The sequence below is a fragment of the Rhinoderma darwinii genome, chromosome 3, assembly GCF_050947455.1.
Source record: "Rhinoderma darwinii isolate aRhiDar2 chromosome 3, aRhiDar2.hap1, whole genome shotgun sequence".
Lineage (NCBI taxonomy): Eukaryota > Metazoa > Chordata > Amphibia > Anura > Rhinodermatidae > Rhinoderma > Rhinoderma darwinii.
Genome location: NC_134689.1, coordinates 325785793 through 325929971, shown reverse-complemented (window position 1 = coordinate 325929971; position 144179 = coordinate 325785793). Strand labels below are relative to the sequence as shown.

The 144179-nt window shown below is 48.6% G+C and overlaps 1 protein-coding gene and 1 long non-coding RNA gene across 2 annotated transcripts; one reads left to right on the top strand and one right to left on the bottom strand.

Moving 5' to 3' along the window:
- Window positions 1-33357: 33357 nt before the first annotated feature.
- LOC142750471 (ATP-dependent clpX-like chaperone, mitochondrial) lies at window positions 33358-43232 on the bottom strand. Its single transcript, XM_075859474.1, has 6 exons — window positions 42977-43232; window positions 36211-36299; window positions 35792-35944; window positions 34045-34344; window positions 33857-33927; window positions 33358-33635 (listed from the first exon to the last, which is right to left on the bottom strand). Exons 1-6 carry the CDS (start codon window positions 43230-43232, stop codon window positions 33584-33586), a joined length of 921 nt encoding a protein of 306 aa, XP_075715589.1. The 3' UTR covers window positions 33358-33583.
- A 4044-nt stretch (window positions 43233-47276) lies between these two features.
- Window positions 47277-108762, top strand: LOC142748170 (uncharacterized). The gene is made up of 3 exons (XR_012882168.1): window positions 47277-47359; window positions 90681-90917; window positions 108480-108762. It is a non-coding gene; the product is annotated as an uncharacterized LOC142748170 (long non-coding RNA).
- Window positions 108763-144179: the final 35417 nt, after the last annotated feature.

Genomic DNA, 144179 nt, shown 5'->3' with positions numbered 1-144179 from the left:
GTTGTTGAAGACAGGAGGGAGGAAGATGGCCGCCGCGGCCCCCCCCCTCCTGTCACCTCCGGTCTCGCCCGCCTGATGGGATTCCTCCCTGACCTCCGTGGACCGTCGCCAGGGTGCAGCTCCGGACCAGCAGGAGGAGGAGGGTCCCTGGAGGGGCTCCCTCGGCGCCGACCAGACCGAGGCGTCTCTGCAGATGAAGGCCTCTCCCGAGGCCTGGAACGCCTGCTGCTGCGTCCCTCACTCTCCTCTCCAGCCGCTGGAACCGGAGGAAGAGCCCCGGCAATCAGCGCATCCAGCCATCCCACGCCGTGCTGCATCGCTGCATCCCGGATCCTGGCCATCGTTGACTCCATCGCCGCTTCCATCAGGTAAGTAGAAAATATTAATATGTATATTTTTCTTTTAAATGTAATAACAGGACAAAACTTTCTCCTGTTGTCCAGCGGGAAAGAGGGCTGCCTCTTCCCCGCATGGATTTATATACTTTATTCTCCACCCACCACATATAGATACATTTTGCCCCCTGCCCCTTTCACATAACCCTCCAATCCCTATAAATATAGCCTAAAACATAATACCTAGAACATAATAGCCTAGAACTCCCAAACACCTAGTCATGCGCTTCCTTCATTACGGCTGCGCCTACATTACGCTGGGCTTACTGCTCTGCTGCGTGAGGTTACACATGCACAGCTCTGCTACGCACAGACGCGCACACACACCCAGCTCTGCTATGCACAGACATGCACACACCCAGCTCTTCGACGCACACACACCCCCAACCCTGCTACACACACACACAAACACACACACACACACACACAGCTCTGCTGCGTGAGGGCACACATAGCTCTGCTGCTCGAGGGCACACATACAGCTCTGCTATGCAAGCACACACACACAAAGCTCTCCTACGCGAGCGCACACAAACAGCTCTGCTTCGTGAGAGCACACACACACAGCTCTCCTGCGCTACGGCACATACACACACAGCTCTGCTGCGTGAGGTTACACACACACAGCTGTGCTGCGCAAAGGCACAAACACAGCTCTGCTGCGCGAGAGCACACACACACACACAGCTCTGCTGCACCAGGTTACACACAAACAACTGTGGTGACACACACAGCTCTGCTGCATGATCGCACACTTACACAGCTCTGCTGCGGGAGCGTACACTTACACAGCTCTGCTGCATGATCGCACACACACACACACACAGCTCTGGTGCATGAGCACACACACAGCTCTGCAGCGCTAGCGCACACTTACACAGCTCTGCGACACATGCACAGCTCTCCTACGCACAGATGCGCACACACCAAGCTCTTCGACGCACACACACCCCCAGCTCTGCTACACACACACACACAGCTCTGCTGCGTGATGGCACACACAGCTCTGCTGCTCGAGGGCACACACACAGCTCTGCTGTGTGAGGGAACACACACACAGCTCTGCTGCGCGAGCGCACACACACAAAGCTCTCCTACGCGAGCGCACACAAATAGCTCTGCTTCGTGAGGGCACACACACACAGCTCTCCTGCGCTACGGCACATACACACACAGCTCTGCTACGTGAGGTTACACACACACACAGCTGTGCTGCGCAAGGGCACAAACACAGCTCTGCCACTCACATATGCACATACGCAGCCAGCTCTGCTACGCACACACAGCTCTGCTACGCAAGGGCACACACAAACACAGCTCTGCTGCGTGAGGGCACACACACACAGCTCTGCTGTGCGAGGGCACACACAGACAGATGTGCTGCGCGAGGGCACACATACAGCTCTGCTGCGCAAGGGCACACACACAGCTCTTCTGCACGATGGCGCAAACACATCACTGCTGAGCGAGGGCACACACTGCTCTGCTGTGCGAGGGCACGCACACAGCTTTCCTGCGAGAGAGCACACACACGCCTCTGCTGCGGTAGGACAGACACACATCTCTGCTGTTCGAGAGCACGCACACACCCCTGCTGCGTGATGGCACACACACAGCTTTGCTGTGCGACGGCACACACACAGCTCTACTGCACAAGTGCACGCGCACAGTCTGCTGCACAAGGGCTCCCAAACACACAGTTCTGCTGCGCGAGGACACACACACAGCTCTGCTGCACGAGGTTAGACACACACAGCTCTGCTATGCACAGACGCGCACACAAACCCAGCTCTGCTGCGCGAGGGCACATAAAACTCTGCTGCGCGAGTGCTCACACACAGCTCTTCTGTGCGAGGGCACACATACACAGGTCCTCTGCATTAGGGCACACACACAGCTGTGCTGGGCGAGGGCATACAGCTCTGCTGCTAGAGCGCGCACACACACACAGCTCTACTGCACGAGTTCACAAACAAACAACTCTGCTGTGCCAGTGCGCACATACAAAGCTCTGCTGCGGAAGCGTACACACAAAGCTCTGCTGCGGAAGCGTACACACACAGCTCTGCTGCTTGAGCGCACAAACACACAGCTCTTCTGCGTGAGGGCACACACAGCTCTGTTGCGCGAGTGCACACACGTACACAGCTCTGTTGGGTGAGTTCACACACACAGCTCAGCTGCGCGAGGTTACACATGCACAGCTCTATTACGCACAGACATGCACACACCCAGCTCTTCGACGCACACACACCCCCAACTCTGCTACGCACACACACAGCTCTGCTGCGTGAGGGAACACACAGCTCTGCTGCTCGAGGCCACACACACAGCTCTGCTGTGTGAGGGAACACACACACAGCTCTGCTGTGTGATGGCACACATACACAGCTCTGCTGCGCGAAGGCACACACACAGCTCTACTGCACGAGTGCACAAACAAACCACTCTGCTGTGCGAGTGTACACACACAAAGCTCTGCTGCGAGAGCGTACACACACAGCTCTGCTGCTTGAGCACACACACACAGCTCTTCTGCGTGCGGGCACACACACAGCTTTGCTGCGCAAGGGCACACACACAGTTCTGCTGCGCAAGGAAACACACAGCTCTGCTGCCCAAGGGCTCCCACACACACAGCACGGCTGGGCGAAGACACAAACACTCAGCTCTGCGAGGTTAGACACACACAGATCTGCTACGCACAAACGCGCGCACATACCCAGCTCTGCTACGCGAGCGCACACAAACAAAACTTTGCTGCGGGTGGGCTCACACACAACTGTTCTGTGCGAGGGCACACACACACAGGTCTTCTGTGTGAGTGCACACAAACAGCTGTGCTGCGCGAGCGCACACACAGCCCTACTGCACGAGTGCACAAACAAACAAATCTGCTGCGCGAGCGCACAAACACAGAGCTCTGCTGCGGGATCATACACACACAGCTCTGCTGGTTGAGCGCGCACACACACAGCTCTGCTGCGTGAGGGCACACACAGCTCTGCTGCGCAAAAGCACACACAGCTCTGCTGCGTGAGGTTACACACAAACACAACTGTGCTGCGCGAGGGCACTCACATACATATCTGCTGCGCGAGCGCACACACAGCTCTGCTGCCCGAGTACACACACACAGCTCTACTGCGCGAGGTTACACATGCACAGCTCTGCTACGCACAGACACGCGCACACGCACACACCCAGCTCTGCTATGCACAGACATGCACACACGCAGCTCTTTGACGCACACACACCCCCAACTCTGCTACGCACACACACAGCTCTGCTGCGTGGGGGCACACACAGCTCTGCTGCTCGAGAGCACACACACGGCTCTGCTGTGCAAGGGAACACACACAGCTCTGCTGCGCGAGGTTACGCACACAAAGCGGTGCTGCGCGAGGGCATACACACACAGCTCTGCTGCGCAGGGCCACACACAGCTGTGCTGCCCGAAGGCACACACACAGCTCTGCTGCGCAAGGCCACACACACAGCTCTGCTGCGCGAGGTTACACACAAACAACTGTGCTGCGCGAGGTGACACACACAGCTCTGCTGCACGAGTGCACATTTACACAGCACTGCTGCGGGAGCGTACACTTACACAGCTCTGCTGCATGAGCGCACACACACAGCTCTGCTGCGCGAGGACACACACAGCTCTACTGTGAGAGGTTACACACACAGCTCTGATGCGCGAGGGCACACACACACACACACACACACACACACACACACAGCTCTACTGCGTGAGGGAACACACAGCTCTGTGCTCGAGGGAACACACACAGTTCTGCTGTGTAAGGGAACACACACAGCTCTGCTGTGTGATGGCACACATACACAGCTCTGCTGCGTGAAGGCACACACACAGCTCTACTGCGCAAGGGCACACACATCTCTGCTGCGTGAGTGCACACACTTACACAGCTCTGTTGCGTGAGTGCACACACACAGCTCTGCTGCGCGAGGTTACACATGCACAGCTCTGCTACGCACAGACGCGCACACACACCCAGCGCTGCTATGCACATACATGCACACACCCAGCTCTTCGACGCACACACACCCAACTCTGCTACGCACACACACAGCTCTGCTGCGTGTGGGCACACATAGCTCTCCTGCGTGAGGGTACACATAGCTCTCCTGCGTGAGGGTACACACACACACACACACACACACACAGCTCTGCTGCGCGAGGTTACATATACATTTGTGCTGCGCGAGGGCACACACAAAGCTCTGCTATGCACAGACGCGCACACGCACAGCTCTTCTGCGTGAGGGCACACACACACACAGCTGTGCTGCGCGAGGTTACACACACACAGAGCTGTGTTGCGCAAGGGCATATACCCACACACAAACAGCTCTACTGCGCGAGGACAGACAAAACGCACACACACACCTAGGTCTGATACGCACACACACACACACAGCGCTGCTGCGCGAGGGCATACACACACAGATCTGCTGCACGAGGTTAAACACACACAGCTCTGCTGCGCGAGGTCACACACATACAGCTCTGCTGCTCGAGTGCACACACACACAGCTCTGTTGCGTGAGTGCACACACAGCCCTGTTACACGAGCGCACACACAGCCCTGTTGCACGAGCGCACACACAAAGCTCTACTGCACGAGGGCACCCACACAGCTGTGCTGCGCGAGGTTACAAACACACAGCTGTGCTGCACGAGGGCACACACACAGCTCTGCTGCACGAGGGCACACACACACAGCTCTGCTGCCTGAGGGCTTACACACACAGCTCTGCTGCGCAAGTGCACACACACACACACAGCTTTGCTGCGCGAGGGCACACACAGTCCTGCTATGCGAGGGCACACATACAGCTCTGCTGCGCAAGCGCACAGACAGCTATACTGCGCGAGGGCACACACAGAGCTCTGCTGCGCGAGGACACACACAGCTTTGCTATGCGAGGGCACACACACAGCTCTGCTGCGCGAGGGCACACAGCTCTAATGCGCGAGGACACACACAGCTCTGCTGCGCAAGTGCACACACACAGCTCTGCTATGCGAGGGCACACACACAGCTCTGCTGCGCAAGCGCACACACACAGCTATACTGCGCAAGAACACACACACAGCTCTGCTGCGCGAGGGCACATACACAAACAGCTCTCCTGCGCGAGGTTACACACACACAGTTGTGCTGCACGAGGGCACACACGCACAGCTCTGCTGCGCAAGGTCACACACACACACAGCTCTGCTGCGCGAGCGCCCACTTACACAGCTCTGTTGCTCGAGCGCACACATACAGCTCTATATCACGAGGACACATATACAGCTCTGCTGCGCGAGGGCACATACACACACACCTCTGCTGCGTGAGCGCACACACAGCTCTACTGCAGGAGAGCACAAACAACTCTGCTGCGCGAGTGCACACACACAAAGCTCTGCTCCGAGAGCGTACACACACACAGCACTTCTGCTTGAGCGCACACGCAGCTCTTCTGCGTGCGGGTAAACACACAGCTTTGCTGCACAAGGGCACACACAGCTCTGCTGCGCGAGTGCACTCACTTACACAGCTCTGTTGCGTGAGTGCACACATACAGCTCTGCTGCGCGAGGTTACACATACACAGCTCTGCTACGCAAAGACGCGCGCACACACACACCCAGCTCTGCTATGCACATACATGCACACACCCAGCTCTTTGACGCACACACACCCCCAACTCTGCTACGCACACACACAGCTCTGCTGCGTGGGAGCACACACAGCTCTGCTGCTCGAGAGCACACACACAGCTCTGCTGTGCGAGGGAACACACACAGCTCTGCTGTGTGATGGCACACAAACACAGCTCTGCTGCGAGAGGGCATACACAGATCTGCTGCGCGAGGGCAGACACACACAGCTCTGCTGCTCGAGCGCACACAGACACAGCTCTGCTGCGCGAGGGCACGCACACACAGCTCTCCTGCGCGAGGGCACACACAGCTCTGCTGCCCGAGTACACACACACACAGCTCTACTGCGTGAGGTTACACATGCACAGCTTTGCTACGCACAGACACGCGCACACAAACACCCAGCTCTGCTATGCACAGACATGCACACACCCAGCTCTTCGACGCACACACACCCCCAACTCTGCTACGCACACACACAGCTCTGCTGCGTGAGGGAACACACAGCTCTGCTGCTCGAGGCCACACACACAGCTCTGCTGTGTGAGGGAACACACACACAGCTCTGCTGTGTGATGGCACACATACACAGCTCTGCTGCGCGAAGGCACACACACAGCTCTACTGCACGAGTGCACAAACAAACCACTCTGCTGTGCGAGTGCACACACACAAAGCTCTGCTGCGAGAGCGTACACACACAGCTCTGCTGCTTGAGCACACACACACACAGCTCTTCTGCGTGCGGGCACACACACAGCTTTGCTGCGCAAGGGCACACACACAGTTCTGTTGCGCAAGGAAACACACAGCTCTGCTGCCCAAGGGCTCCCACACACACAGCACGGCTGGGCAAGGACACACACACTCAGCTCTGCTGTGCGAGGTTAGACACACACAGATCTGCTACGCACAAACGCGCGCACATACCCAGCTCTGCTACGCGAGCGCACACAAACAAAACTTTGCTGCGGGTGGGCTCACACACAACTCTTCTGTGCGAGGGCACACACACACAGGTCTTCAGTGTGAGTGCACACAAACAGCTGTGCAGCACGAGCGCACACACATCCCTACTGCACGAGTGCACAAACAAACAAATCTGCTGCGCGAGCACACAAACACAGAGCTCTGCTGCGGGAAAATACACACACAGCTCTGCTGCTTGAGCGCACACACACAGCTCTGCTGCGTGAGGGCACACACAGCTCTGCTGCGCAAAAGCACACACATGTCTGCTGCGTGAGGTTACACACAAACACAACTGTGCTGCGCGAGGGCACTCACATACATATCTGCTGCGCGAGCGCACACACAGCTCTGCTGCCAGAGTACACACACACACATCACTGCTGCTCGAGGGCACACACATACACAGCTCTGCTGCGCAAGTGCACACACACAGCTATGCTGCGCGAGCGCACACACACAGCTCTGCTGCGTGAGGGCACACACAGCTCTGCTGCGCGAGAGCACAAACACATCACTACTGCGCGAGGGCACACACACAGCTTTGCTGCGAGAGAGTGCACACACACACAGCCTTGCTGCGCGAGGGCACACACAGCTCTGCTGCTTGAGGGCACATATACACACAGCTGTGCTGCGCGAGGTTACACACACACATCTGTGCTGCGCGAGGACACACACACAGCTTTGCTGCGCGAGGGCACACACACAGCTCTGCTGCCCGAGTACACACACACACAGCTCTACTGCGCGAGGTTACACATGCACAGCTCTGCTACGCACAGACACGCGCACACAAACACCCAGCTCTGCTATGCACAGACATGCACACACCCAGCTCTTTAACGCACACACACCCCCAACTCTGCTACGCACACACACAGCTCTGCTGCGTGGGGGCACACACAGCTCTGCTGCTCGAGAGCACACACACGGCTCTGCTGCTCGAGAGCACACACACGGCTCTGCTGTGCGAGGGAACACACACAGCCCTGCTGTGTGATGGCACACAAACACACAGCTCTGCTTCGAGAGGGCATACACAGATCTGCTGCGCGAGGGCAGACACACACAGCTCTGCTGCTCGAGCGCACACAGACACAGCTCTGCTGCGCGAGGGCACGCACACACAGCTCTCCTGCGCCAGGGCACAGAAAGCTCTGCTGCGCGAGGGCACACACACACAGCTCTGCTGCGCGAGTACACATACACACAGCTCTGCTGCGCCAGGGCACACACAGCTCTCCTGCGCGAGGGCACATACACACACAGCTCTGCTGCGCGTGGTTACACACACACACACACAGCTCTGCTGCGGAAGGGCATCACACACACAGCTTTGCTGCGCAAGCGCACACACACACACACAGCTCTGTTGCGCGAGGACACACACACCTTTGCTGCACGAGGGCACCCACACACACAGCTCTTGTGGGCTAAGCTGTGCTGCGTGTGGTCATACACACACAGCTCTGCTGCGCGAGAGCACACACAGCTCTGCTGCGCGAAGGCACATACACAAACAGCTCTGCTGCGCGAGGTTACACACACATAGTTGTGCTGCGCGAGGGCACAGCTCTGCTGTGTGAGGGAACACACACACAGCTCTGCTGCGAGAGCGCCAACTTACACAACTCTGCTGCTCTAGCGCACACATACAGCTCTATTGCACGAGGACACACATACAGTTCTGCTGCTCGAGGGCACGTACACACACAGCTCTGCTGCGCGAGGTTACACACACAGCTGTACTGCACGAGGGCACACACACATCGTTGTTGAGCGAGGGCACACACACAGCTCTGCTGCGTAGGGGCATCACACACACAGCTTTGCTGTGCAAGGGCAAACACACACACAGCTCTGTTGCACGAGGACACACACCTTTGCTGCGCGAGGGCACACACAGAGCTCTGCTGCGCCAGGTTACACACACAAAGCTGTGCTGCGCGAGGGCATACACAAACAGCTCTGCTGCGCGAGGGCACACACAGCTCTGCTGCACGAGGTTAGACACAAACAACTTTGCTGCACGAGGAGACACATACAGCTTTGCTGCACGAGCGCACACATACACACAGCTCTGCTGCACGAGCGCCCACTTACACAGTTCTGCTGCTCGAGTGCACACATACAGCTCTATTGCACGAGGCCACACACACAGCTCTGCTGTGTGAGGGAACACACACACAGCTCTGCTGTGTGATGGCACACATACACAGCTCTGCTGCGCGAAGGCACACACACAGCTCTACTGCACGAGTGCACAAACAAACCACTCTGCTGTGCGAGTGCACACACACAAAGCTCTGCTGCGAGAGCGTACACACACAGCTCTGCTGCTTGAGCACACACACACACACACAGCTCTTCTGCGTGCGGGCACACACACAGCTTTGCTGCGCAAGGGCACACACACAGTTCTGGTGCGCAAGGAAACACACAGCTCTGCTGCCCAAGGGCTCCCACACACACAGCACGGCTGGGCGAGGACACACACACTCAGCTCTGCTGTGCGAGGTTAGACACACACAGATCTGCTACGCACAAACGCGCGCACATACCCAGCTCTGCTACGCGAGCGCACACAAACAAAACTTTGCTGCGGGTGGGCTCACACACAACTCTTCTGTGCGAGGGCACACACACACAGGTCTTGATCAGGGGACTGTAGAGTGCGTACACTCCTACCGGGGGGAAGTGGCTTCACCTACTCACCTTCCCCATTAATGGCCATACCTTTTTCCAAACCCCCTGTCCCTCTAATAAGACTCAGACACTTGGGTTGGATAAATTTGGCCACAGCAGCCATTTTATTTACAAACAAACATCAAGAACACCAATTTACAAATAATAATAACAATGGAAGGGGAGTCCTTGGAGCTACAAAAGTCTGTCACGAAACAGCCCACCTGCATAGTATTTTTCTCCCAGCCGTCACCCTACTGGCTCAGGGGCACCGTTATACCTGCAGTTGGCTGACCTCAACCGCAACCACTCCCCGGGACACCACCCAGCGGGAGCCCAAATTGACCACTCCTCGGGACACCACCCAGCAGGAGCCCAAATTGACCACTCCTCGGGACACCACCCAGCAGGAGCCCAAATTGAGCAGACTACCAACCATAATAAATTGGGGAGGGACCATACCCCCTATGAATCCCCCCCCCCACAGTAATTTACCACCAACTCCAAGGACCCCCAATCCGCCATACAACTGCTGCGACATTGCAAAACTGTTCCACAGCATCCTCCGGTACCTGCGGAAAAACAAAAACAACGAGCAACAAAGCGAAATACCAAAATAGTCACACAGATGAACACATCATTTTGGGAGGGAGGGTGGGACAAGCTTCCCTGTGTTGTTACTAAAGATGGCGACGCCTTTCCCTCTCCTACCCTTAAGTAAACTGACCTCGCCCCCCCTCACATCCGCCCCCTCCTAACCACACCCCTAACTCCTTAACTCCTTCCCTTCCTAACATCCCTGATCATGGTGGCCTCCCCCTATGGCATTCTGCCGGGTCCAGCCTGTACTTGATCAGGGGACTGTAGAGTGCGTACACTCCTACCGGGGGGAAGTGGCTTCACCTACTCACCTTCCCCATTAATGGCCATACCTTTTTCCAAACCCCCTGTCCCTCTAATAAGACTCAGACACTTGGGTTGGATAAATTTGGCCACAGCAGCCATTTTATTTACAAACAAACATCAAGAACACCAATTTACAAATAATAATAACAATGGAAGGGGAGTCCTTGGAGCTACAAAAGTCTGTCACGAAACAGCCCACCTGCATAGTATTTTTCTCCCAGCCGTCACCCTACTGGCTCAGGGGCACCGTTATACCTGCAGTTGGCTGACCTCAACCGCAACCACTCCCCGGGACACCACCCAGCGGGAGCCCAAATTGACCACTCCTCGGGACACCACCCAGCAGGAGCCCAAATTGACCACTCCTCGGGACACCACCCAGCAGGAGCCCAAATTGAGCAGACTACCAACCATAATAAATTGGGGAGGGACCATACCCCCTATGAATCCCCCCCCCCACAGTAATTTACCACCAACTCCAAGGACCCCCAATCCGCCACACGAACATACTTAGACACCTTTAAGTATGCGAGCCCCCCCCCGCCCGACTGGAGCATCGCCAGCACGGCCCACCGCAAGTCCTGGGTCCCGTCGTCTGGAGGCAGAGGGAGGTCCCGGATGCATGGGTGCCTGCCCTACCACCTCCGCTGAGCCAGGCCGGCTTCCAGGATTCCTCTCAGACCAGGCCGTCCTGCTCACGGCAGCCGAGCGAGGGGCCCGGCCTGGAGGGTCCCTCGTGGGGCTCCTTACCCTGCGCCTGGCTCGTGGCATCACTTCCGGGCTCAACCTCTCCGGAGGCCTCGTGCGACGTGACCGCCGCCGGGGAGGAGAGGACGGCACCGCCTGCGCCCCAGATCCAAACACGGAGCTGGGTAAGTAGTGCATCCATTATAAAGTACTGGACAAACTTCCCTGTGCTGCTGCAATCTTCCCTGTGCTGTTAACTAAAGATCACCAGCTTCCCTGTGCTGCTGCAAGCTTCCCTGTGTTGTTACTACAAGCTTCCCTGTGTTGTTACTAAAGATGGCGACGCCTTTCCCTCTCCTACCCTTAAGTAAACTGACCTCGCCCCCCCTCACATCCGCCCCCTCCTAACCACACCCCTAACTCCTTAACTCCTTCCCTTCCTAACATCCCTGATCATGGTGGCCTCCCCCTATGGCATTCTGCCGGGTCCAGCCTGTACTTTTGTGTGAGTGCACACAAACAGCTGTGCTGCACGAGCGCACACACAGCCCTACTGCACGAGTGCACAAACAAACAAATCTGCTGCGCGAGCACACAAACACAGAGCTCTGCTGCGGGAGCATACACACACAGCTCTGCTGCTTGAGCGCACACACACAGCTCTGCTGCGTGAGGGCACACACAGCTCTGCTGCGCAAAAGCACACACATGTCTGCTGCGTGAGGTTACACACAAACACAACTGTGCTGCGCGAGGGCACTCACATACATATCTGCTGCGCGAGCGCACACACAGCTCTGCTGCCAGAGTACACACACACACATTACTGCTGCTCGAGGGCACACACATACACAGCTCTGCTGCGCAAGTGCACACACACAGCTATGCTGCGCGAGCGCACACACACAGCTCTGCTGCGTGAGGGCACACACAGCTCTGCTGCGCGAGAGCACAAACACATCACTACTGCGCGAGGGCACACACACAGCTTTGCTGCGAGAGAGTGCACACACACACAGGCTTGCTGCACGAGGGCACACACAGCTCTGCTGCTTGAGGGCACATATACACACAGCTGTGCTGCCCGAGGTTACACACACACATCTGTGCTGCGCGAGGACACACACACAGCTTTGCTGCGCGAGGGCACACACACAGCTTTGCTGCGCGAGCGCACACACAGCTCTGCTGCCCGAGTACACACACACACAGCTCTACTGCGCGAGGTTACACATGCACAGCTCTGCTACGCACAGACACGCGAACACAAACACCCAGCTCTGCTATGCACAGACATGCACACACCCAGCTCTTTGACGCACACACACCCCCAACTCTGCTACGCACACACACAGCTCTGCTGCGTGGGGGCACACACAGCTCTGCTGCTCGAGAGAACACACACGGCTCTGCTGCTCGAGAGCACACACGGCTCTGCTGTGCGAGGGAACACACACAGCTCTGCTGTGTGATGGCACACAAACACAGCTCTGCTTCGAGAGGGCATACACAGATCTGCTGCGCGAGGGCAGACACACACAGCTCTGCTGCTCGAGCGCACACAGACACAGCTCTGCTGCGCGAGGGCACGCACACACAGCTCTCCTGCGCCAGGGCACACAAAGCTCTGCTGCGCGAGGGCACACACACACAGCTCTGCTGCGCGAGTACACATACACACAGCTCTGCTGCGCCAGGGCACACACAGCTCTCCTGCGCGAAGGCACATACACACACAGCTCTGCTGCGCGTGGTTACACACACACACACAGCTCTGCTGCGGAAGGGCATCACACACACAGCTTTGCTGCGCAAGCGCACACACACACACACACACAGCTCTGTTGCGCGAGGACACACACACACCTTTGCTGCACGAGGGCACCCACACACACAGCTCTTGTGGGCTAAGCTGTGCTGCGTGTGGTCATACACACACAGCTCTGCTGCGCGAGAGCACACACAGCTCTGCTGCGCGAAGGCACATACACAAACAGCTCTGCTGCGCGAGGTTACACACACATAGTTGTGCTGCGCGAGGGCACAGCTCTGCTGTGTGAGGGAACACACACACAGCTCTGCTGCGAGAGCGCCAACTTACACAACTCTGCTGCTCTAGCGCACACATACAGCTCTATTGCACGAGGACACACATACAGTTCTGCTGCTCGAGGGCACGTACACACACAGCTCTGCTGCGCGAGGTTACACACACAGCTGTACTGCACGAGGGCACACACACATCGTTGTTGAGCGAGGGCACACACACAGCTCTGCTGCGTAGGGGCATCACACACACAGCTTTGCTGTGCAAGGGCAAACACACACACTGCTCTGTTGCACGAGGACACACACCTTTGCTGCGCGAGGGCACGCACAGAGCTCTGCTGCGCCAGGTTACACACACAAAGCTGTGCTGCGCGAGGGCATGCACAAACAGCTCTGCTGCGCGAGGGCACACACAGCTCTGCTGCACGAGGTTAGACACAAACAACTTTGCTGCACGAGGAGACACATACAGCTTTGCTGCACGAGCGCACACATACACACAGCTCTGCTGCACGAGCGCCCACTTACACAGTTCTGCTGCTCGAGTGCACACATACAGCTCTATTGCACGAGGCCACACACACAGCTCTGCTGTGTGAGGGAACACACACACAGCTCTGCTGTGTGATGGCACACATACACAGCTCTGCTGCGCGAAGGCACACACACAGCTCTACTGCACGAGTGCACAAACAAACCACTCTGCTGTGCGAGTGCACACACACAAAGCTATGCTGCGAGAGCGTACACACACAGCTCTGCTGCTTGAGCACACACACACAGCTCTTCTGCGTGCGGGCACACACACAGCTTTGCTGCGCAAGGGCACACACACAGTTCTGCTGCGCAAGGAAACACACAGCTCTGCTGCCCAAGGGCTCCCACACACACAGCACGGCTGGGCGAGGACACACACACTCAGCTCTGCTGTGCGAGGTTAGACACACACAGATCTGCTACGCACAAACGCGCGCACATACCCAGCTCTGCTACGCGAGCGCACACAAACAAAACTTTGCTGCGGGTGGGCTCACACACAACTCTTCTGTGCGAGGGCACACACACACAGGTCTTCTGTGTGAGTGCACACAAACAGCTGTGCTGCACGAGCGCACACACAGCCCTACTGCACGAGTGCACAAACAAACAAATCTGCTGCGCGAGCACACAAACACAGAGCTCTGCTGCGGGAGCATACACACACAGCTCTACTGCGCGAGGTTACACATGCACAGCTCTGCTACGCACAGACACGCGTACACAAACACCCAGCTCTGCTATGCACAGACATGCACACACCCAGCTCTTTGACGCACACACACCCCCAACTCTGCTACGCACACACACAGCTCTACTGCGTGGGGGCACACACAGCTCTGCTGCTCGAGAGCACACACACGGCTCTGCTGCTCGAGAGCACACACACGGCTCTGCTGTGCGAGGGAACACACACAGCTCTGCTGTGTGATGGCACACAAACACACAGCTCTGCTTCGAGAGGGCATACACAGATCTGCTGCGCGAGGGCAGACACACACAGCTCTGCTGCTCGAGCGCACACAGACACAGCTCTGCTGCGCGAGGGCACGCACACACAGCTCTCCTGCGCCAGGGCACACAAAGCTCTGCTGCGCGAGGGCACACACACACAGCTCTGCTGCGCGAGTACACATACACACAGCTCTGCTGCGCCAGGGCACACACAGCTCTCCTGCGCGAGGGCACATACACACACAGCTCTGCTGCGCGTGGTTACACACACACACACAGCTCTGCTGCGGAAGGGCATCACACACACAGCTTTGCTGCGCAAGCGCACACACACACACACACAGCTCTGTTGCGCGAGGACACACACACCTTTGCTGCACGAGGGCACCCACACACACAGCTCTTGTGGGCTAAGCTGTGCTGCGTGTGGTCATACACACACAGCTCTGCTGCGCGAGAGCACACACAGCTCTGCTGCGCGAAGGCACATACACAAACAGCTCTGCTGCGCGAGGTTACACACACATAGTTGTGCTGCGCGAGGGCACAGCTCTGCTGTGTGAGGGAACACACACACAGCTCTGCTGCGAGAGCGCCAACTTACACAACTCTGCTGCTCTAGCGCACACATACAGCTCTATTGCACGAGGACACACATACAGTTCTGCTGCTCGAGGGCACGTACACACACAGCTCTGCTGCGCGAGGTTACACACACAGCTGTACTGCACGAGGGCACACACACATCGTTGTTGAGCGAGGGCACACACACAGCTCTGCTGCGTAGGGGCATCACACACACAGCTTTGCTGTGCAAGGGCAAACACACACACAGCTCTGTTGCACGAGGACACACACCTTTGCTGCGCGAGGGCACACACAGAGCTCTGCTGCGCCAGGTTACACACACAAAGCTGTGCTGCGCGAGGGCATACACAAACAGCTCTGCTGCGCGAGGGCACACATAGCTCTGCTGCACGAGGTTAGACACAAACAACTTTGCTGCACTAGGAGACACATACAGCTTTGCTGCACGAGCGCACACATACACACAGCTCTGCTGCACGAGCGCCCACTTACACAGTTCTGCTGCTCGAGTGCACACATACAGCTCTATTGCACGAAGACACACACACAGCTGTGATGCGCGAGGGCACATACACACACAACTCTGCTGCGCGAGGTTACACACACAGCTGTGCTGCGCGAGGGCACACACACAGCTCTGCTGAACGAGGGCACACACACACAGCTCTGCTACACGAGGGCACACACAGCTCTACTGCGCGAGGGCACATACACATACAGCTTTGCTGCGCGAGGCTTCACACACACAGTTGTGCTGCACGAGGGCACACACGCACAACTCTGCTGCGCAAGGGCACACACACACAGCTCTGCTGCGTGAGCGCCCACTTACACAGCTCTGCTGCTCAAGCGCTCACATACAGCTTTATTGCACGAGGACACACACACAGCTCTACTGCGCGAGGGCACCTACACACACAGCTCTGCTGTGCAAGGTTACACACACAGCTGTGCTGCATGAGGGCACACACACAGCTCTGCTGAGCGAGGGCACACACACAGCTCTGCTGTGCAAGCGCACACACACAGCTCTGCTGCGCCAGGGCACACACAGCTCTCCTGCGTGACGGCACACACAGCTCTCCTGCGTGACGGCACACAAAGCTCTGCTGTGCGAGGGCACACACACAGCTCTGCTGTGTGATGGCACACAAACACAGCTCTGCTGCGCGAAGGCACACACACAGCTCTGCTGCACGAGGGCAGACACACACAGCTCTGCTGCGCGAGCGCACACACACAGCTCTGCTGCGCCAGGGCACACACAGCTCTCCTGCGTGAGGGCACACACACACAGCTCTCCTGCGCGAGGGCACATACACACACAGCTATGCTGCGCGAGGTTACACACACACAGCTCTGCTGCGCAAGCGCACACACACACACAGCTCTGTTGCGCGAGGACACACACACCTTTGCTGCACGAGGGCACCCACACACACAGCTCTTGTGGGCTAAGCTGTGCTGCGTGTGGTCATACACACACAGCTCTGCTGCGCGAGAGCACACACAGCTCTGCTGCGCGAAGGCACATACACAAACAGCTCTGCTGCGCGAGGTTACACACACATAGTTGTGCTGTCGAGGGCACAGCTCTGCTGCGTGAGGGAACACACACACAGCTCTGCTGCGCGAGCGCCAACTTACACAACTCTGCTGCTCTAGCGCACACATACAGCTCTATTGCACGAGGACACACATACAGTTCTGCTGCACGAGGGCACGTACACACACAGCTCTGCTGCGCGAGGTTACACACACAGCTGTACTGCACGAGGGCACACACACATCGTTGTTCAGCGAGGGCACACACACAGCTCTGCTGCGCAGGGGCATCACACACACAGCTTTGCTGTGCAAGGGCAAACACACACACACAGCTCTGTTGCACGAGGACACACACCTTTGCTGCGCGAGGGCACACACAGAGCTCTGCTGCGCCAGGTTACACACACAAAGCTGTGCTGCGCGAGGGCATACACAAACAGCTCTGCTGCACGACGTTAGACACAAACAACTTTGCTGCACGAGGAGACACATACAGCTTTGCTGCACGAGCGCACACATACACACAGCTCTGCTACACGAGCGCCCACTTACACAGTTCTGCTGCTCGAGTGCACACATACAGCTCTATTGCACGAGGACACACACACAGCTCTGATGCGCGAGGGCACATACACACACACAGCTCTGCTGCGCGAGGTTACACACACAGCTCTGCTGCGCGAGGGCACATACACACACAGCCCTGCTGCGCGAGGTTTCACACACACAGTTGTGCTGCTCGAGGGCACACACGCACAACTCTGCTGCGCAAGGGCACACACAGCTCTGCTGCGTGAGCGCCCACTTAGCCAGCTCTGCTGCTCAAGCGCTCACATACAGCTTTATTGTACGAGGGCACACACACAGCTCTGCTGAGCGAGGGCAAACACACAGCTCTGCTGCGCAAGGGCATCACACACACAGCTTTGCTGCGCAAGAGCGCACACACACACACACAGCTCTGTTGCGCGAGGACACACACACCTTTGCTGCGCAAGGGCACACACACACACACACACAGCTCTGCTGCGCGAGGGCACGCACACAGCTTTCCTGCGAAAGAGCACACACACATCTCTGCTGCGGTAGGGCACACACAGATCTCTGCTGTTCGAGAGCACACACACACCTCTGCTGCGTGAGGGCACACACACAGCTCTGCTGCGTGACAGCACGCACAGCTCTGCTGCACAAGGGCACGCGCACAGCTCTGCTGCGCGAGGACACACACACACACAGGTCTGCTGCGCGAGGTTAGACACACACAGCTCTGCTACGCACAGATGCGCACACACACACAGCTCTGCTGAGCGAGGGCACACACACACAGCTCTGCTGCACGAGCGCCCACTTACACAGCTCAGCTGCTCGATCGCACACATACAGTTCTATTGCACGAGGACACACACACAGCTTTGATGCGCGAGGGCACATACATACACAGCTCTGCAGCGCGAGGTTACACACACAGCTGTGCTGCGCGAGGGCACACACACAGCTCTGCTGAGCGAGGGCACACACAGCTCTGATGCGCAAGGGGCATCACACACACAGCTTTGCTGCGCAAGCGCACACACACACACACAGCTCTGTTGCGCGAGGATACACACACCTTTGCTGCGCGAGGGCACACACAGCTCTGCTGGGCAAGGGCACACATGCACAGCTCTGCTGCGTGAGATTACACACACACACAGCTTTGCTGCGCAAGCGCACACACACAGCTCTGTTGCGCAAGGACACACACACCTTTGCTGCGCGTGGGCATACACACACAGCTCTGCTGCACGAGGGCACACACAGCTCTGCTGCGCGAGGGCACACACAGCACTGCTGTGCAAGGGTACACACACACAGCTCTGCTGTGCGTGGGCACACACACAGCTCTGCTGCGCGAGGTTACGCACACAAAGCGGTTCTGCGCGAGGACATACACACACAGCTCTGCTGCGCGAGGGCACATACAAACACAGCTCTGCAGTGCGAGGTTACTCACACACAGCTCTACTGCGCGAGGGCACACACACACAGCTCTACTGCGCGAGGGCACACACACAGCTCTGCTGCGCAGGGCCACACACAGCTGTGCTGCGTCGAGGGCACACACACAGCTCTGCTGCGCAAGGCCACACACACAGCTCTGCTGCGCGAGAGCACACACACAGCACTGCTGTGCGAGGTTACACACAAACAACTGTGCTGCGCGAGGTGACACACACAGCTCTGCTGCACGAGTGCACACTTACACAGCACTGCTGCGGGAGCGTACACTTACACAGCTCTGCTGCATGAGCGCACACACACAGCTCTGCTGCGCGAGGACACACACAGCCCTACTGTGCGAGGTTACACACACAGCTCTGATGCGCGAGGGCACACACACACACACACACACACACACAGCTCTGCTGCGTGAGGTTACACAAAAAACAACTGTGCTGTGCGAGGTGACACACACACAGCTCTGGTGCAAGAGCACACAAACACACACACACACACAGCTCTGCTGCGTTAGCGCACACTTACACAGCTTTGTTGACTGAGCGCAGACACAGCTCTTATGCGCGAGGGCACACGCACAGCTTTGCTGTGCGAGGACACACACACCCAGCTCAGCTGCGCGATGACACACACACAGCTCTTCTGCGTGAGGTTATACACACAGCTCTGCTACGTACAGACGTGCACACACACCCAGCTCTGCTACGCACAGATACGCACACACCCAGCTCTGCTACGCACACACACCCCCAACTCTGCTACGCACACACACAGCTCTGCTGCGTGAGGGCACCCACAGCTCTGCTGCTCGAGGGCACACATACACATGCACAGGTTACACATGCACAGCTCTGCTACGCACAGACGCGCACACACACACAACTCTGCTATGCACCCAACATGCACACACCCAGCTCTTCGACGCACACACACCCTCAACTCTGCTACACACACAAACACACACACACACACACACACACATCTCTGCTGTTCGAGAGCACGCACACACCCCTGCTGCGTGATGGCACACACACAGCTTTGCTGTGCGACGGCACACACACAGCTCTGCTGCACAAGTGCACGCGGACAGCTCTGCTGCGCAAGGGCTCCCACACACACAGTTCTGCTGCGCGAGGACACACACACAGCTCTGCTGCGCGAGGTTAGACACACACAGCTCTGCTACGCACAGACGCGCACAGAAAACCCAGCTCTGCTGCGCGAGGGCACATAAACAAAACTCTGCTGAGCGAGGGCTCACACACAGCTGTTCTGTGCGAGGGCACACATACACAGGTCCTCTGCGTTAGGGCACACACACAGCCGTGCTGGGTGAGGGCACACACACAGCTCTACGGCACGAGTGCACAAACAAACAACTCTGCTGTGCGAGTGCACACACACAAAGCTCTGCTGCGAGAGCATACACACAGCTCTGCTGCTTGAGCGCACACACACACAGCTCTTCTGCGTGCGGGCACATACACAGCTCTGCTGCGCAAGGGCACACACTTACACAGCTCTGTTGCGTGAGTGCACACACACAGCTCTGCTGCGCGAGGTTACACATGCACAGCTCTGCTACGCACAAACGCGCACACACACCCAGCTCTGCTATGCACAGACATGCACACACCCAGCTATTCGACGCACACACACCCCCAAATCTGCTACACACACAAACACACACACACAACTCTGCTGCGTGAGGGCACACACAGCTCTGCGGCTCGAGGGCACACATACAGCTCTGCTGTGCGAGGGAACACACACACAGCTCTGCTGCGCAAGCACACACACACAAAGCTCTCCTACGCGAGCGCACACAAACAGCTCTGCTTCGTGAGGGCACACACACACACACACACACAGCTCTCCTGCACTACGGCACATACACACACAGCTCTGCTGCGTGAGGTTACACACACACAGCTGTGCTGCGCAAAGGCACAAACACAGCTCTGCCACGCACAGATGCACATACACACCCAGCAATGCTACGCACACACAGCTCTCATACGCAAGGGCACACACAAACACAGCTCTACTGCGTGAGGGCACACACAGACAGCTGTGCTGCGCGAGGGCACAAACACAGCTCTGCTGCGCGAGAGCACACACACACAGCTCTGCTGCGCCAGGTTACACACAAACAACTGTGCTGCGCGAGGTGACACACACAGCTCTGCTGCACAATCGCACACTTACACAGCTTTGCTGCGGGAGCGTACACTTACACAGCTCTGCTGCATGAGCGCACACACACACACACACACACACACACACACCTCTGGTGCATGAGCACACACACAGCTCTGCAGCGCTAGCGCACACTTACACAGCTCTGCGACACATGCACAGCTCTCCTACGCAAAGACGCGCACACACCAAGCTCTTCGACGCACACACACACCCAACTCTGCTACACACACACACAGCTCTGCTGCGTGATGGCACACACAGCTCTGCTGCTCGAGGGCACACACAGCTCTGCTGTGTGAGGGAACACACACACAGCTCTGCTGCGCGAGCGCACACACACAAAGCTTTCCTACGCGAGCGCACACAAACAGCTCTGCTTCGTGAGGGCACACACACACAGCTCTCCTGCGCTACGGCACATACACACACAGCTCTGCTACGTGAGGTTACACACACACACAGCTGTGCTGCGCAAGGGCACAAACACAGCTCTGCCACTCACAGATGCACATACACACCCAGCTCTGCTACGCACACACAGCTCTGCTACGCAAGGGCACACACAAACACAGCTCTGCTGCGTGAGGGCACACACACACAGCTCTGCTGTGCGAGGGCACACACAGAAAGTTGTGCTGCGCGAGGGCACACACACAGCTCTGCTGCGCAAGGGCACACACACAGCTCTTCTGCGCGATGGCGCAAACACATCACTGCTGAGCGAGGGCACACACTGCTCTGCTGTGCGAGGGCACGCACACAGCTTTCCTGCGAGAGAGCACACACACACCTCTGCTGCGGTAGGACAGACACACATCTCTGCTGTTCGAGAGCACGCACACACCCCTGCTGCGTGATGGCACACACACAGCTTTGCTGTGCGACGGCACACACACAGCTCTACTGCACAAGTGCACGCGCACAGCTCTGCTGCACAAGGGTTCCCAAACACACAGTTCTGCTGAGCGAGCGCACACACACAGCTCTGCTGCGCGAGGTTAGACACACACAGCTCTGCTATGCACAGACGCGCACACAAACCCAGCTCTGCTGCGCGAGGGCACATAAAACTCTGCTGCGCGAGGGCTCACACACAGCTCTTCTGTGCGAGGGCACACATACACAGGTCCTCTGCATTAGGGCACACACACAGCTGTGCTGGGCGAGGGCACACAGCTCTGCTGCTAGAGCGCGCACACACACACAGCTCTACTGCACGAGTGCACAAACAAACAACTCTGCTGTGCCAGTGCGCACACACAAAGCTCTGCTGCGGAAGCGTACACACACAGCTCTGCTGCTTGAGCGCACAAACACACAGCTCTTCTGCGTGAGGACACACACAGCTCTGCTGCGCGAGTGCACACACGTACACAGCTCTGTTGGGTGAGTTCACACACACAGCTCAGCTGCGCGAGGTTACACATGCACAGCTCTATTACGCACAGACGTGCACACACACCCAGCCCTGCTATGCACAGACATGCACACACCCAGCTCTTCGACGCACACACACCCCCAACTCTGCTACGCACACACACAGTTCTGCTGCGTGAGGGAACACACAGCTCTGCTGCTCGAGGCCACACACACAGCTCTGCTGTGTGAGGGAACACACACACAGCTCTGCTGTGTGATGGCACACATACACAGCTCTGCTGCGCGAAGGCACACACACAGCTATACTGCACAAGTGCACAAACAAACCACTCTGCTGTGCGAGTGTACACACACAAAGCTCTGCTGCGAGAGCGTACACACACAGCTCTGCTGCTTGAGCACACACACACACAGCTCTTCTGCGTGCGGGCACACACACAGCTTTGCTGCGCAAGGGCACACACACAGTTCTGCTGCGCAAGGAAACACACAGCTCTGCTGCCCAAGGGCTCCCACACACACAGCACGGCGAGGACACACACACTCAGCTCTGCTGTGCGAGGTTAGACACACACAGATCTGCTACGCACAAACGCGCGCACATACCCAGCTCTGCTACGCGAGCGCACACAAACAAAACTTTGCTGCGGGTGGGCTCACACACAACTCTTCTGTGCGAGGGCACACACACACAGGTCTTCTGTGTGAGTGCACACAAACAGCTGTGCTGCGCGAGCGCACACACAGCCCTACTGCACGAGTGCACAAACAAACAAATCTGCTGCGCGAGCGCACAAACACAGAGCTCTGCTGCGGGAGAATACACACACAGCTCTGCTGCTTGAGCGCACACACACAGCTCTGCTGCGTGAGGGCACACAGCTCTGCTGCGCAAAAGCACACACAGCTCTGCTGCGTAAGCTTACACACAAACACAACTGTGCTGTGCGAGGGCACTCACATACATATCTGCTGCGCGAGCGCACACACAGCTCTGCTGCCCGAGTACACACACACACACAGCTCTACTGCGCGAGGTTACACATGCACAGCTCTGCTACGCACAGACACGCGCACACACACACCCAACTCTGCTATGCACAGACATGCACACACCCAGCTCTTTGACGCACACACACCCCCAACTCTGCTACGCACACAAACAGCTCTGCTGCGTGGGGGCACACACAGCTCTGCTGCTCGAGAGCACACACATGGCTCTGCTGTGCGAGGGAACACACACAGCTCTGCTGTGTGATGGCACACAAACACAGCTCTGCTGCGAGAGGGCATACACAGATCTGCTGCGCGAGGGCAGACACACACAGCTCTGCTGCTCGAGCGCACACAGACACAGCTCTGCTGCGCGAGGGCACGCACACACACAGCTCTCCTGCGCGAGGGCACACAAAGCTCTGCTGCGCGAGGGCACACACACACAGCTCTGCTGCGCGAGCGCACACACACAAAGCTCTCCTACGCGAGCGCACACAAACAGCTCTGCTTCGTGAGGGCACACACAGCTCTCCTGCGCTACGGCACATACACACACAGCTCTGCTGCGTGAGGTTACAAACACACAGCTGTGCTGCGCAAGGGCACAAACACAGCTCTGCCACGTACAGATGCACATACACACCCAGCTCTACTACGCACAGACGCGCACAGAAAACCAGCTCTGCTGTGCGAGGGCACATAAACAAAACTCTGCTGCGCGAGGGCTCACACACAGCTCTTCTGTGCGAGGGCACACATACACAGGTCCTCTGCATTAGGGCACACACACAGCTGTGCAGGATGAGGGCACACACACAGCTCTGCTGCGTGAGCGCACACAAACAGCTCTACTGCACGAGTGCACAAACAAACAACTCTGCTGTGCCAGTGCACACACACAAAGCTCTGCTGCAAGAGCGTACACACACAGCTCTGCTGCTTGAGCGCACACACACACAGCTCTTCTGCGTGCGGGCACACACAGCTCTTCTGCGTGCGGGCACACACAGCTCTGCTGCGCAAGGGCACACCCAGCTCTGCTGCGCGAGTGCACACACTTACACAACTCTATTGCGAGAGGTCACACACACAGCTCTGCTGCGCAAGGTTACACATGCACAGCTCTATTACGCACAGACGCACACACACACCCAGCTCTGCTATGCACAGACATGCACACACCCAGCTCTTCGACGCACACACACCCCCAACTCTGCTACGCACACACACAGCTCTGCTGCGTGAGGGAACACACAGCTCTGCTGCTCGAGGGCACACACACAGCTCTGCTGTGTAAGGGAACACACACAGCTCTGCTGTGTGATGGCACACATACACAGCTCTGCTGAGTGAAGGCACACACACAGCTCTACTGCACGAGTGCACAAACAAACAACTCTGCTGTGCGAGTGCACACACACAAAGCTCTGCTGCGAGAGCGTACACACACAGCTCTGCTGCTTGAGCGCACACACACACAGCTCTTGTGCGTGCGGGCACACACACAGCTCTACTGCGCAAGGGCACACACAACTCTGCTGCGCGAGTGCACACACTTACACAGCTCTGTTGCGTGAGTACACACACACAGCTCTGCTGCGCGAGGTTACACATGCACAGCTCTGCTACGCACAGACGCGCACACACACCCAGCGCTGCTATGCACATACATGCACACACCCAGCTCTTCGACGCACACACACCCAACTCTGCTACGCACACACACAGCTCTGCTGCGTGTGGGCACACATAGCTCTCCTGCGTGAGGGTACACACACACACACACAGCTCTGTTGCGCGAGTGCACACACAGCCCTGTTACACGAGCGCACACACAGCCCTGTTGCACGAGCGCACACAAAAAGCTCTACTGCACGAGGGCACCCACACAGCTGTGCTGCGCGAGGTTACAAACACACAGCTGTGCTGCATGAGGGCACACACACAGCTCTGCTGCGCAAGTGCACACACACACACACACAGCTCTGCTGCGTGAGTGCACACACACAGCTCTGCTGCACGAGGGCACACACACACAGCTCTGCTGCCTGAGGGCTTACACACACAGCTCTGCTGCGCAAGTGCACACACACACACAGCTTTGCTGCACGAGGGCACACACAGTCCTGCTATGCGAGGGCACACATACAGCTCTGCTGCGCAAGCGCACAAACAGCTATACTGCGCGAGGGCACACACAGAGCTCTGCTGCGCGAGGACACACACAGCTTTGCTATGCGAGGGCACACACACAGCTCTGCTGCGCGAGGGAACACAGCTCTAATGCGCGAGGACACACACAGCTCTGCTGCGCAAGTGCACACACACATAGCGCTGCTGCACAAGGGCACACACACAGCTCTGCTACGCGAGGGCACACACACAGCTCTGCTGCGCAAGCGCACACACACAGCTATACTGCGCAAGAACACACACACAGCTCTGCTGCGCGAGCGCACACACCCAGCTCTGCTGCAAGAGGGCACACACACAGCCCTGCTGCGCGATGGCACACACAGCTCTGCTGCGCGAGGGCACACATACAGCTCTGCTGTGCGAGGGAACACACACACAGCTCTGCTGTGCACAGACGCGCTCACACACCCAGCTCTGCTACGCACACACACAGCTCTACTGCGCAAAGGCACAAACACAGCTCTGCTGCGTGAGGGCACACAAACAGCTATGCTGCGCCAGGTCACGCACACACACACACACATATCTGCTAAACTATGGCATACACACACAGCTCTGTTGCACTACGGCACACACACAGCTCTGTGCGCGAGGGCACATAGACAGCTGTGCTGCGCGAGGGCACACACACAGTTCTGCTGCGCGAGGGCACACACATACAGCTCTACTGCGCGAGTGCACACACACAGATCTGCTGCACGAGGGCACACACACACAGCTGTGCTGCGCAAGTGCACACACACACACAGCTTTGCTGCGCGAGTGCACACAAACAGCTCTGCTATGCGAGGGCACACACACAGCTTTGCTGCGCAAGCGCACACACAGCTATACTGTGCGAGCACACACACAGCTATACTGCGTGAGCACACACACACAGCTCTGCTGCATGAGCACACACACACAGTTCTGCTGCATGAGGGCACACACACAGCTCTGCTGCGCGAGGACACACACAGCTCTGCTATGCGAGGGCACACATACAGCTCTGCTGCGTAAGCTCACACACAGCTATACTGCGCAAGCACACACACACAGCTCTGCTGCGCGAGCGCACACACACAGCTTTGCTGCATGAGGGCACACACACACAGCTCTGCTGCTCCAGGGCACACACACACACACACACAGATCTGCTGCACGATGGCACACACACACAGCTCTGTTGCACTACGGCACACACACACAGCTCTGTGCGCGAGGGTACATAGACAAAGCTGTGCTGCGCGAGGGCACACACACAGTTCTGCTGCGCGAGGGCACACACATACAGCTCTGCTGCCTGAGGGCACACACACAGCTCTGCTGCGTTAGTGCACACACACAGCTCTGCTGCGCGAGTGCACACACACAGCTCTGCTGCGCGAGGGCACACACACACAGCCTGCTGCCTGAGGGCTTACTCACACAGCTCTGTTGCACAAGTGCACACACACACACAGCTTTGCTGCACAAGGGCACACATACAGCTCTGCTGCGCAAGCGCACACACAGCTATACTGCGCGAGCACACACACAGCTCTGCTGAATGAGGGCACACACACAGCTCTGCTGCGCGAGGACACACACAGCACTGCTATGTGAGGGCACACATACAGCTCTGCTGCGCAAGCGCACACACAGCTATACTGCGCAAGGGCACACTCACCCAGCTCTTCTGCGCGAGGGCGCACACACACACACACACAGCTGTGCTGTTCGAGGGCACACACACAAACAGCTCTGCTGCGCGAGCGCACACACACAGCTCTGCTGCGCGAGCGCACACACACATCTGTGCTGCTAGAGGGCACACACATCACTGCTGCTCGAGGGCACACACACACACACAGCTCTGCTGCGCAAGTGCACACACACAGCTATGCTGCGCGAGCGCACACACACATCTGTGCTGCGCGAGGGCACACACAAAGAAGTGTGCTGTGTGAGGTCACACACTCACAGCTCTGCTGCGCGAGGGCACACACACACAGCTCTACTGCGTTAGCGCACACACCCAGCTCTGCTGCTTGAGGGCACATACACACACAGCTTCGCTGCGCGAGGTTACACACACAGAGCTGTGCTGCGCGAGGGCACACACACACAGCTCTGCTGAGCAAGGAAACACACACACACACAGCTCTGCTGCGCGAGGGCAGACACAGCTCTGCTGCGTGAGGTTACACACACAGCTCTGATGCGCGAGGGCACAAACACACACACAGCTCTGCTGCTTGAGGTTTCACACACACACAACTGTGCTGCACGAGTTTATACACATACAGTTCTGCTGCGCGAGCGCACACACACAGCTCTGGTGCGCGATCACACACACAGCTCTGCTGTACAAGGGCACATACACACAGTTCTGCTGCGCGATGGCAGACACACAGAGCTCTGCTGCGCTAGGGCACACATCTCTGCTGTTAGAGGGCACACACACACATCACTGCTGCGCGAGGGCACACACACACACACACACACACAGTTCTACTGCGCGACGTTACACACACAGCTCTACTGCGCGAGGGCACACACACACAGCTCTGCTGTGCGAGCACACACACTGCTCTGCTGCGTGAGCGCACACACACACAGCTCTGCTTCACGAGCGCACACACACATAGCTCTGCTGCGCGAGCACATACACAGCTCTGCTGCGTGACGGCTCACACACAGCTCTACCGCGCAAGGGCACACACAGCTCTGCTGCGCGAGGGCACACTCACAGCTTTGCTGCGAGAGAGCACACACACACAGCCTTGCTGCGCGAGGGCACACACACACAGCCTTGCTGCGCGAGGGCACACACAGCTCTGCTGCTTGAGGGCACATACACACACAGCTGTGCTGCGCGAGGTTACACACACAGAGCTGTGCTGCGCGAGGGCACACACAGCTCTGCTGAGCAAGGCAACACACACACACAGCCCCTGCTGCGCGAGGGAAGACACAGCTCTGCTGCGTGAGGTTACACACACAGCTCTCATGCGCGAGGGCACAAACACACACACACAGCTCTGCTGCTTGAGGTTTCACACACACACACACAACTGTGCTGCACGAGTTTATACACATACAGTTCTGCTGCGCGAGCGCACACACAGCTCTGCTGCACAAGGGCACATACACACAGATCTGCTGCGCGATGGCAGACATACAGAGCTCTGCTGCGCGAGGGCACACATCTCTTCTGTTAGAGGGCACACACACACATCACTGCTGCGCGAGGGCACACACACACACACACAGCTCTGCTGCCCAAGTGCACACACACAGCTATGCTGCGTGAGCGCACACACAGCTCTGCACAAACGAGGGCACAAACAACTGTGCTGCGCGAGGTCACACACTCTGAGCTCTGCTGCGCGATAGCACACACACTGCTCTGCTGCACGAGGGCACACACAGCTCTACTGCGTTAGCGCACACACAGCTTTGCTGCGCGATGGCACACACACAGCTCTACTGCGCGAGGTTACACACACAGCTCTACTGCGCGAGGGCGCACACACACAGCTCTTCTGCGCGAGCGCACACACACACATCTCTGCTACGCTAGCGAACACACACAGCACTGCTAAGCACAGACGCGCACACACACACTGCTCTACTACGCACACAGACAGCTCTGCTGCCCGAAGGCACACACACAGTTCTGTTGCGCGAGGGCACAAACACACACACAGCTCTGCTGCTTGAGGTTTCACACACACACAACTGTGCTACACGAGTTTATACACATACAGTTCTGCTGCATGAGCGCACACACACAGCTCTGCTGCGCGAGCACACACACACAGCTCTGCTGCGCGAGCGCACACACATACAGCTCTATTGCACGAGGGTACACACAGCTCTGCTGCGCGAGGTTACACACACAGCTCTGTTGCGCGAGGGTACACACACACACAGCTCTGCTGTGCGAGGTTACACACACACACAACTGTGCTGCACGAGTTTAAACACACACAGCTCTGTTGTGCGAGCGCACACACACACACATAGCTCTGCTGTGCGAGCACACACACAGCTCTGCTGCGTGAGCGCACACACACAGCTCTTCTGCGCGAGCGCACACACACACATCTCTGCTGCGCTAACGCACACACACAGCGCTTCTACGCACAGACGCGCACACACACACTGCTCTACTACACACAGACAGCTCTGCTGCCCGAGGGCACACACACAGTTCTGTTGCACAAGGGCACAAACACACACACAGCTCTGCTGCTTGAGGTTTCACACACACAACTGTGCTGCACGAGTTTATACACATACAGTTCTGCTGCACGAGCGCACACACACAGCTCTGCTGCGCGAGCACACACACAGCTCTGCTGCGCGAGCGCACACACATAGCGCTGCTGCGCGAGCACACACACACAGCTCTGCTGTGCGAGCACACACACAGCTCTGTTGCGTGAGCACACACACACAGCTCTGCTGCGCAAGCGCACACACACATCTCTGCTGCATGAGCGCACACACAGCTCTGCTGCGCAAGGTTACACACACAGCTCTGTTGCGCAAGGGTACACACACACAGCTCTGCTGCACAAGGGCACACACAGCTCTGCTGTGCGAGGGCACACACAGACAGCTCTGCTGCACGAGGGAAAACACACAGCTGTGCTGTGCGAGGTTATTGACACACAGCGTTGTGTTGCGCGAGGGCATATACACTTAGCTCTGCTGCTCTAGCGCAAACACACAGCTCTGCTGCACAAGGGCACACACAGAGCGATGCTGCACGAGGGCACATACCAACACACAAACAGCTCTATTGCGTGAGGGCAGACAAAAAGCTCTGCTTTGCATAAATGCGCACACACCCAGCTCTGTTGCGCGAGTGCACACACAGCCCTGTTGCACGAGCGCACACACACTGCTCTACTGCACGAGCGCACACACACTGCTCTACTGCACGAGGGCACACACACAGCTCTGTTGCTCAAGGTTACACACACACAGCTGTGCTGCACGAGGGCACACACAGCTCTGCTACGCACAGATGCGCACATACACCCAGCTCTGCTACGCACACACACAGCTGTGCTGCGCAAAGGCACACACACAGCTTTGCTGCGTAAGAGCACACACACACAGCTCTGTTGCGCCAGGGCACACACACACAGATCTGCTGCACGAGGGCACACACAGCTCTGCTGCGCGAGAGCACAAACACATCACTACTGCGCGAGGGCACACACACAGCTTTGCTGCGAGAGAGCGCACACACACACAGCCTTGCTGCGCGAGGGCACACACAGCTCTGCTGCTTGAGGGCACATATACACACAGCTGTGCTGCGCGAGGTTACACACACACAGCTTTGCTGCGCGAGGGCACACACACAGCTTTGCTGCGCGAAGGCACACACACAGCTCTGCTGCGCGAGGGCACACACACACAGCTCTGCTGCGTGAGGGCACACACACACACATCTCTGCTGCGTGAGGGCACACACACACAGCTCTGCTGCGCGAGGGCACACACATAGCTCTGCTGCGCGAGGGCACGCACACAGCTCTGTTGCGCGAGGGCACGCACACAGCTCTGCTGCGCGAGGGCATACACACAGCTCTGCTGCGCGAGTGCACACACACAGCTCTGCTGCGCGAGGTTACACACACACAACTGTGCTGCATGAGTTTACACACACAGCTCTGCTGTGCGAGCGCACACACACGGCTCTGCTGTGCGAGCACACACACAGCTCTGCTGCGTGAGCGCACACACACAGCTCTGCTGTGCGTGCGCACACACACATCCCTGCTGCACGAGCGCACACACAGCTCTACTGCGTGAGCGTAGAAACAGCTCTGCTGCGCAAGCGCACACATACAGCACGAGGACACACACAGCTCTGCTGCACGATGGCACACACACACAGCTCTGCTGCGCGAGGTTACACACACACAGCTGTGCTGCGCGAGGGCACACACACAGCTCTGCTACGCACAGACGCGCGCACACACACACTGCTCTACTACGCACACAGACAGCTCTGCTGCCCGAGGGCACACACACAGCTCTGCTCCGCAAGTTTACATACACACAGCTGTGCTACGTGAGGGCATATTCACACAGCTGTGCTGCGCTAGGGTACACCCAGAACTCTGCTGCACGAGGGCACATACACACACAGCTCCACTGTGCGAGGTTACACACACACATCTGTTTTGTGCAAGGGCACAAACACAGCTCTACTATGCACAGACACGCACACACACCCAGCTCTGCTACGCACACACACAGCTTTGATGCGCGAGGGCACACACATACACAGCTCTGCTGCGCGAGGACACACACACACTCAGCTCTGCTGCCTGAGGTCTTACGCACACAGCTCTGCTGCGCACCTCTGCTGCTTTGCTGCGCTAAGGCACACACACAGCTCTGCTACGCGAGGGCACACACACACACAGCTCTGCTGCGCAAGCGCACACCCACTGCTATACTCTGTGAGCACACACACACAGCTCTGCTGCGCGAGCGCACACACAGCACTAGGCACGAGGGCACACACAGCTCTGCTGCGCGATGGCACACACAGCTCTGCTGCACAAGGACACACACAGCTCTGCTGCGCGAGGTTACACATACAGCTGTGCTGCGCGAGGGCACAAACAGCTCTGCTACGCGAGGGCACATAACCACAGCTCTCCTGCGCAAGCGCACACAAACCCTCTGCTGCGCAAGCGCACACACACAGCTATACTGCGCAAGAACACACACACAGCTCTGCTGTGTGAGCACACACACAGCTCTGCTGCACGAGGGAACACACAGCTCTGCTGCGCAAGGGCACACACACAGCTCTACTGCGCGAGGACACACACAGCTCTGCTGCGCAAGCGCACACAAACCCTCTACTGCACGAGCGCACACACACAGCCTGCTGCGCGATGGCACACAAACAGCTCTGCTACGTTAAAATGTGCTCACACACACAGCTCTGCTGCGCGAGGGCACACACACACAGCTCTGCTGCGCAAGGTTAAACACACACAGTTGTGATGTGCGAGGGCACACACACACAGCTCTGCTGCGCGAGGGCACACATACAGCTCTCCTGCGCGAGGTTACACACACACAACTGTACTGCACGAGTTTACACACACACAGCTCTGCTGTGCGAGCGCGCACACACACGGCTCTGCTGTACGAGCACACACAGAGCTCTGCTGCGTGAGCGCACATACAGCTTTGCTGTGCGTGCGCACACACACATCCCTACTGCGCAAGCGCACACATATAGCACTATTGCACAAGGGCACACACACAGCTCTGCTGTGTGAGGGCACATACCCACACACACAGCTCTGCTGCACGAGGGTACACACACAGCTCTGCTGCGCGAGATTACACACACACAGCTGTGCTGCGCGAGGGCACACACACAGCTCTGCTACATACAGACGCGCGCACACACACACTGCTCTACTACGCACACAGACAGCTCTGCTGCCCGAGGGCACACACACAGCTCTGCTCCGCAAGTTTACATACACACAGCTGTGCTACGTGAGGGCATACTCACACAGCTGTGCTGCGCTAGGGTACACCCAGAACTCTGCTGCGCGAGGGCACATACACACACAGCTCCTCTGTGCGAGGTTACACACACACATCTGTTTTGTGCAAGGGCACAAACACAGCTCTGCTATGCACAGGCACGCACACACACCCAGCTCTGCTACGCACACACATTATTTAAAGCACCTGCTCACTCGCCTTCATCTGCGTTTCTGACCTGGCTGTGTCCATTTGTAAGTATGGCCTTTTTCGGTGTTTTTGTATAAATGTCCTTGTTTTTATCTGTTTAGAGTTTGGAACTTCAAACATGGGCTCAAGAAGCAGCTTTTCCTTAAAGAAGAAAAAAAAAAAACCCCATCAATGGCAAACCCATTTACATTTAGGATTTCAAAAAATAACAAAATTATATTATATAAGGTAATGGCTGTCCAACTGGCAGGCCTCCGTCACCCAACAATACTAAGCTGCTGCATGGTATGATGTACGTTGCTCTACATTTTCCACAGAAGAAAATACAATAGCTCCAGCGATAGGAAAGAATGTGGACTTACCATGATTGAGCGGAGGCCTCTAGCACCAGTTTTTCGTTCAAGAGCCAGTCTAGCAATGGCCCGCAGAGCACCTTCAGTGACGTTTAATTCACACAGAAACACAATAAATGAGTACAATGTAGTCAGACAGCTGAAGAAAAAAAAACAAAAAACACCTCAACTTATATAAAAAGCTATTCAAATCAAACCTTATCCATGCTGAACAGAGCCTGGTATTGTGGCACAACAGCATTACGTGGCTCTGTGAGGATGCGTACAAGAGTCTGTTCATCAAGGCTGTGAAGGGGCACCACTACAGGTAGACGTCCCACGAACTCTGGGATCATGCCAAACTCAATGAGGTCCCTTGCTTCCACGTGACGCAGCAGCCGGTCCTTCTCTTCAATGTCTTGTACAGCGTTAGACTCCGCACTGGAATTTGCTAGATCTGCTGCTGCAGCAACTCGACGACCTTTCCCCATATTAGAGGCTATGCCAAATCCCAAATACTGAAGAGCAGAGGGAATACAAAATGAAAACATGAAAGAGAGGAATAAAATAATTAAAGTTTACCTTCTACAAAGCTATTAATAGCACATGCACATCTACTACTGGTCAGAGCTTTTACCAGTCAGTCCTCTGGTTTATGCACACTATATTACGCTACCTGCGTCGATACATGTTGTTTTGCATGCCGTCCGTGCACCATTACCTACACCTGGGTGATCGGACTACTTCATACGTTTTGAAACTATGCACATTATATTGATACCCAAATTCAGAGGTTTAGGATAATTTATATTATGTAGCTCAAGCAGCATGTTTTATATATAAATACTTGTAAATAAAGGGGTTGTCTGTCTAAGAAATTAGGGCTTATGTACGTCATATAGAGGGGAAACTCATGACGCATCTAAGGGGTTAAAGGGCCAAGATTGGAGTGCTCTCTAAATTTGGCTGTTGCAGTAGGATGTCGGCTGTATATTACATCTTCTGTGTCCATGCCACACACTTCAGGGTTAAATAGTCATTTACATGGATATGCTCTGGAAAATGAAGATTTCTTTGCTATCAGGAGCACAAAGGCCAGGGTGCATTAAAGAGGGGAGTAGGCCCATAAGGTGCAAGAAGTTATGAGAAGGAGTATTGTGGACCATATCGGCATTATATAGCACCCCCAACAATTTGATAAATGAAATACTCAAGTTCTTCCTAGAACAGTTCAAGTAAATACAAGTGCATATCTAAATCACCGTGTCAGGCAGGAGAGAGCCTAAAAATATCCAATGTATATGTGACACTTAAACATCTTAACTAGTAGAGGGCACAAACACAGGAAAGTAAGGGTATGTTCACACGGCCTATTTACGGACGTAATTCGGGCGTTTTTGCCCCGAATTACGTCTGAAAATAGCGCCTCAATAGCGCTGACAAACATCTGCCCATTGAAAGCAATGGGCAGACGTTTGTCTGTTCACACGAGGCGTATATTTACGCGCCGCTGTCAAATGACGGCGCGTAAATAGACGCCCGCGTAGAAGAAGTGACCTGTCACTTCTTTGGCCGTAATTGGAGCCGCTATTCATTGACTCCAATGAATAGCAGCGCTAATTACGGCCGTAATTGACGCGGCGTTCAAGCGCCTGCACATGCCGGTACGGCTGAAATTACGGGGATGTTTTCAGGCTGAAACATCCCCGTAATTTCAGCCGTTACGGACCCCCGCCGTGTGAACATACCCTAATCTGAACAGTCAGGGACTGCGTACACTTAGAACAGAGCTGCATATCTGCTGTTTATGTCGTCCTGTTGTGTGCAGAGGGAATCAGAAAGTAAAATGGGCCATTTTCAGGGGATATGTCAAACGTCTGATAGGTGGGGTCCCACCTAAACTATTAGTGGGTATGTCATGAATGTGCAAAATTGGGAAATCTTTTTAAGGATTTAAAATCAAACCTTTTCATTCTTCCTCCTACTGATGATCCTGTCCAGGCCATTGAAAGCTCCAGATGATACAAACAGGATGTTTGTCGTGTCAACTTGAACGGTTTCACTTGAGTTTTTCTCTGGGACATTAACAATAGTACCTTCAAGAAGCTTCAGCAAACCCTAAAAATGAGTTACCGCAGGTTTTTAGATTTATATATGATCAAGTCTACTGGCCGAAGAATAATAAGAATAATAGGAAGAATAATAATAGATGCACCAACACAGCAAAAATAAATACATTTCTATATGTCCTGGAAACAGTAATATTATATAAATATGACAAAGCTATACAGAACTATAGACTTCTACAGAGCAGGAGAAGTTAAAAAGTGTTTTATTTATTACCTACATGCACATAATCAAAAAAGGCTACAAATCAGCCATACCTGCTGCACGCCTTCTCCGCCCACATCCCTCAGCTGATGTATGCCAGGGACACTGCCAATCTTGTCAACTTCATCCAAGAATACAATGCCTGAAGTAAAATAAATTATTATCCTCTATTTAGATGCCATTTAAACGTAATTTTTTTTTTTTTTCACTGAGGCTTTGTACACATCTGCGTCAGAGGCTCTGTTGGAGGCCAAACTCACAATTTCCATCAGATTTCATAGGAAGAAAAGCAATGCACCACGAAGAAACCCGACATAAATCAATGGGGTCTGTCAGATGCAGGTGATATCCTCCATGCGACAGATCCGGCACTGCGTCACAGTTTACGTTTGTAACAGAAACCGCAATGAAATTGTGAATAGAGAAGAACACAGAGGAGCTGAGTACATGGAAAGTCAGATGAATTTATAAAATGAGAAGGACACTATACACAGAGAATATCCATAAATAAAATATATGGGATAGGTAGAGCTCCCCATCCAAGCGCTGCTCGGCTGTTAATGTAACTCCAATAGAACAGAATTAAGAGAGGCGCGAGCATGCGTTACCGCCTCCCCCTGGAATCGGTGGCCAGCGGCCACCTCACCAAGTGGAACGGGGACCAGGGAACCCCCGTTCACCACATTTGTGCGGGTCCAGAGCTTAACCCAGCACCTATCACACATTTATAGCATATGTGTAATGATGGGGATAGGGAAACAGACAAGTGAGCCCTAATCTACCCGCCACCCAGTTCCTGCCTACTTGCAACGACCCGCCCTAGGCGACGGGGTACAACTGGGCGACAGTCCCTACACTCATTAGGTGCACGACAGACAAACAGACAAGGGTACAAAGAAGCAAGGAAAATGGGGAAGTTGCCCACGGAACACCGTGAGCAACAAGCGAGGTGAACGAGCCGAGTCAAACCAGGAGATGAGCGAGGTACAAATACGCAGAGCAGAAGAGTGGTCAGAAAAGCCAAGGTCAATCACAAGCAGAGGATAAGTAGTTCTAGAAGCTGCAGCAGGGCCAGGAAACCAACAGAGAAGAATCACAAGCAAGGAGGAACAGGAAAGGCAGGTATAAATAGACAGAGGGCGGGAGCTAGCTCCGTCTGGCCAGGCTGTGATAGGCTCTCCCACTCCTAAGTCTGCCATCCTGAGTGGTGGAAGATGGAATCAATCTCACAGACATAGAAGCAGGTGCAGACTGATTACCTATGGGCGTTGACACAGAAGCTGTGCCTGGCAGATCCTTTACAGTACCCCCCCTTTTATGAGGGGCCACCGGACCCTTTCTAGGTGGACCTGGTTTATTGGGGAAAAGAAGGTGGAACCTCCTGACCAATACCCCAGCGTGAACATCCCGGGCGGGTACCCAAGTCCTCTCCTCAGGCCCGTATCCTCTCCAATGGACCAGGTACTGGAGGGAGCAATGGACCATTTTGCTGTCCACAATCTTGGCCACCTCGAATTCTACCCCCTCAGGGGTGAGAACAGGGACCGGAGGTTTCCTCGAGGGAGCCAAGGACGGGGAGCAGCGTTTAAGGAGGGAGGCATGAAACACGTCGTGTACTCGAAAAGATGGGGGCAACTCCAGTCGGAAGGAGACAGGATTGACCTTGTACGGCCCTATAAACCGGGGAGCAAACTTCTTGGACGGAACTTTAAGGCGCAAATTTTTTGACGATAGCCACACCAGATCCCCGACCATAAACAAGGGGTTAGCAGAACGTCTTCTATCTGCCTGAGTTTTTTGTATGCTCTGGGACGCCTCTAGGTTCTTCTGAACCTGGGCCCAGACTGTGCACAGTTCCCGATGAACGACCTCTACCTCGGGATTGTTGGAACTACCAGGTGAAACGGAGGAGAACCGTGGATTAAACCCAAAATTACAGAAAAAGGGGGGAGGAATAACGTAAAATGTCATTTATAGCGCATGGTGAACACGGAAAAAAAAAAAGACAAAAAACATTGTCAGAATTGTTTTTTATTTGTCACCTAGGTTGCCACAAAAAAATAAATAGAATAAAAAGCGATGAAAAAAAAATAAAAATCACATGTACCCTAAATTTGTACCAATGAAAACTACAGATTGTAACAACAAATAAGCCCTCACACAGCTCCGGTGGAGAAAAAATAAAAAAGTTCTGGCCCTCAGAATATAGCGACAGAAATTGCGCAGAGCGTTCCAAAATCGGATAAGATTGGGCACCATTTATCAGTGCGACACTGGCCACATATCTATGAATTATTTACTGCATAATTAAACCCTCTTATTATGCCCTGATGTACTCCGCACAGCCTACATATGCTCCAACATTATAAACTGAAATGCCACTAAAACCCCAAACAGAACTATTACCAAGCAAAATTTGCGCTCCAAAAGCCAAATGGCGCTCCTTTCGCTTCTGAGCCCGACAGCGTGCCCAAACACCAGCTTATGTCCACATATATGACATTTTATATCCGGGAGAACCAGCTCAACATTGTATGAGGTATTTGTCCTCAGTGGCACAAACTGGCTAATGGCAGATCAGTGGAAAATTTTAATTTTCTCTTTGCACTATCCGCTGCGCATTAACCCCTTCACGCACCACAACTTAATAGCATGTCGTGGTGCGGGGGTTTATATATGGAGCGGGCTCAGGCGCTGAGCCCACTCCATATGCTGCAGGTGTCAGCTGTGTATTACAGCTGACACCCAGGACTAACGGACAGGAACAGCGATTGCGCTGTTACAGGAGACTGTAAAATTGACATTATACTGCAATACATTAGTATTGCAGTGTATCGTACCAGAGATCTAATGACTAATAAAATGTGTAAAAAAAAATATTTATTATTAGTGAAAAAAAATATATAATATATTTAATATCCAAAAAAACAACGAAAACCCTTACACATTTTTCCTCTAAAGTAATGTAAAAAAAATAAAAAAATTGGTATCGCTGCATCTGTAAAAGTCCGAACTATTACAATATAACATTATTTAACTGGCACAGTGAACGCCATAAAAAAGAAAGAATCTAAAACGACAAAAACGCAGTTTACATTTTTTTTAAAATCAAAAATTTGTATGTACCAACTAAAACTTCAGCTCGTCCCGCAAAAAAGAAGCACTGACACAAATCAATCGAACCAAAAAAATAAATAAATAATGGCACTCGGAATGTGGTGAAACAAAACTATTTTTTTTTAACAAATAGTTTTTACTTTGTAAAAGTAGTAAAATATAAAACAAACAACGCACGGTGAAAGACGTAATAACGAAACCCAAAAAACAATTGAGGAATCACATTTTTTTCCAATTTCAGCCTGCAAAGATTTTTATTTTCCGTTTCCCAGTACATTAAATGGTACTTTAAATGGTGTCACTAGAAACTACAACTTCTCCCGCAAAAAAATAAGCCCTCACACCACCCTACTGACTGAAAAAAAATAAAAAATTATGGCTCTTGGAAAAACTAAAATGAAAAAGCAAAAAAATGGATCAGTCCTGAAAGGGTTAATAAATTTCTAATGAAAAAACATTTATGACCATGTGGGGTATTGCCGCACTTGGAAGAAATTGCTTTACAAATGTTGGGGTGCTTTTTCTCCTTTATCCTTTGTGAAAATGAAAAAATTCAAAATTTTGGTGGAAAAAATGTTGATTGATATTCATTTTCATGGCCTAATTCTAATAAATTCTGCAAAAGACCTGTGGGGTCTAAATTTACCTATCAATATATCACTATACCCCTAGATAGATTCCTTAAGGGTTGTAGTTTTCCAAATGGGGTCACTTTTGCGGGGTTTTCACTGTTTAGGTCCCTTCAGGGCGTTGCAAATGCGACATGGCACTGAAAACCATTCCAGCAAAATCTGTGCTCCAAAATCCAAACGGCACTCCTTCCCTTTGGAGCTCTGCCGTGGGTCCAAACAGCAGTTTATTACCACATATGGGGTATTGCCGCAATCGGGAGAAATAGCTTTACAAGTTTTGGGGTGTTTATTATTTATTCCTTTTATAAATGAAAACAAAATGTATATATTTTCAGAAAAAAAAAGTAGGATTTTCATTTTCACAGACAAACTCCAATAAATATAGCAAAAGACCTGTGGGGTCAAGATGCTAACTATACCCCTAGATAAATTCCTTGAGGTGTGTAGTTTCCAAAACAGTGTCACTTTTGGAGAATTTCCACTTGTTTGGTACAAGACCTCTTCAAACCTGACATGGTGCCTAAAATATAGTCTAAAAAAAGGAGGCCTCAAAAGCCACTAGGTGCTCCTTTGCTTTTGAGGCCTGTGTTTCAGTTCATTACCACACTAGGGCCACATGTGGGCTATTTCTAAAAACTGCAGAATCTGGGCAATAAATATTGAGTTGCGTTTCTCTGTTAAAACCTTCTGTGTTATAGAAATAAAAATGAATTCCAGCTAAATTTCGGCAAAAAACTTTTTAAAAAAAATTTAAATTTCCCTTCTACATTGCTTTAATTCCTGTGAAAAGCCTAAAGGGTGAAGAAACTTTCTGAATGCGCTTTTGAATACTTTGAGGGATGCAGTTTTTAAATGGGGTAACTTATGGGGTCTATCTAGTATATAGGGCCCTCAAAGCCACTTCAGAACTGAACTGGTCCTTGAAAAATAGCCTTTTTTAAAATTTCTTGAAAATGTAAAAAATTGCTGCTAAAGTTCTAAGCCTTGTAACGTCCTAGAAAAATAAAATAATTTCCCAAAAAAATATGCAAATATAAAGTAGACTTAATGGAATATGTGAAATATTAATACCACACAAAATAGTTACTGTTTTACAAGCAGATACATTTAAAATTAGAAAAATAATTATTATTTTTGCAAATTTTCTTTAAATTTTGGTGTTTTTCACAAATAAGCAATAAATTTATTGACCATATTTTTCCACTAACAAAGTACAATATGTCACGAAAAAACTATCTCAGAATCGCATGGATAGGCAAAAGCATTCCAGAGTTATTACCACATAAAATGACATGTCAGATTTGGTAAAATAGGTCTGGTCCTGAAGGCCAAAAGGAGCTTGGTCCTGAAAGTGTTAAGTATGCAGGCACTCGCAGGATGTGTTCAGATCATAGCGGAATAATACAGGTATGTAATCTCTCATTTAGAGAACCTATTTGGATTTACTATATAGTGCCTAAGGCCCCATGTACAAAACCGTAAAAACGCCCGTAATTACGGTCCCATAGACTTCTTTTGGCCACGGGTACCTTCCCGTTTGCGTACGGGAATGTGCTCGGGCCGTTTAAAAATATAGAACATGTCCTATTTCAGGCCATAATTACGGCCCATTGAAGTGTATGGGGCTCCCGTATTTACGGGTTGCTACGTGTGTGCACCCGTAATTACGGGAGCGTTGTTACGCATGGTAATGACTGTCCAGCGGTAGTCACTGTCCAGGGTGCTGAAAGAGTTAAGTAATCAGTGCTGGATATAGGGAAGGGGCTGCACTGATCGGAAGTAACTATTTCAGCACCCTGGACAGTAACTACCGCTGGACAATGAGCACCATGCGTGGCGCACACAATATAGATTTCTAATGTTTCCTTCAAAAACCTGCAACAAAAAAAAGTTCATACTTACCCAGAACTCCCTGCTTCTTCCTCCAGTCCAGCCTCCTGGGATAACGTTTCATCCCATGTGACCGCTGCAGCCAATCACAGGCTGCAGCAGTCACATGGACTGCCACGTCATCCAGGGAGGTCGGACTGGATGTCAAAAGAGGGACGCGTCACCAAGACAACGGCCAGGGTATGTGTGAACTTCTTTTTCTCTCTATCGCTGCGTTCCGCTGCAGAAACTCTGCCCCTTCTCTCTATCCAGCACTGATAGAGAGAAGAGACTGCCGATCAAAGCTGGACAGAGAGAAGAGGCTGGCGATCAGTGCTGGATAGAGAGAAGGGGCTGCAGTATCTCTCTCTATGTGTAAAGAAAAGCAGAGAAAATGTGTCCTGGAATACGGGTGACTACGGACCCGTATTTACGGGCACGGTCCGTAAATACGGGTGACAAAGGACTCGTATTTACACCAGTATTTACGGGAGTGGAAAAATATGGTCATGTGCATGGGGCCTTATGCAGTATAATACAGGGGGCACTTCCACTTCAGAGAAATGCAAAGGATGTATACAGAGCCATAAAGTTTAAAAGCAAAAATACATGTATGCCAGACAGCAAGAAGTTATAAACTAATTTTTCTATACTCTTTATAACATGTTTGTATTCTGCTGGTAATATCTTTCTTCCCTAACCACGCAGACTGGCAGCATTTGAAAAAAGTGGATAGGTAGGTGGGTACAGCCCATGGTCACCTGAAGGCTGCCTAATAAAAATAAATAAATTATAATAATATTGAGACAAAAATCAATTTATTTTTTAATTTTTATTTTATTTCAAATGTTTTTGTTAAGCTGAATAATTATTAATAATTAAATCCTTTAATCCTGGAAAATTCTGACTGTAATCTCCAGCCCGGCAGATGTTACATCAGGATATTCAATCTGGTGGTAATATTTCTAATGGAAATCATAGATCTTATGTTGTAAATGTTGATGTTAAAATGTTTTCCTTTGATGTTATAAGGTCTCCGATATCATGATCTTAATGATATTATAGGTCGCCTATTCTGATGTCTTGACGTTACAACAGAAGATGGCTCTAAGGAACCGTGATGGACGACGGCTCTCTGCATCTCTGCTTTTGTTGCTTCGGATCTTTCTCCTTAGACATTTTGGAATCCAACATCTTGTACTTATGAATGACTCCATGCTTGGCCAGGCCTCCTTCACATGACAACTGAAGGGCCTGCTGATGTTCTCCTCCTCAGTATATACAACCTCCTCCACTACATCCGCTTCCTCCTCATCCTCTTCCTCCTCTAGAATAGTCTCCAGATTTGCCCAAAAAGAGACTTTGCCAAACTTTGATGGCCGGAATGCCGGCTTAGCCTCCTCCACCATCTTTCTCCACATCTCATCTGGGAGCTCCTCCTCGTCGCCTTTCTTCATCCTGTTCAGAAATTCCAAATCTCTTTCCAACAGTACAAATCCTCACAAAGTCCAAATATCTCACCAACACTAAATGTCTCCACTGACAACTAAAACCCTCAAATAAGTGTCAGCTCTGCGGCTCCTTATATAATGTGAGTGATGTCACAAAGTGCGGGGGCGGAGCCGACTTTCACCACATTCCGTAACATCTTCCGCAGATGCGGCAGTTATTTAAAGGGCCATGCAGCCAATCTAATTCACTCTAGGAAAACTAGTCAGGAAGTTCTCCTCTGCTATATACAAAAGGCAACATCATCATTATCTGTATATAATGTGATGTTACATATGAGACGTAAAACACAAATCATTTATAACATATATATATGTACTGTGCCTATGAATCAGTGTAAAACTATTTATATTTGTAAACTACAATATTTTTTTATCTCTTTCAGATCATCGATAAAGAATTATCAAGTACTTACCGTGTTTTACCTGGATCTACGTTCCTGGTGTGTAAAATGATGTCCCTTAGTATGCTTTATCTTGTAAACAATATCAGATGCGCTTTTAAAAAAAATATATATTCTGCAATTATTGGCTACAAAGATTTGTTTGATAAACAAATTCTTTGAACCTTTATGTCTAATTTTGAGATCGATGGGCTATTGTTTTTTGACAGTATACACACAATGCGTTTGAATAGCGTTTTTTCTGTACCAGTTCCCTTCTAAAGAAATACTAACTCTTTTTTATCTCTTTATAAAGAAACACTAACACTAAGGCCCCATGCACACGACCGTATTTTTGTCCACCTGTAAATGCTGGCGTAAATACGAGTCCTTGGTCACACGTTTTTGGCTGCAAAATTGCACTGCACTAATCGGCAGCCCCCCTCTCTCCCAGTGCAGGATAGAGAGAAGGGACAGCCCTTTCCGGAATAAAAGTAAAAGAAATTCATACTTACCCGGCCGTTGTCATGGTGACGCGTCCCTCTCTTGACATCCAGTCCGACCTCCCTGGATGACGCGGAAGTCCATGTGACGGATGCAGCCAGTGATTGGCCTGTGATTGGCTGCAGCGGTCACATGGGCTGTAACGTCATCCCAGGAGGCCGGACTGGAGGAAGAAGAAGGGAGTTCTGGGTAAGTATGAACGTCTTTTTTTTTTTACAGCTTTATCTATATTGTAATCGGTAGCAATTGTCCAGGGTGCTGAAACAGTTCCTGCCAATCGTTTAACTCCTCTTTCAGCACCCTGGACAGTCACTATTTACTGACGTCGCCTAGCAATGCTCCCGTAATTACGGGTGCACACACGTAGTCACCCGTAATTACGAGAGCCCCATATACTTCTATGGGCTGCCCGTGCCGTAATTACGGCCTGAAATAGGACATGTTCTATCTTTTACAACGGCACGGGCACCTTCCCGTAAGCATACGGGTTGGTACCCGTGGCCAATAGAAGTCTATGGGCCCGTAATTACGGGAGTTTTTACGGTCGTGTGCATGGGGCCTAACTAATTAGATGATTATCCTCTTCATATATAAACTATTATAATTATACAATCATACTTGGGCTATTGAGTTTGTCATAGTACACTCCGTCCGAGTTAAAGTTTACTTTACCAAAATGGCCACTGTTGGCCTCAAAATCCTTACACGCATGCGCTGAATAGCACTTTACATTTTATATAGTTAGTTATTTAGGCTGTCTCATATTCCAAATTTGATCATCTAGGAAGCTATCAATAATTTTGTATAGCTGTAACTAGGTAGTAATATTCTATTACGTCTGCGCTGTTCAATACAATATAGCTATTACAAATCGTGATTCCTGCACAAAGATGGCCACCGTCGGCATCAAAGCTGTCATGTGCATGCGCGGAATAGCGCTCCAGCTCCATTGATATATGTCATAGATAAGCGCCGCTCACTCTTTAAGGCGCCGGAAATGCGCTCCGGTACATGGACCCAAGGTAAACACATGGCCAATGTTTTTAACCCCTTAGTGACCACCAATACGCCTTTTCACGTTGGTCACTAAGGGGCCTTAGGCTAGGCTGACGCCTTTTCACGTGAGCCTAGTCTAAGTCCTGCACGGGTGTCCCGTGCAGGCAGGAGCCGGGGCTCTGCTGTCTGGTGACAGCTGGGCTCCTGCTCCAACACCCGCGATCGAAGTTTACTTCGATCGCGGCCGTTTAACCTGTGAAATGCCGCCGTCAATAGCGACCGCGGCATTTAACTTGTTTACAGAGGGAGTGAGCTCCCCGTCACCCATTGGCGGCCCGCAAATGCAATCGCGGGTCTCCGATGGGGTGTCATGGCAGCCGGGTGCTTGATAAAAGCCCCCATATCTGCCCTGGACCTATGCCTATTATGACGCGCCGGAGGCACGTCCTAATAGATTGCCTGGCAGATTTACACTGACAGGCAATAATGCACTGGTATATGAAGTATACCAAAGCATTATAGCAACGATCTGAAGATCACACAGTAAAGTACCCTAGTGGGACTAATGAAATAAATAATAAATGTGAAATAAAGATTAATAGTAAAAATGACAGTAAAAAAATAAATCAAACCATTTTTTTTCCATAAAAAGTGGTTTTACTTAGTAAAAGTGTAAAAAATAAATAAAAGTACACATATATGGTATCGCCGCGACCGTAATGACTCCATTAATAAAGTTAATATGTAATTTAAACCGCAAGGTGAACACCGTAAAAAAACCCGCAAAAAACAATGGCGAAATTTAAAAAAAAATTCCATTGCCCCCCAAAAAAGTCATAATAAAAATGAATCAATAAGTTCCATACACCCCAAAACAGTACCAATCAAAACTACGTCTCGTCCCGCAGAAAACAAGCAAAAAAAAACACTACATTGATGGAAAAATAAAAAAGTTACGGCTCTTGGAAAGCAACGATGCAAAAACAAATCATTTTAGTTCAAAAGTGTTTTTATTGTGCAAAAGTCGTAAAACATAAAATATCTCTACATATGTGGGATCGCCGTAATCATACCGACCCATAGAATAAAGGTAACATGTTATTTACGCCGCACAGTGAACGGCGTCAATTTAAAAATGCATAGAACAATGGTGGAATTTCAGGTTTTTTTTATAATCCCCCCAAAAAAAGTTAATAAAAAAATTATATATACCCTAAAATGGTGCTATTAAAAAGTACAACTAATCCCGCAAAAAAAAACAAGTCCTCATACAGCTATGTAGACGAAAAAATAAAAAAGTTATAGCTCTTTGAATGCGTCTATAGAAAAACGAATAAAATAGCTTGGTCACTAGGGCCTAAAATGGGCTGGTCACTAAGGGGTTAATTTACTATGTATTGTTTACACCTGTGAACATTTATTGTTATGTACACTAATCAGCACTTATATTGTTATGTACATGGTGATCTCTATTGTTGTGACGATTACTATGTGCCTTTTGTCACGTGTTTTCATACTTACATATATTATCAGAAATATTATGACTGTACTTTAGTCTATTTTTAAATCTTATGTTAATCACTGGTTAATGAGATCAATTGTCTGGTCTCCATATATTGCACATGTTTTTACACTGACTGTATGCTTGAAAAAGGCTCCATGCAAAGAGCCGAAACGTCGCACAAGGGCTAATAAAAAGGCCATTTTTTCACTATCAATTGGAGTGCTGCCTCTTATTGGACTATATATATATATATATATATGTAGATATATGTCTCAATACAGAAGCAATTTATAAGTAAATAACACTGTATAAAACTGGGATGGAGGGAATAGGCAGGCAGGCACACAGGTCAATACAGTACATGGCTACCTGCTTACAGTACAAGGCTACCTGCTTACAGTACATGGCTACCTACTTACAGTACATTGGTTGTGTGTCGCACAGGGCGCCGGCCGCCATGCTGTAAGGGGGGCGCCAGTGGGTACAAGCAGAAGAGAGGAGAAATGTTCCTTCCGCTGCACTGCTGCGTGAAGTGAGCGCTGATTGGACGAGCAGCAGCAGGTGCTTCTGTCTGCTCCACCAATCGGCACAGCCTGTACTGCAGTGTCACACACACTCAGCACCTCACCAGCTCCTTCCTGCTGTGCTGCTGCCCCAGTGAAGACTCCTCCACGGAGCTCCAGAGTCAGGTAAGAAGTGCAGCAGCTTTAGCTTAATCTATGTCTATTTATGTGCAGTGTGAGAGAGGAGGAAAGAGGGGGCTTTATGTGATGTGTAACAGGATGTTTTTTTTTTTTTCAAAGATCGATTTTGTGGGGGAGGGGAGACTAGGTTAGAGGTACTCTGAGTGTGTATTTTTTACAGATCGATTTTGAGGGTGAGGGGACATTGCCCTAAATGCTATAGGAGTGTGGGGGGATTCTTTATACATGTATTTTGTGGGGAGGGGGACTTCTGTATAGTTTATTTAGTGGTGTAGGAGCTTATTATGAATCATGGGGGAGGGGAACTTAGCGTTCTGTATGGGGAGAAAGGATTCTTTAGGGTATGGCCACACGGAGCGGCCCTCACACTGTCGCAACACGGCCAACAATCGCGCTGGCACTATGTAGGAGCGGCTGTCCAATACCTTGTTAAGAGGTTTTTGCGGTTACATTAGCACTGCCGCTCCATTCATTCTCTACTGGAGCGCCGGAGATAGCCGAGTGCAGTGTTCGGCTTTTTCCGGCGCTCCCATAGAGAATGAATAGGGGGTAAGTTGTTGTAATTTGCAAAATCGTCCGGCCATAAAGGGTGTATTAATTCATGGCCGCACGTTAACGCGGGTAAACCGTCCCGTTATCTGAAAAATCGTGCGGCCATGAATTATTACACCCTTTATGGACGCACGATTTTGCAAATTACAACAGCTTACCCCCTATCCATTCACTATGGGAGCGCCGGAAAAAGCAGAACACTGCACTCGGCTATCTCCGGCCTTCCCATAGAGAATGAATGGAGCGGCAGTGCGCATGAGCGTGTAACCAGAATACGTGCGCCCATTAACAGGCTGTTTGACAGCCGCACTGAACATGGTGCCGGCGTGGTTGTTAGCTGCGTTGCGACCGTGTCAGGGCCACTCCGTGTGGCCTTACCCTTAGGCTGGATTCACACGAGCGTGTGCCTTTTGCGCACGCAAAAAACGCCGTGTTTTGCCTGCGCAAAATGTATTTGACAGCTGCGTGTGTCAGCCCCGTATGATGCGCGGCTGTGTGCTTTTTGCGCAGCCGCCATCATTATGACACTCCATTTGGATGTTTGGAAACAGAAAAGCACGTGGTGCATTTCTGTTTTCATTCATCCTTTTGACAGCTGTTGCGCGAATCACGCAGTTCGCATTGAAGTGCTTCTGTGTGGCATGCGTGGTTTTCACGCACCCATTGACTTTAATTGGTGCGTGATGCGCAAAAAACGCTCCAAGAACGGACATGTCGTGACTTTTACGCAGCGGACTCACGCTGAGTAAAAATCACGCACATGTCTGCACGGCCCCATAGACTAATATAGGTCCGTGCAACGCGCATGAAAATCACGCGCGTTGCACGGACGTAATTCCCGTTCGTCTGAATAAGCCATTAGAGATAATATTTGTGGGGGAGATTATAAGGGTAGGAACACACAGGGTGGATACGTAAAACCACACAGTGTATACGTCCTGAGAACCGCAGGGAATTTTACCTGAAAAACAGCACCAAATTTTGGTGTCGTTTTTTGGGCGGAAAGACTGCAGAAATAAATTTTAAAAAAAGCTAATACTCCCGGCCGTAGTCCCTCTCTCTCTCTGAGCGTAGGCTGGCCTCCTGCGATGACGCTGTAGTCCATGTGACCACTGCAGCCTTTGATTGGCTGCAGCTGTCACATGGGATGCATCGTCATCCCTGGAGGTCGGGCTACGTTCAGTACAGAGTACGCATCGCTATGACTATGGCCGGGTGTACTACCCTTTTATTTTCTCATTAGAGATTAACGATAAGCAAAGTTTTTATCATTGATCTTCTCCTTTGTTAACACTGACCAAATATCATTATAATTGGTCAGAAACTGGCGAATCATGATGATAATTGGCTAAACGAAATAGGCCTTTAATGGGGGTATATTCAGGCTTAGTGCCTAGGTGTAAAGGATCTGCCAGGCACTACGTCTGTGGATACTCCCAGGATTAATCAGTCGACACCTGAGGCCAGACCTCTTAGACTGACACCGGCTCCCACCAATCAGGGTGGCGTCACTTCCTGGAGGGGGCCAGACACCAGGTAACGGTCCTTACTGACCACAAGAATCTGGTTTTCCTAGAATCTGCCCGGAGGCTTAATCCTAGACAAGCTCGATGGGCGCTATTCTTTACCAGATTTAACTTCTTGGTTACCTATAGGGCTGGGTCCAAAAATATTAAGGCTGATGCACTATCACGTAGTTTCATGGCCAATCCTCCTTCTGAGAAGGATCCTGCTTGTATTTTACCCCCTGGTATAATCGTTTCTGCCACTGATTCTGATTTAGCCTCTGACATTGCGGCTGATCAAGGTTCAGCTCCCGGGAACCTCCCTGGGGACAAGCTGTTTGTCCCCCTGCAATACCGGCTAAGGGTACTCAGGGAAAACCATGACTCCGCACTATCTGGTCATCCTGGCATCTTGGGTACCAAACACCTCATTACCAGAAACTATTGGTGGCCTGGGTTGCCTAAAGACGTTAGGGCTTACGTCGCCGCTTGTGAGGTTTGTGCTAGGTCCAAGACCCCTAGGTCCCGACCTGCGGGCTTACTGCGTTCTTTGCCCATTCCCCAGAGACCTTGGACCCATATCTCCATGGATTTTATCACCGATTTGCCTCCATCTCAGGGCAAGTCGGTGGTGTGGGTGGTAGTAGACCGCTTCAGCAAGATGTGCCACTTTGTGCCCCTTAAGAAACTACCTAACGCCAAGACGTTAGCTTTGTTTGTTAAACACATTTTGCGTCTCCATGGGGCCCCAGTCAATATCGTTTCTGACAGAGGGGTACAATTTGTTTCCTTATTTTGGAGAGCTTTTTGTAAAAAGTTGGAGATTGATCTGTCCTTCTCCTCCGCCTTCCATCCCGAAACTAATGGCCAAACGGAAAGGACTAATCAATCCCTGGAACAATATTTAAGGTGTTTCATCTCTGACTGTCAATTTGATTGGGTCTCATTCCTTCCCCTCGCCGAATTTTCCCTGAATAACCGGGTCAGTAACTCGTCAGGGGTCTCCCAGTTTTTCTGTAATTTCGGGTTTAATCCAAGGTTCTCCTCCGTTTCTCCTGGTTGTTCCAATAATCCCGAGGTAGAGGACGTTAATCGGGAACTGTGCACAGTCTGGGCCCAGGTTCAGAAGAACCTAGAGGCGTCCCAGAGCGTACAAAAGATTCAGGCTGATAGAAGACGTTCTGCTAACCCCCGGTTTGTCGTCGGGGATCTGGTGTGGTTGTCGTCTAGGAACTTGCGCCTTAAGGTCCCGTCCAGGAAGTTTGCTCCCCGATTTATTGGGCCTTATAAGGTCATTGAAGTCCTCAACCCTGTATCCTTCCGTCTGGAGCTGCCTCCATCCTTTCGCATACACGACGTCTTTCATGCCTCCCTCCTTAAACGCTGCTCCCCGTCCTGGTCCCCCTCGAGGAAACCTCCTGTTCCCGTTCTCACCCCTAAGGGGGTGGAATTCGAGGTGGCCAAGATTGTGGACAGTAGGATGATCCAGGGCTCCCTCCAGTACCTGGTCCATTGGAGAGGATACGGGCCGGAGGAGAGGACTTGTGTACCTGCTCGAGATGTTCACGCTGGGGTATTGGTCAGGAGGTTCCACCTTCTCTTCCCCACTAAACCGGGTCCTCTTAGTAAGGGTCCGGTGGCCCCTTATAAAAGGGGGAGTACTGTAAAGGATCTGCCAGGCACTACGTCTGTGGATACTCCCAGGATTAATCAGTCGACACCTGAGGCCAGACCTCTTAGACTGACACCGGCTCCCACCAATCAGGGTGGCAGGCTCAGGAGTGGGAGAGCCTATCGCGGCCTGGTCAGTCGGAGTTAGCTCCGCCCCCTGTCCATTTATACCTGCCGTTTTCTCTTCCTCATTGCTTGTTATTCTTCTTGGATTCCTGGCCCCACTGCTGCCTTGCTCCAGCCTGCTTCTGCCGTGCTTCTGCCTTGCTTCAGTTCCCGCTTATCCTGCTTCGCTCTGCCCCTGGCTTGCTTCCTGCTCTGTGCTCTGCTACATCCGGATCCTGACTGGCTCGTTCACCACTCCGTTTCCTCACGGTGTTCCGTGGGCTACTGCCCCTTCCCTTGCTTGTTCCCTGTTTGTATCCCCTTGCACTTAGTCAGCGTAGGGACCGCCGCCAAGTTGTACCCCGTCGCCTAGGGCGGGTCGTTGCAAGTAGGCAGGGACAGGGCGGTGGGTAGATTAGGGCTCACTTGTTCCCTTCACCTCCTTCCTGCCATAACACTAGGGCAGCGTGAGTTGTAAATACGGCCCTGCTAAAGACGCAGATACTATTCTACACTATAGCGGAGCAGGGAGGTATCTCCCTGCTCTGCGATCTACTAGGCTGGTGGTTCTCAGCATGAGGTTCCCATGAGAACCCTCCAGGGGTGCCGCGACACTCCTCTGGACAACTGCCACGGACGTGCTTTCTCTCCTCCTCCTCATAGCGCAAAGTGGATGTGAGGAGGAGGAGGAGATTTTTTTGCAGAACCCCTGTAGATAGCACCCCCTGACTAAATGGACAGAGACGTCAGGGGCTTCTCCTGAAGTGGAATCCCCGGTCACAGCGTCGGCAACGCTGAGGACAGGGATTCCGCTTCAGGAGTTAGTTGCCCCTGATGTCACTGTTCACATATGGACAGAGACATCAAGCACTCCGTCAAGGAGCGGAATCCCCAGCCACAGGGAGCTACAGTGGCGCTATCTACAGGAAGGGAGTGCTACCTACATGGGGGCTGTGTGGCACTACCTACAAGGGTGTGTGTGGCACTACAAGGGATCTGTGTGGCACTACCTACAAGGGGGCTATGCGGCAAGATGGGGATTTGTGGCACTACTTACTAGGGATGCACAATGCATCGAAACTTCGATACTGTGCATCCCCAAATGGTTCAAGCCACACAGCTATAGTAATACATGATGAATGAGAGCGGGGCTGTGTAATACAGCCATTGCCCCGCTCCTGAGTCCTGACAAGAGCGCGCCGCGAGGATGATGCGATGCGGCCAGCGCTGCACTAATGAGCGGCGGCACTGAAAACAACATGGTGGCCGCACTGCAAAACACCCCCATGTTCTGTCTTCGGTGTCTGCGCCGCCGCTCATTAGTGCAGCGCCAGCCGCATTACCTCATGCTGACCGCGCACGCACTTCTGTCAGGAGCGGGGCAATGACTGTATTACACAGTCGCAGCCCCGCTCTATAATGGCGGAGATCAGAGAAACCGCTCATCTCCGCCGCTATTCTCCTGAATGCTGCGATCAAAGCTGACTGCAGCATTCATTGGAAAGTGAGGAGGGGGAATTACCCTTGGATCGCGTCACGGAATTCCTGTGACGCGATTGAGGGCCATACCATATATGGGCAGACAGCCCAGGGTCCATTGAAGGACCCCAGGGCCGTCTTACCATATTTCCTGTTGTTAGGGCATACTTAGGTATGTCCTAACAACTGCCTGTGTACTATACATACACGGGCTAATGTACTGGCATATATCTGATACAGTGAAGGAAATAAGTATTTGATCCCTTGCTGATTTTGTAAGTTTGCACACTGTCAAAGACATGAACAGTCTAGAATTTTTAGGCTAGGTTAATTTTACCAGTGAGAGATAGATTATATAATTTAAAAAAAAGAAAATCACATAGTCAAAATTATATATATTTATTTGCATTGTGCACAGAGAAATAAGTATTTGATCCCCTACCAACCATTAAGAGTTCAGCCTCCACCAGACCAGTTACACGCTCCAAATCAACTTGGTGCGTGCATTAAAGACAGCTGTCTTACATGGTCACCTGTATAAAAGACTCCTGTCCACAGACTCAATTAATCAGTCTGACTCTAACCTCTACAACATGGGCAAGACCAAAGAGCTTTCTAAGGATGTCAGGGACAAGATCATAGACCTGCACAAGGCTGGAATGGGCTACAAAACCATAAGTAAGACGCTGGGTGAGAAGGATACAACTGAAAATGGAAGACATACAAAATGACTGTCAATCGACATCGATCTGGGGTTCCATGCAAAATCCCACCTCGTGGGGTATCCTTGATCCTGAGGAAGGTGAGAGCTCAGCCGAAAACTACACGGGGGAACTTGTTAATGATCTCAAGGCAACTGGGACCACAGTCACCAAGAAAACCATTGGTAACACATTACGCCGTAATGGATTAAAATCCTGCAGTGCCCGCAAGGTTCCCCTGCTCAAGAAGGCACATGTACAGGCCCGTCTGAAGTTTGCAAATGAACATCTGGATGATTCTGAGAGTGATTGGGAGAAGGTGCTGTGGTCAGATGAGACTAAAATTGAGCTCTTTGGCATTAACTCAACTCGCCGTGTTTGGAGGAAGAGAAATGCTGCCTATGACCCAAAGAACACCGTCCCCACTGTCAAGCATGGAGGTGGAAACATTATGTTTTGGGGGTGTTTCTCTGCTAAGGGCACAGGACTACTTTACCGCATCAATGGGAGAATGGATGGAGCCATGTACCGTCAAATCCTGAGTGACAACCTCCTTCCCTCCACCAGGACATTAAAAATGTCTCGTGGCTGGGTCTTCCAGCACGACAATGACCCGAAACATACAGCCAAGGCAACAAAGGAGTGGCTCAAAAAGAAGCACATTAAGGTCATGGAGTGGCCTTGCCAGTCTCCAGACCTTAATCCCATCGAAAACTTATGGAGGGAGCTGAAGATCCGAGTTGCCAAGGGACAGCCTCGAAATCTTAATGATTTACAGATGATCTGCAAAGAGGAGTGGGCCAAAATTCCATCTAACATGTGTGCAAACCTCATCATCAACTACAAAAAACGTCTGACTGCTGTGCTTGCCAACAAGGGTTTTGCCACCAAGTATTAAGTCTTGTTTGCCAAAGGGATCAAATACTTATTTCTCTGTGCACAATGCAAATAAATATATATAATTTTGACTATGTGATTTTCTGTTTTTTTTTAATATAATCTATCTCTCACTGGTAAAATTAACCTAGCCTAAAAATTCTAGACTGTTCATGTCTTTGACAGTGGGCAAACTTACAAAATCAGCAAGGGATCAAATACTTATTTCCTTCACTGTATATGCCAGTATATTAAAGTTTAAAAATAAAGTAAAAACATAAAGTAATGTTAAATTTAAAAAAATACACATTCACCTTTTTTACAATAAGCATTAAAATAAGTCTCAGTACATAAAATATACACATTCAGTATTCGCGCGGCTGTAATAATCTGCACAACAATTTTTTTGCGTCATCTATGATGTGTACGCTGTAAAAAAAAACAAAAAAAAAACTTCTTTCACTTATTAATGTGAGGCCCGAGGTGTGATGAATTTAACCTCCATGTGCTTCACACATTAACCCATTATGACTGAGAAACATGATGGGGTTAATTACTATTAATTTGAGGCACATGGAGGTTAAATTCAGCATTACACCTCGCGCCTCACATCAGAAAATGGAAGACTTTTTATTACTGTTGGCAAAGTATTGTTTTGGTATTGAAATTGCAATACTACACAAAGTATCGGCATCGAAGGGGGCTGTGTGGCACGACCTACAAGGGGGCTGTGTGGCACGACCTACAAGGGGGCTGTGTGGCACGACCTACAATGGGCTGTGTGGTACTATCTACAGGGGGCATCTGTGAGTGGCGGGCTGATGGTCATTTTAGTGTGAGTGGGGGGCTGATGGTCATTTTACTGTGAGTGGGGGGCTGATGGTAGTTTTACTGTGAGTGGGGGGCTAATGGTCGTTTTACTGTGAGTGGACGGGCTGATGGTCATTTTAGGGTATGTTCACACGGCAGCGTCAATTACGGCTGAAATTACGGAGCTGTTTTCAGGAGAAAACGGCTCCGGAATTGCAGACGTAATGGCATGGGCAGGCGTCTTTCGCTGCGTCCATTACGGACGTAATTGGAGCTGTTTTTCTATAGAGTCAAGGGAAAACAGCTCCAATTACGTCTCAAGAAGTGACAGGCTTTTCTTTGACGCGGGCGTCTTTTGACAGCGGCGCGTAAAAAAAATTACAGTCGGCACAGAATATCGTAAGACCCATTCAAATGAATGGGCAGATGTTTGCAGACGCTTTTGAGACGCATTTTCGGACGTAATTCGGGGCTAAAACGCCCGAATTACGTCCATAAATAGTGTGTGTGAACCCAGCCTTACTGTGAGTGGAGGGGCTGATGGTCATTTTACTGTGAGTGGAGGGGCTGATAGTCATTTTACTGTGAGTCCCCCACAAGTGGTTTCCACCTCTGACCTCCAATTGAAATTAATAGTAGGAAGAAAATAGCTGTGGCGCTCGTTTGGAGCTTTTTTTGCTGCATCTTTTGCATTAGCTTCAACGGCTTAAAAAAAAACGCTAAAAAAACCCCATCAAATAACGCTGTCAATTCAAAAGCAGATTTTTTCTTCCTTACATAAAACGCTGTGTGAACATACCCTAAGAATGTAGTGCTTATTTTTAGCTATTTTCTGTCTTTCTCTAAACAATTTTTGGTAGGGGGGCCCTGAGGATTTTTTTTTTCCAGGGGTGGCTCATGTCCGAAAAGGTTGGGAAACTCTGTAGCAGGCTACAGCGGCGCCTGCAGCCTATGAGGCGCAGGGACAGGATCCCTGCGCAGTAGGCGTGATGACATCTCTGGATCAAGCCGGCCTACGCAAGGATCCTGTCAGGTGGAGGTGGGGGGCAGTATGGCACTGTCTACAAGGGGGAGGTGGGGGCTGTATGTCACTTTCTACAATGGGGAGGTGGGTGCTGTATGACACTGTCTACAAGGGGGAGGTGGAGGGCACTGTGTACAAGAGGGAGGTGGGGCTGTATGACACTACAAGGGGCAGATGGGGGGCTGTATGACACTACAAGGGGCAGATGGGGGCTGTATGGCACTGTCTACAAGGAGGAGGTGGGGGATTATGGCACTGTCTACAGGGAGGCTGTACGGCACAATCTACAGGGGGCACTTTCTACTAGGGGGGCTGTGGGGGCATTATACTCTGTGGAGGACATCATACTGTGTAGGGGCACTACAGGGGGCAATATAATGTGTGTGGCACTTAGGGGGCATAACACTGTGGGCACAATTAGAGGACAAAATACTGTGTCCTTGAAGGCGTTATAATATATTACATTATTAAATATTATTATTATACTGTGTGTGGGGCACTAAAGGGGCATTACACTGTGTGGGGCACTAAAGGGGCATTAAGTGTGGGGGCACTATATAGGGCATTATACTGTGGGGAGGAATTATTCTTTTTTATGGGGCATTTTTTATAATGGCGTGGGGCGCCGAAAGATAATTTTGCACGGGGTGCCATCTACCCTAAGGCCGGCCCTGTGTGTGTGTGTGTGTGTGTGTGTGTGTGTGTGTGTGTGTGTATATGAATCAACACCCTGGTATAAAACAGACGACAAAGACAGAGAAAAAGCAACAGCACCAAGACCTGACAGACGGAGAGATGCCGGCCCACCCACCACAAAGTGAACAGAACAAGCAACTAGGGATGTCATGATACCAGAATTTGGACTTTGATACCGATACTTTGTGTAGTATTGCGATTTCGATACCTAAACGATACTTTGCCAACAGTAATAAAAAAAAAAAGTTCTTCCATTTTGTGATATGAGGCGCGAGGTGTGATGATGAAATGTGCCTCACATTAATAGTAATTTACCCCATTATATGTTTCTCAGTCACAACGGGTTAATGTGTAAGGTACATGATGGGGTTAATTACTAATAATGTGAGGCACATGGAGGTTAAATTCATCATCACACCTCGTGCCTTACATTAGTAAGTAGAGATGAGCGAACTTTTCAAAAGTTTGGTTCGGCTAGTTCGCCGAATTTCACAAAAAAGTTGGATTCGGACCGAACTAGTTCGGACCGAACCTGTCACTTACGTGCGCCGAGCATGCTACTGTCTCGGGTGCTGATAGAGTTAATGGGCTGCACTAACTCTTTCAGCAACCTTGACAGTACATGCTCGGCGCGCGGAAAATACAATTTAAATGCAATAAAAAAATAAAAATGATACGTTCGTACTTACTTTCCTCCTGTCCGGCCTCCAGCGATGACGTTTCATCCCTTTCGCCGCTGCAGCCAATCACAGGCTGTAGTGGCGGTCACGCACGTCAGGATGACGCTTCATCCCACGTGACCGCCTCTGCAGCCAATCACAGGCTGCAGCGGCGACATGGATGAAACGTCATCGCTGGAGGCCGGACAGGAGGAAAGTAAGTATGAACGTATTATTATTTTTTTTGGCATGTATGTATGTTTGCATGTATGTTGTATGTTGTCATGTATGTATGTATATATGTGCATGTATGTTGGCATGTATGTATATATGTGCATGTGTGTATGTATATTTGCATGGATATATTTGCATGTATGTATGTATGTTTGCATGTATGTATGTTTGCATGAATGTATGTTTGTATGCATGTATGTATGTATGTTTGCATGAATGTATGTTGTCATGTATGTATGTTGTCATGTATGTATGTATGTATGTATGTATGTTGTCATGTATGTATGTATATATGTGCATGTATGTTTGTATGTATATTTGCATGTATATATTTGCATGTATGTATGTTTGCATGTGTGTATGTTTGCATGTATGTATGTTGGCATGTATGTATATATGTGCATGTATATTTGCATGTATATATTTGCATGTATGTATGTATGTTTGCATGAATGTATGTTTGCATTTTATGTATGTTTGCATGTATGTATGTATGTATGTTTGCATTAATGTATGTATGTATGTCGTCATGTATGTATGTTGTCATGTATGTATATATGTGCATGTTTGTATGTATATTTGCATGTATATATTTGCATGTATGTATGTTTGCATTTATGTATGTTTGCATGAATGTATATTTGCATGTATGTATGTATGTTGTCATGTATGTATGTATGTTGGCATGTATGTTGGCATGTATGTATACATGTTTGTATGTATGTATGTTTGCATGTATGTATGTTGTCATGTATGTTTGCATGTTTTTATTTTTGCATGTATGTTTGCATGTATGTTTATATATATATGCATGTGTGTAATTATGTTTGCATGTATTTATGTTTGCATGTATATTTGTGCATGCTTGTATATATGTATGTATGTATCTTTGCATGTTTGTATGTATGGTTTCATGTGTGTGTGTGTGTATGCATGTATGTATGATAGTTTGCATGTATGTATGTGTGTATGTTTGTTTATATGTATGTATGTATGTTTGCATGTATGTTTGTTTGTATATATGTCTGTATGGCCATGTATGATACTGTCTGCTGGCGCCCTGTATCTAAGTCAACTTCGTGGCAGGCTTCTATACATGGTATAACAGTCAGTATCACACATTAAACTGAATCTAAGCCTACGACATGTTTTATTTCATTTTTTTTTTTTACAGGTTTGGTGTTTGGACTACGTCGGTTTCGAGGACTACTTCGATGACGGTTTTTTTTTCTACAATAAAATGGTTAATGAGGGTTGTGTTGGGGGTGGTTTATTTCAATAAAATATTTTATCTATATCTTTGTCTTTTTCTTTTCAAATTTTATTACTACCACTTTAGTAATGGCCGCTGTCTGAGTGACAACATCCATTACTAAGGCGAGGCTTAGTGTTAGCCGGTGCAGAGGCTAACACTAACCACCATTATTACCCCGGTACCCACCACCACCAGGGGTGCCGGGAAGAGCCAGGTACGATCCAGTACCCGACCATCTGTTGTGATGGTCGGGCTCTGGGGCGGCCGCAGGCAGGTATTATGAGGCTGGGAAGGGCCAAAAACAGTGGACCTTCCCACCCTTGTAATGCTAGGCTGCTGCTGCTGTGTTGTATCTGGCTGGTTATAAAAGTGGGGGGACCCCCACGTCATTTTTTTTTATTTTTTATTTTTTAAAAAAGACATGGGGTTCCACCCAATTTATCATAACCAGCCACATACAACACAGTGTTATTAGCCTGGGAATGGACAAAACCAGTGGCCCTTCCCACCCATGTAATGCCAGACTGCTGCGGCCTTGTATATGGCTGGTTATTAAAAATGTGGGGGACCCAACGTCTATTGTTAAATTTGTTAAATTAAAAAAAAAAAACTACGTGGGGTCCCCCTCATTTTTATAACCAGCCCGATACAACACAGCAGCAGCAGCCTAGCATTACAAGGGTGGGAAGGTCCACTGTTTTTGGACCTACACAGCCTCATAATACCAGCCTACGGCCGCCCCAGTACCCGACCATCACAACAGATGGTCGGGTACTGGATCGTACCAAGCTCTTCCCGGCACCCCTGGTGGTGGTGGGTACCGGGGTAATAATGGGTGGTTAGTGCTAGCCTCTGCACCGGCTAACACTAAGTACCGCCTTAATAATGGACGCTGTCAATCAGCCAACTGCCATTATCTAGGCACTAATAAAGTTTTAAAAAAAACACAAAGACAATTATTTTTTATTGAAATAAGAAATCCCCAACAAAACCCTCGTTAACCATTTTATTAAAATTTGAAAAAACGTAGATCTACGCAGTAGTCCAACGAATTGAAGATGTAGTCCAATCGGTACATCAAAATCTGCAACAACATAAAAAAACAGTTATCAATGTGAACAATAACAATACTTCTACTCACCTACACACATATATACACGCACACACAAACAAACAACCATACACAAACACACATATACACAAACACACATATAAACAAACACACCCATATATACACAAACACACACATATACAAAAACACACACACACAAACATCTACACACAAATATATATACAAATACACCCATCTATATACACAAACACACCCATATATACACAAACACACATAAACTCACACCCATATACACACATATACACAAACACACATATACAAAAACACACACACACAAACATATACACATACACCCATATATACACAAACACATATACACAAACACACCCATATATACACAAACACAAATAAACACAAACACACATATAAAAACAGACAAAGACACATACCCAAACACACACACTGTTTCTTTTAAATGCTGCTGGGGAACCCGCTCGATACACTATATAAGGCTGCGCTACAGTGCAGCATTTAAAAGAAATAGGATCCTGACCTGTCCATAGAGTTTAAGGCAGCACAGAGTATTTCAGGAGATGAGCGTGCAGATTCAGTGCTGCTGTGAACTCTGCTCTTACCATTACGTAGCTCTCAGTCTGTTACCTCTCCTCCACTCCTGTCCTCAAGAACACCTTCACATGATTGGCAAGTCACCACGTAATGGTAAGAGCAGAGTTCACAGCAGCACAGAGTATTTCAGGAGATGAGCGTGCGGATCTTGTGCGGGGTGGTGACTTGCCAATCATGTGAAGGTGTTATTGAGGACAGGAGTGGAGGAGAGGTAACAGACTGAGCTACGTAATGGTAAGAGCAAAGTTCACAACAGCACAGAATCTGCACGCTCCTCTCCTGAAATATTCTGTGCTGCTGTGAACTCTGCTCTTACCATTACGTAGCTCTCAGTCTGTTACCTCTCCTCCACTCCTGTCCTCAAGAACACCTTCACATGATTGGCAAGTCACCACTGCGCACAAGATCCGCACGCTCATCTCCTGAAATACTCTGTGCTGCTGTGAACTCTGCTCTTACCGTTACGTGGTGACTTGCCAATCATGAAGGTGTTATTGAGGACAGGATTGGAGGAGAGGTAACAGACTGAGAGCTACGTAATGGTAAGAGCAGAGTTCACAGCAGCACTGAATCTGCACGCTCATCTCCTGAAATACTCTGTGCTGCCTTAAACTCTGTGGACAGGTCAGGATCCTGTTTCTTTTAAATGCTGCACTGTAGCGCAGCCTTATATAGTGGATCGAGCGGGTTCCCTAGCAGCATTTAAAAGAAACAGGATCCTGACCTGTCCACAGAGTTTAAGGCAGCACAGAGTATTTCAGGAGAGGAGCACGGCCGGCCACAGGCAGCCGGTCGTTTTTCCAAGCCGTGCTCCCATTATGCACACGACCGTAAAAACACCCGTTATTGCGGGTCGTAATTACGACCCGCAATAACGGGCTCATAGACTTCTGTTACCCACGGGTACCTTCCCGTTTTCTCACGGGAAGGTGCCCGTGCCGTTAAAAAAATAGAACATGTTCTATTTTTCTATTTTACGGGCCGTTCTGCTATAAAATTTAGGGTATGTTCACACGACAGCGTCCGTAACGGCTGAAATTACGGGGATGTTTCCGCCTGAAAACATCCCCGTAATTTCAGCCGTAACGGCATGTGCAGGCGCTTGAACGCCGCGTCCATTACGGACGTAATTGGCGCTGCTATTCATTGGAGTCAATGAATAACGGCTCCAATTACGGCCAAAGAAGTGACAGGTCACTTCTTTGACGCGGGCGTCTATTTACGCGCCGTCATTTGACAGCGGCGCGTAAATATACGCCTCGTGTGAACAGACAAACGTCTGCCCATTGCTTTCAATGGACAGATGTTTGTCAGCGCTATCGACGCGCTATTTTCGAGCGTAATTCGGGGCAAAAAATCCCGAATTACATCCGTAATTAGTGCGTGTGAACACAGGGTATGTTCACACGCACTAATTACGGACGTAATTCGGGCGTTTTTGCCCCGAATTGCGTCCAAAAATAGCGCCTCGATAGCGCTGACAAACATCTGCCCATTGAAAGCAATGGGCAGACGTTTGTCTGTTCACACGAGGCGTAATTTACGCGCCGCTGTCAAATGACGGCGCGTAAATAGACGCCCGCGTCAAAGAAGTGACCTGTCACTTCTTTGGCCGTAATTGGAGCCGTTATTCATTGACTCCAATGAATAGCAGCGCCAATTACGTCCGTAATGGACGCGGCGTTCAAGCGCCTGCATATGCCGTAACGGCTGAAATTACGGGGATGTTTTCAGGCGGAAACATCCCCGTAATTTCAGCCGTAACGGACGCTGTCGTGTGAACATACCCTTATAATGACAGCACGGCTCGTAAAAGCGGCCGGCTGCCCGTGGCCGGCCGTGCTCGTAATTACGAGTCGTAATTACGAGCACGACCCGTAAAATAAAAAAATAGAACATGTTCTATCTTTTTAACGGCACGGGCACCTTCCCGTGAGAAAACGGGAAGGTACCCTTGGCTAACAGAAGTCTATGGGCCCGCTATTTAGGGTCGTAATTACGACCCTTAATAACGGGTGTTTTTACGGTCGTGTGCATGAGGCCCCGTAATGACGGGTGGCTACATGTGTGCACCCGTCATTACGGCAGCGTTGCTAGGCGACGTCAGTAAATAGTCACTCTTCAGGGTGCTGAAAGAGTTAACTGATCGGCAGTAACTGTTTCAGCACCCTGGACAGTGACTACCGATCACAATATAGAGTACCTGTAAAAAAAAAAAAGACGTTCATACTTACCGGGAACTCCCTGCTTCCTCCAGTCCGGTCTCCTGGCCGTTGCCTTGGTGACGCGTCCCTCGCGACATCCGGCCCGACATTCCTTGATGACGACGCAGCCCATGTGAGCGCTGCAGCCAATCACGGGCTGCAGAGGCCTCTGCAGCCAATCACGGGCTGCAGAGGCCTCTGCAGCCAATCACAGGCTGCAGAGGCCTCTGCAGCCAATCACAGGCTGCCGCGTCAGAAAAGAAGGTCGGACTGGAGGAAGAAGAGGGACTCGTCCGCAAGACAACGACCAGGTACGTATGAAATGCTTTTTATTTTATTTTTAATCAGCAGCCTCTTTTCTCTATCAGTGATTGATAGAGACAAGTGGCTGCCGATTTGTATAATATTTTTGACCGGGTTCGGTCAAAACGGGTTCGGCCGAACCCGGTGAAGTTCGGACTCGCTGCGAACCGAACTTTTCCGGAAGTTCGGACCGAAACCGGGTTCGGTTGTCCCGGTTCGCTCATCTCTATTAGTAAGTGAAAGAAGTTTTTTTTTTGTTTTTTTACAGTGTACACATCATAAATGACACAAAAAAATGGTTGTGCAGGCCATTACGTCTGCGCCAATACCGAATATGTGTATGTTTTATGTATTGAGACTTATTTTAATGTTTATTGTAAAAAATAGGTGTATGTGTATTTTTTTAAATTTAATATTACTTTGTTTTTACTTTATTTTTAAACTTTAATGTACTGCCATATATCCATATGCCAGTACATTAGCCTGTGTACGGATAGTACACAGGCAGTTGTTAGGACATACCTAAGTATGCCCTAACAGGAAATATGGTAAGACAGCCCTGGGGTCCTTCAATAGACTCTGGGCTGTCTGGCCATATGTGGTATGGCCAGTGGTGGATTAAGAAGACCATGGGCCCTGGGCTGTTACCCAAACTTGGGCCCCCCTTCTCCACCGCCACCCTGCCGCGCCGTAACTATTGCTAACACTACCTTTTTGCACAAGCATTAACAAATGGGTGTTACGATTCCCCGTTCACAGGGCTGTGTCCCTACAAACTGACAGTATCACACTGTGCAGGGACACATCCTCTTGACAAGGGGATTGGTAACACCAATTTTTCTATCAGTCCTGGACTGCACAAAGACGTTATGTGGAATACAAGGATTTCCTATAATAAACATATCAAGAGAGGGGACAGATTCTCTACAAATCCAGTGACTCTCAGGTGACGACGTCTCAGATGCTAGTAGTTTCTTTTCCTCTTTTCTTCTCCATCCGGTCCAGAGCTCATGACCAGTGGCGTAACTACCGCTATAGCAGCCGTATCGGCTGCTACGGGGCCCGCAGCATGAGGGGGCCATGCCACCCGCCGGCACGGCCCCCCCTCCCATGTCCGGAGGCTCCGCTAGCAGCTGCTATGGCTGCTACAGCGCGACGCCACTGAAGGGGTTGTTCCTACAAAAGACATACATCCCCTATCCACATGATAGGGGATACATGCGTGATTGCTGGGACGCCCAGCGATAAGGAGAACGGGGGACCGAAAGTCCCCCGAAGTTCTCCATGACAAACTTCGGACTTCCGGGGTCTGTCTGCAGCTAATAGAAATGACTTGCGCACTGGTCACGCTTGTGCGCATGCGTGACCAGCACTCCTTTCATTTTTATTGAACTTGTGCAGACGCTGGAAGTCCGAGGTTTGTCATGGAGAACATTGGGGGACTTTCGGTCCCCCGTTCTCCTTATCGCTGCCAGCGATCACACATGTATCCCCTATCATGTGGATAGGGCATACAGCTCTTTTGTAGGACAAACTATAGGCCGTTTTCTTTTTTTGGGAAAGGGGGCTATATGGCATTATCTACAGGGGGGGTCTATATGGTGTTATCTACATGGGGGGTCTGTATGGCGTTATCTACAGGGGGGACTCTGTATGGCGTTATCTACAGGGGGGGACTCTGTATGGCGTTATCTACAGGGGGGGACTCTGTATGGCGTTATCTACAGGGGGGACTCTGTATGGAGTTATCTACATGGGGGACTCTGTATGGCGTTATCTACAGGGGGTGTCTGGCGTTATCTACAGGGTGTCTGTATGCCGTTATCTACAGGGGGGTCTGTATGGCGTTATCGACGGGGGGGGGGGGGGGGGGGTCTGTATGGCGTTATCTACAGGGGGGTTTCTGTATGGTGTTATCTGCAGGGGGGGTTCTGTATGGTGTTATCTGCAGGGGGAGGTCTGTATGGTGTTATCTACAGGGGGGACTCTCTGGCGTTATCTACATGGGGGACTCTGTATGGCGTTATCTACAGGGGGGCTCTGTATGGCGTTATCTACAGGGGGGACTCTGTATGGCGTTATCAACAGGGGGGACTCTGTATGGCGTTATCTACAGGGGGGACTCTGTATGGCGTTATCTACGGGGGGGGGGGTCTGTATGGCGTTATCTACGGGGGGGGGGGTCTGTATGGTGTTATCTACAGTGGGTGTCTGTATGGCGTTATCTACAAGGGTGTCTGTATGGCGTTATCTACAGGGGGGTCTGTATGGCGTTATCTACAGGGGGGTCTGTATGGCGTTATCTACAGGGGGTCTGTATGGCGTTATCTACAGGGGGTCTGTATGGCGTTATCTACAGGGGGTCTGTATGGCGTTATCTACAGGGGGAATTTGTGGCTGTAAGACGTTTTCTACAGGTGGGCTGTATGGGGTTATCTACAGGGGGCTGTATGGCGTTATTTACAGGGGGGTCTGCATGTAGTTATCTACAGGGGGGGTCTGTATGGCGTTATCTACAGGGGGTCTGTATGGCGTTATCTACAGGGGGGCTGTAGGGCATTATCTACAGGGGTCTGTATGGAGCTATCTACAGGGGGCTGTGTATGGCGCTATCTACAGGGGGCTGTGTATTATCTACAGGGGGCAGTGTATGGTGCTATCTGCAGGGGGCTGTGTATGGCGCTATCTATAGGGGGCGCTGTGTGGTGGAATCTATAGGGAGGCACTATCTACAAGGGGGGGTTGTGTGATACCCAGCAGAGGGGGAGCCCCAGTCAAGAGTTTGCTATGGGGCCCAGTCTTTCCTAGTTACACCCCTGCTCATGACGACTTCTCCTGGCCATGACCCATTTCTGCAGCCCTTAAATATAATATCACCATACACTGCGCCCCTGAATATAATTGTCACACACACTGTAAAGTAAAGCACCACATACACAGTGCCCCCTGTAGATAGCGCCAACCTCCCATGTAGACAGCACACCACACACACACACACACACACCCTGTAGATAGCACCACACACACACCCCTGTAGAGAGCGCCACACACACAACCCCCTGTAGAGAGCGCCACACACACAACCCCCTGTAGAGTGTCACACAGCCCCCTATAGATAGCATCACACAGCCCCCTATAGATAGAGCCACGCAGCCCCCTATAGATAGAGCCACGCAGCCCCCTATAGATAGAGCCACACAGCACTCCCCCTTGTATATAGTGCCACACAGTGCTCCCTTCCATATATATATATAGTGCCACACAGCGCTCCCCCTTGTATATAGTGCTACACAGCGTCGCTACAGTGCAGCCCTGGGATGACATTTTATCCCATATGTCTGCTGCAGTCTGTGATTGGCTGCAGCGGTCACATGGGGTGAAACGTCATCCCAGGAGGCCGGCCCGGACCAAGAAACAGAATTCTGGGCAAGTATAAGATTTTTGTTTTTTCTAAATTGCGTTTTTACATAACCTCTGTTATTTGTTGCGAGTTTTACCTCCCCATTGAATTAAATGGGGAAAACCCGAAACAAATGAGCAGCGTTTACGCAAATACAATTGACATGCTGCGGAATAAAAAAACGCACCGCAGGTCAATTTCTGAGCTTTTTTTTTCCACTTATCATTTACGCAGCGTGTGGATGAGAATTGTTCACATCTAATCTACTCTGCTGCTACTTTATTAGGGCTTGTCCACACTTAACAGAATTGCTGCGTATTTTCCGCACGGAAACACGCAGAATACAGTAGCAACAAAGTGAGTGAGATTTACCAAATCTCATCCAGACGCTGCGTAAAACTTCCGACCAGACATTTTGTCCTGTGGTGCGTATTTCTCGTACTGCAGCATGTCAATTGCTGCTGCGGAAAGTGGACAGAATTGCTGCGTTTTTTCAGAGGAGACGTCACCATCCCCCAACATTGAGAAAAACGCAGCAAAATACGCACCATTTTCTGCAGCAAAAATGCAAGAGATGGTGCTTTTTTTCTGCAGATATATATACACACACACACACACACACACACACACCACACACACACACACACACACACACACACACACACACACTATATACATACATACATACACATGTACACATGACTGACACATGAATATGCACATTACACACATATAAAGTACACATTGTAAACACACATGCACTTATCTTTTATGTGGGATATTTGTGAAGGGCGTTCAGCAGGTTGATGTGGTGGGAGTCTTCACACAGCGTTTCTCCTGCTCACAGCCCGACACAGAGCCCGCAGACAGTCTTCCCTCCCCCATGTCCCGACTGCTAGCAGCAGGAGGAGAGATATGTAGAGCAGGGAAGGGGGGCTGGAGGGGGAGTTTCAGCACAGACCACGGCTGCTAAGTAGGAGCGAAGCTCACCTCGTCTCATTAATGGTGTGGTCCTGGCACCGGGGCTCCCTCCGGTGCTAGCGACGCCACTGGGCATGATGGAGTTCGGGCGGCCATGGGCACCTTGGGACCCGGGCGGCCGCCCAAACGATGATCCGCCACTGGGTATGGCCCTGGAATTCCCTGTGACGCAATCCAGAGGCATCCCCCTTTCTCATTTTCCCCTGAATGCTGCAGTCAGCTTTGATCGCAGCATAAAGGGGAATAACGGCGGAGATGAGAGGTTTCTCTGATCTCCGCCGTTATAGAGCGGGGCTGTGGCTGTCTAATACAGCCATTGCCCCGCTCCTGACAACAAGTGAGCTCGCGGTCAGCATGAGGGGATGCGGCCGACGCTGCACTAATGAGCGGCGGCGCAGGAACTGAAGACAGAACATGAAGGTATTTTGCAGTGTGCCCGCCATGTTCGGTCTTCAGTGCCGCCGCTCATTAGTGCAGCGCTGGCCGCATCGCATCATCCTGACGGCGCGCACTTGTCAGGACTCAGGAGCGGGGCAATGGCTGTATCACACAGCCGCAGCCCCCCTCTCATACATTCATGAGTTACTATACTGAGCCGTGCGGCCGAACAGCTTAGTATCGAAATACATGAAACAACGGTATCAAACCGTTTGGGGATGCACAGTATCGAAGTTTCGATGCATCCTGCATCCCTAAATAGCACGTCGTGGTGCGGGGGACGACGACGATGTTTGGACATTTTGCATGTTAGTACTATACTAAGGATCGCTGGTTCAGGTCCCTTTTCCCTCTAAAGTAATTTAAAAAATAAACACAATTTGTATCAGTGTCCGTAAAAGTCCGAACTATTATAATATAACGTTATTTAACCTGCACGGTGAAAGTCATATAAAAATTAAACAGCCGGAATTGCAGCTGTTTTTGGTCACTTTATATCCAACAATAAATTAAAGTGATCAAAAAGTCTCATGTAGCCCGAAATGGTACCAATAGAAACTACAGTTCGCTCCGCCAAAAAATTAGCCCTCATACCGCTGAATCAACGGAAAAATAAAAGTTATGGCTCTCAGAATATGGTGACTGTCCGCCAACTGTGGGCATGTGGTTCGGCAAGATTCAGGAGATCATGAGAATGGAGGACCTCACGGCATCAATGAGAGGGGCCCATGCTAAATTTCTCAAAACATGGCGTGAGTGGATTCGCTTTCAATCGTCAGTGGAGTATAGGACTATTATGGCCTCCGGAGTATAATTCCTAGATTTAAATGTAGGAGGTCAGTTTTCTTCTCTCTGCTCCCTCTTTTTTCCTGCTTTTCTATACTTCTACATTGTTCTTACTTGGGTTTTTATGCATGGCTGCTGGTTCAGGATGTATAAATTATCTGACCCGTCAAGAGTGATGCAGCAGAATGTCATGGTTTTGTATGGTATCTCTGGCATATATTGTAATTATAAATGCTGGCCTGTGAGCCGATGTCAGTGCTGTTTATGTCTGCACTTCCTTCTTGGTGTTTGAAAAATGGAAAATAAAAGAATTTATAAAAAAGAATATGGTGACTGAACACAAATTTTATTTTTATTCCCTTCCTGACATCCGCCGTATATATACGGCGCTGCCGGGAAGGTGTTCCCGCAAGAGCAGTACAGTTACGTCGCAGTGATGGTGCGGGCTCAGAAGCAGAGCCACCACCATCACCACGGGGTGACAGCTGTATTATACAGCTAGCACCCTCCTGTAACTGCCAGGACCGGAGCTTTTCTCCGATTCGGCTGATTAACCCCTCAGATGCTGCGCTCAATATTGCGCAGCATCTGATAGGTTTTAACCCGACCGGCAACCCAGTGACGAAATCGCTGGGTTGCTGTGGCAATCGGACGCCAAAAAATGGCGTCCGAGTCTGCCTTGTACGGGAGCCGATGAGGACCCGCCTGCGGCGCGTCCTCATAGGCTTGCTGTCTGTGAATAACTGACAGCGCTAATACACTGCACTATGTATGTAGTGCAGTGTATTAGAGTAGCGATCGGGGCATCAGGCCCTCAAGTCCCCTATTGAGACAAGTCAAAAAAGTAAAAAAAAGTTAATACAAAGGTGGCAAAACAATAAAAACACACGTTTCAAATAAAAATAAAGCTAGACTTTTTTCCCATAGTAAGTCTTTTATTATGGGAAAAACCCTAAAAATTAAAAAAAACTATACATAATTGGTATCGCTGCGTCCGTAACGACCCAAACTACAAAACTATTATGTAATTTATCCTCCACGGTGAACGCGGTAAAAAAAAACCATAAAAAACAACGCCAGAATCTTTGTTTTTAGGTCACATCTCCTTCCAAAAAATGCTATAAAAAGTGATCAAAAAGTCACATTTACTCCAAAATAGTACTAATAAAAACGGCAATCCGTCCCGCAAAAAATAATCCCACAAACCGCTTTGTGCACGCAAAAATAAAAAAGTTATGGGTCAAAGAATATGACGACACAGAAAACAAATAATTTTATAAAAAATTTGATTTTATTGTGCAAAAGCTGCAATAAATAAAAAAACTATATAAATTTTGTATTGCCGTAATCGTATCGACCCGCAGAATAAAGCTAACATGTCATTTAGGGCGTACTGTGGATGCTGAAAAAAAAAACAATAAAAAACTTCCAGAATTGCTTGTTTTTGGTAATTTCCTTTATCTGTAAAGGATCTGCCAGGCACAGCTTCGGGGTTAACTTCCATAGGTAATCAGTCTTCACCTGAGTCTATCTCTCTGAGACTGACTCCAGCTTCCACCACTCAGGCTGGCAGGCTTAGGAGTGGGAGAGCCTATCGCAGCCTGGCCAGACTCAGCTAGCTCCCGCCCTCTGTCTATTTATACCTGCCTTTCCTGTTCCGCCTTGCTTGTGATTCTTTCAGTGTGGTTTCCTGGCTCTGCTACAGCTCCTAACAATTTGATCCTGCTCCATTCTGACCCCGGCTTACAGACTACTCTTCTGCTCTGCGTTTGGTACCTCGTGCTCTCCTGGTTTGACTTGGCTCGTTCACCACTCTGTTGCTCACGGTGTTGCCGTGGGCAACTGCCCCTTTCCCTTTGCTTTATATTCCCTTGTATGTTTGTCTCGTGCACTTACTGAGCGTAGGGACCGCTGCCCAGTTGTACCCCGTCGCCTAGGGCGGGTCGTTGCAAGTAGGCAGGGACAGAGTGGCGGGTAGATTAGGGCTCACTTGTCTGTTTCCCTACCCCTATCATTACATTATCAAAAAATGAAATAAAAAGTGATCAAAAAGTCGTATGTGTTCTAAAATGGTACCAATAAAATCTACAGCCCGTCTCGCAAAAAACAAGCCCGCACACCGCTCAATCAACTGAAAAATAAAAAAGTTACGGCACTAGTAATGCGGTGATGAAAAACATCTCAATGCGCAGGCCGGAGGGGAACATTCCTGCAGTTTTGGGACCCTAGTATTTAGGAACTAGAAAAGGGAAGGAACATAGCACATCCGCTGGAAGCGAGGGCGCCCGTATTATACCAGTGCAAAACTTTCCCAGCAATATTTCCCAAACTACGAAGGAGAAAAAGTCCCCAAAAGGTGCAGAGCGTTACAAAAGGGGGATAAGAAAGAAAACCGTTTATCAGTGTGACACCAGCCTGTGCATAATGGATCGCTTCACAGCATAACACACATCTATTGATAATTGTATATAATATACCCTCTTATTATGCCCTGATGTAGTCCGCACACATTACATACGCCACCACATTATAAACTGAAATACCAGCAAAACCCCAAACAGAACTACTACCAAGCAAAATCCATGTTCAAAATGGCGGTCTTTCCCTTCTTAGCCCTACATGCCCAAACAGCAATTCATGGCCACAAGTAAGGCATTACCATACCCGGGAGATAATTTCCTCAAGGGTTATAGTTTAGTCCTTGTGGAAATGAAAAAAAAATAAGCTAAACCTACATTTTATTTGAAAAAAAATGTAGATTTTCATATTCATTGCCTAGTTCCAAAAATTTTTGCAAAAAAAACTGGTGGGTCAAAATGCTTGCTACACCCCTAAATAAATTCCTCGAGGGGTGTAGTTTCCCAAATGGGGTAACTTTTGGGGGGGTTTCCACTGTTTTAGTTCCACAAGACCTCTTCATAGTTGACATGGTGCCTAAAATATATTCTAATAAAAAGGAGGCCAAAAATCCACTAGGTGCTACTTTTGCTTCGGAGGCCGGTGCTTCGGTCCAGTAGCACACTAGGGCCACATGTGGGATATTTCCTAAAACTGCAGAACCGGGGCAATTAATATTTAGTTGCATTTTTCTGGTAAAACCTTCTGTGGTACAAAAAAAATGGATTGAAAATGAACTTCTGGAAAAAAATAATGAACTTTGTAAATTTCACCTCTACTTTGCCTTAATTCCTGCACAATGTCTAAAGGGTTAAGAAACTTTCTAAATGCTGTTTTGAATACTTTGAGGGGTGCAGTTTTTAAAATGGGGTGACTTATTGGGGGTTTCTAATATCTAAGGACCTCAAAGCCACTTCACAACTGAACTGGCCCCTGAAAAAGTAGCATTTTTAAATTTTCTTGAAAATGTGAGAAATTGCTGCTAAAGTTCTAAACCTTGTAACGTCCTAGAAAAATAAAATGATGTTCAAAAAACGATGCTTAACTAAAGTAGATATATGGGTGATGTTAATTAGCAACATTTTTGTGTGGTATTACCATCTGTCTTACAAGCAGATACATTTAAATTGAGAAAAATGCTAATTTTTGCAATTTTTCGCTAAATTTTGGTGTTTTTCACACTTAAATACTGAATGTATCGGGCAAATTTTGCCAGTAACATAAAGTCCAATGTATCACGAGAAAACAATCTCAGAATCGCTTGGATAGGTAAAAGCATTCCGGAGTTATTACCACATAAAGTGAAACATGTCAGATTTGAAAAATGAGGCTCTGTCAGGAACGTCAAAAGTGGCCAAAGAGAGAAGGGGTTAATTCGTTTCTTTCCTTGTAAAAGTAGGAAAACATCAAAAAACATATATAAATTTGGAATTGCTTTAATCATATGGAAAGGTGGAATAAAGTTAACAAAGCCGTAAAAACGAAACCCCTCAAAAGATTGAGGAATCGCTGTTTTTTTTTCCTATTCCACCTCATAAAGAGTTTTTTTTCCAGTCTCCCAATACATTATAATGCTACAATAAATGGTGCAGTGAAAAACTACAACTCGTCCCGCAAAAAATAGGCCCTCATATGGCTTTGTTGACGGAAAAATAAAGTTCTTTTGATTGGGGGTAGGACGCATGTGCCGCGCTCCCCTCCCTCGTCTGACCCGAAGGGAACTCCATAGCTGTCGGCGGGATATGCAACGCTGTATGCGCCGTGTGCTTTGACTAAATGACTGTGAGAAGCCCCGAGCTGCAGCACTGACCACCAATGTAAGGATCACTTGCTGTGTACAGCTGACCACTAGTGTTTTGCTTGTCTGCTGTATACTGTTGAGCCTGTTGGGGTGGGGGGGGGGGGGGTTCCCTGAACGACCCCACTGACCACTATTATACTTTGCTGACATTTGTTTGCTGGCACTTGGAGATCAGCGTACGTGTGGAAAGAAGTGGTAAATTGGTTCCCCTTCTCCCACCCTCAATTTGCCTTCAACCTAGGCAATCTGCCAGGATAAAAAGGAATGAAAAAGAGAAAGCAATAAGAAAATTGTTCTCAGCAGGGACACAAGCGCCTCTCCAGTGAAGGAAATCAATGCCTGCGCAAACATCAGATGGGTTAGGGTATGTTCACACGAGGGCGTCCGTAACGGCTGAAATTACGGGGATGTTTCTGCCTGAAAACATCCCCGTAATTTCAGCCGTACCGGCATGTGCAGGCGCTTGAACGCCACGTCAATTACGGGCGTATTTAGAGCTGCTATTCATTGGAGTCAATGAATAACGGCTCTATTTACGGCCAAAGAAGTGACAGGTCACTTCTTTGACGCGGGCGTCTATTTACGCGCCGTCTTTTGACAGCGGCGCGTAAATTACGCCTCGTGTGAACAGACAAACGTCTGCCCATTGCTTTCAATGGGCAGATGTTTGTCAGCGCTATTGAGGCGCTATTTTCGGACGTAATTCGGGGCAAAAACGCCAGAATTACGTCCGTAAATAGGCCGTGTGAACATACCCTTAGAGCGCTCCAATTGTATATTTTATTGTTGGTATGTTTTCATTTATATACCTGACAAAATAATAACAGTGTGGGGTCTCCATGAACAAGTGTATATTGTGGCGGTGGATAGTAGATGTTGTGCTCTGGTCATTTGATTACTACATCTCCTGTCTAAAGAGCTGTGATGAACAGAAGGAGTGGAGATTTGCATGTATATGTCGGAACTATTACAGGCACTTGGCCAGAAGGCGCGCTCCTCTTGTGGTCGGTTGGTAGCTGTGCTGTAGTAAACGCTAACCACCTCTCCTCCGCTTGTTGTATATCCTCTTGGGGAAGAGGGAAAGTGAAAAGAGAAAGGAAAAATAAAGGGGTGGGGGGGGGGGTAAATGTGCATGAATGTATTGCACGGCGCAGTAATTGAAGAGTGACAATAGCAGCCCTCTGTGCAGTATAGACGAGCGGCCTGGTTATTCAATATGCCCGGTAAGGCTGGTAACAGAAAATCCCTGGGGCCAGTCTTCCCTAAGGAAGTGAAGGGCAGTAAAGCAGAGCCCATTAAACTGAATAAATTCTGGAAAACTCTGCCAGTTAATTCCCGCCTGTCTCAGAGAAATAAATAAAAGTGTAGCTAAACGTTTGACAAACTTCTGACATGTCATAGTGACATGTCAGAAGTTTGGATTGGTGGGGGTCCGAGCACGGAGACCCCTGACAATCTCTAGAAATGCTCGTGTGAGCGCTCAGCCTTTCTATTGAGTCCGTACACGATACATTTATTTCCGGAAATAGCCGAAGAGACACGAAGCGGCTAAGCGCTCACACGAACGCTTCAGATGCTTCGTTCTAGCGCTTGGTGGTGGTCTCAGTGCTCGGACCCCACCAATCCAAACTTCTAAAATGTCACTATGACATGTCAGAAGTTTGTCAAATGTTTAGCTACACTTTAAGATTAATAAACCCCTACATTAGTAAAGATAAACTACAAAAGGAAAAACTTGGGCTCCGGTATTTTTGAGGGCAAGAATGGCGCTGCAGACTGTGCTGTGCTTTCCTCCAAAAGTATTGGAAAGCTTGCTGGAACCCCAGATGGAGTGCCACAACCCAGTGTAAACAAAGCATCTGTTTTGTGTGGATGTGTAATAGGGCACGAGCCCTCTGCTTTATTCTCGTATGCCTCTGAGTTTATTCGTGGTGCACTACATCAGACTGTATGTACCTGGGGGGTTATTTAATGGTTTTAGGGAAGAATATCTTCGTACACACAGAGGTTGCATGGCTCCCTACTAAAGGAGCAATAAAGGCTCCATGAAAATGTTCATGATCCCTTAGGCTTTATGCACACGACTATTGCCATTGATTGGGCCGCAAACTACAGATCCTAGTGTCCATATTTGGGTCCATAACGTCTCCGAGATGCTTCCGCAACCATTCCGTATGTTTCTATATTACAACAATGTTTCTGGGTGTCATCCGTATTACGCGGTCAACACCCTTAGGCCTCATGCCCACTACTTTTATTTCCTTCAGGGTGCTAGCTGTTTTTTTTACAGCTAGCACCCTGACCCATTCATTTCAATAGAGCCATGCACACTTCAGTTTTTTTGACGGTCCCGTTGTTCCGTTCCGACAAAAGTAAAGCATCTCCTACTTTGGTCTGAGATTCCGTGACCGTGAGGCCCATACAAGTCTATGGGTCCGTCAATAAACCTGAAGGCACACGTAAGGCATCCGTGTGCCATCCGTGTGTGACGGAGCCGTTGCCTAGCAACGGTCGTGCAGAAGTACAGAAGAGACATTGCACTGCACTAATCGGCAGCCCCTTCTCTCTATCAGTGATGGATAGAGAGAAGGGGCAGCCCTTTCGGGCAGAGCATCCGCAGCGATAGAAAGAAAAAGCAGTTCATACGTACCCCGGCCCTTGTCTTGGTGACTGACCTCCCTGGATGACGCGGCAGTCCATGTGACTGCTGCAGCCTGTGATTGGCTGCAGCGGTCACATGGGATGAAACGTCATCCCAAGAGGCCAGACTGGAGGAAGAAGCAGGGTGTTCTGGGTAAGTATGAACTTTTTTTTTTTTTTTTGAGTAGGGGTTTTGTAGGAAACTTTAGAACTCTATATTGTGAGCGCCGCTCATGGTACTCACTGTCCAGCGGTAGTCACTGTCCAGGAAAAGCGTAACTGCCGATCAGTGCAGCCCCTTCTCTCTATCCAGCACTTAAATCTTTCAGCACCCTGGACAGTGATTACCATGCGAGGTGCTCGGAAACGGAAACACGGAAGTGTACACACGGGAACCCCACTCATCAGATAACGGACACACGGATCCGTGAAAAACGGTGATGGAAGTGGGCATGAGGCCTTAGGAAAGTCATGTGTTCGGATTTCCTAGTTGTTTTCCTATCTTCCATGTGCTGCCTATTAGTTTCGGGGACCAATTAACTTGAATGGTGGCATAGGTCTATAAAAATGGACAAGGATAGGACGTGTGTAATGGCGGAAGGAGGTGAAGGGAACAAGTGAGCCCTAATCTACCCACCGCCCTGTCCCTGCCTACTTGCAACGACCCGCCCTAGGCGACGGGGTACAACTGGGCGGCGGTCCCTACGCTGTCTAAGTGCAAGGGGGTACAAACAGGGAACACGCAAGGGAATACAGTCGCCCACGGAACGCCGCGAGGAAACGGAGCGGGAAAGAGCCAGTCAGGATCAGGAAGTAGTGGAGTATACAAACGGGAGCACGGAGCAGAAGCAAGCCAGGGGCAGAGCAACGCAGGATAAACGGAACTGAAGCAAGGCAGAAGCACGGCAGAAGCAGGCTGGAGCAAGGCAGCAGTGGGGCCAGGAATCCAAGAGAATAACAAGCAAGGAGGAAGAGAAAACGGCAGGTATAAATGGACAGGGGGCGGAGCTAACTCTGACTGACCAGGCCGCGATAGGCTCTCCCACTCCTGAGCCTGCCACCCTGATTGGTGGGAGCAGGTGTCAGTCTCAGAGGTCTGGCCTCAGGTGTCGACTGATTAATCCTGGGAGTATACCCAGACATAGTGCCTGGCAGATCCTTTACAGTACTCCCCCCTTTATGAGGGGCCACCAGACCCTTACTAAGAGGACCCGGTTTAGTGGGGAAGAGAAGGTGGAACCTCCTGATCAATACCCCAGCGTGAACATCTCGAGCAGGAACCCAAGTCCTCTCCTCCGGCCCGTATCCTCTCCAATGGACCAGGTACTGGAGGGAGCCCTGGATCATCCTACTGTCCACAATCTTGGCCACCTCGAATTCCACCCCCTCAGGGGTGAGAACGGGAACAGGAGGTTTCCTCGAGGGGGACCAGGACGGGGAGCAGCGTTTCAGGAGGGAGGCATGGAAGACGTCGTGTATACGAAAGGATGGGGGCAGCTCCAGACGGAAGGATACAGGGTTGAGGACTTCAATGACCTTATAAGGTCCAATAAATCGGGGAGCAAACTTCCTGGACGGGACCTTAAGGCGCAAGTTCCTCGACGACAACCACACAAGATCCCCGACGACAAACCGGGGGTTAGCAGAATGTCTACAATCAGCCTGAATCTTTTGTACGCTCTGGGACGCCTCTAGGTTCTTCTGAACCTGGGCCCAGACTGTGCACAGTTCCCGATTAACGTCCTCTACCTCGGGATTATTGGAACCACCAGGGGAAACGGAGGAGAACCTAGGATTAAACCCGAAATTACAGAAAAACGGGGAGACCCCTGACGAGTTACTGACCCGGTTATTCAGGGAAAATTCGGCGAGGGGAAGGAATGAGACCCAATCAAATTGACAGTCAGAAATGAAACACCTTAAATATTGTTCCAGGGATTGGTTAGTCCTTTCCGTTTGGCCATTAGTTTCGGGATGGAAGGCGGAGGAGAAGGACAGATCAATCTCCAATTTTTTACAAAAAGCTCTCCAAAATAAGGAAACAAATTGTACCCCTCTGTCCGAAACGATATTGACTGGGGCCCCATGGAGACGCAAAATGTGTTTCACAAACAAAGAAGCTAACGTCTTGGCGTTAGGTAGTTTCTTAAGGGGCACAAAGTGGCACATCTTGCTGAAGCGGTCTACTACCACCCACACCACCGACTTGCCCTGAGATGGAGGCAAATCGGTGATAAAATCCATGGAGATATGGGTCCAAGGTCTCTGGGGAATGGGCAAGGAACGTAGTAAGCCCGCAGGTCGGGACCTAGGGGTCTTGGACCTAGCACAGACCTCACAAGCGGCGACGTAAGCCCTAACGTCTTTAGGCAACCCAGGCCACCAATAGTTTCTGGTAATGAGGAGTTTGGTACCCAAGATGCCAGGATGACCAGATAGAGCGGAGTCATGGTTTTCCCTGAGCACCCTTAGCCGGTATTGCAGGGGGACAAACAGTTTGTCCCCAGGGAGGTTCCCGGGAGCTGAACCTTGATCAGCCGCGATGTCAGAGGCTAAGTCAGAATCAGTGGCAGAAACAATTATACCAGGGGGTAAAATACAAGCAGGATCCTTCTCAGAAGGAGGATTAGCCATGAAACTACGTGACAGAGCATCAGCCTTAATATTTTTGGACCCAGCCCTATAGGTAACCAAGAAATTAAATCTGGTAAAGAATAGTGCCCAACGAGCTTGTCTAGGATTAAGCCTCCGGGCAGATTCTAGGAAAACCAGATTCTTGTGGTCAGTCAGGACCGTTACCTGGTGTCTGGCCCCCTCCAAGAAGTGACGCCACTCTTCAAAAGCCCATTTAATGGCTAAAAGTTCGCGGTTGCCAATATCATAGTTACACTCCGTGGACGAAAACTTCCTAGAGAAGTAAGCACAGGGGCGGAGATGGGTGAGGGAGCTGGTACCCTGGGACAAGACGGCACCCACTCCCACCTCGGACGCGTCAACCTCCACAATAAATGGCTCCCTTTGGTTGGGCTGAACCAGCACGGGGGCCGAGATAAAGCACTTCTTGAGGGTCTCAAAAGCCTGGACGGCCTCAGGGGGCCAATGGAGGACATCAGCACCCTTGCGAGTGAGGTCCGTAAGAGGCTTAGCGACGACCGAGAAGTTGGCAATAAATCTCCTGTAATAGTTAGCGAATCCCAAAAAACACTGTAGCGCCTTCAGGGAGGCAGGTTGGACCCATTCCGCCACAGCCTGAACCTTGGCAGGGTCCATGCGGAATTCATGAGGAGTGAGGATTTGACCTAAAAATGGTATTTCCTGTACCCCAAACACACATTTTTCGGTCTTCGCAAACAGATTATTTTCCCGAAGGACCTGGAGGACCTTCCTGACATGCTCCACGTGCGAGGACCAGTCCTTGGAAAACACCAGTATGTCATCAAGGTACACTACAAGAAAATTACCCAGGTAATCTCTCAGGATTTCATTAATAAAATTCTGGAAGACGGCAGGGGCATTACACAACCCAAAGGGCATGACTAGGTATTCGAAATGACCTTCGGGCGTGTTGAACGCAGTTTTCCACTCATCCCCCTCTTTGATGCGGATAAGGTTATACGCCCCCCGTAGATCGAACTTAGAGAACCATTGGGCCCCCTGAACCTGATTAAAAAGATCCGGAATCAAAGGCAGGGGATACTGGTTCCTTACTGTGACCTTATTCAAGTTCCGATAATCAATGCACGGCCTAAGACCACCATCCTTCTTCCCCACGAAGAAGAAGCCAGCACCTACAGGAGAAGTCGAGGGGCGAATGAAACCCTTGGCCAGGCATTCTTGGATATACTCCCTCATAGCTTTACGTTCAGGACATGAAAGATTAAATATCCTCCCCTTAGGAAGCTTGGCATCAGGCACCAAATCGATGGCGCAATCGTAATCTCTATGAGGGGGCAACACCTCGGAGGCCTCCTTAGAAAACACATCAGCGAAGTCCTGAACAAACTCAGGAAGCGTGTTTACCTCCTCCCGGGGAGAAATAGAGTTAACCGAAAGACATGACATCAGGCATTCACTACCCCATTTGGTGAGATCCCCAGTATTCCAATCAAACGTGGGATTATGCAGCTGCAACCAGGGAAGACCTAATACCAGATCGGACGATAATCCCTGCATCACCAGTACAGAGCACTGCTCCAAATGCATGGAGCCAACACGGAGTTCAAAAACAGGAGTATGCTGAGTAAAATAACCATTAGCAAGAGGAGTGGAGTCGATACCCACTACGGGGATAGGATAAGGTAAATCAATAAAAGGCATCTCTAGAGACATAGCAAATTCCACAGACATGATATTAGCAGATGAGCCCGAATCCACGAAGGCACTGCCAGTGGCAGACCGGCCAGCAAACGAGACCTGAAAGGGAAGCAAAATCTTATTGCGTTTAGTATTAACGGGAAATACCTGTGCGCCCAAGTGACCTCCCCGATGATCACTTAGGCGCGGAAGTTTTCCGGCTGCTTATTCTTGCGCCTGGGACAGGTGTTCAGTAAATGCTTGTCGTCCCCACAATAGAAGCAGAGACCATTCTTCCTGCGAAACTCTCTACGTTGTCGAGGGGACATGGAGGCCCCGAGTTGCATAGGTACCTCCGAGTCCTCCGTGGAAGAGCGAGGAGACGGGACCTCGGGGGGAATCGCAGGGCAGTCAGAGGGGAAAACATTGAAACGTTCAAGCTGACGTTCCCTGAGACGTCGGTCAAGTCGTACTGCTAGGGCCATAATCTGGTCTAGGGAGTCAGAAGAGGGGTAGCTAACCAGCAGATCCTTCAGGGCGTCAGATAATCCTAACCTAAACTGGCACTTTAGGGCCGGGTCGTTCCACCGGGAAGCTACGCACCACTTTCTAAAATCAGCACAGTATTCCTCAACAGGTCTCCTACCCTGACGTAAGGTCACCAGCTGACTCTCGGCTAAGGCAGTCCTGTCAGTCTCGTCGTAAATGAGACCGAGGGCAGAGAAAAACCGATCAACGGAGGAAAGTTCAGGGGCGTCAGGAGCCAAGGAGAAGGCCCACTCTTGGGGCCCTTCCTGGAGTCGGGATATAATGATACCCACCCGCTGGTTCTCGGAACCTGAGGAGTGAGGTCTTAGGCGGAAATAAAGTCTGCAACTCTCCCGGAAGGAGAGAAAAGTCTTACGGTCCCCTGAGAACCGGTCAGGTAACTGGAGGTTGGGTTCTAAAGGTGAGGTGAGGGGTACTACAAAGGCAGCGTCAGACTGATTGACCCTCTGAGCCAGGGCCTGGACCTGTAGGGAGAGGCCCTGCATCTGCTGGGTTAGGGTCTCAAGGGGGTCCATTATAGCGTCAGCGTAGAAGAAATGGTAGACTAGGTAAGGGCTTGTTATTATGTAATGGCGGAAGGAGGTGAAGGGAACAAGTGAGCCCTAATCTACCCACCGCCCTGTCCCTGCCTACTTGCAACGACCCGCCCTAGGCGACGGGGTACAACTGGGCGGCGGTCCCTACGCTGTCTAAGTGCAAGGGGGTACAAACAGGGAACACGCAAGGGAATACAGTCGCCCACGGAACGCCGCGAGGAAACGGAGCGGGAAAGAGCCAGTCAGGATCAGGAAGTAGTGGAGTATACAAACGGGAGCACGGAGCAGAAGCAAGCCAGGGGCAGAGCAACGCAGGATAAACGGAACTGAAGCAAGGCAGAAGCACGGCAGAAGCAGGCTGGAGCAAGGCAGCAGTGGGGCCAGGAATCCAAGAGAATAACAAGCAAGGAGGAAGAGAAAACGGCAGGTATAAATGGACAGGGGGCGGAGCTAACTCTGACTGACCAGGCCGCGATAGGCTCTCCCACTCCTGAGCCTGCCACCCTGATTGGTGGGAGCAGGTGTCAGTCTCAGAGGTCTGGCCTCAGGTGTCGACTGATTAATCCTGGGAGTATACCCAGACATAGTGCCTGGCAGATCCTTTACAACGTGATCTATAATTTGCGAAACTGAACAATGGATCTGTAAAAAAACGTGATGTGTACATAGCCCATAGAAATGAAGGGGTTGGTTTGCAAAAAAATCCGGATAGCACACTGACGAAAAACGCGGCTGTGTGCATGAGCCCTGATGGTATGTTCACACGGCAGCCTCCATTACGGCTGAAATTGCGGAGCTGTTTTCAGGAGAAAACAGCTCCGGAATTTCAGACGTAATGGCATGTGCAGGTGTCTTTCGCTGCGTCCATTACGGACGTAATTGGAGCTGTTTTTCCATTGTGTCAATGGAAAACAGCTCCATTTACGTCTCAAGAAGTGACAGGAACTTCTTTGACACGGGCATCTTTTTTACGCACCGTATTTTGACAGTGGCGCGTAAAAAAAATGAACGTCGGCACAGAACATCGTAAAACCCATTCAAATGAATGGGCAGATGTTTGCCGACGCTTTAAAGCCGTATTTTAGGACGTAATTCGAGGCTAAAACGCCAGAATTACGTCCGTAAATAGGGTGTGTGAACCCAGCCTAAGTGTGAGGCTGCTTTTCAATTAGTTTTAGCCTATGAGATTAATTGATGAATTAAAGAGCGTTCCACCTTCAGATTTTACAGCTAATTCCCGGCACACTGCATGCTGCGGACTTCACCCCTCTACATTTAAAAGAGGTGAACATTGACATGCTGAGGATTCTAAAATACACTCCGCAGGTCAATTTCTGTGGATAAACTTTGCAGCATGTAGATGAGCTTTGTTTAAATGTCATATAACATGGCTGGCCCTGTAATCCGCTGCAGATTTATCATGCACAAGTCCACAGCGTTTCTGCTCTGTGTGAATCTGTCCTTACCAGGGCCCAGGTGCTTTTCCTGGCTACATACTGCAGCGCCGTAGGCTCTCTGTGCTTCCATACATCAATGCAGTGGCAGATTAAGTGTACCATGGGCCCCGGGCTGTTGACACATCTTGGGCCCCCTCCTTCCCCCTCAGACGCAATTTAACCCCCCAAGCCGCTGACTCTGTACCCGTCAGTACCACTGACCTGACGGATACATGTTTTAGCATTAGATACAGCTGCTCTGTATTCAGGATATAAAGCAGTTGTATCTCAAAAAGTAAAAATCATTTTTAATAAAAAAAGTATTTAGAAAGCTGCACCAAACACACTGATAGACTGTTTTATAAAAATAAAAAAAATAATAATAATAATAAAAAAATTATTATAACACCTCTCTTTAAAGTGTAACTAAACTTTTAACATGTTATAGTGATATGTCAGAACTTTTAATCGGTGGGGGGTTCGAGCACTGAGACCCCACCGATCGCTAAAGTGAGGCGGCAGAAGCGCATGATTGAATGCTGCGCCGCTTCGCTACTGATCTGCATTTGTCAGAGTGGTGTACGTCCATACACCGCTTGCTCGGCTTTCCGAGAAAAGCAGATCAGAAACTAAGCGGCACAGCGGTCACCTGTCATCTCAGTGCTCGGACCCCCACCAATCAAAACTTCTGACATGTCACTATGATATGTCAGACGTTTTTTAGAAGTTTATTTCCACTTTAAAGGGGTTTTCCCGTGAGGGAAATTTATGACATATACTGTGGATCCTGTCAGATAGGTGCAGTTCCCAGAGGTGGGACTCACATCTATCTCTAAAACCGGGCCCCCTAAACCCTGTTCTACCTCTTTCTGCTATCGCTGCCTCTCGGCCACTTCGTGACGATGAACTTTCCGTAACTCATAGTAGTGAATGGCAGTTAGGGAAGCAGCGTAGAATGCGAGCTACGCTGTTTCCGTAACTACCATTCAGTTGTATGGGACTTACGGAAACAGTGTACCAGAACCAAGCTCAGCACATAAATACAATACCAGAACCAAGCTGAGTACATATATACAGTACCACAACCAAGCTGAGTACATATATACAGCACTAGAACAAAGCTCACTACATATATACAACACCAGAACCAAGCTCAGTACAAATATACAGCCCCAGAACCAATCTCAGTACATAAATACAGCCCCAGAACCGAGCCAAGTACATATATACATCCCCAGAACCAAGCTCAGTACATAAATACAGCACCAGCACAAATATAGCTCAATTTAGTGCAACCCCTGCTGTATAGGTTTGTATGGATAAAACTACAGCTCCCAGCATGGCCCAAACAATGGTAAGGATATGCTGTGAGTTGCTGTTTCCCCCAAAAAAATATCATACCACCCATCATCTCGCTGCAGATCATACAGTCACTACAGTACTGATTAGAGGTAGAATAAAAATTTTCATTAAGTGACTTACCGGTGACTTCATTTCAGATTCTGGTTCTTCTTTTTTCTTCTCCATCCGGTCCAGACCTCTATGACTTCTCCTGGCCACGACCCATTTCTTCCGCTCAGATGTCTTGGGCTTCTCACTTTTCAAACATTTCTGCATCTATAAACAAAGATAAAGTTATCATGGTGCCGCACAATATGTCCCTATATATAATATTACCATACACTGCACCTCTAATTATAACGCCATACACTGTGTCCCTGATTATAATAGCACCATACACTGTGACCCACACACACATAGTGCTCCCTGTAGATAGTGCCCCCATAGAGCCCCCTGTAGATAGTGCCCCACTTATAAACCCCTGAAGATAGCGCTCTACATATAGCTACCCTTGTATATAGTGCCCTACATATAGTCCCCCTGTAGATTGTGTCCCACATAAAGCCTCCCCTGTAGATTTTGCCCCACATAAAGACTCCCCTGTAAATTGTGTCCCACATAAAGCCTGCCCTGTAGATTGTGCCCCACATACAGACCCCCCTCCTGTATAGAATGCCGTCCACACTTTTTAGTTAAAAACAAAATTTACATACACACCGTGATCCCGTTCGCACGCCGTTCTGTGTCAATGCAGGCCTGCTCTCTTCTGAGCAGGTCTGCTGGGGCTGAGCGACGCCATAACGCCGCTTGCGTCGTTAAAAGGCGCAGATTGGCAGGGCAGAATGACTTCCCACGCCCATCAGCGCCTTTCAACAAGTTGAAAGGCGCTGATTGGTGGGACATCTCATTCTGCCCTGGCAATCAGGGTCATTGTAAGGTGCTGAATGGTCGGGCACGGAACGTACCCGGCCATTCAGTTAATATGCATGTAATTGTACCTGCGTTCTATAGACGCAGGTACAATTAGTGCAGGACGGGATGGCGGCCGCTGGTTTCAGTTGCGCCGCCGCCCCCTCATAAAGGCAGCAGGGTGGACGGTGCGGCCTTATTCACTCTCAGCCCGCCCCTCCTCCCCATTAGCGGCGCTAGCGCGCTGCAATGTAGCTTTTTTAAAATTATGTGCGGTTCGGGGGGCCATGGGATCCGGGCGGCCATGGGAGCCGTGGGCCCCGGGCGGCCGCCGGAACTGCTCATATGATAATCCGCCACTGCATCAATGTATTTAAATATTCTCCCCTAGAAGTAAGATCGGTCTTAGTTCAGGATGTGCACCAGGCCTGGTATTGATGCTACCTGTTCTTTCACCCACGTTGACTAAAATAAGGAATAAAAGTGAGTTAATATTATGCAGTATGAAGCAGGTAAAGCACATTTTAAGATTACAGTAGAGTCACCGGGAATGCAACACTGGTCACACAATGCATCGCTATTCGCTCGCAGTAACACGAGCCGCTGGTGATGTTTCCTCCTATCCGGAAGGTGTCGCTATTGCAAATCCCCTTAAGGTATTGGATGTACTTGGTTTCGCTATCTTCCTTGTTGTCATGGAGAGAGGCAGCGGCCGGCGGAAAATGGGACGCGGGATTGACCCAGCTTTGCCAACCACCCGGTGCCGATTCAACCGAGGTTCAGTCATGAGGTGCCTCAGCATAGAGGGGCGCTCCCCCGTGTATTCTATCCGGACGGCGGAGCAGAGCGGACAGGACGCTGGGAGAGCAGGTCGCCTCATGAAGTCGGGCGGCCTGGTTTTTTGCCACAGGATGGCTCCGAGCAGAGAGAGAGCCACTTAGATTTTACACAGCATGAGTATCACGGCCATGAGCCGCAACAACGCGGAGGTCCCCGGGTTATATTGAAGCATGGACCTCTGCGGCCAAAATTATTCCCACATGGAGGTATGAGGCCTGGCATACCTCACCATGGTCCTATGCAGCCAGCCATTATACGGAATGATGGCTCCCTCCCAGACACTTCACAGCAAAGGGCACCCGAGCGTCTACAGGGTGCGATACAATATAATGCCACTCCACAGTCGCTTCATGCTCAGACTCCAGAGGCCGCCTTCCAAGGGAGACCCCATCAAATGAGACCTGGTGATAGAGCTGAGACCTCTGCTATGTCTCATTAGGGAAGTTCTCGAGAGAATGTATCTGACCACAGAGGAGAAAGTCAAGACGTGGCTCAGCAGCGAAACAGCCACGAAAATATATACTACCAGTCAGGAGAGCGACAGTCTAGTATACAGCACCGTGAAGGGGTCCACAAAAATATATACTACCAGTCAGGAGAACGACAGTCTAGTATACAGCACCGTGAAGGGGTCCAACATATATCCAGTGACGCTATGTACTCCGAAAGGCCACCGCCTAGGAGTGAGCATGGCGCTTATCAGCCCGACTTATTCCATCACGGTGGTCCGAGCAGTTCTACAGGTTCTAATCCAGCAATATCTCCGTACTCTGGTATGGCAAAGCAATGTGATTCCCGATCAAGTGGTCATCTTAGTGGCCCCCAGCCTGCAGGTTTCCATCATGACCTCCCCCACAACAGAAGTAATCTTCAACACACATATCAAGATGAAGGGGCCCAATGTGGTATGTCTTGTGGAGATTCCCAGGCCGGGATATATAATCTGAACACCCCAGCAGTGCCTGAGACGTTTAGCTACAGGGCACCATCTCCAGGCCTCCAGCAATACTCCCCACAATTACAGCCCGCACATACACAAAACACTCCTTATATTAATGACCCACAACAAGGCCACTATCATTTACCTCCTCTTCATGGAAGTCTCTCCAATCCTTCATACGCTCTCCACTCGCCGGTAGGTCCTGTTTTTAGCGGATCTCATGAGGAGGGTGATTTGGAGGTCTCCAGGCTCCAGAGACTGGGAAATCATCCACACCATCTTCTCAGCCAGCAGCAGTCTATCATACACCAAGATAGAAGACCAGATCTGGATCCTATTATGCCTACGAGAATGTCTGGTGGTAGACGTTTTGAACTTGATTCTGCTTTTCCTCATAATGAGGTGCCAGATGGGCGAAGAGACCCAAACTTGTTGCTGCATCATGGTAGCCCATTTTTTTCCCAGCCTACTCCCACCACTCACATTGAGGACCACTTCATGCATTTAGATAGGAAATCTGATAAAGATAAAGGTGGGCCTGCAGATAAAGAGGTCTTTGCAGTGGCTTTCCAGCTTTTTATCATGTCGAAGAAAGAAACCTCCATCCAAGACTGATGCAGTTCAGGCCTACTCGATAGCAGACGCACGTGGGCTGATACATGGTGCCCTTCGATTGTTGTCACAACTAGATTCCTTGTGCCAGGCCTTGAAAGCAACAAGGAAGGAGAACCATGGACATGTGATTATAAAAAAGCAGCTGATGTACGGGTAGATCTAGAGAGAAGAATGAAGGAGCTGGAGAAGCCTGGATATATCCAGGGTGTAAAGAGGAAACTGGATGGAGTGCGCAGGAAAAGGCTTCGCTGGCAGCACAGGAGACTAGCAGAAGAGGAGGAAGAAAAGGCAGCAACAGAGCGTTCTGCGGAGAGGGAGGCCGGCATTGACTTGTGGAGAATGCAGTGTATCCAGAAGGTAGAGGAGAACAAACGGGTGAGTGTCAATCTCTTGCTAAGGCTCTGTTTACATCTGCGCTTGATTTTCCATTAGTCTGTTTCTTGATAGGAACAGAAAAACAGAATTGCTGGATCTGTCGCATGTCGGACACACATGGCTCCCAGTGGAACCCATTACTTTTAATAGGTTCTGTGGGTGTGCCGTCATTGTGTCTGTCGCTTTTGCTGCGCTATTTGGTCATGCAGAAACAATGGAATTTGTGACCGGCGTCTAACGGAGCCTCAGACACCGATGTGAGCATGGCCTAAGGCTATGTTCACACCTGCATTGTGGGTTTCTGTTGTTCTGCTGTGTCAGAGGAGCAGAACAAGGGAAAACTGGACGTGACGGTTCTGTTGCACCACGGATACCACCACGGCCGACGGAACCCATTTACTTTAATGGGTTCCGTTTGGGTGTCCGTGGTTTTACTGGAGGAAATAGCGCAGCATGCTGCACTATTGTTTCCGGTAATCTGCCAGATGTGCGACGGAGACCCCTAACTGAACCTCCAACGCAGATGTGAACAAACTAAGAGTACGAACCGTTTCAATTCACACATTGAGGCGCGGTTTGAACAGCGTTGAGAGAAAAAAAACGCATGCTTTTCTACTGTGGTTTGATGTATTTTTTGATGTGCTTGCGTTTTTTTATCAACCGCAAAGAAAAATATATCAGGGTTTTTTTTTTTTTTTTTATGCAGTTCTCACCAAACCTCAACCGCAACATGTAAATGGACCGTTACTGGAAACAGGGTTTTTTTTCTATCATAGCTGAAGCCACAGAATTTTATTTTCATTCACATAAACCAGGAACGGTTTAAGGATATTTTACTGTTTTGAATGTTTTCTAAGTTTGTCTATTAGGGAATTGTATGTTACGCAATACCCTAATACGTATCTATCCCTCAAATTGCTACCCTTTACATGCCCATTCACATTGCATGTATTCTATGGAAGAAGAGAGTGGTCAATATGCACCTTTGCGCATTACTATGGTCCCTTTTCTCTCTCCACAAGTGGCGCATGTATTAGAGTATGTTCACACGTGCACGTCCGTTACGGCTGAAATTACGGAGCTGTTTTCAGGAGAAAACCGCTCCTGAATTTCAGACGTAATGGCATGTGCAGGCGTTTTTCGCAGCGTCCATTACGGACGTAATTGGAGCTGTGTTTCTATGGAGTCAATGGAAAACGGCTCCAATTACGTCCCAAGAAGTGACGAGCACTTCTTTGACGCGGGCGTCTTTTTTACGCGCCGTCTTTTGACACCGGCACGTAAAAAAAATGACCGTCGGCACAGTACATCGTAAGACCCATTCAAATGAATGGGCAGATGTTTGCCGACGCTTTCAAGCAGTATTTTCGGCCGTAATTCCGGCAAAAAACGCCTGAATTACATCCGTAAATAGTGCTTGTGAACATTCCCTTTTACTGACTGGAAAATCTACCGCTCATGTTCACTAGAATGTTCCTTCAAACTTCCCACAATTGATTAAAGCTACCGCTGACAGTGCTTGGGGAGGTGAGGAAGAAGCAAAATGATGTGAAAAAAATGCTGGATGTTTTAAAGTCTTTGGAGAAACTGCGGAAGCTGAGAAAAGAAGCTGCTGGAAGAAAAGGTAGGAGATGAGTTATTTACCTTCTTCCAGGTATTACTTTATTAAGATATAGTAACAATGGATTTTATCTGACTATATTACTTCTCAGGGATCCAGGTCTTGTGATTCTTACAAATGATACTCCCTCTTTGTGAATTATAGGAATCTATTGTAATTTATTGGGGCAAGTGAAGCTGATGGAAATACCTTTTAACCCCTTAATGACCGCCGATAAGCCTTTTCACGGCGGTCATTAGTGGGCTTTATTCTACAGCGCCGCCATTCCACACCGCTGCATTAGAATAAAGTAAACAGAGCAGGGAGCCGTCAAATCTCCCTGCTCTCAGCTGCCAGAGGTAGCTGAGGGATGGGGGCGTCCCTGCTCGACCGGGTAAGATCGATATTAGTATCGATCTCACCCGTTTAACCCTTCAGATGCGGTGCTGAATAGCGTGCACCGCATCTGAGTAGTTTTGGAGAGGGGGAGGGAGCTCCCTCTCTCTCCCACTGACACCCGGCGATAAGATCGCCGAGTGTCTGTGCCTCCGATGGCAGCCGGGGGCCTAATAAAGGCCCCCAGGTCTGCCCGTAGTAAATGCCTGCTAGGTCATGCCGGAGGCATGTCCTAGCAGATGCCTGTCCGTTTTAAACGGACAGGCAGTAATACACTGCAATACAAAGTATTGCAGTGTATTATAATAGCAATCGGAGGATTGCATAGTGAAGTCCCCTAGTGGGACTAGTATAAAAGTAAAATAAGTTGAATAAAGTTAATAAAAAATGAAAAACCCACTTTTTCCCCTTACAAAATGCTTTACTATTAAAAAAAACACAATGAAGCAAAAAAGTTACACATATTTGTTATCGCCGCGTCCGTAACGACCCCCAACTATAAAGCTGTTACATTATTTAACCCGCACGGTGAACGGCGTAAAAAAATAAAATAAAAAACAATGGAAAAATTGCTGTTTTCTGTTAATCCTGCTTAAAAAAAAATGTGATAAAAAGTGATCAAAAAGTCGCATCTACTCCAAAATGGTAGCAATAAAAACTACAAGTTGTCCCACAACAAAAAAGCCCTCACACAACTGCATCGGCGGAACAATAAAACCGTTATGGCTCTTCAGATATGGAGACGCAAGAACAAATAATTTTGAAAAAGAAGTGTTTTTACTGTGTAAGTAGTAAAACATACAAAATCTATACAAATTTGATATCTTTGCAATTGTAAAACCCGCTGAATAAAGTTGTGGTGTTGTTTATACCACACGGTAAACTACATAGATTTAGGGCGCAAAAAAGAGTGGTGAAATTTCAGGTTTTCTTCTATCCACCCCCCAAAAAAGTTAATAAAAGTTAATGAATAAATTATATGTACCCCAAAATGGTGCTATTAAAAAGTACAACTTGTCCCGGAAAAAACAAGATCTTATACAGCTGTGTCGACGCAAAAATAAAAAAGTTATAGCTCTGCGAATGTGACAATGGAAAAATGTAAAAAATGGCTTGGTCATTAGGGCCCAGAATGCAAGCAGTGGGAAGGGGTTAAATATTCAATGTGATGTTTGCATTCTGGTAACTCTTAGATCAAGTGCTGTGTTTGCCAGTGAGAATCTTTTATTACAACCAATCATTAACCTGTTTTGTTTTCAGGCGTCTGTCCACCACCGACTGCTGATGAAACATTCACAAATCACATAATAAGGCTTCGATCAATGGTGCACAAGCGTAGTGCATTATATGACGCAGAAGAGAAGACCCTGAGGGTCATACTGGAGGGAGAGCAAGAGGAGGAGCGGCAGAGAGAATAGGATAAGAGACTGAAAAAGGAAAAGGAGAAAACCTTGCAGAAGCATCGAGAACTAGACTCCATATTGTTTGGCGACACAGGTTTGTGACAGTTTGCTCTTAAGATGTATTCTTTTAACGAGCGCATCCACCTCATAGATCAGGGGTCTCAAGCACGCCGCCCGTGAGGCTGTCATTTCCGGCCCGCGGAACACGGAACCGCTAGTATAGGCTCTACCCTGGGACTGTGATGTCAGGAGCACAGCTGGAGTCCCAGTAGGAGCGCTACTAGCGCGCTGCCTGGGACATCTCTGTCCATATGTGACTAGTGATGTCAGGATCAGAGCTGGAATCCCAGGCGGAGTGCTAGAAGCGGCTCTGCTGCAGAACTTCAGCTCTGTGCAAGCCCCTGACATATCTGTCCATATATGGACACTGATGTCAGTGGATTCCCCAGAGTTCCAAAGCAGAGCCTATACTAGTGCTCTGCTCTGGGACACCGGCTCTGGGGTTGCCCCAGGCATCACATGGACAGTGACGTCCGGAGCTCCTCCAGCAGAGAAATCCCTGGCCAAAGCGTCAGCAACGCTCTGGCTGGGGATTCCACTCCTAGAGGGAGCCCCAATGGAGCTATCTACTGGTGGGGGGGGGGGGGGGTGTGGCAGCATCTGCAGAGGGCACTGTGGCGGCATCTTTTTCCTGCTCATCACATGAACTCAGGCGTCACGTTTTCAGCCTCCTCCACTGTCGTGGCGTATACCTATCAGGTGGTCTCGGACCAGAGAGACCTCGGATGGTATACGACACGTCACTGATGACGTGTCGTTTCTGCGGGTGCTTGTTCTTTAGTGCCCGTCCAGCCTATGTAGTTGTTCATTGTGAGCACGCCTGTGCGTGTTCACAGTGATTTTGGACGGCACCTGCGTATGACTATCCCGGTCTAGGTATAATTTCTGCACCGGCACATTTATTTGTTTTAAAACTACATACACTGACAAAGCCTACACATAGCGGAGGGGACGTAAGTGGAGAGAGACAGGAGATAGAAGAGGGTTGACGAGGGTTAGGGTAGACAGGAAGAGGTTTATAAACTTGAAAAGGGAAAGAAATGTAAAATGTGTGTAAACATAATGGGGGGATAACATTTGCTTTTCATCCTGGAAGAATGTCAGCAAGGAAACACAAGTACAGGGAAGGATGTCAGCGGGGGCGAGCAAGGACCGCACACATGAACTCTTGGTAGGCTCTACATGCACGCTCATTACAGCCTGCAATGCATGCAGGGAAAATAAGTATTATCAGAAGGAAACCTCAACAAAGCGGACCTGGAGTGCATGTAAACAAACGGCGCTAAATTCAAAGAAGATATGTGATAAGTGTTTTTTTTTTTTTTTATATATACGCCGTTATTTATGTTGTCTGTATAAGGTGAAATGTATGAAACACTTTTTGAAAATATGATGGTATCTCGGACAACCCCTTTAGCTTGTTGCATTGCAGCAAACCAGTATTTGACCTATAGCTGCATTTGTTTTACGCTGATATCTGATCTTTAACCGCTTTCCGACATTTGACGTTTCCATACGCCAAAGTCGGGTATGGGAAGTATTGAACGGGCTCACAGAGTGAACTTGCTCCATACGATGCGGGTGTCGGCTGTTTGATACAGCCGACACTTCAGAGTAACGAGCGGCATCACACTCGTTAAATGCTGCGGTCAATAGCGACCGCAGCATTTAAATCGTTAGAAAGATGGGGGCGACCCCCTCTAGCAGCTCATCGCGCCTCCCCGCAAAGCAAACGCCAGGGGGGCGATGGTTGCTATGGCTGCCTGGGGGCCTAATGAAGGCCCCCAGGTCCGCCATCTTTGTGCGCCTATTAAGGTACATTAGTATTGCAGTATAGCGTGCAAGCGATCTAACGATCGCTGGTTGAAGTCCCCTAGGGGGACTAATAAAAAAAAGTAAAAATGAGTTTGTTTGTTTTTTAAATAAAAGTTCAAAAAACCCCCCTTTTCCCATTTCCCCACCAGAGCATAGTAAAAAAATTAACATAATTGGTATCGCCGCGTCCATAAGTCTGAACTATTGCAATATATCATTATTTAACCCGCACAGTAAAGGAAAAAAAATTGTAAATGCCAGTCACCTAATCTCCCACAAAAAAATGAAATGAAAAGTGATCAAACCGTCGCATTTACGGCAAAATGGTGTTATTAAAAACTACAGCTTATCCGGCAAAAAAATAAGCCCTCATACCGCTTAATCGACGGAAAAAAAAAAGTTATGGCTCTTGGAATTTGGCGAAACAAAATAAATTGTCTTTTTTACACTTAGGTTTTTACTTGTAAAATATAGAAAAAACTATATATATTTGGTATTTGCGTAATCGCATTGACCCACAGAATAAAGTTAACATATTGTTTTAATTGCACAGTGAATTCCGTAAAAACGGCTCGCAAAAAACCATAGAGGAATCACTGTTTTTTTAATTTTCTAGCCCACAAATATTTTTTTTACCGTTTCCTAGTACATTATATGGCAAAATAAATGGTGCTACGAAAAACTACAACTCGTCCCGCAGAAATCAAGCCCTCATAGGACTAGATCGACGGAAAAATAGACGTTATGGCCTTTGGAAGGTGGGGAGGAAAAAACTAAAAGTACAATCGGGAAGGGGTTAAACAGAACTTTGTGCTGCTTACTTTACTGTCAGGGGGGATTCACACGAGCGTGTATTCGGTCCGTGCGGGCCGCGTGGTTTTCACGCGGCACGCATGGACCAATACAAGTCTATGGGGCAGTACAGACAGTCCGTGCTTTTTGCGCAGCGTTTGTCTGCTGCGCAAAAAGCGCGACAGGTTCAATAACTCTGCGTATTTCGCGCATCACGCACCCATTGAAGTCAATGGGTGCGTGAAAATCACGCGCACCACACGGAAGCACTTCCGTGGGACGAGCGTGATTCGCGCAACAGCAGTGAAAAGGATGAATGAAAACTGAAAAGCACCACGTGCTTTTCTGTTTCCGAACATCCAAACGGAGTGTCTTTGCGATGAGCGAAGCCGGACAAGCGTACCGAACTTCACCGGGTTCGGCCAAACTCGTTTTGGCCGATCCCGGCAAAAAAATTATCGGTACGCGACGTCAGGAGATAGTCACTGTCCATGGTGCTGAAAGAGTTAAACTGTTTCAGCACCATGGACAGTGACTTGCGATCCCAAAATACATTAACCTGTAAAAAAAACCGAAGTTCTAACTTACCGATTACTCATGTCTCCTTCCTGCAGTCCGACCTCCCGGGATGACACTTCAGTTCAAGTGACAGCTCCAGCCAATCACAGGCCAAGCACAGGCTGCAGCCAATCACAGGCTGCAGCGGTCACTTGGACTGCTGCGTCATCCAGGGAGGTGGGGCCCGATGTCAAGAGAGGCGCGTCACCAAGGACGCGTCACCAAGGACGCGTCACCAAGGCAACGGCCGGGAAGTTCTCGGTAAGTAGGAACTTTATCTTTTTTTTTTACAGGTTTTTCGCTGTTGTGTTCGGCATTCACTGTCGAGGGTGCTGAAAGAGTTAGCTCTTTCAGCACCTTGGACAGTGACGGGCGTTGACAAGCATGAGCTCTATGATGCCGGCTGCGCGAAAATCACGCAGCCGCGCATCAGACACGCATGACACACGCAGCTGTCAAATGGTTTTTGCGCTCGCAAAACGCTGCGTTGTTTGCGCGCGCAAAAACGCAACGTTCGTGTGAATCTCCCCTCAGGATAACGTTCATTATATAGTGAAGTAAACTGGTGTTTGCAATGTAATCCGTGATCAAGTGCTGGGATTATAATATAGGAAGATCCATTTTCCTGGTAGCTGGGCCCTGAAGTACAGGGGTACATAGGAATATATAGGATGTCAACAAGTGCGAGGAATGTGGTTTACTTACCAGTGGGTCATGTCTTCTGTTACAGAATCATGGACTGTATATATTCAGTAGGCCGCATAGCGGAGAGTACAGCTGAGACATTATTCATAAGGAAGTCTTTCAGGCTCCATAATGAATGATCACAGTAGTTTATTTAACCCCTTCCCGCATTTTCACGTACAGTTACGTAAAAGAGATGGAGCTGGCTCAGGAGCTGAGCCAGCGACATCACCGCCGGGTGACAGCAGTATGTTACAGCTGGCACACTGAGGTATCGGCCAGGACCGGAGCTAGCCTCCGATTAACCCCTCACATGCTGCATTTAATAGAGATCGCAGCATGTGAGGAGTTTATAGCCACCAGCACCCAAGCAACATGATCGCTGGGTTGCCGGTGGCTGCGAAGGCGATCGGAGGCCTAATACCTCCCGGTCTGCCAGAAACAGAATGCTCCTATTCCCCGTCGTCGGCGGGGCCCAAAAGGCTTCCGGTACAAAAGGATTCCGGTACCATCGGCGAGATGGCGCCGGCTCAGAAGCTGAGCCGGCGTCATCAGCAGTGTGTGTCCGCTGTATGTTACAGCGGACATCCCACTGTAAAGGCAGGAACGGGAGCTAGCTCCGATTCCTGCCATTAACCCCTTCAATGCAGCGATCCAATGCAATCGCTGCATCAAAGTGGTTTTTATGAAATCGGCAGCCTGCCATGCGATGGCAAGGCTGGCGACTGCTACTATGGCAACAGGAGGCCTAGCAATGGCTTCCTATCTGCCATTTTGGAAGCCGATTAGGCCCCGTCCGGAGGCGGAGCCTGATCGGCTTGCTGTCGGTGAACAACTGACAGTTCTCATACATTGCACTACATAGGTAGTGCAATGTATTAGAACATCAAACAAACAGTTGGAGCTTCAAAAATATACAAGTAGGGAAGAGGGGGGGAGGTAATCCTCCAGCTCACCATGAGTTGTGTCCGAGAACAGACAGCACCCGGATTCCCGCACGGCCAGCGGTCGAACAACAGGGAAAAAGTAGAGCCAAGATCCATTGCACTACTCAACGGGGTTCATTCTGATCCTTCACCCATCTCTCATCTTTGTACTCTGCTAAATTATACAACTATTTCTATATAGTTTATTTTATTTTTGTTATATCAATAAAATTGGAACAGGAGTTCCTTTTTACTTACACTCAGCGCTGGATCTTGGCTCTACTTTTTCCCAGTTGGAGCTTCAAGTCCCTTAGTGGGACTAAAGAAAAGTGTAAAAAAAGTAAAAATACGTTTTAAAAAATACAATAAAAGTTTCAAGTAATAAAAGAAAACACAATCGCCCTTTTTCCCTGATCAAGTCCTTTATTATTGAAAAAAATAATAAAGTCATACATATTTGGTATCGCTGCGACCGTAACGACCTGAACTATAAAAATATTATGTTTATTTATTCCGCACAGTGAACGCTGTAAAAAAATAAAAATACTGACATAATTGCTATTTTTTTGGTCACTTTGTCTTCCAAAAATTGAAATAAAAAGTGATCAAAAAGTCGCATGTACCCAAAAATGGTACCTATAAAAACTATAACTCGTCTCGCTAAAATCAAGCCCTCATACAGCTCCGTCGACGAAAAAATTAAAACCGTTCTATCTCTCACAACTCGGCGACAGAAAAAAATCCATTCTCTTTACATAAGTTATTTTATTGTGCAAAAAGTTGTAAAACATAAAAAAGTGCTATAAATTAGGTATCACCGGAATCGGCCTGACCCGCAGAATAAAGGTAACATGTAACTTATAACGCGTGGTGAACGCTGTATAAAAATAACTAAAAAAATATGCCAGAATTGCTGTTTTTTGGTCACCTTGCCTCCCAAAAAAAAGGATAACAAGTGATCAAAAAGTCGCATGTACCCCAAAATGGTACCAATAATAACTACAGCTCGTCCCGCATATAAAACAGCCTTCATACCACTACGTCTATGAAAAAATAAAATTAGTTAAGGCTCCAATAAGTCAGGAAAGAAAAAATATGCAGTTGTGCCGACCCGAGGGGAACATTTCTTCTGTTTCACGTGGCGAATTATCAAGGCCCCTAAAAATAGGGAACCAGGAAGGGGAGAGCCCAAACATATCTGCTGGAAGCGAGTGTGCCCGTATTATACCAGGACAACACTTCTCAGTAAAATTCCTCAAATTGCAAAGATGCCGAGTGTGGACCAAAAGGGGAATAAGTAAAGACCATTTATTAGTGCGACACCGGCCTGTGCAGAAAGGATTGTGTCACAGCGTAACACACATCTATGGATTATTATAATTTTTTTTTACCCCATTATTATACCACCTGACTATGTCCCTTATATACTCCGCCCGGCTTACATGTACCCCCACATTATAAACGGAAACACCAGTAAGACTCCAACCAAAACTATTACCAAGCAAAATCCATGCTCCAAAAGCCAAATGGCGCTCCCTCCCTTCTGAACCCTACTGCGTGCCCAAACAGCAGTTTACTTCTACATAAATGGCATTGCCATACCCGGGAGAACCCTTTTAACAATTTTTGGGGTGTGTGTCTCCAGTGGCACAAGCTGGGCACGACATATTTGCCACTGAAATAGAATATCTAGGGAAAAATTGACATTTTTACTTTGCACCTTCCGCAGCGCAATCATTCATGGAAAAGGCCAGTCGGGTGAAAATGCTCAGTACACCCCTTAATAAATGCCTTGAGGGGTGCAGTTTCCAAAATGGGGTCACTTCTCAGCAGTTTTTTTTATTATTTCACATCAGAGCCCTGCAATTTTGATCCAATACTTTGTAAATTGCCAAATTAGGCCTTAATTTTACATGGTACTCTTGACTCCCCTCCAGCCTTGGATAGGATGCATCGTGTATCCCTAGTGTGAATGCAAATTTTATAAAAAAAATGTATTTTTTTGTAATGTATGTACAATTGCTGCCTGTAGGAATATTTTTTTGTTTTTTTTTCTAGTATTGCTATGTTCCGTCTGTATGCACAATTTTTAAATATGTACATTTTTTTTAATCATTTTCTACGATTTATTATATACTACATATGATGCGGCTACACGTCATGTTTGTGCAACAGATGTTACACATACAACTTGATTAGTTTTTAGGGAGGTTTGTTCAATGGTTTATAAGAAACGTGTGTTACACGCCTTGTATGCCCCGGAAGAAACCGATACGGCGAAACCCAGGGTCGGGCTGACTTGGTGTGCCACGTTTTTAATCTCATGCTGTTTTTTTTTTTTAAACTTTGTGAGTAGAAATAAATACCTTATGCTTTTCCACAAGTTACTGACAGTGCTACTCTATTTGTCGTCTCTTCTATAGTTAGGGCATGACCACACATGGCGGAATTCCTCCGCAACTGTCCGCATCAATGCCGCACAGAATCTGCGTTGCAGATTCTGCAGCGGATCTGCACAAAATGTGCAGAAAATTGATGCGGACTGGCCGCTGCGGACTGCAGGAAAAGTGCTTCTCTTCTCCCTATTCAGTGCAGGATAGAGAGAAGGGACAGCACTTTCCCTAGTGAAAGTCAAAGAAATTCATACTTACCGCCCGTTGTCTTGGTGACGCGTCCCTCTTTCGGCATCCGGCCCGACCTCCCTGGATGACGCTCCAGTCCATGTGACCGCTGCAGCCTGTGCTTGGCCTGTGATTGGCTGCAGCCGTCACTTACACTGAAACGTCATCCTGGGAGGCCGGACTGGAGACAGACGCAGGGAGTTCTCGGTAAGTATGAACTTATATTTTTTTTTACAGATACATGTATATTGAGATCGGTAGTCACTGTCCCGGGTGCAGAAACAGTTACTGCCGATCGCGTAACTCTTTCAGCACCCTGGACAGTGACTATTTACAGACGTCTCCTAGCAACGCTCCCGTCATTACGGGAGCCCCATTGACTTCCTCAGTCTGGCTGTAGACCTAGAAATACATAGGTCCAGCCAGAATGAAGAAATGTCATGGTAGTAAAAACAATACGCTCCGCATCACACATAAGATCTGCGGACTTCATTGCGGAATTTTGACTCTCCATTGAAGTCAATGGAGAAATTCCGCCATGAGTCCGCAACCAGTCCGCCACTGCTCCGCAACAGACAGAGCATGCTGCGGACACCAAATTCCGCTCCGCAGCCTATGCTCCGCAGCGGAATTGTACGCATCGTGTAAACGAACACTGCTAAATTAAAGTGAAAGTCAATGGAGAAACGGCTCCGCTGCGGATTAACGCTGCGGAGTGTCCGCAGCGGAATTTAAGTGAAATTCCGCTATGTGTGAACCCGCCCTAAGACTATTGGAAAACATCTGAAGAAGCCGCGGACGCTGTAGAACTACGAAGCCCAGCCATCATTGACAACTGCTGCACCAGTACCTTTGTGTTTTTTTACCTTTCCTCAAGGTGGATTATAGAAAAAAAACGAGGACACCTTCAGTTCTATTGGACTAAGTTTATGGATTCTCTGGGTCGTCAGAGCGGCTAAGTATATATTTATCTGTGTATTTTTGCAGAGTTCTTTGGGATTCCTCGTAAACTAAGCCAGCTCCGACCCTTTTGTTGAAAAAAGTGTGCGTAACACAAGTACACATATATCTGTATTTATTCATTTATTTCTGTATATTGAGAATGTCTGTGTCACGTTGGGTTCGTGGACCCACTGGGCCGTACCGCCTTGGTGGTATGTCAGCTGGCCAACAGGTCGCAGGTTACAGTCTATAGTTCGTATAGGGTACCGGTGGCAGCTCATACAGTAGCAAGGCAGGCTCAGCTGGGACTAGACAGCAGGCAGACGTCAGGCGTGGAGTAGCAGGACAGGCGTGGTATACAGCACAGCACGATTTCAGCTCAGCACGGGATACAGGTTACAGGTACGGGAAACACTAGGAGACCATTTGCATAGACAAACTAAGGGTACAACGACAATGCTCAGGCGTGGGAGGAAGGGGCTGGGCCCTTCTTATAGTCCAGGGTGCTTAAGGGCTAATTAACCATAAGTCCGGTGCACACCCTACGGGACCCGGCTGAGGTGAGCGCTGGCGTCTTCTGAGGAGGAGACTGGGGCCAGTGCTCGCAGATCCATGGCTGCTGGCGTGAGGGCGTGAGGAGGTGAGTGAGCCTGACGGCCCACAGCCATGGGCATGACATTCTGCATCAGCCCCTTCACTACAGTAGACTAGAGCGAGGGTGGAACCATTAACCCCTTTACCTACCCTGCTTTTAATTTAGGACTATTGCTCTGAAAAAATATATAATTTCTCATATTTATCACAATACGGTTGCTAGTTTAAGTAAAATTGGAATTATTCCAGTACTAAGGAATATTTACAACTTATTTGGCTGATACATGGGGTATATGTGGTGCAGAAAATTGTGCAGATACACCATATGTACAAAAAAGGTGCAGGGTGCATTATAAGTGGAGTTGTGGCACACATACGACTGTTCTAACCGATTATTCAGGTGTGCTATTTTAAATATGGAGCAGACGCAGAGGTTTGCTCTAGAAATTAGGGGCAATATGTGTGTCATGTATGCCAAGCCCAGTGACACCCTCTCCCAGGAACAGATTCACATGATCTGCAAAATGAGCTAGGAATAGAGCACAAGCTTTTATAACTGTAGTGAAGAGGATTCTGAAGGCCTGTAGCCCAGCAACAGCGACAATACATATAAAACAACACATTTAATGTGAGCAGTTTGCAGCAATATAAATGTTATCCACAAGAGGGCGATATCGTAGTGCCAAGCACAAGTTACTACATGATATAGGGAGCTTGGAATGCATTTTTCAGAGAACACAATTTTGGTACAGTGCATGGAGCTATTTTGTATTTTACTGTTATAAGAAGTTGTCACAAGAGGGAGTTACAATCATTCTGTGTTTCAGATGGAGTATACTGAAAGTATCAGGAAGGCATAAATCGCCAGGGTGCCGATGGCTGCAGTGGCAACCAGAGGCCTAATACTGGCCTCCCGGTGTGCCTAGTATGAAAGCCTTCCGTAGCCGACGGCAAGATGGCTCAGAAGCTGAACCCGTGTCATCAGTGGCGGGTGCCAGCAACATGTTACGGCTGACACCCACCTGTAATGGCAGGGAATGGAGCTAACTCTGATTCATGCCATTAACCTGTTAGACGCAGCCATCGGAAGCGATCTTAGTGGTTTTTAGCATATCGGCAGCCCTGCAATGCAATATTTTATTTTATAGCGCTCCCTCCCTTCTGAGCTGTTTTCTTCCACATATATGGCATCGCTATACCCGGGAGAACTCTTAAGAGTTTTTGGTATGTGTGTCTCCAGTGGCACAAGCTGGGCACAACATATTTGCCACTAAAATGGCATATCTAGGGAAAAATTGCAATTTTTCCTTTGCACCATCCGCAGCGCAATCACTTATGGATAAGAGCTGTGGAATGAAAATGCTCACTTAGTAAATGCCTTGAGGAGTGTCGTTTCCAAAATGGTGTCACTTCTCAGGGGTTTCTTTTATTATTTTACATCAGAGCCTCTGCAATTGTGAATCGATACTTTGTAAATTGCCAAATTAGGCTTCAATTCTGCATGGTACTCTTTCACTCCTGAGCCTGGTCACATGTCCAGGCAAAAGATTGGGGCCCCATGTAGGGTGATTCTAAAACCGGGAAACACAGCATAATAATTAGAGAGCTGTCTTGTTATGGTGGCACAAGCTGGGCACGACATATTGGCATATCTATTGAAAAATCTCATTTTTACTCTTCAACATCGAGTGCACACTAATTTATACAAAACTGCGGGGTTAACATGCTCACTACACACCTAGGTGAATACCTTGAGGGGTGTGTTTTCCAAAATGGGGGTCACTTTTGGGGGTTTCCAATGTTTTGGTCCCACAGGGGTTTTGCAAATGCTACATAGCGACCAGAAACCAATCCAGCAAAATCTGTAGTCCGAAAGCCAAATGGCACTCCTTCCCTACTGAGCCCTGCTGTGTGCCCAAAAATTAGTTTATAATCACATATGCGGTATTGCCATACTCGGGAGAAATTGCTTAACAAATATTGGTGTTCTTTTTCTGCTTTATTTGTTGAGAAAATTAAAAATTTTGCACTAAAGCTACGTCTTATTGGAAAAAAAATTACATTTTTATTTTCACTGCCCAATTCAAATATAATCTATGAAACAGCTGTTGGGTCAAAATGCTCACTGCACCACTAGATTAATTCCTCAAGGGGTGCAGTATCACAAATGGAGTCCCTTTTGGGCAGTTTCCACTGTACTGGTACCTTAGGGGCTTTGCAAAAGCGACATGGTGTCAAGAAACCAATCCAGCAAAATCTGTGCTCCAAAAGCCAAATGCTGCTTCTTCTCTTCTGAGCCCTGCCGTGTACCCAAACAGCAGTTTATGACCACATATGCTGTATTTTCGTACTCCAGAGAAGTTGCTTTACAAATGTTGGGGTTCTTTTTTTTTCTTTATTTGTTGAGAAAATGAAAAATTCTGAGCTAAAGCTACGTCTTATTGAAGAAAAAGGATTGTTTTTATTTTCACTGCCCAATTCTAATAAATACCATGAAACACCTGTAGGGTCAAAATGATCACTACACCCGTAGATGAATTCTTCAAGGGGTGTAGTTTCCAAAATGGGGTAACTTTATGGGCGTTTTCACTGTTTTTGGTCCCTCAGGGGCTCTGCAACTGTGTCATGGCCTCCATAAGCCATTCCTTCTAAATGTGATCTCCAAAAGCCAAATGGCGCTCTTTGCCTTCTCAGCCCTGCCGTGTGTCCAAACAGCCGTTTATTACCACATGTGGGGTACTATTTTACTCGGGAGAAATTGCTTTACAAATTTTGCACGTCTTTTTCTCCTTTAGTCCTTGTGAAAATCAGAAAGAAATAGCTAAACCTACATTTTCTTTGAAAGAATGTAGATTTTCATGTTCACTGCCTACTTCCAATAATTTCTGCAAAAAACCTGCGCCGTCAAAATGCTCACTACACCCCTAGATAATTTCCTCAAGGGGTGCAGTTTCCAAAATGGGGCCACTTGTGGGGGGTTTCCACTGTTTTTTCCCCTCAGGGGATTTGTAAATACGACATGGCCTCTGAAAACCATTCCTGCTAAATTTGAGCTGCAAAAGCCAAACGGCGCTCTTTCCCTTCTAAGCCCTGCCGTTTGTCCAAACAGCCGTTTATGACCACATGTGGGTTTTTTTTTTTACTCGTGAGAAATTGCTATACAAATGTTGTGGTGCTTTTTCTCCTTTAGTCCTTCTGGAAATTAAAAAAATAAATAAATTGCTAAACCTACATTTTCTTTGAAAGAATATAGATTTTAATTTTCATGGCCTACTTCCAAAAATTTCTGCAAAAAAAACTGTCTGGTCAAAATGCATACTATACACCTAAATAAATTCCTTGAGGGGTGTAGTTTCCCAAATGGGGTCACCTTTGGGGGGTTTCCACTGTTTGGTACCACAAGAGCTCTTCAAAGCTGACATGGTGCCTAAAATATATTCTAAAAGAAAAGCCTGTTCAAAATCCACTAGGTGCTCCTTTACTTATGAGGCCTGTATTTCAGTCCATAAGCACACTAGAGCCACATGTGGGATATTTCCTAAAACTGCAGAACCTGGAAAATAAATATTGAGTTGTGTTTCTCTGGTAAAACTTTGTGTTACAAAAAAATGGATTAAAAATGAATTTCTGTAACAACAAAAAATAAAATGTGTAAATTTCACCTCTAGTTTGGTTTAATTCCTGTGAAATGTCTAAAGGGTTAAACTTTCTAAATTCTGTTTTGAATACTTTGAGGGGTGGAGTTTTTAAAATGGGGTGACTTTTTGCAGGTTTCTAATATATAAGGCCCTAAAAGCCACTTCACAACTGAACTGGCCCCTGTAAAAATAGCTTTTTGAAATGTGAAAAATTGCTACTAAAGTTCTAAGCCTTGTAACAACCTAGAAAAATAAAAGGATGTTCAAGAAACGATGCCAATCTAATGTAGACATGTGGGGGATGTTAATTAGCGACTATTATATGTGTGGTATAACTGCCTGTCTTACAAGCAGATACATTTAAATTGAGAAAAATTCAAATTTTTGCAATTTTTCGCTAAATTTGTGTTTTTCACATTTAAATACTGAATGTATCGAGCAAATTTTGCCAGTAACATAAAGTCCAATGTTTCACGAGAAAACAGTCTCAGAATCGCCTGGATAGGTGAAAGCATTCCGAAGTTATTACCACATAAAGTGAAACATGTCAGATTTGAAAAATGAGGCTCTGTCAGAAAGGTCAAAAGTGGCTAAAGAGGGAAGGGGTTAAATACTGAATGTATCGACTATTTTACCATTAACTTAAAGTACAATTTCTTTACTACCAACTTGCACGTGTTTATGCGTATAGCCACATGTGTGCTGACTAGCCTGATTATACGGTACCTGTAGTCAGTGGCGTAATACCCACAGGCCCCGCGGCATGAGGGGGCTCGTGCTGTCCGTCGACACTGGGTCACCACTCCCATGCCTGGTGGCGTAGCTAGCAGCCGCTATGGCTACTACAGCGGTAGCGATACCACTAGGGCCCGTGCCACCCGGCCTCTAACATTTATGGCCTGGGCCCCCTCATGCCCGGTGGCATTGCTAGCCCTGGTGGTAGCAACAGCCAGATTCACTTGTATCTGTGTAGATACAAATAAATATTATAGGTTGCTGCTGCCTCTCGGAGGGGGCGGCGGCACCATTGAAACCAGCCGCCGCCACCCCCTTTTGCACTAATTGTGCCTGTGTCTATAGCACCCAGGTACAAATACATGCATTAGCACTGAATGGACGGGCACAATCTGTGCCGACCATTCAGCGCCTTACAATGACGCTGATTGGCAGAGCAAAATGACTTGCCCTGCGTAATTAGCGCCTTTCAAAGACGCTAGCGGCGCGATGATGTCATCGCGCCGCTTGCGTTGTTAAGCCCCAGCATTCCTGCTCAGAAGAGAGCAGGTCTGCATTGCCACCGGACAGCGTGGGAACGGAATCATGTATGTAATGTTTTGTTTTTTTCTAATTAAACTGTGAGTGGCTTTATGTACAGGGGGGTCTGTATGTGGAGCACTATATAAAGGGGGAGCTATATGTGGGACACTATATACAGGGGGTATTCTATGTGAGGCACTATCTATAGGGGGAACTATATGTGGGGCAGCATGGTGGCTCAGTGGTTAGCACTATTGCCTTAAAGCTCTGGAGCCCACATGTGGGCACTCTATAATGGGGGCTGTATGTTGGGCAATCTCTACAGGTGGCTGTATGTAGGGCACTATCTACAGAGATAAATGCCCCATCGGAACAGAACGCCGTATTGCCCATTGAAACCAATGGGCAGATGTTTGTAGGCATTCTGCTTCTGATTTTTCAGCAGTTTTTCTGGACGTTTACGGACCGAAAAACAGCTGAAAACACTGTGTGTGAACATAGCATTAGAATGATGAAAGTGAAGTGAATGACTTTTCAGTTGACAGGTTCACACGGCGTGTATTTGACAAGTTTTTTTTGCGCATTTTACGTGCCAAAAACCGCATAAAAAAACGATTGATTACGCTTGATTTTGCATGTTATGGGGGGATTTGTGTGTGTGAGGGGGGGGGGGGTGCTCGCCGCTGATTCTTCAAAACAGCTGATAAGCGGCTATGAGGGATCTGTGGTGCCCGTGCATACTCTGCTGCACAAAAATAGGACACAGCTCTGCTGCACATACTACACACACAGCTCTACTGCACGCACTCCGCCCTGCTGCATGCAGGCACGCACTCCGCCCTGCTGCACGCAGGCACGCGCTCAGCCCTGCTGCACGCAGGCACGCGCTCAGCCCTGCTGCACGCAGGCACGCGCTCAGCCATGAGAGCACGCAGGCACGCGCTCAGCCCTGAGAGCACGCAGGCACGCGCTCAGCCCTGAGAGCACGCAGGCACGCACTCAGCCCTGAGAGCACGCAGGCACGCACTCAGCCCTGAGAGCACGCACTCAGCCCTGAGAGCACGCACTCAGCCCTGAGAGCACGCACTCAGCCCTGAGAGCACGCACTCAGCCCTGAGAGCACGCAGGCACGCACTCAGCCCTGAGAGCACGCAGGCACGCACTCAGCCCTGAGAGCACGCAGGCACGCACTCAGCCCTGAGAGCACGCAGGCACGCACTCAGCCCTGAGAGCACGCAGGCACGCACTCAGCCCTGAGAGCACGCAGGCACGCACTACGCCCTGAGGGCACGCAGGCACGCACTCAGCCCTGAGGGCACGCAGGCACGCACTCAGCCCTGAGGGCACGCAGGCACGCACTCAGCCCTGAGAGCACGCAGGCACGCACTCAGCCCTGAGAGCACGCAGGCACGCACTCAGCCCTGAGAGCACGCAGGCACGCACTCCGCCTTGAGAGCACGCAGGCACCCACTCAGCCCTGAGAGCACGCAGGCACGCACTCCGCCCTCAGAGCATGCACTCCGCCCTGAGAGCACACAGGCACGCACTCAGTCCTGAGAGCACGCAGGCACGCACTCAGCCCTGAGAGTACGCAGGCACGCACTCAGTTACAGCAGGTGTGGGCGGCGCCGATGGGGGGGCAAGGGGGTGTAACGAGAGCGGGGGTCTGTGAGAGAGAGGGACAGGCTGGGTTCACACTACCTATTTTCAGACGTAAACTAGGCGTATTATGCCTCGTTTTACGTCTGAAAATACGGCTCCAATACGTCGGCAAACATCTGCCCATTCATTTGAATGGGTTTGCCGACGTAATGTGCCGACGACCTGTCATTTTATGCGTCGTCGTTTGACAGCTGTCAAACGACGACGCGTAAAATTACTGCCTCGTCAAAAGTGCAGGACACTTCTTTGAACGTAATTTGAGCCGTTTTTCATTGAATTCAATGAAGAACAGCTCAAGATTAGGGCCGTCAGTGACGCCTCGCAAAATGCGAGGAGGAGCATTTACGTCTGAAACGACGGAGCTGTTTTCTCCTGAAAACAGTCTGTAATTTCAGACGTAAAAGGCAGCTATCGTGTGCACATACCCTACCTGTAGTGCAGCCGGTCTTCATAATGGCGCCTGCTATCTCCCTACAAACCAGCTTCTCTGCTGTGTGGCTCTGAACTCCGTCTGCGCAGTACAGAGCCAGATGGCAGAAGCAATGGATGGCTCCCGTTCATTGTGTCCTATGCACTGTGCTGCCGCATTCCATCTGTGTATGTGTCGTTAAGAGACACATACACAAATGAAATAAAACATGGCAGCCCCCAGTGAAGTAAGAAAGTGTTAATAAAAAAAACTGTGTGAAAAATTAAATAAAGTCAATATAATATTTTATTAAATAAAAACACAAATGTAAAAAAATATTCATGACACTGTCCCTTTAATGTAAATGTTTATTCTGCCTCTAATCAATATTGTAGGATCTGCAACGAGAGGATGGGTGGTATGATTAGGATATGATTTTTTTTTTTTGTGAAACATCATCTCCCAGCATAGCCTTACCATTGTTCAGACCATGCTGGGAGCTGTAATTTTACGCCGTACAAACCTATACAGCAGGGTTTGTACTAAATTGAGCTGTATTTGTTCTGGTACTGTATATATGTACTGAGCTTGGGTCTGGTTACGTAGTTAGTACGGTTTAAAAAGACACCTGTCCATTGTTCTGGTGCCGTCTATATGTACGGAGCTTGGTTCTGGTGCTGTATTTATGTAGTGAGGTTGGCTCTTGTGCTGTATATATGTATGAGCTTGGTTCTGGAGCTGTAACTATATAGGATATATTTATAATAACAATTGCTGGGCAGATGGAATTGTTTTCAATTCATTGTATATTTAATGATCGGGCGGTGGCGTTGTTGGTTTTTCTGGGACAGGTCTCTATTGCAGGCTGGTCGGTGTCCAAGGTTATTCATTTTGTGGTACTCTGGCTTTTGGTTTTAAGCTCCGGGGGTACAGGTATGTTACAAAATGTTTTTCGGTTGGCCAGGCCCTGAAAGGAGATAGGAAGGGGAGAATGTTGCCAGATCGTCGGCGCCCAGTGTCTTTTATGTTGTTGGAACAGTTGTAGGGGGTGTTGGGTGGGGTTTGTTTTTCTAGTATCGAGGTGACTCTATATAGATTGGCGTATTTTGGGGCCCTGAGGGTCGGGGAGCTGGTGGCACCTAGCACTAGGAGGCCTGGTGGGTTGAGGATGGAAGATGTGTTGTTGGCGGACAGGAATGTGGAATTCTGGATTCAGCATTCTAAGACGGATCAGGGGGGTCGGGGTAAGAGAGTGGTGTTGGGGCCGGCCAGGGGGGCCAGGATGTGCCCGGTCGCATGCTTTGTGGGATACAGAGAGGTTTGGCCTTTGATGAGGGGACAGTCGTTGTGTCACGAAGACGGGTCCTTTCTGTCCCGGTACCAGTTTACGTGGTTTTTTCGTAGGTGCCTTTTTCAGTTGGGATTGGAGGAGTCTTTGTTTTCACCCCATTAATTTCATATTGGGGCGGCGACTGAGACGGTGTCATGGGGGTTGGGGGCTGAGGTGGTGAAGCGGATAGGTCGTTGGGATTCCCGCCGTTTCCAATTGTACGTGCGCCCTCCGGTTTTGTGATGATTTTTGTGTAACGTTTTAACCCCCCCCCCTCTTCCCTCCCTCTCTCTTTCTCTCCTCCTTACTTTTTCGCTCACATCTGTGCAAAACCTTTGATTTTAATCTGTTTGGTTTTATTTTTCCAGGTCCCCCTGGCCATTTGGTGTGGATCGTCAGGCATTCGTACGTTCATTGTGGGGCGGAGCGGGCTGATGTTCGTCCGGACGGGCGGCAGTTGGGTTTTCGGCGCGAGGAGGTTGTTGTGCGGTGGCTGGGGAGTAGATGGATGGTGTGGAGTCGGATGTTGCCGGATGTGCACAGGTTTGCACAGATGGATAGAGCTCCGGATGTCCTGGTTTTGCACGTCGGGGGTAATGATTTGGGTAGACGTCCTTTTTTTCCTATTTATTTATTTACTTATATATATAATGTGTGTGTGAATTTAAATATATGAAAAACATGACAAAGATTAAATAATCGTTGCATCAATGACATTTTCTTCTTTTTTTCTGTGTGCTGTGTCAATCTTGTGACTGTATTATGGGAATCCACCCCAACCCTATAAACCGAGACCTCAGGGGCTCCCTTTAGGAGCGGAATACCCGGCCAGAGCGTCGACAACGTTCTTGCTGGGGATTCCGCTTCAGAAGGAGTAAACGGCAGAGCAGGGACTGGATAGTTTCTTTCTCTGACATAATATTAAATTGTGTCTGCGTCCTGAGGACACAGATACAATTGAATATGGTAGTTGCTGGGACACGTCCGGCAAATTCGGGACTGTTGGCAAATATGCCTGTACCACCCAGCGCATCCCCCCCCCCAGCTACTCCCCTGCTGTATTCACCTGATCCTGTCTGCTATTACTACCAGTTATCAGCCAGTATCCTGTCTGCTATTGCTATTAGTTATCAGTCTGTATCCAGTGGTCCGTTGCCAGCCAATATCCTGTCTGCTAATGCAATCTGGTACCAGCCTGCATCTAGTAGTCCGGTACCAGCCTGTATCATGTTACCTGTTGTCCACCTGTGTCCAGCTACCTGCCTGTGTCTTGTTATCCGCTGCCAGACACTACTCTCACTGGTGGAGAAGCCGAGTGGGTCCACAACCCGCTGGTCATTACAAATACTTGGAGTTAAAACCTAACATAGCAGCTGGGGTGGTGTTGCTGTAGATATAACCAATATTACAGAAATTTGAATTTTATTTTATTAAGAGGGCTGTAACTGGAAGCAAGAATAAGCTTCCTGCTGGTGCCTGGTCTATCCTAGTGAGTTCCTGGTGGTCTTGCCAGCTCCACCCAACTATTCTTTACTGAGCTAGAAATTCCTTTCTTTGCTGGTTCAACCGGTTGATTCTCAACGGAGCCTGTTCTAGGCAGTGATGTAGCCGGATTTTTGGCCCAGTGCCCCAGGGACTGCCACATATAATTATATCTGCGTCCTCAATCGCAGATACAATTGAATTCTATGGTGGAGCAGGGAGGTTTTAGCTGAGCTCCCTGCTCGGTGATTCACTAGGGGCAGGGAGGCACGTGCCCCCGGGCCGGTTCTCTAGTGGTTTAGGGCCGCAGGGAGTAAAGGGTAGCGCAGGGGAGCGTTGGAGAGAATCCCTGTGATTCTCCTGCACAGAACACGTGACCTTTTGTTTTGTATAAAAATCTTTATCAGTGTGACTAGTGCAACTTTGTAATTACATTTTATTAAAATGTATTTTTACTTTTTGAAATACAGCTGCTTTGTATTCAGGATTCGCTGAATTCTGCATCTGACTGGTTTGGTGTCATCGGGTGCTGACAGTTTATAACTTAGATGTGATCGATTACAGGTGTATCCAGCGTGTGAGACAAAAAAAACGTTTTCAAAGGTGTACATAGTCTTTAATTAGTTTGTATGGGGCGGGGGATTTGACCGTATTTGCCATGTGTTTGGACTTCTTTAGCATCTGTTCACAGGTTATGGTCATATTGCGTTTTTCATTTGCAGAGATTTTCGCAAATCCGTGGCAAATGACATGGTTATAAAAGTAATTTTACAACTACTGTTGCAAAAACGTGATTTGACCTCAACGCGTGGGAGTTCAGTTGTGTAGGGTAAGGGGGCTTAGCTGTAGATGTTATGCGAGGGAAAAGTTTAGTTATAGTTTTTGTGTGGGGGAGGGAGGCTTGACTATTTTGTTCTGTTAAGGTATATTCACATGTAGCAGTTGAGGTGCAGTTTAAAAAAAACACATTAAAACTGCTTCTAAAAATACACAAGCGGTTTTATTATGATTTGCCGTGGTTTTGTGATGCAGTAATTGGCCGCTTGCATTGTTTCAACTACGGTTTTTAATCACTCCTTAACCGCTACGTGTGCATTTTATATTTGACTACAGACTTTATTAACGGCTATGTAAACATTTGAAGCCATTTATTGTTAATAAATCAATGTTTTATTTCATTTTAAACAACTATTTAATTGTTATTTATTAAAAAAAAAATCTTACTTTTCAGATACAGCTTCTATGTATTCTGTATACATAGAAGCTGTATCTTGCCATCAAAGCTAAATACGTCAGGTCTGCAGGACTGACGGCTTAAACCAACGCTGGTCCTGTGTGTCTCTGACAAGCAGGATCCAGCTAATAACGATCACATCTAAGATCATGAACTTAGATGTGATCTATAATAACATCATTCGTACGGGCAACTATCGGCCGATGAATGAGCAAGCGCTCGTTCATCAGCTAATCGACTTGTTTACGAGGCCAATAAATTGTTTGGTAATCGGCAGCACATCTCGCTGTGTAAACAGGGAGATGTGCTGCCGACATGATGGAAATGTATGGGAATTAATGATCGTAGTAACCATCGCTCGTCCCCATACATAACCAAGCATTGCCTCTTGTTAAAGGTGCAAAAGAGCGCCGATCAATGAGCTGTTTCGTGGATCAGCGCTCATTTTCATGGCTCTTGTCTGGCCGTGTAAAAGGACCCTAGAGAAATGCATTAGTTGAAAGGGTTTCTGTGTTTCTTTTTTGATAAATCTTGTCATATGACACACTTACGTTGCTGATTTTTGGCTGTTCCACCACTGATGGTTTCCTGGTTCGACTGCTGCTCCTTTATTTATAATCTGAGGTCATGTCTGTCATCTATAACAATGTCGCATCACGCTGTGGTAATGTGGGATTGTTATGGACGATACTCAATGGCACTAGGTTATAAAAAAAAAAGGAAGCATCAGGTGACCCAGAAACCATCAGTGGCCGAACAGCCAAGAAACAGCAACATAAGTGTATGACTGACAACGTTTCTTATGTTTTCATGTTCTGTTAATATGAAGTTTAAAAAATAAAACGTGTGATTTTAGCATGAAAAGATCACCACCAGACGCCGTAGTTTTTTAAAGAACGCTGTATTAAAAGCCCAGTTACCTCTGCCGCCTTTATACGGCAGGTGGAGGTAAACAGGTTAAGGATGGGCCGCTACTTATAGGCCAGTGCAGTGTGCTAGCGCCCCCAGGCTCAAATTTGCCAGTCAGTCCCTGCCTGAAGCCTATAAGAAGCCTATAAGACACTGGGACAGGATCACACCGGCCTACGCAAGGGTCCCGTCTCGGCATGTGGCACCACCTACAAAGGTGGAATTGTGTGGCACCGTCTACAGGAGAAGTGTGTAGCATGATCTACAGGGTGTGCAAGCGCGTAGCACTATCTACAGGGGGCGGTAACTATAGGGGCCATAGTCTTATAGATATCTTTGAGATGTATATGTTTTTTTTGTTGGGGGGTAAACATATGTTCTGGGGCTTGTGCCGCTGATATTTAAATTCCCTAGCAACGCTCCTGGTTACAGGTCAGATCTTGCCTGATAATATGATGTGGACATTCTAGTTCTAATCTTGCCATATACATAAAATACATGCTGGCGGGATCTGCCAACAACCTAATATGTATGACGGGAACTCGACTGTACTTTGACAGTCTGTAGCAGGGTCCGCAAATAAACACTGACACCACTTGAAGTTGTTTCTAATAAGTTTACTTAAATGTTTTCGGTACAACAAGTATAACTTCAACTTTCTGCGTCACTGGATATATGCAACAAGGCTTAGATGCTATGGGTGCCGACGAACTTCTTGCTTTACGGTTGGGGGGTCTCGAGAGGGTCTTTCTCCTAGTGGCTGCGCCTCAACCTCCCTATAAACCTGGTATGGCAGGTTACAAGGCCACCTCTGCGGGTCACGGTGGGGCTACCCACTACCGTTCGCAGACTCCCCAAGACTGGAGGCTATGCCCCGTCACCCTTGGCTGCGGCGGGAGGTTGATATATGTTTCGCTCTGCGCCTTCGCGGGTCGACGTGGGAGCTACCCACTACCCTGCGAAATGACCACTATAAGGGGAATGCGGTACTGACTGTTGGTCCGTTGCTGGTGTCTGGAGATTAGTTCTTGTTTCACGTGTCTCTGTTCCTTGACACGCCACTTTCTTTTAACACAGTCTTCAAAATATGCCACACTTGCAAGTGGGGGTGACTCGGCAGACAACACAGGGGTAACACTACTTCCAGGCTGTTCCAAGACCTAACTTCACTTCCCAGTGTTACTTATCTTCTGTTCTGTGCCTCACACAGGCACCCGTCCAATCACAGCCCTCTCTCCTTCACTTCAGATCACACTCATCTTTGTGGCTATTAATAGAACACACAGTCCTCCAAAGTATATCTCAGCAGTATAAGATCTCACAGACCGCCATTAACAGTGTGGGCACCAGGTTACTTATCTGAGGTGCTGGCCAGCTCCATGGCTCCTCTCCCTGTTCCAGTTCAGCTTTCTCCTATTGGCACCTTCTCTGGGGTGGCTTTATCTCTCTCACCAATCCTCTGCTACAGTGCTAATCCCCACTCCTCCTGGTTATGGCTCCTCTCAGCGTCCTCCCCCGAGCCTCCTCTCTCCACACGTCTGGGTTTTTCCACAGCACACCCAGTCCTGCACTTCCTGTCCAACAGCTCTATACCTTAAAGAGGCTCTGTCACCAGATTTTGCAACCCATATCTGCTATTGCAGCAGATCGGCGCTGCAATGTAGATTACAGTAACGTTTTTATTTTTAAAAAACGAGCATTTTTGGCCAAGTTATGACCATTTTTGTAGTTATGCAAATGAGGCTTGCAAAAGTCCAAGTGGGCGTGTTTAAAAGTAAAAGTCCAAGTGGGCGTGTATTATGTGCGTACATCGGGGCGTTTTTAATACTTTTACTAGCTGGGCGCTCTGACGAGAAGTATCATCCACTTCTCTTCAGAACGCCCAGCTTCTGGCAGTGCAGATCTGTGACGTCACTCACAGGTCCTGCATCGTGTCGGACACATCGGCACCAGAGGCTTCAGTTGATTCTGCAGCAGCATCGGCGTTAGCAGGTAAGTCGATGTAGCTACTTACCTGCAAACGCCGATGCTGCTGCAGAATCATCTGTAGCCTCTGGTGCCGATGTGTCCCCGCTCGTCTGACACGATGCAGGACCTGTGAGTGACAACACAGCGTGATCTCTCGAGAACACGCTGTGTCTGCACTGCCAGAAACTGGGCGTTCTGAAGAGAAGTGGATGATACTTCTCATCAGAACGGCCAGCTAGTAAAAGTATTAAAAACGCCCCGATGTACGCACATAATACACGCCCACTTGGACTTTTACTTTTAAACACACCCACTTGGACTTTTGCAAGCCTCATTTGCATAACTACAAAAATGGTCATAACTTGGCCAAAAATGCTCGTTTTTTGAAAAAATAAAAACGTTACTGTAATCTACATTGCAGCGCCTATCTGCTGCAATAGCAGATAGGGGTTGCAAAATCTGGTGACAGAGCCTCTTTAAGCCACTGGTCCTGCAGTGACACCTATTGGCTGCTAATAACATGGCAGGCATATACTAAATAACACAGAATGAAAGTACCAACCAACATGAAAGATGCACAGGGAAGACAGTTAAATTTAAACAGGGCAGTATCACCCCCTTACAAGTCTGTTGAGGGAAATGAGGAGCGAGCATTCTTTTTTTACCAGGAGTAAAACCCTGCCAGAGGTGTCTCCCTACTGAAATAAACAAGCACGATCAGCAGATCAGAGTCTGGGTAGATAGTTGTCTAACAGCTATCATATGTGTATGGCCAGCATTGTGCTACCCGCCTGTTACTTCTACTAGATTATTTTATTCTGGTGCTTGCTATATATTACAGATCTAGCTTGCTATTCTACATTTCTGCTAAATGATTAGTTCCTGCAGCTGCCCTTCTGTTTCCAATGTGACCTATCAGACTGCACTTCCGCCTGCTAAGCCGGTCAGGTATATGTGTTATTACTTGCTGTTGCCCTCTGCCACATACTCGTTTGATGCTTAGTGTTCCTTAGTCCCCAGCATATAAGAGGCTATTCTGTCATGTACGTTTACATTTTTTTGTAAACTTTCTTTGAAAAAAATCTGGACTCCTCCACCCCTTAATAGCCAGCCACTCCTTTTATCTTCACCTATGACAGACTTGTCATAAATAGGAGGAAATATAATTACCAGTAACTTTTCTCATTATTAAATATAGAGCAGATCTCTATGTGTAATATAAAAATATTATAAATATCTTAGGCATGTTCCGTGGTGCAAATTAAATAATAAAAAAAAAAAAATCCGGCCTCCTCCACCCCTTAATAGCCGGCCATTCCGCACCTTTTCCCCTCACCTATGACAGACTTGTCATGGGTAGGAGGAAATGTAACTACCGGTATTTTTTTTCATGTACTACATATAGAGTAGATCTCTATGTGTAGTATAAACATTTTCTAAATATAATAGGCATGTTTTAGATGTTAGTTGAAAAAAAAAAAAATCCGGCCTCCTCCACCCCTTAATAGCCGGCCATTCCGCACCTTTGTATTTCCTCCTATCGCATGACAGCACCACCAGTTGGTGCTGTTATGGGCTTGAGCAAATCATTACCGGCAAATTTAAGCTAAAATGTATTAAACATGCCTAGGTGTTAATGTAGCACGGATGTTGTTGTGCTCAAACTTACCAACAATAACCATGATCGTCTGACATCTCCATCTAGTGGGGTTCCTCAGCATCGTGATCCCAGAGAGGCGTCCAAATGGTTACAGGTATCTTCTTGCTGGGCTTCCTGATGAATTCTGGAGGAGATGTTGCTTTCTCTTGAGCCGCAGACATTCATAGGTGACCTTCAGGGATCCGCTCTTCATATTTTGCCAAACTCTTCGTCCCGCATGGTCTTCATGATCTTCCAACTGCGGTGTACGTTTTGTCCATTCTTCTGGTCTTCTGTTGATCTTCTCCCAGGAGCTCAGGAGGACAGTTTGCTCTGATGACATAAGAGATGGTGTTTTGTAGAGGGTTTACCAGGTGACAAATGGAAACCCTCTAAACATGGCCTGATCTTTCACGGATAAAGGTCCCTCCTCGGCCTCTGCTGCCTCCATTCTGCCCAGGTGGAATTGTCTGGCAGGGCGATGAGGTGTAGATGGCTATAAGAAAGAGAATTAGAAGAATATGATTTGAAAGCTCATAAAGACTAAATGGTTGATCCGAAAAATGTAAAAATCTATTATGATAACTTTTAGAGGCTTCTCAGAAGGGGAGGAAATCTCCAATAGGCAGATCCTAAAAGCCATATTAGGACAGTAGACTATGCCCATTACAGGTGGCTGGAATTGAGCCAATACATACCACGGCATTAGGGCAAATATGACTATGGAGACAGTTATGTGCCATTTCTCCCATTTGACTTAAAAAATTACAGAGAAAAAAAAAATTCTAGCAGGCATACGTTTTTTCTTAGAAAAAGTTAATGGACTATTTCCTAAAAGTTTTTTTTTTTCATTTGCAAAGGCATTGGGCACAGTATTTTTTACATAAACGAGTGCCATGTGTTAAGTGCTATAAGAGCATATACTGTATATAAAGTTTATTTCTGTTTATTTACTTACTATAGGGATGTATGGTGGGGGCATCCGAAGGGCTTCCACAGAGACCCAGTCAATATGCTGAAAGAACTGGTGGCTTCTGATGTTACCATTGACTCCTACGGGATTGGCAGGATATCTCTGGAGGAGCTGAAAATGAGAAATGTATTTATACATTAGAGACCACAACTGGCTCTGAATCTATGCAGTAAAGCCAATACCAGTGATCACTCAGAGCTCAGTATCAGCAGCGTTCTGCGACTGGACACAATGGCGCACATTTATTAATAATGGCCTATTTTGCACCAATAAAATAGCAAGGGTAGTGGACTAGAATTGCGCCTAATTTAACACACGCCCTTTCATAAATCTGGTACATTTGGAATTATCTGACTTCATTCCTTTTTATACCTTCTATGAATTTGAAACCCCCCCCCCCCCTCGAAAAATCCTGCCTCTGCTCCTGGCATAGTATAGAGTCCAGTATTTGTAACGTATTACAGTAACATACTGACCTCCTTGATGATGTCTTCGGCGCTGGAGCGTGTTTGATGGAATAGTGCAGGATGGTAAGCACACTGACTGGTAATCATTTCATTTAAGATGACACCAAATGAAAACCAGTCCACTCCAGCGTCATACTCCTCCTCGGCCAGCATCTGCCATAAAGGAGAGAACAGTTACTAGTTTCTATGTCACCACACTAGTCTATCACTCTCTATGTCATGTATGTATGTCATTATGTAGGACAACCATGCTGAGATTTATTATTAAGGTGCTTACAGATCATTTTTAATTACCCTGAAGAGTTGTGGGAAAAGATCATGTCTATGGAATTACAGCTGATATTCTTGTGGTTACCAAGGAATAATATGCACAGAAGGTAATGAAACTTTTACCACAGAACGAACACTGCAGGTGCCAAGCACAAGACTAATGTGCCACCCAAAGGCAGGCCACTGCCATGTGGTAGTTGCCATTATTGGATTGCAGAGTGTGGGTGACTAAATGCTCCTCAACTAGTTATTGCTTACAGAGTCCGAGCAGTGACTACAGAAGTGACAACCAATATGGAGGTCTACCACAATTGTGGCTACCACAATAAAAAAATGAATGATCTCTGTAATGAAAAATAAAACAAAACACAGGACAAAGATACGTTGGGTCTCTGTAACTTGAAAAATAGTAAAATTGTATGCGTCTCACCCCAGGAGCCACAAAGCCTTCTGTCCCAGCATATCCAGTGGCTGCGCGGTCTACAAGCAAGTTCTCAATTGCGAGACCGAAATCTGCGATCTTAATATGGCCCGTATCAGCCACCAGGATGTTCTCGGGCTTGAGATCTCTGTGAAATATAAGAGGAAACATTGGATGTATGGTCAGTGTCCAGTCTGTGATCGGCTGTGGAGAACGGCATTTTATACTTGGTTTATTACAATATTCGTCACTAGGTACAATATTATTTTATTGTGAAGCCTTTTCTGCCTTACCATAAGCTTCAACTATACCACATTCGGGTGTGGACTATGTGGCCAGTGACAGTCCCATCAGAAAGAGGAGAAGTTCCTGTCCATCAGATGTTATCTTGTGAGAAACATACTTTGGAAAATAATCTATGAATGTAATTACCTGTGGACGATGCCCTTAGAATGGAGAAATTGGATGCCACACACGAGCTCAGCGGCATAGAATCTGGTACAAAAGAAAATGTATCAGTGTAACATGTGGAGGATAACACAAAACCCAGACACCCAAACTATTCAATAAACTGACAGATAATTGTTTCCTATTAGGCCATGTTCACACAGAGTTTTTTGACGCGGAAACCGCGCCGCAAAACTCCTCAAAACCACCCGAAAATGCTTCCCATTGATTTCAATGGGAGTTAGACAAGTTTTTTTTAACGCAGGTAAAAAAAACGCGTCGCGGTAAAAAGAAGCGTCATGACCCATCTTGAGGCGGTTTCCGCCTCCAAATCCCCATTTCAATTGCTCAGAAAGAGTTTTTGTCAAACTACTGTGCAAAAACCGTCTGGAGCAGTTTTTGCAGGAGGAATTTTCCTCCTGCAAAATACTCTGTGTGAACATAGCTTTAGTGTTCACTGATTTTCTATGAATAAATCTTAATAATATTATGAAAAGTTCTGCAACTTTCTAAATTGTTTTGTATTTCAGTTATTTTTAAGATCTCTGTTAGCTGGGAGATAATGGAAGCTTTCATTGTTACATTCAGTGAGTGATAGCTTCTATAGACCTAAGGGCTTATTCAGACAAGCGTAATACACGTCCGTGTACTGTGCGTTGAAATAACTCACATTAGGCGGACCCATTCATTTCAATGGGGCTATTCAGACATGCGTCAGTTTTCACACAGCGAGTGTCCGTTGCGTGAAACTCACTGCATGCCCTATATTAGTGCGTTTTTGTGCACCTAGTCGCCCATTGAAGTCTATGGGTCCATGAGAAACAGGGACAGCACACAGATGACATCCGTGTGCTGTCCGTGTTTAACGCTTCAGTTACAAAGAAATTAGGAGAAATAAAAAAAAAAAGTGCTTGCACGGACGTGAAAAATGCATGCCACACACCGAGCACACGGATGCCAGTATGCAACGCACACTATGGCACACGGACATGAAATGTAGAAAAAATGCTGCATTTTTTACGCGTGCAAATCGGACACGCTTGTCTGAATGTAGCCTTAAGCTTGCCATACATTTCAGATAGCTGTGGCTAAATGTTCGTTCGGTTGACAGCTATTAATCTTGACCCCCATAAACATGCACACTCGGCCGAGCCTGCATGTGTTCTCAAAAAGGAGAAGGAGAAAGTCTCTGCCAGCGGCTTATCTCCTTGCAAACAGAAGTCTGGCATGCTGAAATCCAATATGCCTGACCCTTCTCTCCTCGACATCTGTTGTCGGGGAAGAATTAGAACACCACTATACAAGTTAGATGGTAGGCCAGACAACAGAAATTGGTGGGTTCGGTTGACTTTTATCTAATGTGTATAGCCTCCTTAACACAGAGTCCACCACAATTGTATTTAATCTAGGCAATCCTAGTATTATAATAAGTAAATTATACGAGGCATACAGTGGCGTAACTAGTGCTGTAGCTGCCGTTGAAGCTGCTATGGGGCCCGCGGTTTGAGGGGGCCCGTGCCGCCCGCCGACAAGCTGCCCCATATGCCCGGTGGTACCGCTAGCAGCCGTAATGGCTGCTACAGCGATAGTGACGCTACTACGGGGCCCGCGCCGCCGAGCCTCTAACATTTATGGGTCAGACCCTCTCATGCCCGGGGGCGTCGCTTGCACCGGAGCGGGCCCTGGTGCTAGCGACAGCCACCCCCTCTTGCAGTAATTGTATCTGCGTCTAAAGCACGCAGGTACAAATACACGCATTAGCGCTGAATAGCCGGGCACGTTCCGTGCCCGACCATTCAGCGCCTTACAATGACGCTGATTTGCGGGGAAAAATTACTTGCCCCGCCAATCAGCACCTTTCAACGACGCTAGAAGCGCGAAGAACTCATCGAGCCGCTTCTGTGGTTGAAAGGCACTGATTGACGGGGCAAGTCATTCTGCCCTGCCAATCAGCGCCTTTCAAAGAAGCGCCGCTTGCGTCATTCAGCACCAGCAGATCTGCTCATTAGAGAGCAGATCTGCATTGCCACCGCACGGCGCGGGAACGGGGTCAGGGTGAGTATGTCATTTTTTTTTCTCTACTAAAAGTGTGAGTGGCATTATTTACAGTGGGTGATCTATCTACAGGGGGGTCTATTTGTGGGGATGTGGAGCGCTATCTATAGGGGGAGCTATTTGTAAGGCACTAGCTATAGGGCTGGGCTATATGTGGGACACTATATTCAGGAGTGGGTTACCTGTGGGGCACCATCTACAGGGGTTCTATATGTAGGGCACTGTTCACAGGGGTGGGCTATATGTGGGACACTATATACAGGGGGAGCCATATGTGAGGTACTATCTACAGAGGTTGGCTATATGTGGAGCACTATCCATAGGGGGGGCTATTTATAGGGCACTATCTACAGGAGTGGGCTATATGTGGGACACTACATACAGGGGTGGGTTACCTGTGGGGCACTATCTGCAGGGGGGCTATATGTAGGGCACTGTCTACAGCGATGGGCTAAATGTGAGGCACTTTCTATAGAGGTGGGCTATATGTGGAGCACTAGCTATATGGGAAGCTATATGTGGGGCAGCACGGTGGCTCAGTGGTTAGTACTATTGCCTTGCAGCTCTGGAGTCCATATACGGGCACTATCTACAGAGGCTCTATGGGGTCACTATCTACAGGGGGCTATGGGGGCACTATCTACAGGGGGCACGGTGTGTGTGACACAGTGTATGGTACTATTATAATCAGGGACACAGTGTATGGCGCTATTATAGTTAGAGGTGCATTGTATGGTACTTTATTATATTTAGAGGTGTTGAGAATTTTTTTTTTTTTATAGGTGCAGAAATGTTTTAAAAGTGAGAAGCTGAAGACATCTGAGCTGAAAACTGCAGAAATGGGTCATGGCCATAGAGGTCTGGATCGGAGGGAGAAGAAAAGAACTAGAATCTGAGACGTCACCGGTGAGTCACTTAATGTAAATGTTTATTCTGCTTCTTATCAGTACTGTAGTCACTGTATGATCTGCAGCGAGATGATGGGTGGTATGATAATTTTTTGTGAAACAGCATCTCCCAGCATATTCTTACCATTGTCCGGGCCATGCTGGGAGTTGTAGTTTTACGCCGTACAAAGCTATATGGCAGGGGTTGCACTAAATTGAGCTGTATTTGTTCTGGTGCTGTATATATGTACTGAGCTTGGTTCTTGTGCTGTATTTATATATTGAGCTTGGTTCTGGGGCTCTATATATATGTACTGATCTTGGTTCTGATGCTGTATTTAAGTATTGAGCTTTGTTCTGGTGCTGTATATATGTGTGAGCTTGGTTCTGGTTCTGTATATAAGTACTGAGCTTGGTTCTGGTATTGTATATATGTACTGACCTTGCTTCTGGTATTGTATATATGTACTGAGCTTGGTTCTAGTGGTGTATTTATGTACTGAGGTTGATTCTGGTGCTGTATATATGTATGGAGCTTGGCTCTCGTGCCGTATATATGTATGAGCTAGGTTGTGGTACTGTATACATGTATGAGCTTGGTTCTGGAGCTGGAATTATATAGGATATATTTATAATAACAAAATTGCAGGGCAGATAGAATTGTTTTCAATTCATTGTATATTTCATGCGAACCTGTCTTGTAGTTTTAACCCCTTAAACCTCCACCATGCGGTAATCCATGTTCTGACAATATTTCCAAATGTATGTTTTTATCAGATGCAGCAACATTTTTAAAATCAACTTTTAAAACGGCGCACACTATATGCTAATTACTCATTAACAGGTCATGGGTCGGTGCCGCTATCCTGAAGAGTCACATAATCCTGCCTCCAAACCCACCTCTCTATGTTTGATTGTCATCCCCCTGGCTGATACAACTTTCTTGGATGCACCATTGCCTTGTACTACTTGGGAGGGTTGTGGCACTATACACATTGGGGGGGGGGGGGTGTGGCACTATATACAAGGGGCTGTGTGGCACTATCTACTAGGGGGGTTCTTTGGCACTTTTTACAAGGGGAGGGCTGAGCGGCACTACATACAGTGGGAGCTGTATAGCGCTATATACAGGGGGGCTTCATGGCACTATCTACAAGGGGGTGGGGGGGCTATCTACAAGTGCGGTGTGACACTGCCTACAGGCGGGGCTGTATGGCACAATCTACAGGGGGCAATGTCTATAAGGGGGGCTACGTAGGGCACCTGGGGGGCCCCAGTCAAGAGTTTGCTATGGGGCCCAGTCTTTCCTAGTTACGCCCCTGGAGGCATACAAGCATTAGGAGGAATTTAGGACCATTACAACTTTCCAGTCCCCACAGAACTTGTCAAATAACATTTAAGGTGTTATTTATACAGGACTACCGCTGTACAAAAGGTATGGCATAGAGGGGGATCCCCTGCTCTGCACCCCATTTATCCATCAGAGTAAAAGAGTTGCTGCAAAGAGCATCTGTCGCTCTGGAGAACTTGGCACAACCATAAATTACATTGTTGTTCATTGACTTCAGCGGGTATCAGGTAATGCTACATTTTCCTGAGATAACATTCCTATAAATCAGGAGTATCATTGGATCTAATGTGGAGTTGACCTAAGGGCTCATGCACACGACTGACCGGTTCATATGGAATCCATGGGTAAAGAAATTGTAGCATGTTCCATCAGATGCCATATTATAGAGGTATTCTCCCCTTTAAGCATTGCTTCTAGGGAGAGTGCCTCCATAAAAAGATGTTGTGCAGAGGCACCATATGGCGACACACGAAGTGCCTACAACTCTGTCGTGTGCAGAAGGCCTAACACTGTAATCTATCTAATATCTCATTTATTTTTAGATTCGCTCAGGTTTTTACTTAAAACTTTACCTTGCACTGGGGATGTCAAGCCGCCCCTTCATCTGTAGAAGTTGTCGGAAGTCCCCGCATCTCATGTATTCCATCCCAAATAGCATGAGCATCTATTACATAGAAGGGACATACCGCCATCATTGTTTACAGGGCATTATTTCTAAATCATGAGAACATCTACATTTACTATATACAATAGATCAGCATTAACATAGGCTAAATGGCAATTAGGACGTTTGTATTTGACATTAAATATGGATTCTGTCATTCCTGCACACCTCCCTATATCACCCTATGAGACCTGCTGAATTAGCTATATAAGGGTATCCCCACCCCAAACACACCATGCAATTGATTTCCCTACTATTTTTCCAGCGATCATAAACATTGCTAAGAGCTGGAAAGTAATTGATGAGAAATTGTCTACTATATTATGGGTTATACAGCAGGCCCAGACTGACAGGAATTAGAGCAAAGTAGAGGTAAACATTTTTTGCAGAAATTAATTTTTAATCCATTTTTGTCTGTAACACAAAAAGGTTTAAACGGAGAAACGCAACTCAATAATTATTGGGCAGATACTGCAGTTTTTAGAAATATCCCACATGTGGTCCCAGTGTGAGACTTGACTCAAACACAGGCCTAAGGCCGGATTCACACGAGTGTATTTGGTCCGTGTTATACGGTCTGTATGTTGGCCGCATTTCCCGGACCGAACACACTGCAGGGGACCGGGCTCCTAGCATCATAATTATCTATGACACTAGGGGTCACTACCTCTCTGCGGGACACCTGTCCTTTACTGAAAACATGATTACAGTACGGGACAGTTTTCCCGCAGCGAGGCAGCGACACCTAGCGACATAGAGAACTATGATTCTAGGAGCCCGGCCCCCTGCAGTGTGTTCGGTCTGGGTAATGTGGCCGACATACGGACCGTATATCACGGACTGACCACTCTCGTGTGAATCCGGCCTAAGAAATGAAGGAGCACCTAGTGGATTTTTGGACCTCCTTTTTATTGGAATATATTTTAGGCACCCTGTCAGGTTTGAAGGGATCTTCTGGTGCCAAAACAATGGAAACCCCATTTGGGAAACTACAACTCTCAAGGAATTTATGTAGGAGTATAGTAAGCATTTTGACCCAACAGGTTTTTTGCTGAAATCATTGTAATTAGGCCGTGAAAATAAAAAAATATAATTTTTTTCTCATAAAATGTAGTTATTGGCTCAGATTTTTTCACTTTCATAAGATATAAAGGAGAAAAAGCACCCCAACATTTGTAAATAAATTTCTCCCGAGTTCGATAATACCCCATATTTGGTCATAAACTGATGTTTGGACACACGGCAGGGCTCAGAAGGGAAAGGGCACCATTTGGCTTTTGGACCTTAAATATTGCTGGAATTTCATTTTGGGTGCCATGTCACATTTGCAAAGCCCCTTAGCGACCAAGACAGTAGAAACCTCCCAAAAGTTACTCCATTTGGGAAACCTCCCCCCTTAAGGAATCTATCTAGGGGAATAGAGAGAATTTAGGCACTACATTCTTTTGCAGAACTTATTGGAATTAGATTGTGAAAATGAAAATCAACATGTTTTCCACTAAAATGTTGAATCTTTTTATTTTCACAAGGGATAAAGGAGAAAAAGAACCCTAAAATTAGCAAAGCAATTTCTCCCGAGTACGGCAATACCCCATATGTGGTGATAAACTGCTGTTTGGACACACGGCAGGGTTCAGAAAGGCAAGATCGCTATTTTGCTGGATTGTTTTTTGGCGCCATGTCGCATTTTCAAAACCCCTGATCTACCAGAGTTCAGGGGAAAGCTCTGAGATTTGACCTCATTTTGGAAACTTCACCCCTCAAGGTATTTATCATTTGCCTGGACATATGACAGGGTTCAGAAGAATAGAGCAACATGCACATTTGTGGCCTATTTTGGTGATTTTTGCAGCGTTGGCCCACAATTGCGGGGGTCGGACGTCAAATGGAAAAAGCAAATCCCCAAGTACTGACCCCCATTTTGGAAACTACACCCCTTAAGGTATTTTAACCCGGTGTTTTTTTTTATTATAACTACACCACTTAAGGCATTTTGACCCAGTATTTTTTTCATTATAACTACACCACTTAAGGCATTTTGATCCGGTGTTTTTTTATTAGAAAATAATATGCAGTGGATGGTGCAAAGTGAAAATTTCAATTTCCCACTGATATACCATTTTAGTGCATAATATATTATGCCTAGTTTGTGCCATTGAAGACAAATACGTAATAAACTGTTAAGGGGGTTCTCCCGGGTATGGCGATGCCATATATGTAGATGTAAACTGCTGTTTGGGCACACTGTAGGACTCGGAAGGGAGGGAGCGCCATTTAGAATTTGGAGCGTGGATTTTGTTTGGTAATAGTTCTGTTTGGGGTTTTTCTGGTATTTTAGTTTATAATGTGTGGGCATATGTAATCGGTGCGGAGTACATTAGGGCATGATAAGAGGGTATAATAATGGGGTAAATAAATAATAATCTGCAGATGTGTGGCCGGTGTCGCACTCATAAATGGTGCCTGATCTTATCCCCGTTTTGTAAGAAACTGTACCTTTTGTGTCACCATATTCTGAGAGCCAGAACTGGGTTGTTTTTTCGCCAACGGAGCTGTGTTAGAGCTTATTTTTTTGCGGGACAATTTGTAGTTTTTATTGGTACCATTTTTTTTATCACCTTTTATCTCTTTGTTTTTTTGAAAAAAAGGAGACCAAAAACCAGCAATTCTGACATTGTTCTTTTTTTTTTACAGTGTTTACCATGTGCTATAAGTTCCATATTTACGTTATTCTGCAAATCGATACCATATGTACATCGATTTATTTTTTTTTATGTTCGGCAGCGTTTGCACAATAAAATCACTATTTTTTTAAATAATTTTTTTTTTTGTGCCACGATATTCTAGCCCCATATTCTGAGAGCCATAACTTTTTTATTTTCCGTCAAAAAAGCTGTGTAAGGGCTTGTTTTTTGCAGGACAGGTTGTAGTTTTTATGTGTACTATTATGGGGTACATGCAACTTTTTGATCACTTTTTGCTCTATTTTTTTTGGAGGGGATGGTGACCAAAAAACAGAGATTCTGGAATTGTTTTTTTGTTTTTACGGTATTCACCGTGCTGGAAAAATAACATGATAGTTTATTATGATACTTATTATGGGAAAAAAAGGCGGTTTTTGTCTTTTAACTTGAAACTTTTATTTTTTCGTACAACACTTTTGGGCCTGATAGGCTTCCATACTTGGCAGACCAGGGGGCCATTGTTGGGCCTCTGGTTGCCATAGCCACCATCGGCACTCCCGCAATCGTGTTGGCTACAAACCATCTAGATGACCGCGGCATCTAAGGAGTAAATCAGTGGGAATCGGAACTAGCTTCGGTCCCTGCCGTTACAGCAGGGTGTCAGCTGTAATATACAACTGACACCTGCTGGTGATGGCACGGTCTCAGCTTTTGAGCCCGATCCATCACTGTCACGTACAGTTACAGTTTGCACTAGGTCATTAGAAGCAACGACGTAACTGTACGTAACATGTTGTTAAGTGGTTAACATGCATATGTAAGCAAACAAAGGCCACCATTTGCTGATCAGCACTGCTACAATTTATGGACCCTTTTTTCGTATTTTGTCAATAAAGAAAGTAATTTAAAATCATTTCTGAGATGCTATATAAAAATGTCAGCGGATAAAATTGGAAGTGGTCAGTGAACTAAAACCCCAATAATTTTCTAAACAAAGGTGGCGAGAGTGCTCGAGTAGTGTCAAAGCCCTTGCAGTTCTGCTGGGATAGGAGATTCAATATTTAGCACATGGTATATGCAAAAAGCGAGCACCATATCTCATTGCCATATGGGGGTAATTTTTTTGTGGGACGAGTGGTAGTTTTTCACAGCACCATTTTATTGTACCATATAATGTACTGGGAAACGTGAAAATTCATTGGTGGAATTGGAAAAAAATTGTGATTTCTTTATACTTTTTTGGGTTTGGTTTCTACGGCGTTCACCGTGCCGTAAATCTGACATGATACCTTTATTCTGCTGGTCAATACAATTACGGCAATACCAAATTTTTATCATTTTTTTATGTTTCACTAATTTAAAAAAAAAAAAAAAAAAAAGTTACCATTCTCTTAGAGCCATAACTTTTTTTTTTCTACTGAATCAACTGTGCAAGCTGTGCTTTTTTTAGCACCATTAAGACTTTTTGATCACTTTTTATTCTAATTTTTGTGAGAGAAAAGGTGACCAAAAAACATCTTAAAAGGTTAAACGAGTGGGAACCCGCAAGTTTCACTGAAGTTTCAGCTGTTTCATACAACCATGAAAGAGGGTCCGCTTAATACTCCTTGTCCGACCACTGCCATAAATATACGGTGGATGTTGGGAAGCGGTTAAAGGCTTATATGAGGTTAGAAAATTGTAGCAACTTTCGTCCAGTAACAGCACCACTCTTGTCCATAGGCTGATATTTCCGGATAGCGTTATTACCTTAGATGGGGCTGGGCTGCAATACAACACACAGCCCATATACAAGAGTGGCGCTGTTTCTAGAAGATAACAGCCATGTTTTTCTAATTTCAAACAACCGCTTTAGTATTTTCTGCTCTGTGCACGCTTACGAAGCATGAAACCATCCACCATGAACCTTCTGACTGGCGATCTATTCTGGTGACATCTATATTTATCGATATATATCTACAGAAGCAGAATATTTTTTGAACACTACAAAATCCACAGTAAGGCCATGTTCACAGCATATCCGCCCCTAAACCCGCAGGGAATTCCGGACTAAAAAAACGGCATTAAACTGTGGTGCAGTTTTTGGGCAGAATGTCTGCTGCGGAAAACAGTGGTTGAAAAAAAAAAAAAAGCTTATACTTACCCCGGTCTCTGTAGTAATGGTGAAACGTCACTCTGTAGTTTGTGCAGACATTTCATATCCTGTGACTGCTGCAGTCTGTGATTGGCTGTAGCAGTCACTTGGGATGAAACATAATTCCAGGAGGCCGACCTGGACGGAGAACAGGGGGACGTCTCTCTATGACTGTGGAGACCAGGGTAAGTATAAACATTTTTTTTCTGAGTTGCGATTTTTGCAGCAGAAGCGCAGCTTTTTCACTACAAAAGTTGTAACGTATAGCTCTTTGTTGCAGGTTTCACCTCCCATTGAATTCAATGGGGAAAACCTACAACAGAGCAGCGATTCCGCAGCATAAATTGACATGTTGCAAATTAAAAAAACACAGGGCAGGTAAATTCATGAACGGTTTTTCGGCAGATTTTTACGCAGCATATGGATGAGAAATGTTCAAATCTCATCCACTCTGCTGCTACTGTATTACGCTGTGGATTTTCCGCAATGAAATCTGTTGCAGAAAATCTGTAGTGTTCACACTACATGTGGACATACTCTAGCTGTATATATAACGGTGAAGTCTGTGTTACGTACGGGGACATTTGATAATAAGAACATGGTCACTACTGTACCTCAGTTTGTAATGCGAACTCTGCGTGGACAAGGAAGGGGCTCCCAGATGCCAGCTGTAAGACTCGGTGTTCCACCAGTACCTCCGCCTCATCGTAGTTGGCAAGCAGGGCTCTCTTGCTGATGATCTTAACAGCATACTTCTGATGGTTAGAAGCATCCTCCGCCAACACGACCTTTCCAAAACTTCCCTGCCCGAGCACGTGATGGAATAATAATCTCGCTCTGATGTTATCCGAGATTGTGCTTCTAGAGCAGGTTGGCCGAACACCACTGTCCTCTATCAGGGTGAAAAATATTAGGAAACATGAGAAGACCTTAAAAGGAAATTTATGAATTTATGAATTTTTTATTATTATTATTTTATTTCTTTTTATACATTACATATTAAGTATTATGTCCCCTAATATTTTTTTTTATTAATACTTTTACATTATTTAGGGGCTGCCATTTTTATTAGCATTGGATTATGTGTCTCTTTACGACACATGCACAGATGTTATACGGCACATACAGGGCATAGGAGAGTTGGGACGGGAGCCGACCCTATCTCCTTTGCTGGTGCCATTCTAGCTGTGAACTGAGGATGCTCTGTGGCATGTGTAGTTCACAGTAACACTGCATAGGAGCTGGTTTCTAAGGGGAAGGCCGGCGCCATTTTATCGAAGATCGAAAGCCACGGTCGTACACTATTATGACGACTTCCGGCCGCGGCTTCGAGCAACACAAGGAAACGGAGAAGCAACTGCAGCAGAGATGCAGGGGCGACAGGAACACAACAGGTACTTTATTGGGGTGGCTGGCGCATGTTTGGAGTGGGGAGTTTGGTTAAAAGTGGCTGCATGCATGGTGTGGGGCGGTTTGGTGAGGAGAGGCTTCAAGAAGCGGCCGTACTGCTGACTGCAAGGAGTGAGGGGAGGCCGACATGACAGGATAGGAGGGAACAGGTGAGGAAAGGGTTAAGGTTATGTGCAGGGAATGAAGGGGAGGGGATTGGAAGTGAGGAGGGAGGGGGAGTAGGTCTCGGGCTTCCCGCTGTTTTCCTCAGTGCGAGGGAGACAGTGAGAAGTGAGACATCACAGGAGTAGCAGCAGCAGCAGCAGCAGCAGCAGCAGCAGCAGCAGCAGCAGCAGCAGCAGCAGCAGCAGCAGCAGCAGCAGCAGCAGCGTGTGTGTGTGTGTGTGTGTGTGTGTTCTTACCTGATCGTGGGAGATGGCGTCCTTCAGTGAACTTGTGGAGCGGCTCCGGGCGGCAGCTGATAATCAGGACGTCGGCTGGTTTGAGGAGCAGGTGACGAGACTTGTGGGGATGACTGTGCCCCAGGCTGCTGGGCCCCGGCGCTCTCATCGCGCGGTGTCCAGGGAGGGGGGAGGGGCGGCTTCCTATCTATCATCCCCTGCTGTTTTGTCCTTGGATCTAGGCAGCCCTCTGATGCTCAGCCCTCCGGATAGTGGAGTGAGCAGGCCCGTGCCCCAGGCTGCTGGGCCCCGGCGCTCTCATCGCGCGGTGGCCAGGGAGGGGGGAGGGGCGGCTTCCTCTCTATCATCCCCTGCTGTTTTGTCCTTGGATCTAGGCAGCCCTCTGCTGCTCAGCCCTCCGGATAGTGGAGTGAACAGGCCCGAGGTAGTTACGCCGGGGGTGGTGCCTGCTCGCAGGTCACGGCGTACACGACCCCCAGCGAGACTTAGCCCAGAGGAAATCCCGCGGGTTCGGCGCCGCCGGGGAAGCCCCTCCAGGGTCGCTGCAGGCCGGTCCCCAGGGAGAGCGGCATCCCCTAGGGGGTCCCGGCCTGGCAGAAATCCCCAGCCGCGGCGGTGCTTGGCGGTCAGGGGGGGGTTGGCTCCTGGCTTCCCCAATACCCCCCCCCCATCTAGTGTGGTTCATGATGCGGTGATGTCGGCATCCCCGCCTGGTGAAGTGCCAATCAGGGGGCTGGCTGCTGCGAGATCTGAGTCCGGAAGACTGGCGAGTCCGGTGGGATGTGGAGTGCGGTCGGAACTGTGGATACCGCATAACGGGCAGCAAGTGGCTGGCCCTATCAGCGTCGGGGCCAATATGGAGGCCGGCCCTTCGGGACAGTCTGGTCGGGGATCTCCGTGTTCGCATTGTAGGTGCGGGCAGCGGTCGCAGATAACGGGTGACACGGATGAAGGAGACGTGGTTGAGGATCGGCGTGGGCAAGTTCGTCCGGCTGGCGGGATCACAGCGCCTGAGCAGCCAGGTGGGTGCTCTTCTTCTTTTCCTACTCTTACTCCGCGCATGGGGGGTGGCGCGGGGGATGCGGCGGGTTCTGGGGCAGTCGTCGGGTCTGCCGGGGGAGGTGGTAGCGGTCTCGATGACATAGTGGGATGTTTGCGTGAGCTGGTTAGCAGATTGGATAGGTCCCAGGCCCCGGTATCGGCGGGGGTGTCCCCGGTTGCGGTTTGGTCGGCGCCGCCGTTGGTAGTGCAGCCGCATGATAGGGTGCAAGTGGGGGGCTCGGCGGGGGCGGTGGCTGTGTCAGTGCAGACAGACGGGGCTCAAGAGGCTGACAGGGTGCGCTTGGATGATAGAGCAAGGGGGGAGGTGTATGTCTGTTTTGAGGGGCCGTTGGGGGCGCATTTAAAACAGGAAGTTCGGGAGCGTATTTGGAAAGACGAATATGTGGAGATATTTTCCCTTCTTCCGTTGGTAAAATTTAATTTGGACAAAGGGAAGAGGGATGAGAGCAAAAAGGAAGAGGAGGAACGTCGGCGTTATCGGCTTATCCCACAAACATTTGTGAATTGGCTGCAGGCCTTTGCGATCTTGGCTAGTGTGGTGGGGGAAAAGGCGCCGGAAAATTGTTCCGCGCTTTTTTGCTATATGGATGCTATCGGTGAGGCGCATCGGGCTTATGGCGGTATGGCGTGGCTGCGTTCTGATGAACAATTTCGGCAGCGGAAGGCGGTTCGGCCCGGCATTAGATGGGATCAGAAGGATATCGCATTATGGTTGAGGGTGACGGCTCCGGTTAAGCCGGGACAGTCCTTTCCAGGGAGCGGAGGGTCTGCAGGGCAGGTCGGTCAGTCTGGTCAAAGTTCCGGTTCAAAACTCGGTTTTTGCTGGCAGTTTAACGACGGCCAGTGTAAATTTGGGGCAACGTGTAAGTTCAAGCACGTGTGTTCCCATTGCAGCGGGTCATCTCATGGCGCATCAAGGTGTTTGCGAAAAGGCAAGAAGGGAGGGGGTTCAGCTGGTCAAGGGGGTGACGCCGGTGAAGCTGGAAAGGATGGCCCCCTTTCTAGGTAGATACCCGGATAGGGATGGGGCGCAATTGATTGCGGATGGTTTTAGCGTGGGTTTTGTAATTCCTTCTCCTCCTTATGATATTCCAGTGACTCGCCGGAATCTCCGGTCCGCTTACCAGCATGCGGGGGTGGTGACTGAAAAACTTCTTAAGGAAGTGGGTTTGGGTCGCATGGCTGGGCCTTTTGTTGAACCACCGGTGTCGGATCTTGTGGTTTCCCCGTTGGGTGTGGTGCCGAAGCGGGAGCCAAACAAGTTTCGGTTGATTCATCATCTTTCTTTTCCCCGGGGTGCATCGGTTAACGATGGTATTGATCCGGTATTGTGTTCGGTGGTGTACGCGTCATTTGATAAAGCGGTGGCGCTGGTGCAGGAAGCGGGCGCAGGTGCTTTGTTGGCAAAAACCGACATTGAGGCGGCTTTCCGGTTGCTGCCGGTTCATCCCAAGAGTCAACCGTTGTTGGGTTGTTTTTGGGAGGGGAAGTTTTTTGTGGATCGTTGTTTGCCAATGGGCTGTTCCCTGTCTTGCGCCTACTTTGAGGCTTTTAGTTCTTTTTTGGAATGGGTAATTAGGGATGTCGCAGGTGTGAATTCAGTTATTCACTACCTGGATGATTTTTTGTGTGTGGGCCCAGGCAGATCAGCGGTGTGCGCCAATATTTTGTTTGCCTTGCAGAGAGTCATGAAGGAGTTTGGAGTCCCGCTGGCTCCTGACAAAACGGAGGGGCCTGTTACGGTTATTCGTTTTTTGGGCATCGAAATTGACTCGGTTTTAATGGAATGCAGGCTTCCGGAGGATAAGTTGGTGGCTCTTCGTTTGGAGGTTCAGGCGTCGTGTCGGCTTAAAAAGGTCACCTTACGTAGTCTGCAGTCATTGTTAGGGAAGTTAAACTTTGCATGTCGGATCATGCCTATGGGCAGGGTGTTCAGTAGGCGGTTGGCGGCGGTGACTGCTGGTGTGAGGGCTCCGCATCACTTTGTCAGATTGAGAGGGGAGCATCGGGACGATTTGGAAGTGTGGCATCGGTTTTTGGGACAGTACAACGGCAGGTCCTTGTGGATGGCTGGGGCTTTCGATTCCGTGGATCTGGATTTATTTACGGATGCGGCTGGAGGGGGCGGTTTTGGTGCTTATTGTGGTGGCCAGTGGTGTTCTGGGGGATGGCCGGTTAGTTGGGTGGAAAGCGGTTTGACAAAGAACCTGGCCCTGCTCGAGCTGTTTCCCATCGTGGTCGCTGTGACCATTTGGGGGGATAGGCTCAGGGACAAGAAGATTCGTTTTCACTGCGATAACCTAGGGGTGGTGTTGGCTATCAATAACATCTCGGCGTCTTCTCCTCCGGTGGTTCAACTGTTGCGGCATTTGGTGTTGGTTTGTTTGTCATTAAATGCTTGGGTGGTGGCGGTGCATGTGCCGGGGGTTGAAAATTGCGTTGCTGATGCCCTTTCTCGCTCACAGTGGGATCGTTTTCGTCAGCTGGCGCCGGGAGCGGATCGGATCGGCATGGTATGTCCGGATCATCTTTGGGAGTTGGTCTCTCTGCGGCAGGAGCATTGATTGAGCGATCCTTGGCGAGTTCTACATGGGCAGCGTATAGGGCTGGCTGGGCTCAATGGGAGCTTTGGTTGAGAGGTTTGGGTGACGTCCGGTCAGACCGGGACAGGATGGTGGCCTTATTGTATTGGTTGGGGGATGCGTATGAGTCTGGTGTGTTTGTAGCGAAAGTGAATAAGTTTGTGTCCGCTGTGGCATTTGGCTTGAAATTGCATGGCGAAAAAGACGTTACCAAAGAATTTTTGGCGGTTCAAGCTTTAAAAGGTATTCGCAGGGGAAGAGGGTCGGTAGATCGGCGGCGGCCAGTTTCTTACCGAATTCTTTGCCTATTAGGAACGGCCGTGGAGTTGGTTTGCAGTTCAGCCTTCGAAGTCCGGTTGTTTCGCTTGGCTTTTTCATTAGCCTTTTTTGGGGCTTTTAGAGTGGGTGAATTGGTGTCACCAAGTGGGTTGCGCGCGGGGGGACTGAGTCAAGAGGATGTGGAGTTGTTTGCCGATAGAGTGGAGATATTGCTGCGCAGGTCAAAAACGGACACGGCGGGTAAGGGGACGCGAATTGTGTTATTTTCCATCAGGGGCTCGGCGGTGTGTCCGGTACAGTGTATGTCTGCTTTTGGGGTACAGGTGGGGGTAATGGGGGTTCCGTTACTGCGGCATGAAGACGGGTCCTTTTTATCCAGGTTTCAATTTGGGGCAGTGTTTAAACGCTGTTTGCTGGCAATTGGGTTGCAGTCAGCTGAGTATTCTTCCCATTCGTTTCGTATTGGCGCAGCAACTGAGGCGGTGCGAAGGGGGGTTGGATGAGGCTGGGGTCAGGCGTATCGGGAGATGGGAGTCTAACCGTTTTCGATCTTATGTGCGGCCTCACTTGCTGTCAGACTGTTAAGAAGCTGCTGGGAGTTATGTGGTGCTGGTGGAAGATGGAGTGTGATTGGGAGTTGTAAGAAGTGTGTGTTTATTTCTTTCACAGGTTCGCGTCCTTTGCTGGTGTGGATCCTGGGGCACTCCTTTGTGTACTGGGGCGCATTACGGGCGGAGGTTCGCCCGGATGGTCGTCAACTAAGGATTCCGCGGGAGGATGCTATCCTGCATTGGCTGGGTTTTCGGGGAATGGTTTGGTCAAGGGTACTACCGGAATTCCAGGTGTATACGCAGCTAGACCGGGTTCCCGAAATTTTAGTTTTACATGTTGGGGGGAATGATTTGAGTGTTCGCCCTTTTCGAGATTTGGTGAGGGATATTAAGCACGACTTGTTGTGTTTATGGGCATTACACCCGGGCCTGATTATAGTATGGTCAGATATTGTACCAAGAAAGACATGGCGCTTGGCCCGATCCGTGGAGAGACTTAATAAGGCCAGAATAAAAGTAAACAGGGCTGTGTCGGCATTTGTGGCAAGAAATGGAGGTGTTGTGGTCAGGCATAGGGATCTGGAAGGGGGGGTAGGTTGTTATTGGAGACAGGATGGGGTGCATTTGAATGAGGTGGGGATGGATTTGTGGAGTTTGGCCCTAGCAGACGGGATTGAAAGAGGTGTGTTGGTGTGGAGGAGCTCACGGCCTTGAGGCGGTCAAGGTCCATGTCGCAGTGGCGGGGGGAGTCCTTGAGGTTGGTCAGTAAAACTGGTGGGGGGGTCGCATCAGGGGTATGCGTCCCCCAAAAATAGGTGGAAGGCTTCTTAGGGTGTTACCCCTTTGAAGTGCTTTATGGAAAAGCCATCTGCAAGAAGGTGCCTTCGAGCCGGTTTACGGCTGGAGGTAAAACAAGTGGTGGTGGCAGATGGCTACGTTTTTTATAAGTCGTGGTAACCTCAAGGGCTTCCCCTGGTCAATTATAAGGTGTTATTTATATTGACCCTGTTAAGGGTTTGGTATGTGTATTCTGGTAGAATTTCCAATGTGTGGGAATTCTAAGTTATTTAAAGTTTGGGTTATAAAATTTTCTAATTTTATAAAATTTATAATAAACGGCTGCTGTGGCCATTAAAATCCAACCTGGTGTCGTGTGTTATTATTCTAAAAGGGTAAGGAATAATTATGGATCACTCGACTCTACTTATCCAAGTCATGTTTGGTGTGGATTTTGGTGAGGAGCGGCTGCTTTATTAGTGTGTCAAGGTTTTGATGGGGAGTGGCAGCTTGTTTTATGTGGATGCGGGGTCTAATGAGAAACTGTAGCATGTTTGGTCGGGGGTTTGGTTAAAAGCAGCTGCATGCTTGGTGTGGGGGGGATTTGGTGAGGAGCGGCTGCATGATTGGTGTGGGGGGGTTTGGTGAGGAGTGGCTGCATGTTTTGTAAGGATGGGGGGTCTGGTGAGAAACGGTAGCATGCTTTGAGTGGGGGAGTTTGGATAAAAGCGGCTGCATGTTTGGTGTGAGGGGGTTTGGTGAGCAGCGGCTGCATGTTTGGGGGGTCTGGTGAGAAACGGTAGCATGTTTTGAGTGAGGGGTTTGGTTAAAAGCGGCTGCATGTTTTGTGTGGGGGGGTTTGGTGAAGAGCGGCTATATGTTTGGTGTGTGGCTTTTGGTAAGGAGCGGCGGCATGTTTACAGAGCGCACTAAATTTATGGGGGTACAAACTGGGGGCTTAACTTCTATATGGGGGCATAAGCAGGGCCTAATGTCTATACGGGGGCACAAAGTCACGTTTTACTGCTGTCGTGAGTTCTACCGCAAAGGGGCCTACTAAGTCTGTGTCGACCAAGGGTCCACATAAACCTGGAGCCGGCCCTGTGTGGGGGTTTTGGTGAGGAGCGGCTTCATGCTTGTTTGGTAGCTGCCACTGACTTTGTTTCCTCCATGGGAAAACAATTTTCTCTCTAGTGGATGAAATTTCAGTTGACAGGTAGCAGAGTTACATGACGGGCAATTTCTATTCCCTGTCATGCATATTTGCCTAGCTGACACTCACTTTTTCTCCATCATGGGAAACAATTGTCCCTCTGGCGGATGATTTTTCAGTTCACAGGTAGCAGAGTTATATAATATATGATGTAAGTTATATAATATGATGTAAACCAGCCTATGAAAGCTTACATCAAGACAACAGAAGAAAAGCAATAAGATTGCAGGAACAAATAATCTTCAGATAAGTTTGAAAATTGGTGGTCATGTTTTTTTTTTTTACAGATTTCCCGATATGGATTACTTTGGATTCACTGTATTTCGCCGGACCTGCTGTTTATTAAAATGGTCAAAGAGGGATGTCTAAGCGGAGTGCAGTCAAAATGTTTAACCGTCATATCTAATTCCCAGGGGACTCTTTGTGGGTCTCTGCCATGGGGAAACATTTTCCTCTCTGGCGAATGATTTTTCCATTGACAAGTAGCGGAGTTATATAATGGGGAATTATTTTTCTCCGACATGTAACTCTGCTACCTGCCAACGAAAATCATCTGCCAGAGGGAAAAATATTTTCCCATGGAGGAGCACAATGAAAGCCTCACCTGGTAACTAGACATGACAAACATAATTTCCCATCAAGTACGGGTATGTTCACACGCTTACTAAAAAACTTCTGAAAATAAGGAGCTGTTTTTAAGCAACTCGCGTTTTACGTGGCGTCTTTTTACGGCTGTTTTTGGAGCTGTTTTTCTATAGAGTCTATGAAAAACGGCTCCAAAAACGGCTCAAGAAGTGACATGCATTTCTTTTTCACAGGCGTTTTTTTACGCGGCCGTTTTGAAAAACAGACGCGTAAAAAAACGTCCCTTTGGAACAGAACGCCGTTTTTCCCGTTGAAATGAATGGACAGATGTTTGGAGGCGTTCTGCTTCCGATTTTTAGGCCGTTTATGGCCCGAAAAATGGCCGAAAATAAGCAGTGTGCACATACCCTAACTCTAAGGCAAAATTCACAAGTATGTGTGCGTTTCGGGCGCGCAAAAAACTCAGTGTTTTGCGCGCGTTGCAGTTCCGTGTGTCATAAGTGTTTGCTGCGTGGCTGCGTGATTTTCATGCATATGCCATCCTTATGACACGCGGTTTTGATGCTTAGAAACTGCAATGAATGTGGTGCTTTTCTTTTTTCCTTCATTTATTTAACAACTATAGCGCGAATCACGCGCCGGACACGGAAGTGCGTCCGTTACTGTGCGCAGTTTTCACGCACCCATTGACTTCAATGGGTGCGTGATGCGCGAAAAACGCTCAAGTATAGGACATGTCATGAGTTTTAGGCCTCGTGCACACTTCCATCACCGTTTTCACTGCCATTTTTGACGGATCCGTGTGCCCGTTTTAGCGGCCGTGTGATTTCCGTGTGTACTCCCATGTGCACTCTGTGTTTCCGTTTCCAAGCGCCGAGCATGGTACTGTCCAGGATGACGTCAGAAGACCGGCCTCCAAGGATGACGCTTCATACCACGTGACCGCCTCTGCAACCAATCACAGGCTGCAGCGGCCTCTGCAGCCAAACACAGGCTGCCGCGTCATACAGGAAGGCTGGACTGGAGGAAGAAGAGGGACTCGTCACCAAGACAACGACCAGGGTACGTATGAACTGCTTTTTATTTTATTTTTAATCAGCAGCCTCTTCTCTCTATCAGTGATTGATAGAGATAAGTGGCTGCCGATTAGTGTAATATATCTGTAATGTACCTCTGCCTGCCCGGCCGTTGCTAGGCAACGGCTCAGTCACACACGGACGGCGCACGGATGCGTTCCGTGTGCCTTCAGTTTTTTTGACGGCCCCATTGACTTGCATGGGCCTCACGGTCACGGAATCTCGGACCAAAGTAGGGCATGCTCTACTTTTGATCGGAACGGAGCAACGGGACTGTCAAAAAACTGAAATGTGCATGGCCCCATTGAAATGAATGGGTCAGGGTGCTAGCCATCAGAAAAATGGCTAGCACCCTGAAGGAAAAGACTGAAGTGGGCATGAGGCCTTACGCAGCGGACACACGCTGCGTGAAAATCACGGACTGTCTGAACGGCCCCATTGAGTTACAAAGGTCCGTGAGAAATCATGCGCGTAATACGGACGGAAAATACGCTCGTGTAAATAAGGCCTAAGGGTCAGTTCACACATTGCGTTACTACTGCGGAATTAGTTGTGGAAAATCCGCAGCACATACAGTAGCAAAGTGGATGAGATAAAACAAATCTCATCCACACGCTGCGTAAATACTGCGCGGAAAGAACACTCAGAAATTGAACTGCGGTGCAGAGTTTTAATCAAATGTCAATTGTATTTGCGTAAACGCTGCTTATTTGTTGCGGGTTTTCCCCATTGAGTTCAATGGGGAGGTAAAACCCGCTACAAATAGCAGTTGTTGCGTTTTTTGCAGCAGGTTCGCAGCGATTCCTCTGCAAAAAACGCAACTCAGAAAAAGAAATAAATCTTATACTTACCCGGGAGTCTGTGTTTCTTCCTCCAGGCCGGCCTCCTAGGATGACGTTTCATCCCATGTGAACGCTGCAGCCAATCACAGGCGTTCACATTGGATGAAACGTCATCCCAAGAGGCCGGTCTGGATGACGTCAGAGGGCTGGCCTCCTGGGATGATGCTTCATCCCATGTGACCGCCACTGCAGCCAATTACAGGCTGCAGCGGTCTCCTAGGATGAAACGTCATCACAGGAGGCCGCCAGCTGTCCACAGTGGACAGTTTGGTGTGGTTTTGCTGCGGGCGGATATGCTGCGTGCTTTTACGCAGTGTATCTGCCACGTTTGAACTCAGCATAATACCTGTCAACTGGATGACGTTTCATCCCATGTGACTGCTGCGGTCAATAATAGGCTGCAGTGGTCACATGGGCTACAGCGTCATCCCAGGAGGCCAGACTGCTCGGACAATAGAAGGATGTGTTGCCATGACAACAGCATGGGGTAAGTATAGACGTGGGGTTTGTTTGTTTTTTTCAATGCTGGTTTCCGCAGCGGAGATTCCACTCGAATATCTGCACCTCAATTTGCTGCATTTTTTCTGTCACAATTCACTAGGTTTTCTAGGTTGGATACGCTGCTTACTTTTACGCAGCATTTTCCACTCTTAGGAACCCAGCCTGAGACTGCCCCAGAAGAAGCTGAAAGGACGAAACCCTGGGTCGGGCTACAAACTTGGCGCGCCACATGCTTGATGTTTTATATTTTGATGTGCTTTATCTGCCTTATACTTTGTGAGTGTTAGGCTGGGTTCACACGTGGCGGAATTTCACTTAAATTCCGCTGCGGACACTCCGCAGCGTTAATCCGCAGCGGAGCCGTTTCTGCATTGACTTCCACTTCTATTTAGAAGTGTTCATTTAGACGATGCGTAACATTCCGCTGCGGAGCATAGGCTGCGGAGCGGAATTTGGTGTCCGCAGCATGCTCTGTCTGTTGCGGAGCAGTGGCGGACTCATGGCGGAATTTCTCCATTGACTTCAATGGAGATTCTAAGTTCCGCAATGAAGTCCGCAGCTGTCATGCACATGTTATGTGTGCTGCGGATGCGTCTTGCTTTTTTACCATGACATTTCTTCATTCTGGCTGGACCTATGTATTTCTAGGTCTACAGCCAGACTGAGGAAGTCAATGGGGCTCCCGTAATGACGGGAGCGTTGCTAGGAGACGTCAGTAAATAGTCACTGTCCAGGGTGCTGAAAGAGTTAAGCGATCGGCAGTAACTGTTTCTGCACCCGGGACAGTGACTACCGATCCCAATATACAGCAACCTGTAAAAAAATATAAGTTCATACTTACCGAGAACTCCCTGCTTCTGTCTCCAGTCCGGCTTCCCAGGATGACGTTTCAGTCTAAGTGACGGCTGCAGCCAATCACAGGCCAATAACAGGCTGCAGCGGTCACATGGACTGCCGCGTCATCCAGGGAGGTCGGGCTGGATGCCGAAAGAGGGACGCATCACCAAGACAACGGCCGGTAAGTATGAAATTCGTTTACTTTCACTAGGGAAAGTGCTGTCCCTTCTCTCTATCCTGCACTGATAGGGAGAAGGGAAGCACTTTTCCCGCAGTCCGCAGCAGCTAGTCCGCATCAATTTACTGCACATTTTGTGCAGATCCGCAGCAGAATCTGCAACGCAGATTCTGTGCGGCATTGATGCGGACAGTTGCGGAGGAAATCCGCCACGTGTGGTCATGCCCTAAATAGATTGTGTGCTGTGAAGCTAATTTGCGGTGTGCCACCATCTTCCATCCTTATTTCTCAAGGGTAATCTGTTTGGATACTTGGAAATACCTGAGAGCCAGCGCCTGGATAACGATGCACTGTGGTACTACATGGCCCAGGAGAACGAAGCGCAACACTGAGACTAATTGTCTATTGCTCATGTGCTGGGGGAAGTGGAATCCTCTGAAGAAACTGTCACTGTAGATAAGCACCGTTTGGGCGGAGATTTTATGTATTTGGAGCTTAAGGCCTGATTCACACGAACGTGTTAAAGGTCCGTGGGACGGACATTGAAACAGCGGCCGTCCCACGGACCTATGTAATTCAATGTGGCTGTTCACACAGCCGTTGTTTCAACGGACCGTGCGAAGGGTTCGTGCGAAAATAGAACATGTCCTATATTTTCACGCATCACGCATCCCTCCATAGACTCTCAACTATGGTGAATACGTGACATCGCGTCCCGCAGCGCTGAGCACGGATGCACCTTGGACATGTGAATCAGGCCTAAGACTGTGTTTACATCTGCGTCGGAGGCCTTGACAGGAGCCGCCGTTGCAGATTCAGTCGTTTTTGAATGCAGTGCTATTTTGTCCGGAAAAATGACAGACACATGACACAAACCCAATGGAACCCATTAAAGTGAGAGGGTTCTGTCAGGCGCCACTGTTATGTCATGCGACAGATCCGGCGCCTCCAGTATTTTTTTTGTTTTGCTCCTATGACGGAACAGAACAACGAGAACAACCAACGCAGATGTGAACAGACCCTAAGAAGATGAGTATTTAAGACTAGGGCTACACCTAGACTTTGAATAGCTCAATGTGAAAAAATCGCTCTCAAATCGCTCTCCATAGAAATACATTGACCAGCTTAAAGGGTAACTAAACTTTCAGAAAACTGATTGGTGGGGGTCCGAGCACTAAGACCCCACTGATCCTTAAATCGAAGCTGCAGAAGTGCTCGGGTGAGCGGCTGAGCTGCTTCATTTCTGATCGCTTTTTTTGCAAAGCCGATGTAACGTTGTACGGACTCAATAGAAAGTCTAAGGGCCCGTGCATCGTTACATCGGCCTTCCGAAAAAAGCCGATCAGAAACTAAGCGGCTCAGCGCTTTTTGTAAATCACTACATGCCGGGAATTCTAAGCCATTTCACAAACTAGTAGCTGGTATGGCTTCACCATAGAGTAACATGAAATGACTTGCAAATTGCTCTTTAACCCCTTAACGACATGGCACGTACATGTACGTGGCAGCCGTTAAGGGGAAGTATGGAGCGGGCTAACGGGATATGCTTGCTCCATACTTATCGGGTGACGGCTGTGTAATACAGCAAACACTTCACTGTAACACAATTCACTGTATTCCTCACTGCAATCTAAGGGTATGTTCACACGAGGGCATCCGTTACGGCTGAAATTACGGGGATGTTTCAGCCTGAAAACATCCCCGTAATTTCAGCCGTACCGGCATGTGCAGGCGCTTGAACGCCGCGTCAATTACGGCCGTAATTAGCGCTGCTATTCATTGGAGTCAATGAATAACGGCTCCAATTACGGCCAAAGAAGTGACAGGTCACTTCTTTGACGCGGGCGTCTATTTACGCGCCGTCATTTGACAGCGGCGCGTAAATATACGCCTCGTGTGAACAGACAAACGTCTGCCCATTGCTTTCAATGGGCAGATGTTTGTCAGCGCTATTGAGGCGCTATTTTCCGACGTAATTCGGGGCAAAAACGCCAGAATTACGTCCGTAAATAGGCCGTGTTTACATACCCTAAAGCGTTAGAATCAGGGGGGCTTCATAGGAGACTGGAAGAAACACATTAGTATTGCAGTATATCATGTAAGCGATCCAACGATCTCTGATTCAAGTCCCCTAGGGGGACTAATAAAAAAAGTAAAAAAAACAGTTAAAGTTTTTTTTAAAGTTTAAAAAATAAAATTATTAAAAGTTAAAAAGAAAAACAACCTTTTCCTATTTTATGTTACATTTTTTTTAGAGTTAGGGTATGTTCACACGGCCTATTTACGGACGTAAATCGGGCGTTTTTGCCCCGAATTACGCCCGAAATTAGCGCCTTGATAGCGCTGACAAACATCTGCCCATTGAAAGCAATGGGCAGACGTTTGTCTGTTCACACGAGGCGTATATTTACGCGCCGCTGTCAAATGACGGCGCGTAAATAGACGCCCGCGTCAAAGAAGTGACCTGTCACTTCTTTGGCCGTAATTGGAGCCGTTATTCATTGACTCCAATGAATAGCAGCGCTAATTACGGCCGTAATTGACGCGGCGTTCAAGCGCCTGCACATGCCGGTACGGCTGAAATTACGGGGATGTTTTCAGGCTGAAACATCCCCGTAATTTCAGCCGTAACGGACGCCCTCGTGTGAACATACCCTTAACATAACTTGTATCGCAGCGTCCGTGAAAGTCAGAACTATTAGAATATAATGTTATTTAACCCATTCGGTGAACGCTGTAAAAAAACAAAAAGTAAAACCCTTAAATTGCTGTTTTTTGGTCACCTTAACTCCCCCAAAAAATGGAATAAAAAGTGATCAAAAGGTTGCTTGTACCCCAAAATGGAACCAATAAAAACTTCAGCTCGCCCCGCTAAAACTAAGCCCTCAATCGACGGAAAAATAAAAAAGTCATGGTTCTCAGATGTGATCAATTAGGGTATGTTCACACGCTTAGCAAAAAAACATCTGAAAATACGGAAGCTTTTTTCAAGGGAAATTATCCTCTGATTTTCAGGCGTTTTTGAAGCTGAAAATGAAGCTTCTTTTAATTTGGAGCTTCTTTTGACGCCCTGTTCACACAGAGTTTTTTTACATGTTTTTTGACGCGGAACACGCGTCTGAAAACGCGCCAAAAACATCAGAAAATGCCTACCATTGATTTTAATGGGAGGCGGAGGCGTTTTTTCCCCGAGAGCGGCAAAAAGAAGCGTCCTGACCTATCTTGAGGCGGTTTCCGCCTCCAAAACCCCATTTTAATCAATGGGAGACGGAAATAAAACGCCTTGACACGTGTTTTGATGCGTTTTTGTCAAACCACTGTGCAAAAAACGCCTGGAGCAGATTTTACAGGTGGAATTTTCCACCTGCAAAAAACTCTGTGTGAACAGGGCCTTAGGGCGTATTTTGACAAGCTTTTTGAAGCGGAAACAGCTCCGCAAAACTTGTCAAAAACCGGCCGAAAATACCTCCCATTGATTTCAATGGGAGGCGGGGGCAGTTTTCACCCGCGAGCGGGAGAAAGAAGGGACATGCCCTATCTTCGCACGTTTACCCCTCTGACCTCCCATTGACATCAATGGGAGGCAGAGAAAGCGTAATTCGCTGAGTTTTTGTCCGTGGCACTCAATGGCCGCGGGCGAAAAACGCTGCGAAAATCGAGGCGAACGACGTGCAGGAAGGACAAAATCTGCCTCAAAATCCCAAACGGAATTTTCCTCCTGCAAAAAACTCAGTGTGAGGCTTATTTTCAGGCATTTTTTGAGCCGTTTTTTGAGCTGTTTTTCATAGTCTTCACTGGAAAATCAGCTCCAAAAAACGCCTCAAGAAGTGACATGCTACTTCTTTTTACGGAGCGTCTTTCTACGCTCCGTTTTTTTAAAACAGAGGTGTAAAAAGACGCCCCGTATGAACTAAATGCTGTTTTTCCCATTGATTTCAATGGGCAGATGTTTGTAGGCGTTCAGCTTCCGTTTTTTCAGGTGTTTTTCAAGGCGTGAAAGCCCCGAAATATGCCTGAAACAACTGCGTGTGAACATACCCGGGCGGACCTGACGCTTTCAGGTCTCAGCACACGGTGCAGCTGCTCTGTATAGAGAATGCAGAACCGCTGTAGCTCAAAAAGTAAAAATAATTTTTAATAAAAACTAATTATAAAGTTGCACCAAACACACTGATAGACATTATTATTA

What these genes read in the sequence shown, in the direction of transcription:
- LOC142750471 (XM_075859474.1), bottom strand. Translation starts at nt 43,232, where the DNA reads ATGAAGAAAGGCGACGAGGAGGAGCTCCCAGATGAGATGTGGAGAAAG. An exon ending in AAGCATGGAGTCATTCATAA is followed by an intron (nt 36,300 to 42,976) that starts GTACAAGATGTT and finishes ATTTTACTTCAG; the next exon opens with GCATTGTATTCTTGGATGAA. An exon ending in CTCTGTTCAGCATGGATAAG is followed by an intron (nt 33,928 to 34,044) that starts GTTTGATTTGAA and finishes ACGTCACTGAAG; the next exon opens with GTGCTCTGCGGGCCATTGCT.